This window comes from Aulonocara sp. 'chitande type north' Nkhata Bay, linkage group LG11, assembly GCF_057382095.1.
Source record: "Aulonocara sp. 'chitande type north' Nkhata Bay isolate Kocher_YH1m ecotype deep benthic linkage group LG11, A_spYH_male_GT1.1, whole genome shotgun sequence".
Taxonomy (NCBI): Eukaryota; Metazoa; Chordata; class Actinopteri; order Cichliformes; family Cichlidae; genus Aulonocara; species Aulonocara sp. 'chitande type north' Nkhata Bay.
In genome coordinates, this window is record NC_141354.1 from 6,044,975 (window position 1) to 6,187,489 (window position 142,515).

The following is a 142,515-nucleotide window of genomic DNA, read 5'->3' on the forward strand; positions in this document are numbered from 1 at the left end:
GACAGACACACACACACACACACACACACACACACACACACACACACACACTGTAAGGTCTGAAGTGCAAAATTTGAATTACATTCCTTTGTATCTCTCCCTCTCTCTCTCTCTCTCTCTCTCTCTCTCTCTCTCTCTGTCAACACACACACACACACACACACACACACACACGCTCAATGGAGTATAAAATAAAGACCGGGGCAGTTCTCTCACTGGAGTCTCTTAGAGTGGAGGCTGCCCTTGCTAGCAAGAAGTTCTGTGTGTTTCTCTTCTCTGAGTCTTTACTGAAGAAGTGTTTTATAACATTTTCCTTAACAACTGACATGTGTTTTTTGTGTAAAAGAGAGAGACACACACACACACACACACACACACACACACACTCACTCACACTCAGCGGCTCAGAGATGAGGGAAAAACAACAGAAATCAGGATAGATTTTAATGTCAGGAGATGCCCTGTGATGCTGGGGCCATTGTGTAAGATTGGAATGTGTACCAGTGGCTGGTGGGTGGTCCTTGAAGGTCCCGGGAGGAGGCGGCGAGGAGGCAGCGGGTGGCTGGGCTTCGGCCTTGGCCCAGGAACGTCATTTATTCTGCGTGGCGCCACGTGTGCCCTGTGCAGCTTCGATGTGTGCGGCTGACGCTCTGTGGTTCCTGTTCCTGTCATAAAAGGCCCTGTACAAGGGGATAAGAAATGCATCATTGGTTACCAAAATAAAACAGTGTCTTTCTGCCTGTGTCATTCTGTTTGGTTTCTTTGAGCGTTTGTTTCTTAAATACACAGCAAGTGTCACTCTCTCTCTCTCTCTCTCTCTGTCACACACACACACACACACACACACACACACACTCAGCGGCTCAGAGATGAGGGAAAAACAACAGAAATCAGGATAGATTTTAATGTCAGGAGATGCCCTGTGATGCTGGGGCCATTGTGTAAGATTGGAATGTGTACCAGTGGCTGGTGGGTGGTCCTTGAAGGTCCCGGGAGGAGGCGGCGAGGAGGCAGCGGGTGGCTGGGCTTGAGCTGTGGATCAGGGACGTCATTAATTCTGCCTGGTGCTGCGTGTGCCCTGTGCAGCTTGGATGTCTGCCGCTGACGCTCTGTGGTTCCTGTTCTGCTGATCTCCTGGTCCACACACGGCTTCAGGGTGCACTGTACAAGCGGAGAAGAAATGCATCATTGGTTACCAAAATAAAACAGTGTCTTTCTGCCTGTGTCATTCTGTTTGGTTTCTTTGAGCGTTTGTTTCTTAAATACACAGCAAGTGTCACTCTCTCTCTCTCTCTGTCACACACACACACACACACACACACACACACACACACACACACACCTACCTTCTCCAGGGCCAGGGTGCTCATTGAAGATTGTGGCAAAGATGTTCAAGAATGCCTGAAGGCTGGCTTCGTTGAAATGAAGATCAGGTGGTTCCCCGACTTGAAATTTCGTGATCTCCGGGGAACCCGTAAGGCAACTTGGAACTTCGTTGATTTTGTTGAAGTCCACAACGATGACCAACAGCCTTCAGTGGAGGCACAGTCATCAGCCATGGTTGGAGATATTTCAATGGAGATGGAGCGACGTTCGCTTTGCTATGCCCGGAATCTTGACAGATACAAGGAACATGGCATGCCATGGTTGGTCGATGTACTGAAAAGGCTTCCAAAACAGATCGATCCTGAAACTCAGAAGAAAATTCTCGTTCTGGTGAGTTCAGTTGGCCTCCTGATGAACCGGGATTTCGTATCTTTTGAGAAAATCAAGGATCTGCTACTCGAGCTAAAGGTCAGTCAAGCGGACCTTCAGAAATGTAAGATTCTGTCTACATCTCCATGTCAGCGTACGTTTGGATTCACCCTGTACAAACTGTACTACGACATCCCATATCGTATGGTGATCCAGCCAGTGCATCCAAAGAAGAAGCCTCCAACACTGCAACTGGAGCTTGATCACGTGGAACTTCCCGTCCTGCTGGAGGATGAAGAGCCTCAGGTTGTGAGCACAAGCGCAGTGTTCATCCCTGCCAATGTCAGCAGGCGTTGGTCAGACATAGAGATAGGCTTTGTGAACACGGACCCTTCAGTCAGGGTAAAGAATGCATATGCACAGTATGTGCGGGATTGCAAGGCTGCAGGCTTGTCTTTTTTTTTTTTTTAAATGACATCAGAAACAGCAGTATGCGACATTACGTGATGGCAGAGCTTCAGTTCATCCTTTGTCATTTTTTTTTTTTTTTTTTTTTTTTTTTTTTTTAAATAAATAGGACAGGGGGAATGAATGAGAGAAAGAGGGGGAGAGAAAGAAAGAGAACCAAAGGGGAGAAGAGACGGTGAGAAGGGGGGGGGGAAGAGAGAGAGAAAAAAAAAAAGAACTCCTGGGTCACCTGTATGGAGAAAAAAAAACAAAAAAACAAAAGCTGCAGGCAAAAGACTGCACTCGGTGTCAAAGTTGGACAAATAAAGAATTGGTGTTACAGAATTCACCAATCCAGTGCTTTTTCAAGTTATGGTGTGATGAAAAACTTATTGTCTTTTTTTTTTAAACTAAGTTTTGATTTTTTTCCCATGTTACACGAGTGTGATGCCATGTTACGGTTGTAAACATGTTTCCAAAATTGTTAATTTTACCTTGTTTGCTTTGAAAACGTAATTCTTGTAATCAAACAATAAATGTTCGCTTTGTAAATATATCTGATAATTCTGTTTTTGACATCATGTTCTGTTAAAAAAATCATTGTTGAGATGAAAATAATATATGTTATTTTTGTAAACATTTGTGAGAGAAATCTTTTTCTCTCTCTCTTTTTTTTTTTTTTAAACATGTCATAAAGACGAGACCCACAAACTCAGTATGTCTACTCATTAGCTACCTTGCATTATAAATATATAAAGTTTTAAAAAGTGCTTATTAAAAGAAACTATAGTGATGTGATAACTTCCAGCAGTGTCATTCTCATTTTTGTTCTTGACCAGCATTAATACGAAATGTCAGGGAGAGCAAAACGGTCGTCCTTCACAGTCCTCCTCCAACACTGACAAGGATTGTCCACAAAAAAACCCCAAAAAAACCCCCCAAAGAACTGGTCTCCCATTAACATTCATTCAACGTGTACACAAAGATAGACGTTTTTGGAAAAGCATAGTTAATACAAAAGGAGACTTCTCAAACTAAAGAGGAGAGTATTGGCGACTGGTAACACACTGCTGCTGCGACCAACTGGAACACAAGACGACAGGTAAAAATTAAAATAACTAGCAATAATTAGGGGTTAGGTTGGTGTCTAGGTGGGGGTTTTGGTGGGTGCCGGACGCTGTGGCGAAGAGGCCACGCCGATGGCTTCTTCGGTTCTGGAGATATGGCGAATCGGACCAAAAAGGATGGGACAAAACGGTCCCAATCGGAGAAAGGAAGGTGCAGAGGGCCTGGGTCCACCACCACTGTACTCAGCAGGCCCTGCCGGGTCGTTAGACACGCAGCATGGCAGGGATTGGTGACATAACATGTAGCAGTTTCCCTTCACAGAAGCCTCTGCAGCAGGTGGGTGGAGGAGGAGGCAGCAGAACCAGGCCTTTGGAGCACTGTGTCATCTCCTGGTCCTGATGCTTTGAATCTCCCTCTCTGTCTGTCTGTCTGTCTGTCTGTCACACACACACACACACACACACACACACACACACACACACACACACACACACACACACACACACAGTGAGGTCTGCAGTGCAACTGGGATTTAACAAGAGGGGCTCCCTCTGCTGCAATTGCATCTGTGGTCCACCGGAGGGCGACCAGCTGGGACGTCCTGTGCTTTGCATATTAAAGTTTTTGCAAGCGCATTGACATGTGTTTTTTGTGTAAAAGAGAGAGAGAGACACACACACACACAGAAGCTGGTCAGCTGCTTTGCAACTGGGATTGAACCAGAGGTGCTCCCTCTTCTGGCTTTTTCTTATGCACACTATTAAAAAAAGTTGGGCGCACCCAAATCAGCGTTCAAAGATTGATGGCTCCCTGTCAGAGCACTGGCTATGAATTTCAGATCGATCAGGCCTTAACTTGACAAAAAAGTTATCAATCGTTCTTTTCATCTTTTCTCATTGCCCACGGTCAGTTATATCCACTTCTGTCGGTCCTAGGATATTCACAAGGCCTGTGTATCATCACTGATTTCTATAATCCACTTGATTCCGATTCACAAGGTCCAGATTCGATTTGGTGCAATTTTTACTCAGAAAGTGAGAGATCTTATAATTCTGATCATTTATCAGTACTGACACTAAACTTTATCAGAGATGTGACCATCACAGCACATGCCGTTGTGTCAAAGTAACTGAGAATAAAATAAAATAAAAAACATAAAGGAGATTTTCCTGGCATGGATTTTATAGCAGATAACCTTAAAAATATTCTGCAATTATACCTAATTTGAAAAAGTTTACATTTCTTCAGTATTAAACAGCAGAAATTAAGCTTTCTTATCCGACGTCATTTAAGTACAAAGGAAAGAAAAGACAGCGGCCGCCAGCGCTGTAAACAACGGTAGACTGATGGGTAATAAGCGAATGAGTAATGCAGAAAACACATGTTTGAGATGGGAAACTTTTCTTGAAGTTTCTCTCACAGTTCACGCACAGCTCGCTGTGCGTGAACTGTGGGTTTTATCGTGTTGGAAGCAAAACAGCAAAAGTAAGAAGGAATTAAGGATGATATTAGCCCCCACGCCGACTAAGCTAATTCTGATGCGTCGGTCCGCTCTGTTTACGTCTTCGTGTGGAATGCGTTTCCTGCTCTCATTTGCTGGTTGTTGTTGAAATAGTTTTGTGAGCTTTAACCTGAGATTCTGGCGTTTCTGGTAAAACACATTTATATTCATTCAATTCAGGATTTAATGAATCGATATCGCTTCATTCAAGCTACTCACCTGTCTATATCCACCTCCACTTCCAGCTGGACCACGGACATTTACTGATTGGTTTAGACCACGAAGGGGAATCACGTGTGTCTGTTGTTGATCACATGGACGTCTGTGGCAAATTTTACAAACACTTCTCATAATGAACGAACTCAGGAGGTTCAACGTTCCAGCGGTGAGCTGCTCTGTGCCACTTCCTTGAATATTAGCTGGGGAAATCAGCCAGATCAGCAGCAGGTGGACACAATCACACAGGTGCGTGGGCCAAGAGCGAGAGCCCGTAAGGATCTCCACCCAGGCAGAGAGGAGGAGGAGAGACAAAGAAAACAAAAACGAACAACAAGAACAACAAAACCTGTAGCCAGCGTGAGCGAACCAGAGAGACACGGGGACCGTGACACATTTTCCCCACCAAGTTGAAGTCACTGATTTTGCTGTTCCAGACTTTTGGACTGAAAGTGAACAGCGGGTCCTGACTCCGCGTCCGTGGTAGAGGTTGACTGTCATGTTGTGTAAAGGTGGCATCCTCCTGCCCTCGTAGGAGTTTTTTGAGCTGTGGATCTAAACAGCTTTTTTTATTATTATTTTTATTTTTGCTTTGCCAGACTTCTACAACCTCAACTGAAAACTGTACGCTCCATGGTAATCCGCTGTTACTGGGAAAATATAAGTCAATGCAGTACTGTGTAAATACAGGGAGTTTATTGAAACACAAAGAACTTCAACAAAGCATAGCATGTTAAACCATGCAATCTGAATGGGAAAAAAAGCCCCCCCCCCCCCCCAAAAAAAAAGTGGCATTTAACATGATGATATTCTATTGCCTTCTGGGGGAGGAGGTGGTGCGCTCTTTCGTTTTTTCGCCTCTTTGGTGCCGCTCTCCTTCTTCTGTTTATTGTCCTCCTGTAGCTGTAACAAAGAGGGACGAAATAACAAAAAAGAGAAACATATTTGTCAAGTAATTTTACCCCCCCCCCCCCAAAGTGGCATTTAACATGATGATATTCTACTGCCTTCTGGGGGAGGGAAGGAACAGCGGTTTTTCTTTTGAGTTTATATTCAAGTTTTCTCCTTCTTGCCCCCTCTGGTGTACAATTTCTTCCTTTTTCCTGTTTAAAAAGAGTTCATATATTTTGTCATTTGACTGTAAGCAGTGCAAGGAGGAGATGCTCGCTTTTTGCATGACAGTCTGCCACTTCAGCCTTCCCTTTCTTTATAAGGCTGGAAAATACTTCAGACCCCTCCTCAGGCAGTAAGGGGCCTGAGGTGGGGTCTGAACTGTGGGTACCGGTATGAGGAGAGAAGGGGCACAGGACTGGATGGTGGGTTAAGGTTAGGATTTGGTTGGGGGAGGGAATTGCTAAAAGTCCTCATCTCGTCTTCAAATCCCTTCTTTCCTGTATTAATGAGAATCCTGCGACAGTCTGTTCAGACCCCTCCCTGACTGAGGAGGGGTCTGAACCGGGTCGGGTAGAAGCTGGAGTGGAAAATGGGTTAGGGTAGAAAGGGAAGGGTGACAGACAGTCACACAAAAAGCAAGCATCTCCTCCTTGCACTGAAGTGGCTGCAATCAGCTGGAGGTCCAGGCTCCAGTGGATGAGGGTACAGGTACTCAACAGGTACAGGGGGCAGCCACGGCATGTTGGTCATGAACTGTTGAGATGGAGATGAATGGCTGCTGGGGTAAAAACCAAACAACCCAACTATGGAAGGCTCCTCACATACCCTCGAGGATACTGGGCAAACCCCACTCAATGAGGGCACCTCAAGAGCCGAAAGAAACATCCAAAATTATTGTTTTATATTATATTATATTATTTTATATTATATTGTTTTATAAAAAAGCAAGAAAAATCTTTTCATTTCAGACTGTTGAGGCACACTTGGTTGAGTGGAGCTTCAGTGGCACTGTAAACTATCTGAAAACACATTCACTTCAGTAATTATAATCTTTTAAATGGAAGTAGATCAAACAAGCAACAAGAAAAACTACTCTCGTTCAGTGTAACAAAAAGCACTGTAACAGCTTCATATAGCAGAAGCTTCTCCTGACCACTGGAGCATAGCTGATTCTATAATGAACAGAATAAACAATTATTGAAAGAAGAAGAACTTATTTCTGTCCAAAGGACCTACTGAGCATTGGAACTTAAGAAAGGTGAATCACTCCTCCCACTTTTCCAAGGCTTATGGGGATGGCTCATTTACACACTGGTTCCACTGTTCTAACATACACATTGCTGCTCTACTAGTCGAGTGAATGTTGTCCTTCTGTGCCGAATATCACAGTAGGAAGTGCAGGAATCTGTTCATCTAAACCTGTAATAAAGTTGTTAAGATCCAACATTGTGGCTTGTTCTTTACAGATAAGGGCCTTAGAAAGATTGCTGACTGCTCTGCCTTTAGTCCCATTTTCAGCTCCATCACTGGTATTCAGTCCAAAGTTATAAAACCAGATTTTCCACAGGGTGCTTTCTCCAACTGGGCCTCACCGGGTGGCAACATTTCGCTCATGGAAATCTGTCGATCTGTACCCCTCTGCTTTATAGGACGGAGGAGTCTGTGCACATAGGAGTCACCGATGATCACAGATATTTTCTTCACATGAAGATTCCAGTCCTGCAGTTTCCTCTGTGTGTTGGGGTCTCTCGTTGGAGTGCAGACCTGTCGTTCTGGTGAGGATGGTGAGGAAGGAAGACAATAAGAGGAGGAGTCCTCTGTTATTCTTGTTTGGAGGCAGGTCTGCACACAAGGTTTCAATCTGTGTAGGTTTGTGAGTGTAACTCAAAGCTGTATTGTTTCAGTGAGGGGTTGACACGGTTATTCAGCTGTGTCGTTTCCCTGCTCACCTGTGGCTGTTGTTCTGGTTTACTGGGTGTGTCACTGCTGGTGTGGTAGCTGGATTCCAGTCTGCTAGCTCGGCTATAACCACCGCCTGGTTCTGGTCCAACGACTCGGGCTGGAGACGGCGGCCCAGGTTCCGTTTCTCCCAGGATGCTGCCATCTCAAAGGGGCCTCTCTAGAAAACTGAAAACAAATTTTAAACTCATACTCTATGCTTTGGTTATAATAGTCATGAAGGATAAAAATTGATCTCTGAGCTGAGTTTTTAGCATCTCCTCAATTAGAGTCTGTGTCCTTCTATTGAGATAGCTGGTTTAATCAAAGTTACTAAGTTTGTGGTTATTTTTATTCAGAGATTGATGATAACGGTCTTCTGAAACATTTTTCTGATGATCAACCGCTTTAATAAGTCTGTAAATTTTGCAAACTTTAATAAAAAAAGTGTGGATCATCCGATTGTACTCTATTCCTCCGAGGTTCAGCTCTTTCATTCAGGGTGGATTTTACATACCGTTTGTCTCTGGCCACTCCTCGTTAAAATCTCCGATCTCCACCAGTCTGTACAAGGTAACAGATCATGTTGTTTTTTCATGTTAGGCTTCTTCTGGGTTAGGCCTTCCTGTTGCTCATGGTGGAAGATGGGTGCCTTTGTTGACCTAGGAGGGATAGCTGGAGACAGGTATTCTGAAATTGCCTTCTTTATTTTTTTTAACGTAATTTGAGATGGGCTACGTAAAAGGTATTTGCACATACCAAGGCAACTCTTTGGATTCCCCGTCCATAAACATCCGACAGTTCTGAAACATGGTTTTTTCCACACAGAGGATGGGAGAGGAGGAGGGGTGAGGAGGGGAGAGCTGGATGGGGAGGGTTCTGTGGGTTCATAAAATGGAGGTGGTCTGGTCTGATGGATTCCTCAAGCAAACGTGTCCGGTGGCAGTTTTATTTTCACCTAAATAACATTTGGGTGGGAGGAATCGGATCCACCGCAAGGCTTCTTTTTAAACAATTTTTCCCCGTTGTTGTAGCCGTTAACTTTTTAAGTGTCATGAGGGACTGGTTGTCTTGTATACTGGGCTGCGGAGCAACCCAGGCCTGCAAGATGGCATTGACAGTGGGCTTGTTGGTGTGCCATTTCTCCTTGTCCAAAGCCATCTGCACACGTGCAGGCTGAGGTGGGTAAAAGTATTTTCATTCTGAAATACATACAAAACAAACAAAGCAATGCAACAGAAGAGGCTTCTACTGAGCTTGATGCTGACTCAGCCATAGCATCCCCAGGTTCAGTGCTCAGGTATCTGTGGTTTTTAATGCATGCAAATTAATTAGAGCCAAGAGAGATGAAAAAACCAAAATACAAGGGGCGAACATCTCTGACATACAGCAACATATGTGGCTGACTGTTATGAGTCCAGGGTTAGGGTTTCTCTGTCAGATCAAAGAAACAAATCTTTCTTAATATGCTATTGATCCAGTTAGGTCAAGCACTCACCTCGCTCTCAGGCGTTTTACATCTAATGATGGGTTGGACAGTGGGACCCCACATTCTCCTAGGAAGAACTTGCCCCTGTCATCGCTGCCAGCAATTTGATTTTGCAAGGACACTGGACGGATGTTCCTAAAATAGCAGTCCAACAACTGCAGAGAAAAAAAGGAATCAATGTTAAATATCTCATAAAATCAATTCACAAGGTGCCTATAGAGCAAGAAGAGAGTCGCTGCTGAGAATGAATGACTTACTTGTTCTTCCTGGCTGGTTATCTTCAAGTTACCACTCAGCTCAACACCATCAGCTACTGCTTTCCGCGCCATCCAGTCCTCTACCTGTGTATGTAAAAAAAAGGTGTTGGAGCTTAAAGAAATACAGACTTACATCAGCTGTCATTTCACTTATCGTGCACTTTGGTTGTTGGTGGCGCACTTACACAAAGTTCTTGAACAGCATTTCCTGTCAGTCCATGTTGTAAAATCAGGATGGCCTCGCAGTACTGTCTGAAGGTAGTCATTGCATATGTGGGGATGCAATCACCGCCTGAAAGTCTTGCGTGGAAATATTCAATATCCTTCTTGGCCACGGCAAGAATTTCCTTCTTATCAGACCTATTGCAAATGTGACAGAGGTAAGACATTATTGAAAGTTTGTATGTGTCATCCAATATGTGGAAGTGGCAATAAGGTCATCATACCTCGCTGTTGGCACAACTGTCGAAAACGCTTGGGGACTGTTCGTGATGATAAATCCACGTGTTTGAAGGCGAGTGCAGAGTTTAATGCAAGATTCTTCATCCTTGCAGTACTCCTGGAGCTCTGAGAAGTTCCAGACTCTACCTTCATTAGAAAACAGCTTCTGTGAAGCAATGGCTCTGGAAGCTTCTTCCTCACATTCCTGTGGTGTGCAGTCTTTCAGGCACACTCTGCTCAGGTCGACACACACGACTTCAGGAGGCACTGTACAAGGGGAGAAAAGAGTAGTCTGTTGCCACAAACAGTACAATCGCCTTCTGCGTCTGTCATTCTCTTTCGTTTGTTTGAGCGTTTGTTTCTTAAATACACAGCAAGTGTCACTCTCTCTCTCTCTCTCTCTCTCTCTCTCTGTCACAAACACAGACAGAAGCAGGCACGTGGAGGGGGGGGGGGGGGGGGGGGCTAGACGGGCTTGAGCACCCGCCCCTTTCCTGATGGGTGCCCAAAGTGCCCTTTTGTTGAGGCAACTTTTAAAAAAAATAATTTTTTTTTGTGTGTGTGTGCGTGTGTGCGGAGTCCTGTCTGTGCCCCTCAACAATAATATTTAACTAGTAATCTGGCTTGCATCAGTCAGATGATCACATTTAACCAATGATCGCCCTTGACGGCAGAACGCGCTGGTTACAAGCCGGGAACGAGCTCACAAATAGCACGCGCATTTTTAGCGGTCCGGAGCTGTAGGAGAAACACAAGTTAACTCAGAGACACAGACTGATGCGACAAAAACCAGTAAGTAGGTGTACAGCGTACACTGTAGTGTGTAGCACCCAGGAGTATTGGCTTATTACGTACACGTTGGTAAGTTGTCTTGTTGCAACTGACGAACTGAAACAAATGAGCGTGCTGTGTGTGCAACAGCGCGACAAACATTACCTGTCCTTGTATTAACTGCACAGGTAGTGCTGGTCACAGCTGCTGGCTACCTGTGCAAGGCTGTCATGGGTCTGTAGCTTTGTCCCCGTTTTAGGGAACATATTTAGTTTTAAAGTAAGTTTTCGGGCTTTTCCTGCCTTTCTGGAGGGATTATATTTCACTAAAAAACGATCTAATATGGATGTTCACTTAATTATGCATTATTATAATTATAATATATTTTTTTAAAAAGCTGCATTTTAAAGAACATACATTAAGAAGCAGATTATATTAGATTTATATTTTAAATACGACAACATTTGGATTTTACAGCAGTAAAATTATTGTATCTCTACAGTTTAAACATGTAATAAGCTTTCCCCCTCCACAGAGTGGATAGTGAAACAAATGGAATCATCATAATGACATTATTTCATATTTATTACTTCCCCCTCCTCATTGCTTTATTATTGTAGCTCTAGTAATAAATAAATATGTAAGGATTCTGGATCAGCACAGTGATGCCCATAGTATATACAGTATTCTGAAGAAGGTCTAAAATGTCACTGTGTGTGCATGTGTGTGTTTTATTTAGATGGATTTTTAAAAAATAATATTACTCATGATATAACATTGTCCAGACATGGCTGGTAAGGACATGAGGAGGAAACAGTAGGAGCTGTGTGAGGCTACTAAAGGCAGGGCTATAACATTTTTCTGTCATCATTTTATTATAGATTAAGTGCAAGAGTTGTGGATAATTAGATTATTATGACTGAATGACTGAATGTTGTGTAAAGCGCTTTGGGGTCCTATGGACTGGAAAAGCGCTATACAAATGCAGGCCATTTACCATTTACCATAAGCGCATTGTCCGCGGGTAACAACAGCAGGCGGGCAGGCTCGGTCGGGTTTATAAGTGTCCAAGATTACATGTGCAACCTTATCACCGACGTTTAGAAGCGATCTGCTCTCGTTTACTATAAAACTAAGGGACTTGGGCCCTGTGCTTCGTACGTCGCTTACTACATCCAAGATTAAATGAAACATCCAAGACCAAATCATCGCGCTAACTCTGAGCTCGCTATTCCGGTTCCCCGAACACACCTGTTGTTGACGATTAGTATAGCTGGATGAAGTAATGTGAGATCACTGGGTGGCCCAACAGGGGCTACGCATCGATAGTAGAAACATTGATCGGCAACCCTTTGATTGGTCGGCGAAAATGTCGAAGGAGCGCGCTCGGTATTTTTCGGCAGCAGAGCAAGAACTCTTGAGTGAGGGATTTCAGGAGTTTCAGAGTTTAATCAGAACGCAAGGGAACACTGCAAAGGCTGCAAAAGCAAGGAGAGAGGGCTGGCAGAAAGTTGCTGACAAATCAAACTCGTAAGTAATTCAATAATAACAATAATAATGGAGTGGATTTATATAGCGCTTTTCAAGGCACCCAAAGCGCTTTACAATGCCACTATTCATTCACTCTCACATTCACACACTGGTGGAGGCAGCTACGGTTGTAGCCACAGCTGCCCTGGGGCAGACTGACAGAAGCCAGGCTGCCATATTGCGCCATCGGCCCCTCTGGCCAACACCAGTAGGCGGTAGGGTAGATTTATCATATCACACCATATTATCCAATATTATATTACATTATATTATATTATAATATGTTATATTATATCCCCTTTCACATTAGAGCCACAACAGGACCCACTAGAACATGGGAACAAGTAAAAGTGAAATATAAGAATATTCTACAGAATGGTAATATTTATCACTTATATTGCTTTTAGTCTCTTGGAAAGAGACCCTGGAATACTCTGTTTGTTTGTTCATAACAGCAACCAAGAAAAGGGCAGAGCAAAAAAAAAGACAGGTGGTGGTCCTGCACCCCCTCGTCAACAAGTTGGTTAAGTGAATAATACCCTCACGGGAAAATCGATATCTCTCTATGAGCACACTGTCGCGCTGAGCTAAAGGATCCTGTCTGTCCCGCAATATACGCTGAATTCTGAGGACTCTCCTTATCAATCTTGCACCTTCCGCAATGGGTTGCTCGCGTAAACGGACAGGACATGGCTGCGACAGACTTCCCAAATCCACCTTCGCTTTTATAGCCGTGGTCTCTCATCTTGATTACACGAAGTAATTTACAATTACTACTCTGAAATATGAATTACATCTGTAATAATCACATACATGTAATAGAATGTTAATAGTACATTTCCCTTTTTTAGGGAATGACCTGTATGTATCTGTGTGAAATCAATAAAAGGATCAAGTGCTGCATTATCTTTAGTTACATTGATGTTATTTATTTATGGTGAAACAGTGGTGGAATATCGCTGTTGCTTTCGTATGAATGACGCGGACATACCTGCGTGGCCGCGATCTAATCCTGTTTACATAAAGTAAGCCTGCTCCCCAGCAGGTTTACGCTTACGGCTCTGTTGCTATGACAGCAAGTCCCGGATGGGCTTCGGGGAACCGAACGATCCAGGATCACGCGAAATCGTCAACAATCTAATCCAGCTAACTTACTTAGCGCGGTACGAAGAACAGGCCCTTGGTGACATAAAACTTATCGAGAAAAAGGTAAACAACATAGACTGAAAGGAAGTCGTCGTGACGTCAATCTTAAGGCGACAGCCTTAAGATTTAAAAACATTATTAAAAACATTACTTTTGTCGTAACCCTCTAATTCAGTGGTAATGTAAGAATGCTTATGGATGAGCACTTACCTCCGAAAGCGTTAGCGGAATGTTCACTGTGCACAATTTCACGCACGCTGAGTCCAGCCCTGTATATGCCGCTTCAGGAGCAAAGGTATTATCATCCAATGGCTGTTCCCATCGATCTCCGCTTCGCTCACAATTTGCAGATAATTGGTGTCTCTACATGATCGATTGACAGTGTGAGATGACAGAAGCTCCATTTTCTGCTCAATGCACGTCTATTTCCAAAGCAGTTTAGCTCAGCTTTCTATCAACGACTACTTCCGGGTCATAGGTCATTCAACGCAGCTGCATTTTAAAAATTATTTTGAAGGTAAAAATAAAATCTATTTTGCTTTTGGTCCATGCTTTTATATTTAATTTGTTTGTATTGCAGTGTGGCTGTCTGAGAGAAAATACTTTTGAAAGCTTTTGAATACATTTTAAGATTGAAAGTGTGTTTGTGTATTTTTTTTCTTTTTTTTAGGCATAAAGACCTTTATATTGTTTAAAAATATGAAGGTCATCGATAGTGACACACAACACCACTCTTTTTTCCCACTTTTTAAAGCAGAAAGACATGCTCAAAACCTGAATTTTTGGCTTGAGTTTGTTCAATGCTCAAAAATGAAAAAGAGAAGAAACAGGGCGCCACCTGGTGGACTAATAAAAAAATCACAACTCTAAGGCCCCTACCTCAAATCGTCAGTGAACGTGAAAAGATCACTTTTAAATTAATGGTAATGGTTGGGCAGTGAAAAATAGCGTTTATAATGGATTTCAATGGGCCAAAATTTGATAATATAATTTGTTTTGTGTAATAAACAACTGCAAGGATAGATGATTACAACGAATAGGTGACTAATACATAAAAGTAATACACAGATGAATAATGATTATGAGTTATGATGCGTAATCATGGGAACAAGCGGGTTTACAAACGGGAGCAGCTGATTAGCATTAGAAAAGCTGAAATAATACCTCAACTGAAGCCACAAAGCCTGAATAAGTTGACACAGAAGAGACTTCAGTTTCAAGGCAAGGCAGAGATCCTTCCTTCCCACAGTGATTGTGGTCTTCAACAACTCTTTGAAGACTTGATTAGTCTGAGCTGCAACAACACCTAATTTCCCTCTGGGATTAATAAAATACTACTGAATTGAATATATATAAAGAATACACATTATATTGAAAACATACATATATATGACCATACCCATTTCTTACAAGTTGCATGCGTAATTTATATTTTAAAGTCAGTTGATAAACTACACAAACTATACAGATATACTGTAATATATATATATATTTCTATTTTATAGGTGACTGCTGCAGAGGTGACCCATGTCTACCACACTGTAAAGCACGGTTTAAGTTATAACTCGGGTGACTGTGCACTCAAACTGAATGTACGAACGCTGAATGACTCCAGTATTGCCAAAAAGATGTCCTTTGGGAGGACGAAAGCTGAAGCAGTTGTCACAGATGTTGTGTCACCAAAGGCAATAGAAGAGGTGATCAAAAAATAGAACAGTGGTGCAACTTCACCATTCTCTCTTCACACTGATGCTTCAAATAAGGGAAATCGGAAGATGTTTCCCCTTGGCCTTGCAGTTTTTTACACCAGAGGCTGTAGTTGTCAACAAGATATTGGATTTTGTAAAAATCCAGATGAGTCTGCAGAGGGAATAGTAAAAATAATACAAAGCTCTCTTGAAAACGTGGGGCTATCCTTAGATCAGGTTTCTGCATTCAGTGCTGACAATGCAAATTATGGCATCCACAACTCAGTCCTCACAAAATTCAAAGAGACCAACAGTGAGATCCTTCGTGGCAACTGCCATGCACATATTATTAATAACACTGTGAAAAAAGTCCTGGACAAGCTCTCTGTTGATGTGGAAAATATTGTCCTCAAGATATACAGCTTCTTTTCCACCTCTGCCAAAAGGAGAGAGTCCCTGAAAGAGTTCTGTGAATTTTGTGACATTGAATTCCATGATATCCTGCGCCATGTTGTGACGAGATGGCTGTCACTCAACCCTGCAATCACCCGCCTGCTGCAGAACTGGGACCCACTGAAGTCATATCTCATCAGCATTGGTGAGGAATGTCCAAGGCACCTGAAGGAATTGCTGAAGTTGACAGAAGATGCTGCTGTAGTTGAGGGAGAGGCAGACATTGTGGAAGTCTACCTCCTCTTCTGTAATAATGTCATGTGTCTGTTTGAAGAAGTGGTGAAAAAACTGGAGAAGAATGTAACCACGTCTGTTGACCTCTATTCCATCATGGAGTGTTTCCTGAAAAGACTTTTTCAGAGAAGAGATAATGGGTTCTACGGGTACCTAACAAGACAAAAGCTCCAGCGTCTCTCGCCATCTGATGCTGATGGTGCCAGGCAGGAGTTTACAGCCTTCCTAGACACTGCCATCAGTTATGTCCGGAAGCGGTTTGACTTTTCAGAAGAAAACTGGTATTTCCACCGGCAGCCCATCTCTCTAGCATCTGTGAAGATTTCCTTTGATGACATGGAGAAGATCATTGAACGGCTTCACCTTGTTTAGCCTCACTGTGTACTGTTAAACTGTATATGGTTGAAGTGACAATAACGCCGACTTGACTTGACCTGGCTGGCAGGTAAGAAGAAAACATTTGCCAGTGAAATGATAAACCATGTTTTAATAGTATTGATGGTTAAAAATAAACAAATACAATTGATAGATAACATATATAAATAAAACCATAATCATTAACTTTGTTTGTAGTGTATATACACACGCATGCAATCTTTTATACACTGTTTTACAAATTCAAGGAGTTCATATACTTAATATAATGATGGATAAATACATAATAAATAAACTATACTTATTGTATTGTTTAAATGCTATACAACGTTATAAACATATACAATACATTTTTTCCATTTATTTACCACTGTAAATGTTCTATGTACCACTTAGGATTTATGTCAACTTCTCATCTCTATTGGCAGGTTAAACATCTCTATGGCTGAGCTTTATGAAGAGTGTGTCACTGCAACCAGCCTCCTGAAGCACCTCACCAAAGAATTCAATTCAATTCAATTCAATTCAATTTTATTTATATAGCGCCAAATCACAACAAAAGTCGCCTCAATGCGCTTCATAGAACATCAGGAGAAGGAAAAGTGGCAGTCCAAGGGAACAGCAGAGAAGTGGATGGAAATTCTTCAGGCAGCTGACCTCCCCAATATGCAGGCTGTTGTATCCTTTGTACTCAGCATCCCATGTCTTGCTCAGAGTTTTACTCTGCAATCCTGAACGACAAACAACTCCTAACTGCAGCAAGAGCTAAAAAAAAAACACAAATGGAAAAAGTAGTCTGTTTCCACATAATGTAGCATTGAGCTTGAGTTCATGAGTTTGTTGGGTTTTTTTTACTTCAACTTTCAGCTACAGTCAAGGCCTTTGAGGCACAAATGTTGTGTTTACAGGTGTTCCACAGACTTTTTTTTTTGCACTTTTCTAATTGCACTAAATGTGCACTGTTACAATAATGTTTTTCTTTCTATTGTTTTCTATTAATTTATATAATTTTAGTTTAAGCAGGACAGAGTTCTTTGTGTTAATTTTGTCATTTTGCACAAAAAGTGAAGCGTACCAGTCTTTCGTTTAGGAAAGATACCTATTTTATTGTGTTAATGTTATCATTTTGCGTTAAAAATAAATGGATAAATTATCATTTGTTTCCCATGTGTTCATATCACAAAGAATATGCATCTACTTAAATGAACTTCAAGTCAAATGGTTAAAAAAATAATGTCACACACAAAAAAAGAGCTAAAAAAATTCACCACACAGGGAAGGGTGAAGACAATTGGGCCACGAGGTGTCCCTTATTTATTTTTCAGGGAGTTGGCAACCCTACTTGGAATTGAAAAATGCAAATGACCAAAAATGGTCCCACAGACAAATTTCGTGTTTGTGTAATTTTAGACATTAAAGTTCTTCTTGTCAATAACTTTTTGAAAAAAGAAGTAAACCTCAAAACTTATTTCTACATTGAGAAACACCACCTATAAAAGGGCAACACCTCTCAGTTCACTCATTTTGGACCTAACATTCAGACCATCAACAGCTCTCTTCATTGGGGATTTATCTTCTTTGGACCTTAAGGTAAGTTCAGTAATTTTTGGTGTGTGTGTGTGTGTGTGTGTGCGTGCACTTACCTGCTGTGTGTGTGTTAGTGATGGGTTTTCCGGCTATCCTGGAGCACTTCTGTTGTCTTTTGTACGTGTTTTGAGTTTTTATGTCCTTCTGAGTTTTTACCTGCTTCTGAGTTTTTACGTGTTTTCACGTGTTTTGGAGTTTGTACATGCTTCAGCGTTCGTACGTGATTTGAAGTTTGTATGTGCTTTGTCTCTAGGGGCCACCGTAAATATACTCTTATTTATTCAACTTCTGTTGTCTTTTGTACGTGTTTTGGAGTTTTTACGTGTTTTGGAGTTTGTACATGCTTCAGCGTTCGTACGTGATTTGAAGTTTGTATGTGCTTTGTCTCTAGGGGCCACCGTAAATATACTCTTATTTATTCAACTTCTGTTGTCTTTTGTACGTGTTTTGAGTTTTTATGTGCTTCTGAGTTTTTACGTGTTTTCACGTGTTTTGGAGTTTTTACGTGTTTTGGAGTTTGTACATGCTTCAGCGTTCGTACGTGATTTGAAGTTTGTATGTGCTTTGTCTCTAGGGGCCACCGTAAATATACTCTTATTTATTCAACTTCTGTTGTCTTTTGTACGTGTTTTGGAGTTTTTACGTGTTTTGGAGTTTGTACATGCTTCAGCGTTCGTACGTGATTTGAAGTTTGTATGTGCTTTGTCTCTAGGGGCCACCGTAAATATACTCTTATTTATTCAACTTCTGTTGTCTTTTGTACGTGTTTTGAGTTTTTATGTGCTTCTGAGTTTTTACGTGTTTTCACGTGTTTTGGAGTTTTTACGTGTTTTGGAGTTTGTACATGCTTCAGCGTTCGTACGTGATTTGAAGTTTGTATGTGCTTTGTCTCTAGGGGCCACCGTAAATATACTCTTATTTATTCACTCTACATAAAATGTAATAAACAAATCATATAAAAAAAAATCAACTATTCACAATTAAACTTTTAACTATTTAAATTTTCAGCTTTTTCCTTTTACAAATTTAAAGTGAAAACAACACAAAACACTGCAAACCACAACACAGTGCACTTACCTGCTGTTTGTGTGTGTGTGTGTGTGTGTGTGTGTGTGTGTGTGTGTATGCACTTACCTGCTGTGTGTGTGTTACCTGATTTTATTGTGTGTACTTACCCAATTTTTTTCTTTTTACTTACCAGATTCCACCAGCCATGGAGGATGTTGCTAGGGAGAACATGGATGGTTTGGCCACAGCATTTTTGAGTTCCTCCAGTGTTTCAGATTTCCTTACTGACCCAGAGATCCTCATTCCTCTGCAGGCCAGTACTATTGACAATGCTCATGAGCAACTAGATGCTCAGTTTGATTTCGATGGCATCGTTATCGAACTGAAATTCCTGGAAAGGTTGAAGCTGTTGTTTTCAAAGTTCAACCTTTCTCTGTACCGGATCCAACAACTGCGCAATTCTTGGCATTTAATCAAGAAACATTTGGATCTCACCAAGTTTTCCATTCAAGGCCTGGAAGTGCTACACAAGGTTCGAGGCATCGACCTTATTGAGCTGGACGAAGGTTATAAATTGCATGTTGTTGCAATTCCCAGATCCCTTGTTAAGGTGGACAAAGCCTGTCAGTCCCCGGGATATTTTCTCACAGAAACCATTGAACTCATCAATGGTATGATGGTCAACTTTGTGAAGAGTCTTAGAACCCTCCCAGTGGGAGATCTTGATCGACCCTCTGTACAGAAGACAGTCCTGCAGAACAAAGGGTACATGAATGTCCTACCTCAGGATCAAGAGTTCGTGCTTTGTACTATTGATCAGTCCAAGGATTTGTTGCTTGAACATCCGACATTGGATCTCCATTTTTTTGTTTACAAGTTTGGCCAAAAGTCACATGAACCACTCATTTTATCCAAAATCACAGATTTCCAGAATATCGTTCGGTGTTCTCTGCATGTGGCGTGCAATGTGATTCCAGATGACACCAACACCCAATTTTTTTGGTCTAGAGCTGGTTTACAGTTGTTGGTTGGGCCAAGAGCAACACTTTTCACCGCCATGTCCATGCACGAGTGTGCAAACTTTCAGACAGTGCTGGATCAACATGAGCTGGATGTTGCTCCAGCTTTGGCTAAAATTGCCAGTCTGCCGTTTGTCACCTTTTGGCAGTTTTACGTGTCCAGTCCACACACCCACTATCAATCAACCTTCCGACACCCAGTAAGTGGGTTGATAGTGAATTGTGGGCTGAGCCACCCCAACTACCAGAAAGCTATTCACACACGTGCGGAGGATTACTACGTCCACATGCAGGACCTTGCCATCAAGTCCAAATGCAACTACCCCTTGCGCATTGAGATGGTCCAGGGGCTGGATGAAGAGCATTTAGGAGTACTGAAGGAACCCATTCCTGCTCACTCTTTCTTCCGGATTCCTAATATCCAAAGGTTATTGGAGAACGTCCCAATGCTCGTACCTTTCCAATGGAAGGAGGAAGAGTTAAGCCTCCAGTCTGTCCTTTCGCAGTGTCTAACCCACATGGTTGAGGAGCTCTGGCAGCTGGGCCAACAGCACGAGGGCAAAGGTGGGTTTCTGCCCACGTGGAGAGCCTTTCAGCTAGAAATAGCACTAGAAGAGGCATTCCATGGACACCCCTTGTCTAACGTTGACATTGTGTATTCCTCTGCCCTGGGCACAAGTTCTCGGCATGAATTCAGTGCCACACATGTCCGGGGCTTCATGGCGCTTGGCCCTGCAACTGGGCCAGCAATTGAGGACACACCTCCCCCTTTGTTACACTGGACCAAGGATCCCCTACAGGTTCTTCGAGTTCGCAGGGTGTTTTCCCTCACATGTAACATGGGGTGTGAGCCTGCCATAGTTGGTCCCTCACTTCTCCTCCTTCTGCTGCAAGATATTTTTCGGCGAAATGAAGAGATCCCCGTCGCTGCGCTCCAGGGAGCCAAGTGCCCTGAGAATTTGAAGGGACACGTCAACCTTTCCGCATTGGTTGAGAACCTCGCCATAAGGGACTCTTTTCCAACACCTTTCACCTTCTCCAGGGCCAGGGTGCTCATTGAAGATTGTGGCAAAGATGTTCAAGAATGCCTGAAGGCTGGCTTCGTTGAAATGAAGATCAGGTGGTTCCCCGACTTGAAATTTCGTGATCTCCGGGGAACCCGTAAGGCAACTTGGAACTTCGTTGACTTTGTTGAAGTCCACAACGATGACCAACAGCCTTCAGTGGAGGCACAGTCATCAGCCATGGTTGGAGATATTGCAATGGAGATGGAGCGACGTTCGCTTTGCTATGCCCGGAATCTTGACAGATACAAGGAACATGGCATGCCATGGTTGGTCGATGTACTGAAAAGGCTTCCAAAACAGATCGATCCTGAAACTCAGAAGAAAATTCTCGTTCTGGTGAGTTCAGTTGGCCTCCTGATGAACCGGGATTTCGTATCTTTTGAGAAAATCAAGGATCTGCTACTCGAGCTAAAGGTCAGTCAAGCGGACCTTCAGAAATGTAAGATTCTGTCTACATCTCCATGTCAGCGTACGTTTGGATTCACCCTGTACAAACTGTACTACGACATCCCATATCGTATGGTGATCCAGCCAGTGCATCCAAAGAAGAAGCCTCCAACACTGCAACTGGAGCTTGATCATGTGGAACTTCCCGTCCTGCTGGAGGATGAAGAGCCTCAGGTTGTGAGCACAAGCGCAGTGTTCATCCCTGCCAATGTCAGCAGGCGTTGGTCAGACATAGAGATAGGCTTTGTGAACACGGACCCTTCAGTCAGGGTAAAGAATGCATATGCACAGTATGTGCGGGATTGCAAGGCTGCAGGCTTGTCTGCCCGGTCTTACCAGGCATTTGTCAAGAAAAGACTGCACTTGGTGTCAATGTTGGACAAATAAAGAATTGGTGTTACAGAATTCACCAATCCAGTGCTTTTTCAAGTTATGGTGTGATGAAAAACTTATTGTCTTTTTTTTTTAAACTAAGTTTTGATTTTTTTCCCCATGTTACACGAGTGTGATGCCATGTTACGGTTGTAAACATGTTTCCAAAATTGTTAATTTTACCTTGTTTGCTTTGAAAACGTAATTCTTGTAATCAAACAATAAATGTTCGCTTTGTAAATATATCTGATAATTCTGTTTTTGACATCATGTTCTGTTAAAAAATCATTGTTGAGATGAAAATAATGTATGTTATTTTTGTAAACATTTGTGAGAGAAAATGAAAAAAAAAAAGTTAAATTTTCTGCGTCTGTCATTGTCTTTCGTTTGTTTTTTAAATACACAGCAAGTGTCACTCTCTCTCTCTCTGTCTGTCACAAACACAGACACACACACAGACAGACAGACACTGTGAGGTCTGCAGTGCAAAATTTGAATTTTAGTGCTTGGTGATTTCTCTCTCTCTCTCTGTCTGTCTCTCTGTCACACACACACACACACACACACTTATTTCTGCACAAACTCGCCTCACCTGGGAGACATGAAAAATATTATCCATCTTCACCTTAATAGGCAGAACCAGCTGAATGGTAACAGGATTTAACTTTGCTTCCGCTGGGAAAGGACCAATAAATCGAGAATATAAACCCTTCATGCTCCTTTCAAGCTCCCCTACCCTGATACTATGTACATTTAAGATAAAGCTTTTTTTGTTTTCAGTAGAGCAGGGCGATATGGCCAAAAATATTTATCACGATATATATTTGAAAATTTGCGATAACGATATAACTGACGATATAATTGATGCGAGACAAAATACAACTCCACAACATTACTAGCGCAAAAAGACAACCTTCCATTTATTTTCACTTAAACAAGAAGCTGGTTTTTATGTACATTAAAGCTTTATAAAAATGTAACAGTGCAAATGCAAATTCCTTGCTGAAAGTTTAACCAAAAGGCATTTCCAGTAGAAATGGGCTGACATATCCTGAGCATAACCATGTATAATATCCACTGAAGTTAAAAAGAGGTGCTTTGCAACATTAAACTGCAGTGTGCAGTACGTATTTTTCGGACCGTAAGGTGCACGGGATTATAAGGCACATTAAGCGAAACAAAGCAGTCAGATAAATCAAACTTTATTAAACTCATTCTTCTTGCTTCCTCCACTTCTGTACCATTGATTCATTAATGTTGAATTCTCTGGCAGCTGCTCTATTCCCATGTTGTTGCAGTATATTAATGACTAACCTCGTATTGTGGATGGATTATCTCAGTTGTTCTCCTGACTGAAGTTTGGTCCGTTTACAGCATCCTGCCATGCGATTGCATTTGTCTCTAACCATGAAGAACCTTCACGTTAACTTTTATAAGTGGAAAAATGTTAGTGTTCGTCCTCCAGCTTCACTGTTTATGTTATGCTAACATAGCTGTGTCCCTAGTGATCACGTAGCACATCATTATATACCAGCTAGCCCAACTTCAGTAACCCTACAAACGTCACTGCTGTTTAGTTTCCTGTCTTCATTTATGTTGGAAGTGATAGCAGAGCTGTACGTTTGATTTTTTTCAGAAATCTCTCAGTCAGAACATGCTATATCATGCTTAGGTAACTAGCGAAACTAGCGAGCTAACTTCCGCTAGCTTCCTGCTAGCTTCTAACTCCGTTAAATGGTAAATGGCCTGTATTTATATAGCGCTTTTCTAGTCCCTAAGGACCCCAAAGCGCTTTACATATCCAGTCATCCACCCATTCACACACACATTCACACACTGGTGATGGTAAGCTACATTGTAGCCACAGCCACCCTGGGGCGCACTGACAGAGGCGAGGCTGCTGGACACTGGCGCCACCAGGCCCTCTGACCACCACCAGTAGGCAACAGGTGAAGTGTCTTGCCCAAGGACACAACGACCGAGACTGTCCAAGCTGGGGCTCGAACCGGCAACCTTCCGATTACAAGGCGAACTCCCAACTCTTGAGCCACGATCGCCTGTAAATGTAATACATTTTGTTTTCATGGATGCCTGGAAGTTAAACTTCATAGTTACACCTGGTAAAGCAGCAATGCTGATCGTTTTATTAAAGATGAAAGAATTTAGACAGTTTTTAACTCTTAGTGATGCTGCAGTGTTCGTTTGACCTGAAGCATCACTAAGAGTTTAGGACCCAGATTACTCCCAGATTTAAGGGCATCTTAGTCCGACGGCCGCTTGCATGTTCTGCAAAAAAAATGTGCTTTGTCGTGTATCTGACGGACAAACACCAAACCAGTTCCACATCACTGAAGTTGCACCATTTTTACAAACCAATTCTGGTTCATCTGTTTCACTCAACAATCGGCCATGTGCGTATGAAAACAAAGGCACTGCGCATGCGCGTTTTACTCATATTCTATCGCGATATTTCATTTTCCTATCGTAGCCTAACATTATACCGGTATTACCGTGAACGGTATAATATGGCCCAGCCCTAGTTTTCAGTATATGTAAAAGTATGGCTTTGTTATTCTATGTAATAATTTCTGAAAAACCTTTAGGTATTTATTTTATAAAGTCCATTTTTTATAATTTCAAGTAACATACTAACAGCTTCACTGTTCACCTTTCGCTCTTATAATCTAGCCAACCTTTATGTACTTGAGTAAGAAAACGGTATCTCACTGTACGGTAACTGATCAGCCAGTATGGTTTTAGGAAATTTTGAATTAGGCAGAATGACATTTTCATTATTGTTTTTATTTTTTATTTATTTATTTATGTATTCATCTTTGCTTTACCACCCTTCTGAAATCTCAGCTGAAAACCATATTCTCCATGGTAATCTGTTGTTACTGGGACAGTGGAGGCTTGGGATGTAATGCCATCTTTTTACAAACTGTCATTTGGTATCTCTCCCTTAATTGCTGGTCATTGATGAGCAACACATCGATGCAGCTATCTGTCCTCCATATGTACAATTATAGAAACATACAGACACACAGACACCTTTTAAGCCCTTGTCCTCTGATCAGGTGTCCATGTAGCATTTACCTGGACCACTGTCACCAAACCACCTGTTTCATAATACATATAATGTTTAATCTGCACTGGTCACTCCACGTTATTGTCATTGATTCAAGATTTTCTTATTTAATCACTAGTGTACATATATTTATATTTATAGATAAATATATATTTAGTCATCTTTTCTCTTTTACCATGTCTCTCTAATATTTTGCTCCTTACTATTTTTATTTTTTCTTATTATTTTATTTTCTTATATTTTCTCCTACTGTATCATGCTGCTGAGTGACTGCTGCTCGTCAAACACATTTCATTGCAATGTTGACCCTGTGCTAACTTGCATATGACAAATAAAACTGAAAACATGTAAGCTAATGGTCCCAACGTGCTTAAAATACATTTTTTAATTATCTGTGTAATTTCTGTTCATATTTAAATTAAGAGGGGGTGGCAGTAAAAACTCTAACAGAAATGTCATCAAGTACACTTTCAAACGATTGCGCTGTACGGACTCGCGTACTTGACTACTGAGAAATGACTTTCACGTCAGACTTAGCGGCTCTTATTTATCCAAAGTGCGACACCTGAGCGCAGACCCGGGCTGTTAAACAAATATGAGCAAATGCAGATGTCAGACAGACTGTCCAAATTCTCCCAAAAAATCTGCAGGCACCTGTTTAAAATTAGGGTTAGAATAGAAAATTCTAAGTCTATTATTGAGATATTCTTATTTTCTGTTAGTAGTTAATCTTTGCAAATGACAAGAGATAATGCCTAGATATCTCACCTCATCTTTCATCTGTGTATTACATATTAACTGCAGGAGACACTCATGTAGAGCTAGTATCTCACATTTATTATTATTATTGTTATTATTCATCTGTAAACCTGACGTGTTTCATAATTGCCTTGGCTATGTTAATCCTCATGCTCTTCAGGAGGCGTCAAGACGCGGGGAACACAAATGAGAAATTAAAATGGAGCCACAGTGGAAGCAAAACCAGACACCTGAACATGGAAACACAAGACTTTCACAATAAAACACGAAACGGTGAACGTAAATAATACAATATGAAGCAGAGTTAAATTTGGAAACATCACACTTTATTTCAATACGTAAATTAAAACAAAACAAAAAACCCTCAAACCACATTTAAATTACATGCAAGACAATGTAAAAACATCTGTGTTTTTTTAGAATAAAATCACTACATAAAAAAAGCCCATGCAAAGAGAAGAGGAAAAGAACAGATAAAATGAAAGTCAGCTGTCCAGCCACTCCAAGTCTTCCCCTTCACCACCATAAGATTTCCGAGTTACCCCGTAGTCCCATAATACCTCCTCACCAACTGCGATGTCCTTCAGGGCAATGAAAAGTATTGTCTCCTGAGGTCCTGCAGGGAAGTTCATTGTAAACTTCTGTGGCTTGGTGTTTGGATTTTTCCGGGAATGGTTCATTCGCCTCCCATAGGTGTCAATGTCGGGATGACAGGCACAGGGGAATGCAGTGGCATCGATGCACATCCCTCGGTCACACTCGTCCCTGAAGAAGAACAGATACCCCGACTGGGGCCTCCGTTTCCCTTCTGCTTCAGTGATATATGTCCCGTGGTAATCGCACACTATATCCCCTTTGTGGAAAGGCATAAGTGCGATCACACCTGTAAGTTGAAAGAGACCATCGGTCATGACAGGGCTCTTAGAAACGTTCACTTGCAATTTGTCTAAATGTTGTGTGCATTTTACCTTTGCCCTTCCGTTCCCCGAAGTCTTGCAAAGCCAGGCCCTTCCACTTCTGCTCTGCAATCGAAGACATGAGGGACTGGTTGTCTTGCATACTGGGCTGCGGAGCAACCCAGGCCTGCAAGATGGCATTGACAGTGGGCTTGTTGGTGTCCCATTTCTCCTTGTCCAAAGCCATCTGCACACGTGCAGGCTGAGGTGGGTTTCCTCTTCTGCCAACTGACTGACCTAAATGAAGTGGTCACAAAGCGATGTACAAGAAATAATGCAAGTGATTATTGCGGCTTAAAAATGAAAAATCAACCATATGCATTTTAGTCAATCACGTATTTGTACCTTAAAATATTCCATATATTTATAATTGAGCTATCTGTGTATATTTGGGTGTACAACATTGAGTCGGTTGAACTTACATGTATTGTATTATTTAATTAGTTCAGACTGTTACTGCTATTGTCTCTACACAAGTGTATTTCCACATAATTTTCTTAGAGATTATTAAAGTATTTTCATTCTGAAATACATACAAAACAAACAAAGCAATGCAACAGAAGCAGCTCCATTAACATGACATGCCCAGGCCTTACCGAGAATGTACCCAACTCTGTTCTTCAGCTGAATATCCCTCCATTTCTTGTAGTGGTGTCTGTGCTGTAGAAAGCCAGCCTGTACACACTGCCGTTTGGATGGTGGCTCTCCAGTCAGCGTGACCGGGAAGGCCTGCAGGAAGGCATCCCATTCTTGGAGTGGCAGATGCGTAGATGATGTGCTACATGAAAGGTGTAGAGGAGGGGATGCATCAAATCCATCAAAAGTTTTTAAATGTGGAAACGTGTAACACAGGTTGACTTGTGGTAGTGTGTGATATTTTTAAAAAAAAGTGTACCTGGCCTGTCCTGGTGTCGGTAGTCCTCCTACTGAGCTTGATGCTGACTCAGCCATAGCATCCCCAGGTTCAGTGCTCAGGTATCTGTGGTTTTTAATGCATGCAAATTAATTAGAGCCAAGAGAGATGAAAAAACCAAAATACAAGGGGCGAACATCTCTGACATACAGCAACATATGTGGCTGACTGTTATGAGTCCAGGGTTAGGGTTTCTCTGTCAGATCAAAGAAACAAATCTTTCTTAATATGCTATTGATCCAGTTAGGTCAAGCACTCACCTCGCTTTCAGGCGTTTTACATCTAATGATGGGTTGGACAGTGGGACCCCACATTCTCCTAGGAAGAACTTGCCCCTGTCATCGCTGCCAGCAATTTGATTTTCCAAGGACACTGGACGGATGTTCCTAAAATAGCAGTCCAACAACTGCAGAGAAAAAAAGGAATCAATGTTAAATATCTCATAAAATCAATTCACAAGGTGCCTATAGAGCAAGAAGAGAGTCGCTGCTGAGAATGAATGACTTACTTGTTCTTCCTGGCTGGTTATCTTCAAGTTACCACTCAGCTCAACACCATCAGCTACTGCTTTCCGCGCCATCCAGTCCTCTACCTGTGTATGTAAAAAAAAAGGTGTTGGAGCTTAAAGAAATACAGACTTACATCAGCTGTCATTTCACTTATCGTGCACTTTGGTTGTTGGTGGCGCACTTACACAAAGTTCTTGAACAGCATTTCCTGTCAGTCCATGTTGTAAAATCAGGATGGCCTCACAGTACTGTCTGAAGGTAGTCATTGCATATGTGGGGATGCAATCACCGCCAGAAAGTCTTGCGTGGAAATATTCAATATCCTTCTTGGCCACGGCAAGAATTTCCTTCTTATCAGACCTATTGCAAATGTGACAGAGGTAAGACATTATTGAAAGTTTGTATGTGTCATCCAATATGTGGAAGTGGCAATAAGGTCATCATACCTCGCTGTTGGCACAACTGTCGAAAACGCTTGGGGACTGTTCGTGATGATAAATCCACGTGTTTGAAGGCGAGTGCAGAGTTTAATGCAAGATTCTTCATCCTTGCAGTACTCCTGGAGCTCTGAGAAGTTCCAGACTCTACCTTCATTAGAAAACAGCTTCTGTGAAGCAATGGCTCTGGAAGCTTCTTCCTCACATTCCTGTGGTGTGCAGTCTTTCAGGCACACTCTGCTCAGGTGTGTGCGAATGGACTGTTGCGGCTTTTTACAAAGCAGGCAGTAGACAATGTTTCTCTCCATCTTGTTTGCACTGTAAATACAAAGAGTGAGAGGCAGAAAGTGAGAGAGAAAAACTGCATATCAATTTAGTTTATTTTGATAGTATGAGAAAACAAACAAAGAACAACAACAATACATCCACACACAAACTTTGCTTCCATCCCACCCCCCCAAAAAAACTTAAAGAAAAAAAAGTTTTAAAACAAGTTTTAAAGTTTAAAAATGAGGAGAATGGCACATGCAAGTTTTACATGTTCAACCTGTCACGGCTGCCGAGGCGAGCCGTGTGGATTTAGAAGGAGGACCCAAGATGCAGGCAGTGGATGAGATACCGGTGGTTTTATTTACAGAGGTGTAGAAGCAAACAAACAGTGGGGCATAACAAACAACTAAAGACACCTAAACTGGGAGAACTAAAATAACAGACCTGGGAGCATATGACAACGGATGATGAATAGCAGAGAGACGCAGACGAGGAACAGGACTCCGTGGAACACAGGGTAACAGACTGACACGGAGTTACACAGACTGACACGGAGGAACACAGACGAACCGGCAACAGGCAGGAGAACACACAGGGCTTAAATACACACACCAGTAATCAGGGGTTGAGAGACAGGAGGGCAACACAGCTGGGAGGAATCTGGGCTGACGGGACAGGGGAAACGTAAACTGATCACACTCACATACGACGCGGACCTTCACAATAAAACAGGAAACTTGCATTAAAATATTCATTAAAATACCTCATTTGTAGATACCATCATTTTGTAGACCGCGGCTGAATACCCGCTAACTAGCTTTAGCATCCAGCTTCACCACGAGACAAAGAAATCACCCAAACACGCATAAATTCCAATCCAGGCAGAGAGACATACGCATAAATAAATCACTTTCAAACCGGGAGACGCTTAATATCCACTAAATAGCTTTAGGTGCCGAACATGACCACGACAGACAAAGAATCACCCAGTCACATGAAAATAATCGCGATCGCCAAGATACACATACAAAGAAAAAAAATCACTTCGCTTCTTACAAGTTTTAATTACAAACGATACCTCTGGAATAAAGTGACGTCCAAGTGCTAACCACACCATCATTTTGTAGATACCTCATTTGTAGATACCATCATTTTGTAGACCTCGGCTGAATACCCGCTAACTAGCGTTAGCATCTGCCGAACATGACCACGACAAAGAATCACCCAGACACATTAAAAAATCACTTTCAAAGCTAAATTTTAAACCGGAGAGAGAGAGATACACTTACCTTGTCAAACCTTACACTGTTGTTCCGAATACTTCAGAAAATGACGTTCAAATCTCAATTTCAAAACGTAGGAGAGGTGGACAGATGCATGCGGGTCCAGCATACGCTACGGTGTCTTCTAAGGTCAATTTCAAACTGGAGGAGGGGCGGACTGACGCGCGCCGTTGATAGTGTCATCATTACGTTAATCCGAATAGGCCGCACCACTCCCGGCATACCACTAGAATAAAGGAATTATCGGCCCATATTAACGAAAAATAAGTCCAGTGTGAAACAGTCGCTTGGCGAGCGATCGGGTGGTTTAGCGAGTGTCAGCCTCTTAAGTTTAAGACAAGCCCGGCTGCTTTTTAAGCGACGCGGCGCTAGCTACCCAGCTAGCGTCAGTACACAGGAACTACTTCCGGTAGTTATACAAAATAAAAGCGTCCCCCATTATAATCCGCTATAATGCTCTTATTGTGAAGGGCAAGCGGGACGCCATACTTCCGCTGCAAAATGTATTCTAAACGCTTTTAGGTTGTTTTTTTAACTCACTTTATGTGTCTTCCACAATGTTATTTCTCTTTCCTACAGTGTCTGTTACAAATGCTCAGGCAGGACCAATTAAGTAAATTATGGGATTAGTTATCTCGCGACTTCTTGGACAGCCAATAGCGATCGTCCTTACGTAGGCGTTGACAAAACTGGGCGCGATTGGGAACTGCTTTCTACAAATCGTCAGAGGACAGGATGCCTTCGCTGACTCTTAGGGGAGTGACAGTGAATTTCCCCTTTTCTCCGTATGAATCTCAGAAGGCATACATGAACAAAGTAATCGAATGTCTTCAGGAGGTAAGAATCGACTGTCATGTGTATGTCTGTTGATGGAAATGGGGGCAATACCGAGTAGTCATGGCTGCTGGGCTTTGGAGTTGACACATTTCTTGCAAGTATCAGCTCGTCTCACAGCTGCTATCCAGGCTAGATGACTTCTTTTGGTAACATCTGATACACGAGCTCCCTCATGATGCTTCCAGGTGGGGAAAGAATAAAAATAGAGCCGATTTTCCAGCTTATTCCCTTCCCGATCGTGCGATTTAACAACCAACAACACATTAAGTGCGAGCCATTGCTGATGCTTTCGCTCCTTCAGCCCTTTGTTTGGCCTGCTAAAATGGCACTTCGGCAGTCACACCCCCTCCCGTGACATCACGCTCCAAAGCCCCATGAAGCCACCATGCTTACCATTTGCCGAAAGACAAGCCGTCTGACGTCTGCTTGTCCAAAATGTAGCTTCACATAATATAATGATAATAATGGGGAAAAAAACATATGACAAAAGAGGCTTCATGTCATTGACCTGTCCTTAGAATTTCTTTACAGTTTCTATGTAATACAATAAATAGCACTCTGCTGACTTGTCTTGGGTTTACCCTGGCTCTTGACAGCTGACAAACAGCTCAAATACCCCCGATGTTTAATCAAGAACTGATTTAAAAATCTGCCTTTTCATGTGTATGAATGATTACAATGTTTTTCAATCATAAAATATTTGCTCTGGCAGTGAAAGCTTACTGAACCTGAACCATCCTTATGTTAGGCTCCCGAGACAGTTTTGCACTAAACATGTGGTTGTGTACTCTCTCTGATAGTTTTTTTCTACTTCTCACCACACTACACATCTGGCCAAAGGTCTGATCAGTTTATGCAATTGCAAGGTGTATATCCACATATCAGCCACAAGTCACAAGAATTTCTACTTCTACAGTGCTGGTCAGAGTTTGATCAAACTTGTACACAATTGTCACCTAATGGATCTTGACACACGCTGTGCTGTTTTATTTATTTATTTATTTTTCACCTTACCTTTTAACTGATCTGTGCAGATATCTGCCCTTTTATGAACCTGATCTGCTAGATATTTCTTTCTGCTAAAAGGGAGATCTTTCTCCACAATGCCAAATCTTTGCTCATAAAAGCGTAGTCTAATACCTGGAAGTCTCTAATATTTTAATGTTGTTACCATCACAATTTGTGTTTTTGGGTTTTCTCCGTTTGTTTTTTATTTTATTTTATTTGATGTATATCTTTACCTGTCTGGTTATTTCAGAAAGTCAATGGGGTTCTGGAGAGCCCAACAGGCACAGGTAAGACTTTGTGCCTGCTGTGTGCCACCCTGGCCTGGAGGGAGAACTTCAAGGACACCATGTCTACCTGTATGATGGCAGAGAGGCTGGGCCAGGAGATGTTTCCAAACACACCTATGTCTTCCTGGGGGACAGCTGACGGTGACAAACCATGTATGTTTGTATCATCTGCAAATCAAGAGTCATTTGTAATTTTACTTGTCAAAGAAGAATAACAGATACATATACAAAAACGCAAAGGATATAAGCTACGAAGACATGCTGTGTGCTTACATCGCTATGCAATAGAAAATGAGCTAGCACTGATTTCTTTATATTTTGATAAATGGTAAATTGACTGCTTCTTCTATAGTGCTTTTCTACTCGTTTTGAGCACTCAAACCACTTTATATTTTGTTAGGAAAATAGGATTTAACGATTCACTCAAACATGTAATGTTTCCAAACATACATGGAAATATTCTACATATTTCAAGACAGCATTTGTACTACTCTAACAAGGTTGTAAGTCAATATTTGGTAGGATGTCCTTCTTCCATTCCCTGTCAAGATGGGTTGTCATCCCCATGTTTCAGCTATGCATTCAAATCGTACAAAGAATGGTTGAGATGTAGGAGGCTGCTCAGCTTGGTGTTCAGGGGCTCCATGAGGTGGTAGCACAGCTAATAGCTGTGGCAGGTGCTCAGTCTCTCGCTTTGGGAAAACAGCTGTTGTAGAAATGTCAATCTGGACAGAAGGCTGATATAGAAGTTTAGAATATACATCATGTTGCAACTTTTGCATATTTATTGCTCAGCTGTTTAATCTGTTCAAACTGTATTGTCTGTGTTCTTTTGGATCATTGCATAAATTCTCAAATTTCTTCAAAGACAGATTTGCGCATATACACTGTTAGTAAATGAGGCCCAATATCCCAGAAGTTTGACTTGATGGTATACTATGTTAAAAAGTGTTCAGTTAATTTTTTTCAGCAACGTATAAAGCCCTAATTGTCTTTTCTTATTGTTGTCAAGCCTACTACACTGATGTCCCCAAGATCATATATGCAACGAGGACACATTCTCAGCTTACACAGGTTATTAATGAGTTAAAGAACACTTCATACAGGTAAGCATTTCTAACTTTTTGATCATGCATGATTGTCTGAATGACAGCTATTCACAATATAAAACAACATTTCTAATAGGTTTTGTGATCATGGTGTAATGAGGACACCAAACCCCTACTGTTAGTATATACTAGGGAGATACAAATTTTAATTACCAGGTTTACAGTATACATTTTAGTATAGCTGAATTTGATCCTGGAATGGTACAATAGCTACCGTTTTTATTTTGTTTTGTTGTGTAATGAGTTCAGTTTCACAAAAAAACACTCAGGCCTGATAACTGAAACCTAATAACAGAATGTATCTGACAAAGTTTAACAGGCTAAAAGATCTCAAAAAGCAACACACAAGTCCCAATTAACCAAATACTACTGGTGCTTTAAAGGGTTATTACATAAGCTATAATCATTTTGAAGTCTTACTGAGTGCAGCACCTTTTGTCTGTTCTGGTTTTTTTGGCTATTTGTGGTAAACCAGTTCTCCCATGTCTCTTTCGATTCAGCCCAAAGGTGTGTGTGATGGGCTCAAGAGAGCAGTTGTGTATTAACCAGGACGTCATGTGTCAGAAGAGCAACCACGTCAAAGTAAGTTATAAAGGCAATATTAGAGATATAAATATAATGGGATGTTTTAACTGCTATGTCTAATGAATTGTTTTAAACACAAAACAGTGAATTTCTTCAAGCTCACTGCTGAAAAAAAGGAGGAAAATCTACTTAAAGTTTGACTACATTCACAAAGAACAAAAATCAGTTGTGCCAACTGTATTCTATTGGACTTCCACTCGAAACAGTAACTTCATCCTTGTTCTGGTCAGCCGCCAACAGTAGCATTATAAAATCAGTTCTCCACCTGCTGCAGGTTCTGGTTGGTGTGGTGCCTTCAGTGTGCATTAGATCTCAGGAACACAAGCACTACTATCGCCCGCTCTAGTTCAAGACGGTGGAGCTTTATTATATCTGAGAGCAAGATGAATTCCTCATTTTTGTGGAAGCAGCTCAATGAAACCAACGGCCACCACACCAGCCCCTTTACATGAATTCCAAATCCTGCTCCTCACATACAAGGTCTTAAATAATCAGGCCCCATCTTATCTTAATGACCTTGTAGTACCATATCACCCTATTAGAGCACTTCGCTCTCGCTCTGCAGGCCTACTTGTTGTTCCTACAGTATTTAAAAGTAGAATGGGAGGCAGAGCCTTCAGTTTTCAGGCCCCTCTTCTGTGGAACCAGCTTCCAGTTTGGATTCAGGAGACGGAGACTATGATCATGCTTAAAACCTTCCTCTTTTCTAAAGCGTATAGTGAGGGCTGGATCAAGTGACCCTGAATCCTCCCTTAGTTATGCTGCAATAGGTGTCTACTGCTTCTACATTTTAAATATTTACAACATTACATCATGACAATTTTCTAATTTTGGTGGGCTCAGGCCATTTGCTAGTAGTTGTCTTTCTACTGCGTGCCAATAGTGCCTCTACCAACTTGTTATACTTGTTCAGTGTCAAACAGGGAAACCTATCCAGGGTAAATTTTCTCAGAGTTTAAAGTAGGCTACTCCTCCACATTCAAACGAGCCAGTTGAGGTGGTTTGGGCATCTTACAAGACCTCACCAGCATGTCAAAAAATAGTTATTACATCTGCAACAAGAGTGTCTCAACCGTGTTTTTCACGTAACAGTCACATGAAGATTCACCTTCCAAGGCCTCCCCCCGCAGGCCCTCTCAGTCCCAAAGGTCAGAGACGGGTCTCCTCTTCTCCAGTGATTTATGGTGCCTGGGTGTGCCAGTCTACATATAACTTGCAATACCTAACTGTGTGTGGAATAAAGCATAAAAGACATATGTGACGCTATCCTTTCTAATGTCTGTATGTGTACTATTAAAAATGAGCCAATGAGCTAGCTGGTGGAAAAAAAATGATAAGTAACGGGTTATGGGTAGATAGTTAGTGATTTTTGTCTTATTGTGGAATCAATTTTTTTGTTTTTCAGGTTCATATGTGCAGAGGAAAAGTTTCCACCAGGTCATGTGTCTACTACAAAAAACTTGAAGGTAATGGTCTAACAGAGTGACTATATCCGTGTAGCATAATAGTCTAGAAAAGCATGTAATTTACCTTTTTTGTTTGTGTTGTACAGACTACATATATCATTCAAATATTATATTATTCAACACTAATAACTTTCTATGTATCGCACAACCTTGGCCTCACGTACTACTGTGAGGAAGTTTGAAGTCCAGGAATGTCCAAAATGTGGATATTAATGAAATGTCTACTGCCTGCTTTTAGTGGCTGTAAAAATTTGAATGAAAATTGTTATGTTGAGAATGTGGTCCATGCATTTGTTACTTCGAGGATAGCAAATTATAATAACTTGTTATGACGCCGTTCTATAACTTATATAAAAATCCCCCATTTGATAGAAAACAGGAAACTTGACACGTGTCATTTTTATACATCTCTCTGTAAATTTTTATCTGCACATATGAATTTGGTTTCTTGTGTATAAAGGACTACTTGTGTTTATATCTGTCTTGCTATAAGAGCTGTGTAACCATCCCAAATTTCTAATTTCTGGGAATATAAAGGTTTAATCTATTCTATTCTATTCCATCAGTGATTTATAGCAATTTATCTTATAAATACTCAATCTTAAGCTTGATCTTCTTTTTTTCTTCTAGAAAAGAGCACTGATAGAGACTTTGTTAGTTCTATCCTTGATGTGGAGGATTTGGTCCAATTTGGCAACAAGCAGAGGTGTGTAATTGATGTGTTCTTTTTTTTTGTAAATTTCTGTTTCACTAATAAGTCTCTGTTCTGCACTTTCTTACTTTGGTAAGAAATAATCAGCATTGGCAGGTGGGTATGTCTCTGTGTGACACCAAAGTATTGTCTTAATAGTAGCTAATGAATCAAATAGTATTTTATTAATCAGTCACTTGATTAGTAGTATCCTCTTTACTTCAGTATAAGATGCTATTTAGCGCTGTCCAGCAAAACCCTTTAAAACTGTAGCCAGTGTGAAACCCCTGTAGGTAATCTATAGATGGGTCACAACTTAAAGTTAAGCTGAACTCTTGATTGGAACAGTGAGGTGACCCAATAAATATGTTACAAAATAGAGGCATTTCATTATAGTGGGTGGAGTGGGTTAAGTGACTTGCAAAATGAATGGGGCTTAACAGATATTTGGTGTTAACCGTTTAGGAATTGCAGCCATTTTTAATGCATCGTCCTCTATTTTTAGCAGTTTAAAAGTAGTTGGATAACTGACTGATAGACAGTTTCATGGCCAGGTAAGGACTGGTCTTTCATCATTTCATGACAAATTAAGCAGAAAAAAGATCTAGAGTTGATCAAAGTGTTGAATTTGTATTTTGTATCAGTTCACTAAAACTTTCAATACAAGGACCAAAGTCATATCAATACAATTGAAGGAGAAACATCATAATGCTGAAAAAACCCAAAGAAATCCATCAGAGGTCGAAAACAAAAATAAATAAGAGTGGTCAAATCAACAATCTAAAAGTACCTGGGTGTACCATAGCCGAAATAATAAAATGGCCACTGACACCTTATATAGGCTACTGATATCAGGACATACGGTGTCCTCACAGTTTATAGAGATCTTCACCCAAACTCCAGCACCCCAACCAATAGAAAGAGGCAAGGTGATTAGTGAGTTCAGGATGAAACCCTCAGCATCCATGAAGACACTAGCAAGATGGGCCACCCGAGATGAGCTGCTTGGGTGACTCAAATACATGATAAGGAATTGTCATGCACAATCCCTCTAGCACACGCACCATTGACATGGCAACTAGCAAAGGCTGGCTTAAAGGACAGCACAGAGGCTCTGATTGTGGCACCACAACAATAGGCCCTAAGCACCACTTCAATAAAGCCAGGAGTCAACCATAGCGCACAGGACCGAAACTGCAGAGTGTGCAATGGCTCCCCGGAGACTATCCAACACACAGTAGCAGGATGTAAGATGTTATATAGGCCTGGCTACACTTAGACCCAGCTATCAGGATGGGTCTGTTTTTGTTTGAAGTTCATGTATTTGATTTCGGATTTGCACATTTTTCCACAGAGTCTGTCCTTACTACCTCTCTCGTTCACTGAAACAAGAAGCAGATGTCATTTTTATGCCATACAACTACCTGCTAGATCCAAAGGTGAGCTCAGTCATCCATCCTCATTACATCTCAGGATGATATATGTGACCATAATTCAGCATTGAAAGAGACTTTAGTGTTATGATTGGCACTGTCATTTCCAATTTCCATGAATCCTAATATTCAACTGCCACTCTCTCGCTCTCTCCGTCTTTCCATTCCACAGAGCCGTAAGGCACTCAGTATCGACCTGAATGGAGCTGTGGTTATCTTTGACGAGGCTCACAATGTGGTATGGTTATATCTTTCCTTTGTTAAATGTATTCACTAAGTAAACTAAATTAAAGCTTCGAAGACCAGAAGTGACCCACTACTAAGGCTTTCAAATTCATTTTAACTTGTATGCCACATAGAGCCTAAATAAAGACCGCTGGGCTGCTCAAACCCTAAGCACATATTAAAACAAATGCTTCCAGATTTTCCTTTTGTTTTAGTGTAGAGAAATACAAGTACATGCACAAATTCACATTAATGAACTATCCTTTTGCAAGCCAGATATTGAACAGCATAGCTTCACAAAAAAATGCATTTTTTAATAAATCCCATGTCATTACTGTGCATTACAAGTGATTGATTACAGTAGATCTACAATTTCACAAAATGCTCAGTGTACAGTATTTAAACATGAACAAATATTTTCTTTTATTAATTAAAGAACCTAAAAAACATAAATTCAAACTCCTGTATGAAATGTACTCTTGGGCATACTAAAGTACTAATGTCATCATCATGCCATAATAGTTGAAGTGAAATGTATTAAAATTTCCAGTTACTTAAGCTTTACAAACAATTTGTAATAAATAAAACACAATGTGGTGCGATCACTATTATTTATAGGCTGATACATATTCCATTTTCAAACATGAAGAGAACGTTTGCAGACCTTTCAATTTGGGGTAGCAATGTTTATATTATATTAGATTAGATAAAACTTTATTAATCCCTCCGGGAAATTTTACTTCTTTTATTTGCAGGAAAAGACATGTGAAGAATCAACATCATTTGATCTCACTCCCTACGATGTAGCCTCAGCCATTAATGCTGTGGACAGGCTGCTTGTGGAGCAGTCTAAAGAAATCAGCCACAGAGACTCTGTGAATGTAGACTTTCATGGAGAAACCTCCGCTTCTGGTAAGAAAACCTACTTGTCTCAATTTCTCAGGTTATATACATGTTTCTAAAAGAGTTTTCCATGGAATATAGTATAGTTATGTATAAATTTCATGGCATTTTGGGCTACTTGTATACTTGTATAAGTTTGGATTTACTTCTACCTTTTAAGTCTTCACTAACTTTATTAGCCTTAGTTTAGCCTTGGCCTTATTAAATTATTAATAGTAATAATTTTTTGTTGTTTTGTAAAGCAAGTAAAGGATTGTCAGCTGCACGTCTTTTAATATTTTCTTTTTTTGTTTTAGGTTTCAAATTAGGTTTGTCCACCATTGCAAAAATCAAACGTAAGTATTTATTAAAGTATTGCGGAGTCAGTCGTCCTGTTGGTTTGTGACAAGAGTTAATTTTCAAAACTTATTTTCTGCTTTAACAGAGATACTACTGGATCTGGAAGCTGCCATTGATGCCTATGATCCAAGTGATCAAGGCATTACCAAACCTGGAATGTAGGTGACAGCATGGTAGAACAAATAAAGTGTGGTCATAGAATGTCTCTGTAGTTAGTACCTTAACCGTAGTGCGGGTTCTCACTTAAAGCTGCTGAGAGAATGATTCTGAATCTTAACTGTTATAATAAACCTAATAAGCACTGCATGTCTCTATGTTGTGTCTTAGCTTCATCTATGAGGTGTTCGAAAAAGCTAATCTGACCTTCAGCAGCAAGACAGCAGTCTATGAAGCTCTGGAGCACATCATTGGATACCTGGCACAACGTAAGGCATCATATTTTGGCTTAGACACATTATCACATCATTTATCATTTGTAACATTGGCTAGTTTTATTATACCGATCAGTGCAACTAATTAACAAATGACCTGTTTGATGCATGTTTCTCCTCAGAGCCAGGAATATTTCTCAATACTAGTGGACTCCAGAAGCTTTCTGATATCATACAGGTACACTTTGTATGGCTATTAAAGAATTTGGTCAATATTAAACTTTTTTTGGGGGGGGGGATTTTTGTCTTTTTGAGTGAAAATTAATATGCATTGGTCCCATATTATTTGTGTGGCCTAACAGATTTGATTGAGGACAGTCAATAAAATTATAGAATTCATTACTCTTCGTTGTATAAAGAGTAGTTATTTAATCACCTTGTGGCATGTTTGAAGGTTCCCCTTTGTTTTGTTATTTTAGCTGGTATTTTGTGGTGAACCGTCAGAAAAGGAGAAACTACACCAGATGGAAACCAACACGGCTCATTTCAAGGTGTGTTCATTAAGTCAATGGAATTTTTTTTTTTTTTTTTTTTTTTTGGGGGGGGGGGGGATACAATTCGTGTTCATATTGGAACCAGCTAAAAGTAGCATATCTTTGCCACAACTATCACCATTGTTCCGGTATATTAAATTTAAAAAGAAATCTTGGAAATTAAATAACTAATTATGAGCTTCTGTCATTTGTTCGGCTCAGGTTCATATCCATCGGGACACCAGCATTCACTCAAAAAAACATAGTGTTGATATGTGGGCTTCAGGTTCATCAAAAAAGCAAGGTAACGGTGCACAACCTGATGCATTGTTGTGTTACATGGATCCACATTGACAGAATGAATTTTATTAATACCATTTATATATTTCCGCTAGAGTGTGAACCCTGTTAAAAGTTATAGTTTCAATCGTTATTAGTGTATGAAAGATTCGTACTACAGGTAAATGTGATGTGTTTCTCTGGAAATTGCAGGAAATATTCTGAGTTACTGGTGCTTCTCTCCGGCCTTCAGTATGCAAGATCTGGTGAATCAAGGCATTCGCTGCATCATTCTGACAAGTGGTACCCTATCGCCCCTGTCTTCTTTCACATCTGAGATGAGAATGTAAGTTAGCTGTCACTCTGACTGCCCTGCTGCACAATTACATTTTTCCCACACCAGCTTGAGTAGCAACTACTTTAAAATAAAAAAAAATAAAAAAAAACAATCACCTTTATACCTGTTTAGTCTGAACATTGAACAGAAGAATTAAACCCTTTCTACAGTGAACTGCTGTTTGATGTAGAAACTGTTCACTATCTCATAATTTAAATCTTCTGTTCATTATTTGATTTTTCTAGCAATTGAACGATGCTCAACATAAAAGTTAATGATTCATTTTATAGCCAGGAGAACTTGTTTGACATGGTCTATGAATAAATCAGAATGATTCTGACAATACACAGATCTATGTAATCCTCTAACAATTTGTTAGCATCCAAAGGCATTGTCATCTCTGCTATATACAGTGTAGTATATAGCGAGACAAGACGATGAGGCTCCAATTCCATGCAGTGCAAATGACTAACAATAAATATAAGAAGAGTAAGAAACAAATACACACTTTATGACTAAAGTAAAAGGATCAATAACAATTTAAATTTACAAGTTACAGTTGAAAGAGTTAAATTGACCTTGATGGTCAAAGGAGCTTGCAAAGGAAAGCGTCTGGACTTCTTTAAGTTGCTTGAAGACGTTTCACCTCTCATCCGAGAAGCTTCTTCAGTTCTAAGGTCAAATGGTGGAGAGTCCCAGATATAAACCTAGTGGGAGTTTCCCCCCACAGAGGGACAAAAGGACCCCCTGATGATCCTCTAGTCGCCTGAGCCAAGGTGGGAAACTGGGTGTGGGTCCCAATCAGCCAGAGTTTCGGGTGTGTTCATTGTGAAACCTGGCCCCACCTTATCATGCGAATTCCTGAGGTCAGATGGCCCAGGATGTGAGTGGGCGTTAAGGCGTCTGGGAAGGATCTCAAAACTGGATTATAGATGGCAGAGAGTTGGTGTCGTAAACCCCGCCTCTGTTCAAAGATGGTCGCTCACAGTGGACATAGATGGCTTCTTTCACTCCTCTTTCAAACCATCTGTCCTCTCTGTCCAAAATGTGAACATTGGCATCCTCGAAAGAGAATGCCAATTGACCTTGATGTTATTTAAAGTGACGAGTGTAGCAGCTTGTAAATATGGGCAGGATTCTTGAGAGTGGAGTTAGTCAGTATGACACATGCCGATGAATTTGCGGCATTTTATCTTTACATTTTCAAAAAATTCTGTCTAATACATCTAACATATATGGTTTTCTGTAAGTGTAATGCTTTTTGAAAATGTTGTAACCTCCAATTTTTCTGTCCTTCACTGAATAGAAATTCATCATGAAGTATCATATGAAGTAGCATTACTACTAAACTTTTGTTTGCTGCATGGACAGCGGGGTAAACCTAAAACTTGATCACAGTGAGTTTCTGCTCCTCCTCTTACAGAGAATTCCCAGTATGTCTGGAGAACAGCCATGTGATTGAGCGCGACCAGATCTTTGTGGGCGTCATTGCACAAGGCCCAGATGGAGTGCCCTTAAGTTCAGCGTTTGATCGAAGGTCAGTATTCTTTTTTTAGCATATGATTACTTTCTAACAGGTCACTTTGGAAATTTGCAGTTGTTTGAAATGAAATATGTTTTGCCATATGCCTAAATACAAATTAAGGTGCATGGCAAAACTTATAATTTGCTCATTTATTTGCTAGTTTTTCTGACTTCTGGAGTCAATTATCGTTGTGTAACGATATTTTTTTCTCATGTTTTGATTTATTATAAAGTCAAGTTAAATCCTTTTATGTGTATGTAAGACTTTAGTTAATTTTTATATAATACTAATTCAAGAAAACAGTCTTTTCTATGCACTTTGTATTGCAAGATAAGTATTAGAAAGAACACCCCACCAATCATACTGTTTTATATTCTGCACTCCAGATGGATTGAGTGCGTTAAAATATTTTTCATGTTAATTGTGAGGACTGCCTTAACGCGTTTAAGCCTGTTAACGCCAGATTAACGTGTGAACGCTGACAGAACTAATATATACCTACATTGGTTCTGACTGTGAAGTTTTTACTTGATTGCTAAACTCAAACTTTAAATTTCTGTCACAGGTTTGTTCCTGAAAACATGGCATCTTTAGGCAACACTGTTGGTAAGATCACAATATACAGTATTGAAATTGTTTGGTTTTGCTGTTTCTAAGGAGATTTTTTTTTCTTACTGACATCAGCAACACTGTTAACTTAATGCTCTGATCTTCATGGTTATTTCATATTGCTTATTATCTTTTTCATTAAGTGATGACGTACCTGAACCCAGTTTCCGGGCCCAAACTACTCTGCATTTATTGAGGCTGTTGTGTTTTTAACACATTTTAAGGCTTTTATCTTGTTCTATTCAATCTGAACAAGCCCATTTTAAAAAAAAAAAGTTAGCGTCCATCCTTCGGCTGTATGTTGTAATGTTTTTTTTTTAGAAATCTCTCGATCAGAACATGGCGTACTATGTTTAGGTGGAAACTAGCAAGCTAACTCTCTGCTAACTTTTAACTCTGTTAAATTTCATAAATTCTATTTTCACAGATGCCTGGATTTTAAACTTAATTGTTACCTTGGTTTTGATTGTGATACAGTTTTGTAACCTGTGTTCTTTTCTCAGCCAACCTGAGTCGTCTGGTTCCTCATGGACTCTTAGTATTTTTCCCTTCCTTTCCTTCAATGGAAAAAACATTGGAATTCTGGAGGGTAAGTGTAATTCAGCAGAATCACCTGTGGAAAACCATAAGGGTTTGGGTTTTTTTTTTTTTTTTTTTTAGCTTTTCTAGTCACTTTTATGTTTTGTGTTCTCTTTCTCCATGAATTATATTTTGTATTGTCTAGCAAATTAGAAATACATTTAATGGAAATTTAATATACAGACAACTCTGCTATTGTTTCCAGTGGATGATGGGCCATGCAGACGAGCTTTTGCAACAGTCGTATACGGATCGAATGGCCCGGAGCAATGGGCCAGACACCCTTCTCAAAGTCCACAAAACTTCTCAAAGTTTTGTGGACTTCTAACTATACCCTTACGTTCACGTGGTCTGTCCAGCATTCTCCCTGGTAACCCTGTCCCGGGTAGTAGGAACTGTTCCTTTGACGTTCTATTACCAGGGGCCTTTTAAATCGCTCTTTGTGTGGCCCCTCAACCAGGACCAGTTTGCCATGGGTGACCCTACCACGGGGCAAATAGCCCCCTCACAATTTAGCCTCTGGGATACCTGGGACATACAAACCCCTCCACAACGATAAGCTGGTGGGGCGGGGAGCCATCAGGGTGCGTAAGGGTACAGTGTGCATATTTTAAAAAATAGTAAAGATATCAAAATATAAATGTAATAATTAAAAGTAAAAAGCCTTTTAACCAGTATGAACTCATTTCTTTCTTTCTTTCTTTTTAAGTGAGGTACTCCACAGTCAATTTAATCATTTATAACAATCTAAGATGTTACTGTATAAAGTAATTTCCTGCGTGTGTATATGTGTTATCACCAGGCTACTGGACATGCAAACCGCATTGAGAAGTTAAAGCCCATGTTTGTTGAACCTACAGAGAAGGGCACCTTTAATGAAGTTAGTATTTATTTATATTTTAGGTGTCTTATCACTCGGCTGTGAACCCCTCTTTAAACATTTCACATCTGAAGAAATATCCTAAGCTTTTTATAGTTATAAAAATCTAAAGATTTGAAAGAAATTGAGCTTCTTTCTGTCTATTCCTAGGTCATTGATGGTTATTACACCAAAGTCAATGATCCCCGATCCAAAGGAGGAGCCTTCTTTGGTGTGTGTCGAGGGAAGGTGAGGAGGCTGTCCATGGACTCTGCAAAAGTCCTACAATGTTTTCTGTTGTCATGTTTCAGCTCCAACTTTTGCTGTATAGTGTGGGTATACAGTTGTGATCAGAAGTTTACATACAATCATCATGATCATGAATGTTCGTACAAATCATCCATCTGTACCATACTTGATAGTTGGTGCAGTGTTGTTAGGTGTTAAGCCCTCACTTTTACTCGTCCAAACACACCTTGTAATTGTGGACAACAACTCGATCATTGTTTTTCTCGGTCCAAAAAACTGTTCTCCAGAAATCATTTGGCTTATCTATGTGGACACCTGCAAATGTTGTAGTTGTTGATATCCTAGAGTCCCCCCCTTCAGAGCATGGTAAAGTAGTGAGTCATTTGAATATCTTGTATTTAATTGAAGTTGTTTGAACTAATGATCTTGGAATTGCAGTTCAGAATGGTTCCAAGAGACCTTCCCAATTTACATAAACTGAGTTCCTTGGACTTTCATGTTGTTCTGAATATTTGTCCTTTTTATGCTTGCAAAGAGAAACTTCCAGCTGTAATAAATCACAATCACTGATGAGTTTAATGGCCTTGACCTCATCAATTTGAAAGACAAAGACCTTATGAAAGATTTAAGTGGATGTCTGTTGATATTTGAGTTTATTATATGCCTTTGACCCTGTGCGATTAATATAAAATCTCAATTAATTTAAAGTAGTGCATCCAATAATGTTCAAGTCATAATAGATGAATGCTGTAAAACCATTTCAACCTGGAAAAAGAGCAGTTGAAAGAAATCATTAGAAGCCCAAAATAATCATGACATTCATACCCATGATGAGTGTTCATAAACTTCTGATCACAATTGTATATGATATTCAAAGGACATGTCATATCTTTGGTACCCTTGTCCTCTTGTGTCAACATCAGGCAATTTTTTTTCTTTTGTTTACAAGTGTATTACCATACAATGTTTTGGGAATGACTGTTCATTTTTGTGACATGAATATCTCTCTTTGTTAACCGTTTTATGCTGTTTTTCCATTTTGCAACCTACCTCTTTTTCTATGATGGCTGTGACTAATTGGATAAACATTTAAGAAAACGTAGATATGGAGTTAGGATTCTCTTTCATTTTAATGTAGGGTTACACAAAAACTTTCTCTCAAAGCTGCTATGTAATTATATCTTCTTGTCTTAGGCGAGCGAGGGTCTGGATTTTGCAGACATGTTTGGTCGGGGTGTCATCATTACTGGCCTTCCTTTCCCTCCAAAAAAAGACCCTCGCGTTGTCCTGAAAATGCAATTTTTGGATGAGATGAATCAAAAGAATTCTGTAGGGCAAAAGGTGAAAGAAAATCAACAAAATTAACTATTGAGGTACACTAAAGGATTGCTTGGTCGTATAACGGTAGTTGGATTTCTGTGTGTGTTTTTGTGTGTGTGTGTGTGTGTGTGTGTGTATGTGTGTGAACAGTACTTATCAGGGCAAGACTGGTACAGACAGCAGGCTTTCAGAGCTGTGAATCAGGCCATTGGTAGAGTGATTCGTCACAAGGAAGACTATGGAGCGATCTTCTTGTGTGATCAGAGGTCAGATATAGACCACGTTTACTTAATTAAGTAACATCATACAAGAGGGAACATTCTCCACTATACCAGACAGTGTCTCCGAAGCTTCACATTTAAAAAATTCTCAATTAAGTGCTTAGTTCACCTTATTAATTGAAAATGTAAAAAAGTATTCTTAAACTAAAATGAAAAGTTTCCCAACAGATTTAAAAATGCTGATACCCGGGCCATGCTTCCATCATGGGTGAGGTCTTATGTGCGCCTCTATGACACCTTTGGCAATGTCGTCCGTGATGTCTCTCAGTTCTTCAGGACTGCACAAAAAATGGTGGGTAGTCGCACCTGCACAGTTCATACAATGCTGCAAATTCTTTCATTATTCAGTTTTGTTAAGGAACCAGCTAATAGTACTGTTGGTAATCCGGATTTGTGGGTAGGTTTTTTAAGCTCTGAAAAGATAGGAAACTTGAGTTGTGATTTAAAACAAAAAAAATCCAGAGTAGTTAAAAATGTGAATATTTACCTTGAGTATTTTCATTAATGTCTATGGCACTATTTATCTCGCCAAAATATACTTTTAATGAACTTTGATTTCTAGTTTTTTCTGCCAGTTTTTTATAATAAAGTTAGAGTTATGGGTTTTTGTAACACCATGCCAACCTTTGTTGTCGGATTCTTTTAATAATAAATATCGGCTAACATATCATATCATTGCATGTGCAGTAAAATGTGTAGACGCTTTTATGAAAGTTGTTTGCAGGTCAGTTGGTCAGCTTCTACTGACAGTGTGTGCATTAAACATTTAAGAGGCCTGTGGTTGGGAAGAAGGCTCCAGCACACAACCACGAGACTGAGTGTTCACGAGACACTCAGTCCTCCAGTTCCACTTCTCGCCGCTACTTGCAAACTTCTCACACCCAGAAGGCCAAGGTGTTGGACACATACCTTCCCAGCTTGAAGAGGAGGAGACTCAGTTAGTACAATGGATGTGGTTTGATGTTTTGCTATGTTTCGTTTTAGCATATTAAAGATCAAGGTGTGCTTTTGCTATACCAGATATATTTCACTAGAATGTCTTTACAATTCATTGAGTTTAAATGGAGAAAAACTACATTAGAAACAATGAGTTCAATAATAAATGGTATAAATTGAAGTGACTAAAAGCCAGTTAAACCGAAACCTACAGAAATGCAAATATTAGTTTTAAAATGTACAGCTGCCCCAATGTGAGTCCTTGATTATTTTTTTGTGATCAGATGAGAAGAATGGAGCCAATGACATGGCCAATTTCCTTAATCAGTATGAGGTGCTGCACAATAACAGGAGACCACTCAACTTGCTGGATGCTTTGGAGCAAGCCAGCAATACCATTGAAGAGGACATGCGAGAGCAAAAGGTAGATCATTTTCTGACATTGTCACAGTGTAAGAAGTACTAATTCACATCATGAGTAACAGACAAAGTGTGTGAGTAATTGTGTGTGTGTGTGTGTCTGTGTGTATGTGTGAGGGGGGATTACTATAGATTTTGAAGAGGATGAAAATTGGAAAGGCAGTTGGTACAAATGACATACCTGTGGAGGTATGGAGATGTATAGGAGGGAGAGCAGTGAAAATTTAACCAGATTGTTTAACATAGTCTTGGAAAGTGAGAGTATCGCTCAGAGAAGAAGGATATTGGTACAGTTATTTAGGATGTGCAGAACTATAGTAACTACAGCAGGATAAAGTAGATGAGATATACCAGCAGCTAAGGAAGATATATATTCTTGGTGCATATATACCAATGTGTTTCAGGTATGCTAAGGCACGAAAACTAGATTTGTTTTTTGCATTGAGTGTTAACAGAGAAGTATGCCAGTATGGTATAACGTTATAACCATTTTCCTAATATTGTGTTGGTTGTCCTTACTTTCCGAAACAGTCCAAAAGACCTCTGAAGGTCGTCTGGGTTATCTGGCACCAATATGTTTGCAGCCAGAGTTGTGTTCCTCAAAACATTTTTGAACGTATTTTACATTATCTTGCTTAGCCATCATGGAATACTATTTCCATGAAAGGGTGTGCATGATCTGCAACAATGTTTATGCAAAATTTACATCTCAAAGTAACATCCAAGTAATGATCATCTTCTACTGTGGCTCCATTGAAAGTGTGCTCACATGCTGCATCTGTTTATGGTTCTCTAGCTGCACCATGCCACACAAAAAGGCATTTGAGAGGGTCATTAATATGACCCAAAAAAATAATTCAATTCTAATTACCTATTATTGGCAGTGGACAGGGCTTAGCATGATCACCCTGACTGGTCTGAAGCTATGTAGCCCCATACTTATATGTGATCCACTCTGTATTCTGACAGATTTCTATCAGAATCAACCAAGACTTTTTTAGCAGTTTTAGCCACAGTCGCTTTTTTTGATTAGTACACATAGGCCAGTTTTTACTCATTAGTGAGCCTTGGCCACCCATGACCCTGTCGCTGGTTCACACACTTTCTTTCTTGAACCACTTTTGATAGATACTGACCATTGCAAACTGGAAATTAATATAAACCAAGACAGGTACCATGATGAAGAGAGAATCAATCTTCTTCACTTCAGCTGTTAGGGTTCATAATGTTAAGCCTAATCTGGTATATAGAGAAGGTCAGAAGTATTCGCATTGTGTCTTTTTGGACCTCACATGGTAGCATGCCAAGAAAGGAAATATGGTACTGCAGAAATAAGTCAGAGTAAGAGCCAGATACATGAGTAGGTGTGCAGTAGGAATGACAGATGGGGATCTGATCTGGGCCACTTTTGTTTGCAGTACTAATGGTTGACAGATGAGGTCAGGCAGTAGTCTCCATGGACTGTGATGTTCTCAGACAACATTGTGAATTGTAGTGAGAGATGTAAGCACGTGGAAGACAGTCTTGAGAGCTGGAAGTATACTTAGTTTTTGATTGATTTCTGTACTTGTAAAATAGTGGTAAAAAAGTTTATGCTGCTCAGATTTTGTTTCTTCTAATGTCATTGAAGAAGCTGGGTGTCCCTGAGGATTTGTCTCAAGAACGTAAACCCAGCAGGGCTAAGACATTCCTGGCGGACATGAAGAAGTCCCTGAGTGAGGTCTGCTGTCACCGCATCATACGGGCGCTGCACACCTACAAAAAGACTGATGACCTGAATCACCTGCTGACTGAAACCGCATTTTTAGGCAAAGACACTAATACTCAGAATCTCCTACATGGTAAATCTTCTGCTGTCATAAATTAATAGCTGCAAAAATACCTCACTTGGTTAACACTGAGACTTTAAGAATGACAATATACTCACTGGAGGCATGAGAGTACGCTCTCTCACCTACATCTATGAAGTATACCTGCTTTGCACAGGTCTGAACTCGGAACACGTTTTCTAGATTTACGAGTAGTTCATATTACTCTCTAGGTAAAATGTGTCTAACCAATTCACTTATTTACAAATCCATTAAAGTCATTATCTTTTTTTCAACTCTTTCAAATTGAATGAAATATTTTAAATTATTATTTTTTTAATATTAATTTGTTTATTTAAAATCTCACGCCAGCAAAATAGTTGAAATATGTGCAGAATGCATTGACTTATTGAAACAAGCAGGGATTTTGATTTTCAACTTGGTCATGCACAGTACAAAATTGTAAAAGTTGTGTTTTGTCCAAATGGTAAAGATGAAATGAGCTTTAATTCAAGATAGAGAGAGAACTCTTTATTGTAATTGCACATTCATACCTATCACAATAGTAAAACAAAATAGGAAAATTTCCCACGTCGGCACTACAAACCAGGATAATTGTTAACATGGATTGTTTTTAATAACTGGGTAAAAATCTCTTGCAGTCAGTGATTTCCTAAATTGTCCCATCAACATCACCATATTTAATTTCAGCCTTCATACATGTTGACCATGGCTTGCCCACCTCAACTTGGATGAACTGGCATGTTTGGATACAGTGCAGATCATAGTTGGTCAATATGAATTTCCACTCTTTTCTTAAATTGATTTCTCTACCATAATATGTATACGTAATGAAACTATGTACTGTGGATAGGATCATTGCGTTCTTTGTAGTTTGCCCAGTTTTTCACAATAGCTTAGGAACCCCTCAACCAATGTTACTTTTAAAAAACTGAATATACCTGTATTCATTATCAGACATTTACACAATACTAATAACAATGTCAAAGTCATAATTTCGCACCAATATAACAGTGTGTTAGTGGAATATTGCTAAAACAGTTTGTAGTTGATTGCTATTGCTGCCTTGTGTCACAGGCCTCTACCACTTTGTTCGCCCACACCACAAAAAGAGGTTTGATGAAAATTGCCAGAAGATGGCAAGGCAGGGCTGTGGATACAAACCTGATCACACTCTGTCCAAGGATAGGAAGAATACAGTAATGCTGCAGAACGGTAAGAAACATTATCTGATATTTACTTAGTGCTCTTGTGCGAACAGATCAAGTTAAATTTTAGTTAAATGCCTGCTGTGGATGTCATATTATAGTTTGTGGTGTATCTACTCACAGACAAGTCCAAGTAGTTTGGAGATGACATTTGGGTGGAAGATGTCAGACTGGCGTATCACCTCTTCCAGGATGTCTCCTATTCCAGCAGAGAAGATGACTTGTCATTTGAGGACAACTTTACAAAAATGTTTTCAACGTTCAATAAAATAAACCAGCCATTCAGTGACTCCCGTACCTCAGCTTGGCTTCAGAGTTGTGTTCTTATGAACGTATGTATGTATATGTGGACAGTGATTGTGGAGAAGTGTTCTGGCAAATTGGAAAGACAATTAAAATTACAAAAAGCCAAACAGACAAAAGCTGTCTTGGAATCAACATTCAAAACATGATCACTACTGTATAAAAAAAAAGGTCCATAAATTACAAATGAATATGTTGCTTAACTGTAAACTGTAATCTCAGGTAACAAGGCAATTCAAGTGGCTTTTATTTTAATTTCAACCATGTATAGTGTTACAGTACAGAGTGAAGTGAGACAGCGTTCCTCTGAGACCCTGGTGCTACATACGACATATAACGGACAAACACAGGACTACTAACATCAGTCATAGTAAATGTTCTGTAAGAAAGATTGCCAACTCTAACTACATAAACCTGTAGTGGACATTTCAGTTAAGTAATTATATAATCTACACATTAAGGCCACTATTCAGCATCAACATGGACTGTCAACTTACAACATGAAGCATGTAGAGGTGAGCACTATTGCTGTTTTTCTAGCAATTTATATAGATCCAGCCAAGTGCTGCCTTTTGGTGGTTGCATTGTGCATAAGCAGCATGACCCTATAGAAAACAAGACGAAAGGAAAGCTTTGTACAATGTCATCACTCTGAGATGGACATCAAAAGTTTCCACGAGGACTCTGTGCCTCCCTGGACTACTTCAACCACAAAAACAAGAAGGGCTGGAGATGTGTCAAACCTCAACATATTAACCAAAGGAAGAGCAGGGAAAGAAGAACTAAGTAAAATCACAGGGGGACCCTGAGAGCTTCAAAAGACCAATCCCTGGCGCTCTGATCAAGATTCCTGTGGATGCAACTCATCAGGGAATGGCAACGAGGAAGAGGAGAGGGGAGGCCTGTGGGAGTAGCATAGTGAGAACAACCACACATCTGCCAACTGAGTCAGCACTGCAGGATTGATCAGAATGACACAGAATGGCCCTGTCACAAGCCTATTTAGATATGCTTGAAAACAGACTTTGGGGGGACATGTGATACCACTGACTACTCCCCAGCTTTTTCCAACTTGGATGTTGTATGTGGAGTTTGTTGCTTTTTTCTCCTCTATCTCTCTCCACGTTTATATACATTATTTTAATCGTGTGTGTTTTGGTCTGCCTCTGTAATGTGAGTGTCAGCCCAGTGATGCTCCAATTCAAAGTGACATTGCTTTGGCAATGACTCCATCTAATGGTTAAATTTCTGAACTGCAGGCTCAGTAAGTAAGTAAGTAAGTAAGTAAGTAAACTTAATTTATTAAGCGCTTTTCACAGACAGACATTCACAAAGCGCTGTACACAAATATTAAAATAAACAATAAAATCAATAGACATTATATACAATGTAAAAGATCAAATGTAATTAGTGTAAAAAATATAAAATGTAGATCAACAAAAGGCTTGTTTGAACAGAAGAGTTTTTAACTGTTTTTTAAAAGAATCCACAGAGTCAAGCAAACGTAGTGGTAGTGGTAAACTGTTCCACAGCCTTGGTGCAACAGACTGAAAGGCTCTGTCCCCTTTTGTCTTCAGTCGTGTACGGGGAACAACTAAGAGACTCTGAGTCTGTGAGCGGAGATGACGAGCAGCAGTGTATTTTAAAAGAAGCTTGGATAAGTAATCTGGAGCCGTTTAGTGCTCTGTATGTTTAAACAAGAATTTTAAAGCGAATTCTAAACTCTATTGGGAGCCAATGTAAAGAATATAAGATGGGAGTGATGTGAACACGCTTGGTAGAGCGAGTTAGTAGTCTGGCTGCTGCGTTTTGTATTGTCTGGAGGCGAGAGAGAGATGATTTATCCAAGCTAGTAAACAGGGAATTACAGTAATCTAAGTGTGATGACACAAATGCATGAATGAGTTTCAGTCACAAAAACGCAATATTTTGACCATTACTGAGCTTACACTTGAGAATACTATTTGACCTTTGTGACCTTTTGTACTCCTATTGATATATGTTATATTGTACAAATAGTTCATTAAACACACATTTTCTCAATTTGTTGACAAAACAAACAAACTGGGAAATAATTATTGGCTTTATTTGTCACACCGTGACTGTGGCTGTGGTCTGTGGCAAATTTTCATCTTCACCACTGTACGTGGAGTCTAGCAGTTATCTTTGTGAAAAACAAAGGATCTTGCGGTGCTTGCGGGCAAAATTGGTCCTTGAGGGCACTTCTGAACTCCTTTCAGGCTCTTTTACTCGGTCTTGTCTCACTAGGGTGGGCTGTTATGCAGTGAAAGCAGGTGGGAAGATGTGAGGGACACTTCTTCAAAGAATTTGTTTTCAAAAAAATATTTATCACTTTACACAATATTTATCACTAAGCAAATGTCTACGTGACTTTTGACATGAAACTCTTGTATGATAAACAACTTACAGCTTCCTCTTACTGTAAGAACATGCAGATTTAGAAAAAGGGGAACCTCAGCTCTGAATTCTTAGAATAACTCTGTTGTATTTGTACACACACACACACACACACACACACACACACACAGACACACAGAGAAGTATAAATAAAGCACGCACACAGTGATGAGACGCAGGTCTTGCGTCCATGACTGCCCTCGCGAGTTAAAGACAGCTGCAGTGTTTGTGTTTTCTAACTCAGGTGTCTCAGCTGAAGAACTGCGGGGTGATTTTAAGAAATCCCCTGTCAATTGGTTATGAGCAAAAATTGTTTCTATAAAATAAAAATTAAAAAAACAAAAAAAACCCCAGTTTCAACCGTAACGTGAAGTACACATTTTATTATTTTTTTCCTTTTAGTGAAAGGAAACAGCCGTCGCCGGTATGCTAGTGCGCACGCTCCACCCCCTCCTACGCCTCTTTCCCCCCCCTTCTTTTTGCTTTGTAAATAAACAGAAATGTGACTTTTGCTTCATAAACAGTTTGACAAACAAGTGGTGCCTGCAGGGTGTATATTCATGGTATAACCGGCATAAACACAGCCTCACTTCGTGTGTGATTGTGCAGGAAATACAACTGTGCGCTCAGCTTCGAAAAAGGACCGCATCTATCCATTTATCCTCATCTCACCTCTATGTATGTGCTCTCTTTGAGCGCAGGTGCGGCTCTTTGCTGTGACACATCTCTAATGTAGTCTAGACGCTCCGGCGCCAGGGGTCATCGGGTGACACACACACACACACACAAACAACAAGTAACACAACATGGACCATGAACTCTGCGTGACTCAACTATACCAAGACAGTTCACCTATTACGAGCCTTTAAAGTAAGCTTATTGCTAAATAGTCTTGATATTTAATCAACAGGTAAGGTAACACCTGATTCTGTTCACATGGACGGAGTTTTTTCAGTGCTAAATAGTCTGCACATCCCGGCTCTTATTATTTATTTTGCTGCGTTATTTTGCAAAATTATCTAATCTAAAAATAAACTACATAAATGAGTGCGATGCAATATTTGCTCTTGGTGTTTTCAGTCCTTTATGTCCATCTTATGTGTCCTTTTTTTCTGTTATCAATCAACCAACCGATCATTCGATTAAAGGCCTGTCAACGGGCTTCGTAAAGGTTCTTTTAAGGTCACCAGAAAGCTACATAAAAGACTGCACCTGCACCTGCACCAAAGTTCTTTTTTTTTTTCTCTCTATCTCCGAACATTGTTGCATTTTAAAACCTTCTTCAGTGAGCTATAAATATGAGGCGCTCCAAACACACTCTCAGTTTTACTTCTGCCAAAAAATGACCACAATGCCGAGACAACTGGAGGTCCAGAACTCGATCCTCACTGGTGGGGACAGCTTTAACATGTGGCACGACTACATGAATCTGAGCCAAGTGTTCGAGAAACTGTGCAGCAACCGTGAGGTTGATAACCGAGACACCGAGCGTCCAAAGAAGGGACAAGCGCCCCCTTGGAGTAAGGTCCACACTTCCACTCTGGGGAAGAAATCCTCCAAAAACTCATCACAGTCCAGTCCGACCAGCAGCGCGTCGGACACCAGCAGCAGCGCCTCATCCTCGGACTACTGCCGCTTATGCAAGCAGAACGGGGAGACTCCGAGGGTGTACCTATCTCACAAGCTCAAATCAGACGACGGGATAGTTTTCTGCCCCGTCCTCCGGAACTACACTTGCCCGATCTGCGAAGCCACCGGTGACAGCGCTCACACACGCAAGTACTGCCCGCAGATGAAGTGCGAGGCTGCTGGGAGGATGCAGACGGTAGGCAAGTTCTGGTAGCTGCTGAAAACTGAAGCTGCGAGAAACTGTACATATTTACCGAACTGTTTGGGGTATGTGTTCGTGTTGGCAGAGACCGTTTCAGTTCCAAAGACTGTTTCAAGTTTGACTGTCAAACACTCCGCTGCAGTCTGCAGCAAGGAGCTCTCATCCAGCACATCTGTGGAGCCCCGAGCCGGGGTGAGCGCTCTCAAACCTCGGAAAAAATTAAACTCTTTAAAGTCCTCGAGTGTTTATTGTTGTTGTTATTGTTGTTGTTGTTGTTTAATATGATACAATTTCGGGGGTACTTCATAGGTCACAAGTGAAACACTAAAGTGGCTAACCTTTCTGTGGAATTAAATAGATTTCTAAAAATGTGCCCATAGTGTCAGTGCGCGAGTCTTTTAGTTAAAATGCAAATGCTATATTATCCCTCATGTCAGACAGATTATTCGACAAAAACGTCAGTATTTTGTCTTTTTTTTTTTTTTTTTTGGTATTATAGAAAATTTTTAACTCACATGCAACTCTTCCACTTGAAGTTACAGATGTACCTGAACTCACCAGAGAACATGCGTCATAAAAAAATAATTAAATTAAATTAAAAGTAACACTTCAAGGCAAAAGTGAAACGATTATGTGAAGTGAGAAATTGAATTAAGGTTCAATAGTTTTAGTTTCAAAATAGAGGGGCTGGGGAAATACAGTATACAAGGTCAAAACAGAGTTTGTACAAGTTTGTACAAAGACAGCTGCAGTGTTTGTGTTTTCTAACTCAGGTGTCTCAGCTGAAGAACTGCGGGGTGATTTTAAGAAATCCCCTGTCAATTGGTTATGAGCAAAAATTGTTTCTATAAAATAAAAATTAAAAAAACACAAAAAAACCCCCAGTTTCAACCGTAACGTGAAGTACACATTTTATTATTTTTTTCCTTTTAGTGAAAGGAAACAGCCGTCGCCGGTATGCTAGTGCGCACGCTCCACCCCCTCCTACGCCTCTTTCCCCCCCCTTCTTTTTGCTTTGTAAATAAACAGAAATGTGACTTTTGCTTCATAAACAGTTTGACAAACAAGTGGTGCCTGCAGGGTGTATATTCATGGTATAACCGGCATAAACACAGCCTCACTTCGTGTGTGATTGTGCAGGAAATACAACTGTGCGCTCAGCTTCGAAAAAGGACCGCATCTATCCATTTATCCTCATACCTCACCTCTATGTATGTGCTCTCTTTGAGCGCAGGTGCGGCTCTTTGCTGTGACACATCTCTAATGTAGTCTAGACGCTCCGGCGCCAGGGGTCATCGGGTGACACACACACACACACACAAACAACAAGTAACACAACATGGACCATGAACTCTGCGTGACTCAACTATACCAAGACAGTTCACCTATTACGAGCCTTTAAAGTAAGCTTATTGCTAAATAGTCTTGATATTTAATCAACAGGTAAGGTAACACCTGATTCTGTTCACATGGACGGAGTTTTTTCAGTGCTAAATAGTCTGCACATCCCGGCTCTTATTATTTATTTTGCTGCGTTATTTTGCAAAATTATCTAATCTAAAAATAAACTACATAAATGAGTGCGATGCAATATTTTGCTCTTGGTGTTTTCAGTCCTTTATGTCCATCTTATGTGTCATTTTTTTCTGTTATCAATCAACCAACCGATCATTCGATTAAAGGCCTGTCAACGGGCTTCGTAAAGGTTCTTTTAAGGTCACCAGAAAGCTACATAAAGACTGCACCTGCACCTGCACCTGCACCAAAGTTCTTTTTTTTTTCTCTCTATCTCCGAACATTGTTGCATTTTAAAACCATCTTCAGTGAGCTATAAATAGGTCACAAGTGAAACACTAAAGTGGCTAACCTTTCTGTGGAATTAAATAGATTTCTAAAAATGTGCCCATAGTGTCAGTACAGGATTGTGAACATCGCAACGCAAAGTTTTTGATTTCTCTCAAAACATATATTTCTTTTCATGTTGAACAGATAATATCTTTAATTTGAGTCAAAGTGATTTGCACTTGAACACGCCCACCAGAAATAGACCGGGACCCATTTTTATTCTGCATGGCTGCTGGAAACATCATGTCACATCTTTGATTAATTTCATCTGAAAATAAACGTAAGTAAAGCCAAGTGTGTTACAAAAGCTTTTATAATTTGTATTGCCAAAATCGCAGAAAATAACCCCATTTAAGCTGGGTCGACAGCCACCCCTAATTTTTGCATGATTGTAGCTGCTAGCTATAAGCTAGCTAGCTATCCTGCGCAACGTTAGAACTGGTTACCAGAAACCGACCATCACAGTCGGGAATACAAGTTAGTATACTGGTAAAACACGGCTTTTTGCCTAACTAGCTAGCGTTACCACGATGCATCGGTGGTGGATAAAGCTAGCTAGCATAAGTTCATAGTTCATAACATTCATAGTATAACTCCGTGCTCCGCTTCGTTTGAATTTTTCTGGTGAGCTCGCGGTTTCTAGACACAAGCTTGTGTTTGTGCGCGCACGTTTGTCTCTCTTCATATAAATATCTGTGTGTTATGTGTGTGTACACCGAGCGCAAAAGATAATTATTAATGTGCATGATTTAGAGACAGAAATAACAAGCCAGCATATAAGATCAATGACATAAGACTAATTCCTTCAATTGACTTTCAGGCGCAGCTCGGAAAAATGTGCATTTTCTGAAGAAATTTTAATTTTAACAGCAAAAAATTGACCCTATGCCAAACTTAGTCGCTAATGGCTGGTCTGTAGACTGTTTGGTATGTCATGTTACGTATTTCTTGGTTTTTCTATGTAATGTGTTTTATAGAGAAGTAACATTATTCTTTTTTTTCTGTATGCTTTCAGAACCACAGATCGCTCCATCCATTCCATGGCTGAAGCATACATTTTCATTTAATCTGAACAGGTATCATTTTGCATTTACACTGCACATCCTTTTTAAACATTTCATAATAATCTAGACTCTCCCTCATTATCCTCTCATTCACCTTGCTGATGTGTTGAGGACTTGATAAAAGAATACATGGTATGTCCATATCTGTTCTGTCTCTACATGAGATGCAGTCTCTTGATGTAAATTTGACAACTCTGCTATTAAATGCAGTGATTAATGTAGGACAGCAACGATTAATCAACTCATCAAGTTAATATCTTAGGGTTCTGTATTGTTTTCTTTTTTTTTCTTGGGCTTTGTGGAACATTTATGAAAATGTTCCACCATTGATTTAATTTAATGATTATGCAATTCACAATCTGATTAGTCAAATAATTGTTCTAATAGTCTGTGACCAAACAACTATCAAAATAGTAGTTTATTATGGTCAAAGATTTATCAGGTGTGCCAGACTTCAGTTCTTCACTTGTACATTTTGTTCCATATTTTACCTCAAGATATCCCAGAAAGATGAAGCTGAGGAAGAGCTGCAGAGTACCACCATGGCACTCTTCGTCTTCAGGGACAACTCAAGCCTCCTACATCAGCCTCGAGACATCGGGATAATCATTGATGGTGTGGAAGTCCTGAATGAGTTGCCTTCTGTGGCAGCTGGAGTGGCAATGGTCTTTGGACTCTGTTATGCTCTTAATATGGAATATCCACGAGGATTCAGGTTCACCTTTGAGGCTCTTCAAAAGATTATGATGGAGCTTGACTTTAACAAGATGACCTCTAAGATTCGCAAACTTAATTGTGAACTTAACACTGCACAGTAGTGTGTTTGCATGCATGTGTGCATGTGTATGTGCACATGCATGTGCATGTGTGCTTGGTTATTTTGCTTGGTTGGCCTGCAGTGGTATTCTACATTCAAAATTTATAAGAACACCCATTTGAAAGGGAGATTTAAGTTGATTTCATTGATACATGTGTAGATTTTTTTTTTTTTTTACATTGTACAGGCACAGTGCACATATAAACATTTTTGAGTACTTGCAAATTGGTTTAAAAATAGTTTTTATAATGGTTTTATGCCAGTTTTAGACAGGTTGCAGGTTTTATACTGGTTTTCAAAAGATTGCAGGTTTTATACTGGTTTTCAAAAGATTGCAGGTTTTATAAAACAAACATTTCTCTAATCATTTCTGCCGTAGCACTAAATCTGTATATTACTAATCCTCTCTATTGATTATAGTTAAAATGGTTTGGAACAATAAATAATTTTGAAATAATTGGTTGGCCAACTGTCTTGTTTTTTATAGGAAATGCAGAGCATTTTTGAACTGAAATGAAATGTAAAAAATATAGTTTGAATATATGTAAATCAATTACCTGGCTTCAACACAAACATATTAGTTCATGTTAATTTGGTTCGATGTGAATACATTAGGTTGGTTAAATTTCAATATATTAGCTTGGTTCAATAATTAAAATATGGTTCTATGTAAAAAAATCAATTTGGATCAATGCAAAATTTAAAGTTTCAGTCAAGTCTAGTAATATTGTTTATATCAACATAAAAGTATCAGGTCATATCAAGTGACTCAATTTGGATTCTATAAAGCCAAATATTTTGGATGTGACAACTGGACATCATTTTTTTTAATTTGAATAGGGTTATTTTTTTTTTACAGTGTAGTTTATTTCTCACAGTTTTTTAAAAATTCTCTTGCTTTATGGTTCTTAGCGCTGTTACCAGTCTTTGCATTTATCATCATTTTTTCTCTTTTTTCTTTCATGTTACACAAACATGATTACATATTGCATATGAATCAAGGTTGTGCAGAGGTGGTTGCATTTCCCAGACAATCATGCAAAATATATACATTTCTTTTTTTAAAAATGACATGGTGCGACAGGACTGTAGCACAGTAATACAGCAACATCAGAGGCAAATTCCATTCAAGTTTTGCAAGCCTAGCTTTGAACTTTATTTAAATAAACGGCAGTGACTCGTTATGACAAGGATCATTCTTAATCTCACTCAAACCATGCTGAACGGCTCTAACCCAATTAGGAACATAGGGTTGTTGTTGTTGTTGTTGTTGTTTTTTTTTAAAAAGAAAAGAAAAACATAACTGAACACAACAGTATGTCAGTGCAGTGACTAATCAGGCAGTACAGTTTCAGGAACCGTTTTAACTGAGGCAGGATGGCATTTTGGTTTTTAAATGGGCATTTAAAACCTGAAATAATCCTAAAGGCTTAGACAAAAAGGTGACATTTGTTTTCGAAATTGAGGTGATGGGCATCTTAGTCGCTGTCACTCCTCTCTCCTCTCTGGAGCAGCCTCTTTCCACTGGAGGGCACGGGAACCTCATGCTTCACTGAGACCTTTGACTTGCTTTTGCTGTCCTTGTCAAGCAGCTCCAAACCGTCATTGATCTTCTTCAACATCTCGTAACGCTCACGCCCACGAACAGGGAGGAGAAAAACCTCCTTGTCGTCCCCCTCAGCACTGGAGGTACATTTGGACTTCTTTGTGGATGTGGTGTCAGGAGGTGGTGCGCTCTTTCGTTTTTTCGCCTCTTTGGTGCCGCTCTCCTTCTTCTGTTTATTGTCCTCCTGTAGCTGTAACAAAGAGGGACGAAATAACAAAAAAGAGAAACATATTTGTCAAGTAATTTTACCCCCCCCCCCCCCCCCAAAAAGTGGCATTTAACATGATGATATTCTACTGCCTTCTGGGGGAGGGAAGGAACAGCGGTTTTTCTTTTGAGTTTATATTCAAGTTTTCTCCTTCTTGCCCCCTCTGGTGTACAATTTCTTCCTTTTTCCTGTTTAAAAAGAGTTCACATATTTTGTCATTTGACTGTAAGCAGTGCAAGGAGGAGATGCTCGCTTTTTGCATGACAGTCTGCCACTTCAGTCTTCCCTTTCTTTATAAGGCTGGAAAATACTTCAGACCCCTCCTCAGGCAGTAAGGGGCCTGAGGTGGGGTCTGAACTGTGGGTACCGGTATGAGGAGAGAAGGGGGACAGGACTGGATAGTGGCTTAAAGTTAGGATTTGGTTTGATTAGGTGAGCCGGTTTTTGGTTGTGTCTGCTTATGATTTGAAACAGGTCTGAAATGAGAGAAAGAGGAGTTTGTTCCTGGGGAATTATAAGACAGTGGTGTCCCGTTTTCCTTCTCATTAATCATATGAGAAGAATGAAGGCGTTTTAAAGATTTTTGAGTTGAGGTTTGTCCTTCTCTTTGGTTTTTCTGTGTGTTTTTTTTTTCAAATCCACAGCAAGTGTCACTGTCTCTCTCTGAGTGCGCAAAACTTTTTTTCTTATGCACACCATTAAAAAAAAAAAAGTTGGGCGCACCCAAATCAGCGTTCAAAGATTGATGGCTCCCTGTCAGAGCACTGGCTATGAATTTCAGATCGATCAGGCCTTAACTTGACAAAAAAGTTATCAATCGTTCTTTTCATCTTTTCTCATTGCCCACGGTCAGTTATATCCACTTCTGTCGGTCCTAGGATATTCACAAGGCCTGTGTATCATCACTGATTTCTATAATCCACTTGATTCCGCTTCACAAGGTCCAGATTCGATTTGGTGCAATTTTTACTCAGAAAGTGAGAGATCTTATAATTCTGATCATTTATCAGTACTGACACTAAACTTTATCAGAGATGTGACCATCACAGCACATGCCGTTGTGTCAAAGTAACTGAGAATAAAATAAAATAAAAAACATAAAGGAGATTTTCCTGGCATGGATTTTATAGCAGATAACCTTAAAAATATTCTGCAATTATACCCAATTTGAAAAAGTTTACATTTCTTCAGTATTGAACAGCAGAAATTATTCTTTCTTGTCCGAGGTCATTTAAGTACAAAGAAAAGAAAAGACAGCGGCCGCCAGCGCTGTAAACAACGGTAGACTGATGGGTAATAAGCAAATGAGTAATGCGGAAAACAGATGTTTGAGATGGGAAACTTTTCTTGAAGTACAGAGCGAGAGCTGTGCATGAACTGTGGTTTTTATCGTGTTGGAAGCAAAACAGCAAAAGTAATAGGGAATTAACGACGATATTTATCAAATGTGAAGCATAGTTTGGTTCTTCTTTTGCTGCTGGCCTAGTGAATTTTGGTTGAAGAGAGACAAAACCTGCAGCCCAGAATCTTGCGCAAAAAAGACGTAAAGACGATTCAGACACGACGAATCAGAATTAGTGAGCTTTTGGCTTTCAGCCCCGACGGCGGCTAAGCTAATTCTGATGCGCCGGTCCGCTCTGTGTTTACCGTTTCCTGCTCTCATTCGCTGGTTGTTGTTGAAATAGTTTTGTGAGCTTTAGCCTGAGACTCTGGCGTTTCTGGTAAAATACATTTATATTCATTCAATTCAGGATTTAATGAATCGGTATCGCTTCATTCAAGCTACTCACCTTTCTCTATCCACCTGCACTTTCAGCTGGACCAAGGACATTTCCAGAGGTCCCGCCCCTGACTATCTCTGATTGGTTTAGACCACGAAGGGCAATGACGTGTGTCTGTTGTTGATCACATGGATGTCGGTGGCAAATTTTACAAACACTTCTCATAATGACTAACTACTCCTGACATTTTTGAGATGTTAGCTCTTTATACAACGAAGTTATAGTGCGATACAAATAATATCAGGCTGATCCTGCCACAATTTGTTCCCCCTGTGTAAATCACGGACAAACAGTATCCCACATTGCTGATTTTTCATTCACAAACACTTCTTATTATGACGCATTACTCCTGAAACTTTAGAGGATTTAGCTCTTTTTAGAGTAAAGTTACAGGAGAATAAAAATAGTTATCAGCCAAAATGTTAATGTTTTATTAAAATAATCCCATCTGATACCCCGTGAGATGAGATAACTCTTTAATGTCATTGCACAGTCATACATAGTACAGTAGTACAATGAAACTGGAAAACTGTCCTACGTCGGCTTTTCCATATATATATATAATTTTCTGTTGTATGGTAATGTAACGATACTAATTTTTCACAAAATGAAAACATCAGTACTTCCTGCGTGCTCCCAGCACAGGGGAAACAAATTCTGTCGGGGATACCTACTTTGGCACAACAGATCCAAGTATAAAAACAATAACAAATACAATTTCTAGGTTCCATAACAGTTTTTATCATTACTTTATTGTGGATTAGGTGAAGAATTGTTAAATGTGGACAATTTAAATAATAGACTAATGCAATAGCAAATTGTGCCTTTTTCTCAGATGGACAGCAGATGGAGTTAGAGGAGATGAGGTAGGAAGAGAGGCAAAGATTGAGTCATGGGCAGAGCCTAGTTTATTTCTCATAGTTTTTTAAAAATTCTCTTGCTTTATGGTTCTTTGCGCTGTTACCAGTCTTTGCATTTATCATCGTTTTAAGTGTCTTGATTTTAACTGGATCTAAAAGGCTTGGATCTCCACATCGTTGGTGGGAGAAGGTTATCAGGGTGGCTTCAAAATTTGCGACCACACGTTTGCTTTGCATTTTCCCCACCAAGTTGAAGTCACTGATTTTGCTGTTCCAGACTTTTGGAATCTCAGCTGAAACCCACATTCGCCAGGGTAATCTGTCGTAACCGGAACAGTGGAGGCTGCAGGTGTAATGCCGTCTTTTTGCAAAATGTCATTTGGCAGCTCAAAGAGATTTTCACCAAAGTTTTCAGCTAATTGCTGCTCATTGATGATCTGAAACATCTCCATGGTGTCATCTGGCCTCCAGGTTTCATCATGACCCGTTGTATTGCTGTTCACGGTTGAGGTAGTGTCCAAACTGACGGACAGAGATTCAGTCACAGGTAGCTGTTCCCACAGCTCTTTAAATGAATTCTGGCTGAAGGGTAGATTCTGATTAAAAACCAAAATGCCATCCTGCCTCAGTTAAAAAGGTTCCTAAAACTGTACTGCCTGATCAGTCACTGTACACTGTTAGGGTTAGGTTGTGGAAGATAATCCCTTCTCCGAGAGGAAAAGGAGCGTACCCGTACCCGTCCCAGAACACTTGGCGGTCACGTTTGCGCCGGCGGCCATAGCGCACCACAGTCCAGCCGTTTTCCATGGCGTCCAGTCTTTTTTTCTTTTCCTCTTTTTTAAATTGTCTTTCAAAAAATCAAATGTTCTTCAAAAAAATATCTATTTAAGTTAATGTGAACCAAAAACGGGAGATTTTTTTTTCTTTTGTGTCCTTTCTCACTGTCCCTGTTGCCCAGTTTTTCTGTTCCTTCATCTTTCTCTCTCATCTCTCTCATCTTTCTCTTTCCCCCAACACTGTTTGTCCCGTCATGAACAACTGAAAATAAAATTTAATAAATAGTAACAACAAACGTTGATCAAATTGTTTTAATTTTCATTATTCAACATTTGCACAGTATTCAGGTGAGTATTCGCTACGACCAGGTAAGTATGTAGGTAGGTGTGTGCTTGGTGAACAGGTATGTATTCAGGTAACTTTGTGGGGAAGGCGTCACGGTGTGCAACTTGGAGTCACGCGCTGCACTCCGGGGATGGATGCACACAAGAGAATTTATTAACGTACAGTGTCCAACAAGTGTATATACAAAAGGTGAAACGGGCATGGCTCCGGGGGGAAATCCAGGGGAAAACTCTCGTTTCTCTCCAAACAATCACAGGAATCCACTCGAACACTCGCCACTCAGGGAACACCAGGGAAAACAGTCCAGAGGGTCTGCGCATAAGGAAACGCTTGTTAGTTTCAAACACACAACGACACGGAAAAACACTTGCTAGAATTTCACTTACGCGATTCTTACAAATCCAGCGAAAAACAACCGTTGTTTCCTGGCTTAAATGCAATCCACACTGACGAGGCACAGGTGTTTCTTCCTCCGAGAGCTGGCCCGAGGGCGTAAACCCGTAATCAGTTCCGCCCTGGAGAGAGAGATAGTGATAGGGAGAGAAACACCTGATCAGCGACCAGCTGAACCTCCAGGCAGTGACAGGAGGGTGAGGGACAGGAAGTATACTGCTCTGTCCTTCACTGTTATGGCCTGGAGGTTCAGCTGGTCGCTGATCAGCTGCTGGACTCTTTGGTTGTGTCCCAGAGGGACACGTAAGCCCTCACGCCACGTCAAGGCAGAGTCCATGTGAGGGGTGGTTTTTTTTTTGGTTTTTTTTTATTTTAAATACCTCTATTTACAGTGGAACTTGTGAACACCACAAAATGAACTGAGATCACACTTCTTCAAGATCAACTACAACAGAAATCAAATTCACACTTGTCTTAAAGTGGATTCAAAAGATAAACAAATATGTCCTACTGTGCTAGTTCTAAGCATAAAGTCAAAATAAAGAAAGGACATGATTAGAACAGGAAATCAGCTTGTATGCCTATGCATCCCTGAGAAGGTCTCTTCGCTTTCTCCCAAAGCCCTTGTACGACCTTGCAGGTAGTCTTGCTGCTTTGCATTGTCCGACATACTCCTTGTACGCCACGCCAGTGGAGATTGTTGGATCAAGGTTGATAAATCCCTCTTCCTGCTGTGTCCAGTGTCTGCTGGTTTGAGCGGGCATGTACACAGCTCTCGTCTGCAATAGGTCAGGTTCCTCATCCTCTTCAAGTACAGGTGCATCCTCTTCCTCCATCTCCAGGGGGAGATCTGGAGGCAACTTTTTCTCCGCATGGGGTTTTGGGTTCCCCATTCGATAAAGAATGTCATAGTGGAGCTTATAGAGAGTGAAGCCGAAAACCTTTTCACAGACTGACGTTGAAAGGATCCTGTACTTTTGGAGCTCTGCCTGTGTCATCTTCAGCTCCAGGAGTAGGTCCTTCACTTTCTCATATGACACAAAATCCTTATTCATGATAAGTCCCACTGAGCTGACCAGCACCAAGACCTTGTTCCGTGTGTGTTTTTCAGTCTTCCCCGGAATCCTCTTCATCACTTGCGCCAGCCATGGCATTCCATGCTCTCTGTACCTTTCAAGGGTCCTGGCGTAGCACAGTCCACGGCGCTCCATCTCCATGGCCACATCTCCCACTATGGCCATGGCCTGGGACTCGATGGAAGGCTCCCTGTCTTCATTATGTATCTCTACATAATCAATCAAGTTCCAAGAAGCCCTCCTTGTTCCCTTTATGTCGCGGTACTTAATGTCTGGGAACCACCTGACCTTCAGCTCAAGGAATCCTGCTCTCAGGCATTCTTGTACATTCTTCCCTTCCCCTTCAACAAGCTTCCTCGCCCGGGCAAAGGTGAATGGGGTCGGGAAGGAGTCTCTGGTGGCCAGGTTCTCCGTCAGTGCAGCCAGATTAATGTGTCCCTTTAGATTCTCTGGGCATTTTTCCCCTTGCAGCTCTGAGATGAAGATGCCGTCGTTCCTCCTGAAGAGGTCTTTCAGCAGGAGTTTCACAAGCTCAGGTCCCAGCACGGAAGGCTCGCACTCGAGAGTCAATGTGAGAGCAAATAGCCTCTCGATTCTTTTCATCTGGAGTGTGTCCCTTGTCCAGTGTGCCAGAGGAGGTGGGCAGTCGTCAACAGCTGCACCAGTTGCTGCACCCAGGCCCATGAAGCCCCGCATGTTGGTTGCACTGAATTCGTGCAGCGAGCTGGTCCCGAGTGCTGCAGAGTACTGTCTGTCCATGTTGGACAAGGGGTGCCCGTATAATGCCTCCTCCAGCGCAAGCTCCAGCTGGAATGCCTTCCACACTGGGAGAAAGCCGCCTTTGCCTGTGTGCTTCTCCCCAAGTTGCCGGAGCTGGTCAGCCATATACTTTAGACAGCGAGACAGTATTTCATTCACGCTTGGCTGTTCCTGTTCCCGTTTAAAGGGTACAACGAGGGGGAAGTCCGTCAGGCACTTATGTAATGCACTCAAGTCGAAGAATGAGCATGCATAAACAATGTCTGTAAAGTCTGCCAGTTCCTTCCCTTCTATCCCCTCCACGATCTCTATTCTCAGGTTATAATTACCTGCTGCCTTCCTGGCCAAGTCCATCATGTGGATGTAGTAGTCCTCAGCTCTGGTGGCCACCGCCTGAACGTAATTCGGGTGGCCGAGGCCACCAGTGACGATCAATCCACTAATGGGGTGCCGGAATGTGGACATATAATGAGTGTGTGGGCTGTCCACATAAACTTGCCAGAAGGTGACGTTAGGCCTAGTGGCAATCTCTGCCAAAGCTGGCAAGATGTCCGGTGGGTGCTGGTCAAGTTCTGTCTGCACGTTAACACACTCGTGCATGGACATGGACGTGAAGAGCCTAGCTCTGGGTCCAAACATCCTTTCCAGTCCTGCTCTTGACCAGAAAAGTGTGGTGTGAGGGTCCAGTGGTATGAGGTTGCAGGCCACGTGCAGAGAACATCGCACAACCTCGTCAGGGTCAGCTACTTCCCACAAATGAAAGGGGTCCCTTGTCTTTTGTCCAAATTTATAGACAAAGAACCGGACTTCCAATGTTGGATGCTCCGGCAACATCCTCTTCGCTTCATCCAGTTTGGAGAGTACGAACGTTTGATCCTGCGGCAATACGTTCATGCTCCCCTTGTTGTGAATGATGGTCTTCTGCAGCGTGGGTCTGCTCAGGTCTTCCAGTGGAAGGTCTTTGAGCAACTCAACAAATTTTGTTAAGATGCCATTAACAAGGTCCACCGTGTGTCTTGGTAAATAGTCAGCCATTTTACAGACTCTGTCCACCACCACAAGGGACTTGGGAATTACTATAGCTTCTAACTTGAATCCCCCGTCCAGGTAGGCAAAATCAAAGCCTCTTACCTTTCGCAGCACTTTTAAGCCCTCCACAGACAACTTACTAAGGTCAAAGTGTTTCTTTATGGTGTGCCAGGAGTTTTTCAGCTGGTGCATTTTGAAGGGTGCCATGTTCAACCTAGAAAAGGGTATATGCAGGCCTTCCAAGTTTTTTAGTTCAACCACCACTCCGTCGTAATCAAATTTACTCCAAACACGTCTCGTTGGATCCTCAACTGTCGTTGCCTGCAATGGAATGAAAATGTTGGGGTCCAGGAGGAAATCCTCAACGCTTTTAGATCTGGCGAAAGCATCCGCCAAACCCTTCATGTTTTCGACACCAACGTCCTCCATGGCTGTTGTGTTCTGGAAAGAACAGAAAGTATAATCAGGTAAGTAAAAAAGAAGTGAAACAATGTAACTGAAAAACTGTTAAACCAGGAAAGACAAAAAAAGTGTAATCATGTAAGTAAAACACATTAAAATCAAGTAAGTAAAGAACAGGAAAGAGCAATTTGCAACAGTTAAGAATATGCCAAAAATATTACCTGTATTGTAAATACAGTCTTTCAAGACAGCAGATAAAAAAAGAAAAGTTGTGTGTCTTAGTTAACCAAGACGCTGTGGTCATAAATCCAGAGACACTGCTCCTCTGAGTTTCAGGGCATGAATGACTGAGCTGAGCACTCCTCCCCTTATATAGGGTCCAGTCAAAAGTTGCCGCCATAGGAAATGAATGTCGTTCAGTGAATGAGCCAGTGAACGACAACCCCTGAACGACACTCACTGAATAACCCACTCAACGACACTGACTGAATGAGCCAGTGAACGACACCCACTCAACAACACTGTTATTAGGAAAATTGTGCTTAGTAGTCAGTATAATCTTTTAACACTAGCATCCCCAGGCTTCTACCTTTCTACCTATAAAACCCGAGAGCAGTCAAATGGTGGAAGTGGAAGCTAAATTGGCTAAATTGACCGCGGAGTCATCATTTTGCGTTTCTACCTTTAAAAGCCGGAGAGCAGTCAGTCAAATGCTGGAGTCGTTCATATGTATATTAGGTCGTTACCTAGGAATTCTGGAGGGAGGGGAGTGGGGGTGAGTGATTGAGGGGGTGGGGGAGTGGAGTGTTTCAGTTTGCCATCTTAGGGAGAAATCAACACGTCCTTTGTATGTCCTTTGTTGCTGACATTTATTGATGAAAACAGTACAAAAAACCAACCATTTGTACACATATTTACAAATGGCCTGCTGAGTGGTGCATGGAGCATGTTCATTGGTTCATGGACCTCCCTGAACTAATGGCATTTATTGCAATTGTCATCTTGCAGGGGGTTTACAGGGTTCCATCGGTAAATGACTGCTGGTCAGCAAACCTGGGAAACCCACAGATAATTGGAACTATGGCACGAAACCGCTTCCAAGACATCATGCAACACTCCACTCCCCCACCCCCTCAATCACTCACCCCCACTCCCCTCCCTCCAGAATTCCTAGGTAACGACCTAATATACATATGAACGACTCCAGCATTTGACTGACTGCTCTCCGGCTTTTAAAGGTAGAAACGCAAAATGATGACTCCGCAGGGGTCTAAGGTAGAAAACCAAAATGACTGCTCTCCGGGGGTCTAAGTGCTAATGATATAAGTTTGCATATGGTAGAATGCTGCATGTAATCATTTGTGTGTAGAAGTATATGGCAAATATATAAATAATAAATATACAAGTATATAGTTGGTGGCATATTGAAAGAATGTCTCATCCTAGGAGGTCTGTAACATTTTAGGATGTTCACCCCCACATCCTAGGAGCATGAGAGAGGTCGTACCTTGTCTTATTCTCAGTTCTGGAGACTGCACTTTTGCTAGCAAGAAGTTTCTCTTCTCTGAGTCTTTACTGAAGAAGTGTTTTAGACTATATTTCTTAACAGACACTGACTGCATGAGCCAGTGAACGACACCCACTGAACGACACTCACTGAATGAGCCATTGAACGACTCATTGAATGAGCCAGTGAACGACACCCACTCAACGACACTGACTGAATGAGCCAGTGAACGACATCCACTGAACGTCCCAAATGTTATTCTATGTAATAATTTCTGAAAAACCTTTAGGTATTTATTTTATAAAGTGCATTAGTTATGATTTCAAGTATGGTTTTAGGAAATTTTTCCTCCATATGTACAATTATATAAACATACAGACACACAGACACCTTTTAAGCCCTTGTCCTCTGATCAGGTGTCCATGTAGCATTTACCTGGACCACTGTCGCCAAACCATCTGTTTCATAATACATGTAATGTTTAATCCGCACTGGTCACTCCACTTTATTGTCATTGATATTTATATTTAAAAGTGCAATACTGTAATTTTCTGCTGCTCATTCCTGTGCAATATCCCATCTGCCCTCCCGTCATATTTCTTTTCAAGATTTTCTTATTTAATCACTAGTGTACATATATTTATAGATACATATATATTTAGTCATCTTTTCTCTTTTACCATGTCTCTCTAATATTTTGCTCCTTACTATTTTTCTATTTTCTTATTATTTTATTTTCCTATATTTTCTCCTACTGTATCAAGCTGCTGAGTGACTGCTGCTCGTCAAACACATTTCATTGCAATGTTGACTCTGTGCTAACTTGCATATGACAAATAAAACTGAAAACTGAAAACATGTAAGCTTTTTCTCTTTGGTTTGTTTGAGCGTTTGTTTTTTAAATACACAGCAAGTGTCACACACACTCTCTCTCTCTCTCTCTCTCTCTCTGTCTGTCTGTCACACACACACACACCTCCACATTCCAATCTAAGGAACAAACGCTCACTGAATTATAAATAAAGACCGGGGCAGTTCCTCAAGGCAAGGCAAGGCAAATTTATTTGTATAGCACAATTCAACAACAAGGTGATTCAAAGTGCTTTACAGAGACATTAGAAACAAAAACAAATAAAAAGCATGATTTAAAATAGATTAAAACAAGCAAAGAAACAAACTAACTAATTAACAAACAAACAAACAAAACAGTATATAAAATCAAAACAGATCAGCATCAGAACTTTAAAGTCTATCCTCTGACGGACAGGCAGCCAGTGTAAAGACCTCAGAGCTGGACTGATGTGGTCCACTTTTTTGGTCTTAGTGAGGACTCGAGCAGCAGAGTTCTGAATGAGCTGTAGTTGTCTGACTGATTTTTTAGGTAGACCTGTAAAGATGCTGTTACAGTAATCAAGCCTACTAAAGATGAATGCATGGACTAGTTTTTCCAGGTCCTGTTGAGACATCAGATCTTTTATCCTTGAAATATTCTTGAGGTGATAGTAAGCTGACTTTGTTATTGTCTTAATGTGTTTTTCTTTTCTTTTTCAAGTTTAGGTCTGCATCCATCACTACACCCAAATTTCTCGCCTGGTTTGTGGTTTTTAGATGTATAGATTGAAGTTCTCTGGTGACCTGTAATCGTTTTTCTTTGGCGCCAAAGACTATTACCTCAGTTTTGTTTTTGTTTAGCTGGAGAAAATTGTGGCACAACCAGTCATTAATTTCCTCAATGCATTTACCAAGAGCCTGTACAGGGCCTTGGTCTCCTTATTTATCTTATTTATCCAAAGTGCGACACCTGAGCGCAGACCCGGGCTGTTAAACAAATATGAGTCAATGCAGATGTCAGACAGACTGTCCAAATTCTCCCAAAGAATCTGCAGGCACCTGTTTAAAATTGGCTTAGGATAGAAAATTCTAAGTCTATTATTGAGATATTCTTATTTTCTGTTAGTAGTTAATCTTTCAAATGACAAGAGATAATGCCTAGATATCTCACCTCATCTTTCATCTGTGTATTACATATTAACTGCAGGAGACACTCATGTAGAGCTAGTATCTCACATTTATTATTATTATTGTTATTATTCATCTGTAAACCTGACGTGTTTCATAATCACCTTGGCTATGTTAATCATCATGCTCTTCAGGAGGCATCAAGACGCGGGGAACACAAATGAGAAATTAAAATGGAGCCACAGTGGAAGCAAAACCAGACACCTGAACATGGAAACACAAGACTTTCACAATAAAACACGAAACAGTGAACGTAAATAATACAATATGAAGCAGAGTGAAATTTGGAAACATGACACTTTATTTCAATACGTAAATTAAAACAAAACAAAACAAAACAAAAAACCCTCAAACCACATTTAAATTACATGCAAGACAATGTAAAAACAGCTGTGTTTTTTAAGAATAAAATCACTACATAAAAAAGCCCATGCAAAGAGAATAGGAAAAGAACAGATAAAATGAAAGTCAGCTGTCCAGCCACTCCAAGTCTTCCCCTTCACCACCATAAGATTTCCGAGTTACTCCGTAGTCCCATAACACCTCCTCACCAACTGCGATGTCCTTCAGGGCAATGAAAAGTATTGTCTCCTGAGGTCCTGCAGGGAAGTTCATTGTAAACTTCTGGGGCTTGATGTTTGGATTTTTTCGGGAATGGTTCATTCGCCTCCCATAGGTGTCAATGTCGGGATGACAGGCACAGGGGAATGCAGTGGCATCGATGCACATCCCTCGGTCACACTCGTCCCTGAAGAAGAACAGATACCCCGACTGGGGCCTCCGTTTCCCTTCTGCTTCAGTGATATATGTCCCGTGGTAATCGCACACTATATCCCCTTTGTGGAAAGGCATAAGTGCGATCACACCTGTAAGTTGAAAGAGACCATCGGTCATGACAGGGCTCTTAGAAACGTTCACTTGCAATTTGTCTAAATGTTGTGTGCATTTTACCTTTGCCCTTCCGTTCCCCGAAGTCTTGCAAAGCCAGGCCCTTCCACTTCTGCTCTGCAATCGAAGACATGAGGGACTGGTTGTCTTGTATACTGGGCTGCGGAACAACCCAGGCCTGCAAGATGGCATTGACAGTGGGCTTGTTGGTGTCCCATTTCTCCTTGTCCAAAGCCATCTGCACACGTGCAGGCTGAGGTGGGTTTCCTCTTCTGCCAACTGACTGACCTAAATGAAGTGGTCACAAAGCGACGTACAAGAAATAATGCAAGTGATTATTGCGGCTTAAAAATGAAAAATCAACCATATGCATTTTAGTCAATCACGTATTTGTACCTTAAAATATTCCATATATTTATAATTGAGCTATCTGTGTATATTTGGGTGTACAACATTGAGTGGGTTATACTTACATGTATTGTATTATTTAATTAGTTCAGACTGTTACTGCTATTGTCTCTACACAAGTGTATTTCCACATAATTTTCTTAGAGATTATTAAAGTATTTTCATTCTGAAATACATACAAAACAAACAAAGCAATGCAACAGAAGCAGCTCCATTAACATGACATGCCCAGGCCTTACCGAGAATGTACCCAACTCTTTTCTTCAGCTGAATATCCCTCCATTTCTTGTAGTGGTGTCTGTGCTGTGGAAAGCCAGCCTGTACACACTGCCGTTTGGATGGTGGCTCTCCATTCAGGGTGACCGGGAAGGCCTGGAGGAAGGCATCCCATTCTTGGAGTGGCAGGTGCGTAGATGATGTGCTACATGAAAGGTGTAGAGGAGGGGATGCATCAAATCCATCAAAAGTTTTTAAATGTGGAAACGTGTAACACAGGTTGACTTGTGGTAGTGTGTGATATTTTTAAAAAAAAAGTGTACCTGGCCTGTCCTGGTGTCGGTAGTCCTCCTACTGAGCTTGATGCTGACTCAGCCATAGCATCCCCAGGTTCAGTGCTCAGGTATCTGTGGTTTTTAATGCATGCAAATTAATTAGAGAGCCCAGAGAGATGAAAAAGCCAAAATACAAGGGGCGAACATCTCTGACATACAGCAACATATGTGGCTGACTGTTATGAGTCCAGGGTTAGGGTTTCTCTGTCAGATCAAAGAAACAAATCTTTCTTAATATGCTATTGATCCAGTTAGGTCAAGCACTCACCTCGCTCTCAGGCGTTTTACATCTAATGATGGGTTGGACAGTGGGACCCCACATTCTCCTAGGAAGAACTTGCCCCTGTCATCGCTGCCAGCAATTTGATTTTCCAAGGACACTGGACGGATGTTCCTAAAATAGCAGTCCAACAACTGCAGAGAAAAAAAGGAATCAATGTTAAATATCTCATAAAATCAATTCACAAGGTGCCTATAGAGCAAGAAGAGAGTCGCTGCTGAGAATGAATGACTTACTTGTTCTTCCTGGCTGGTTATCTTCAAGTTACCACTCAGCTCAACACCATCAGCTACTGCTTTCCGCGCCATCCAGTCCTCTACCTGTGTATGTAAAAAAAAAGGTGTTGGAGCTTAAAGAAATACAGACTTACATCAGCTGTCATTTCACTTATCGTGCACTTTTGTTGTTGGTGGTGCACTTACACAAAGTTCTTGAACAGCATTTGCTGTCAGTCCATGTTGTAAAATCAGGATGGCCTCGCAGTACTGTCTGAAGGTAGTCATTGCAAATGTGGGGATGCAATCACCGCCAGAAAGTCTTGTGTGGAAATATTCAATATCCTTCTTGGCCACGGCAAGAATTTCCTTCTTATCAGACCTATTGCAAATGTGACAGAGGTAAGACATTATTGAAAGTTTGTATGTGTCATCCAATATGTGGAAGTGGCAATAAGGTCATCATACCTCGCTGTTGGCACAACTGTCGAAAACGCTTGGGGACTGTTCGTGATGATAAATCCACGTGTTTGAAGGCGAGTGCAGAGTTTAATGCAAGATTCTTCATCCTTGCAGTACTCCTGGAGCTCTGAGAAGTTCCAGACTCTACCTTCATTAGAAAACAGCTTCTGTGAAGCAATGGCTCTGGAAGCTTCTTCCTCACATTTCTGTGGTGTGCAGTCTTTCAGGCACACTCTGCTCAGGTGTGTGCGAATGGACTGTTGCGGCTTTTTACAAAGCAGGCAGTAGACAACGTTTCTCTCCATCTTGTTTGCACTGTAAATACAAAGAGTGAGAGGCAGAAAGTGAGAGAGAAAAACTGCATATCAATTTAATTTATTTTGATAGTATGAGAAAACAAACAAAGAACAACAACAATACATCCACACACAAACTTTGCTTCCATCCCACCCCCCCAAAAAAAACTTAAAGAAAAAAAAGTTTTAAAACAAGTTTTAAATTTTAAAAATGAGGAGAATGGCACATGCAAGTTTTACATGTTCAACCACTTAAAAGCCCAACAAACAGTACTTACATTAAAATTGAACCGTTGTCTTCTGTTGTCGTCTTTCTCTCTCTCAGTGTCCTGCGGAAACAGAGTGGCAATAGCATATCACAAGTTGGCTACATTTATGTCCTTGTAGCTGTATGCTTCCCCATCCCCTTTTGCCCACTGAATGACAAAATGACAGGCCCACTTTTATCACCTACTGAACAACCCACTAAACGACCCACTGAACGACCCATTGACCCACCCACTGAACTGAATTTCTTGGTGAAAAATGTTTCTCATGTTACTTTAAGAGCTGTTAAAACTAACTAGTCCATTCTCCCGAGTGTTACTTTGTGTGTGTGTGTGTGTATATATATATATATATATATATATATATATATATATATATATATATATATATATATATATATATATATATAAAAATTGTAAAAATTAACTATTGCTGTGCAGCAGTCTTTAAAGAAGGTGGTGCTCAAAGTAAAAAAAGGGGCACATATAACCAGGCTGTATAGCAACAACACACATTCATCGGTATTCATATATATATATATATATATATATATATTTTTTTTTTTTTTTAAACTTTTCTATCAGTCCTTCACAAAGAGGGAACAGTCTGTCTACATATTGGCCATCTCTCAGCTGGTGCTGGTTCCTGCTCATACTCTTCCTTAGGCGCTTGTGACTGTGTCCCCCTGTATCATCAAGGGTCCCAAAGCCAACACAGATGACCCTGCTAAAGTGGGTCCCCCAGTCTCTCCTGACTCTGGACATTTGCAGGTTCTCACACCTGGAAGTCAAGCAGGTCATAGGCTGCAGCACTGAAACACAAGTTACAGTTATAGGTAAATGTTCATGTACCTATAACTGTATGTATGAACAGTTTATGAACATTCAGCTCATAGATTTCTCACTTCTGAACTCTTTTAGTGTGTTTTTTTTCATTTATTGTTTAATCATGTGTGTGTGCCTGTGTGTGGTTATGAGCACCTTCTACAGAGGCATCACTGAGAGTATTCCCATTTAACACTCGTAATAACACACGCTGAAAATACTCCTTCTGTTGTTCTTTTTCAGTACTGTACACCACCTGATGGTTTTGGCTCCTGTCTCTTTTTGCTTTCTCTCTCATTGTGGAAAAGCATTATAAACATGCCAAAGAGAGATGGGTTCATGCATTTCAGTTTTAACTGTTAAGCATTCTGTGTGCATGCCTGTCTGGTTGTGTGTGTGTGTAAGACATTTGCTGTGTATGTAACCTTCCTGTCGTTGCCGGGTCAAATCTCACCAATTTACAAATTTAAAAAACCCTCACCAATATTGGGTTTTACATCTGAGTGCCTCGAGGCCTTAGTACGTCCTCCACACTATGCACTTGAACATATTAAGGTGATGAGAACTTCTTTTGTTTAACTTTGAGTGTTTGAATCAAGTTTGTTACATATGTGGGAATAGGAATCCACCCCCACCCCCTTTTGCCTACTGAATGACAAAATGAAAGGCCCACTTTTCCCACTTACTGAACAACCCACTAAACGACCCACTGAACGACCCATTGACCCACCCACTGAACTGAATTTCTTGGTGAAAAATGTTTCTCATGTTACTTTAAGAGCTGTTAAAACTAACTGGTCCGTTCTCCCGAAGTTTACTTTGTTCTTCTAGACCAGGGGTAGGCAACCTTTCTGATGGCGAGTGCCATTTAAAATGTCCTCAGAAGTCAGTGTGCCAAATGATGTTATGGTGTTATAACATCATTTGGCAACATAATAATGGTGTTATTTGTCTCTCAGAAACAGCTCATAACTTTCCTTCAACTCATTCCTGTCACCTAAAAGGTAAACCTTTCTCCATCACCTGTCCAGCTCTGATGATTCAGTAAGGACATCTCCTGGATTCATCTTCATGTTTCCCTCTCACCAGATATACAAACCATCATGAGCAGCAGCTTTTACAGCTGTGGCTCCAGCAAACATCAGCTGATACTAGAAAGTAATATCAAATTCCAAATTCTAACAGCAGCTGATCAAGCTTAAACGTGCTGCTCTTGTTTAGCGCAACATCCGCTGGTTTCTTCTTTCTGGCGCAAAGTGGGCGATAAATAAACACGAGAAAAGCCGTTGAAGTAGCAACAGGAGCGAGAGGGGGGAGAATGAGAGGAGAAGAGGCAGCTGACAGCGTAAAGACAGAATAAATCTAGCTTTGTGTCTTTTTTTCCATTCTAGCTGAAGTCCGGGACAAACTGTGTTCCTTTTCACCTTAATACAAAACGCGTGATATTTTCTCTGAATGAGGGTTGATTCCGTCTTTTTTACAGGCAACTCTACTAACTAACCTTATGAATAAAATACAGTTCACTATGGTATCAGTAACATCAAAGCACCCGCCCAGCTGTATGGAAACTCCATCATGCTAGCTAGGTATTGTAACTGACTGTAAAAAGTCAGCATAACAAAAATAAACTCCACCTAAAATTGGTTTATATCTGACCCAGATAGACTGCAGGTCATAACTTCTTACCATAAGTTCAGTTCACCTGATACTCGGACAGGTGTCCTGCCAAACTAGGTATCCCCGACAGAATTTGTTTCCCCTGCGTCCGGAGCACACGCTGGACTGTCCAAATCATGGACAAACAGTATCCCACATTGTTGATTTTTAGTTTACAAACACTTCTCATAATGACTAACTACTCCTGACATTTTTGAGAAGTTAGCTCTTTATACAACGAAGTTATAGTGGGATACAAATAATATCAGGCTGATCCTGCCACAATTTGTTCCCCCTGTGTAAATCACGGACAAACAGTATCTCACATTGCTGATTTTTCATTCACAAACACTTCTTATTATGACGCATTACTCCTGAAACTTTAGAGGATTTAGCTCTTTTTAGAGTAAAGTTACAGGAGAATAAAAATAGTTATCAGTCAAAATGTTAATGTTTTATTAAAATAATCCCATCTGATACCCCGTGAGATGAGAAAAGATAAGATAACTCTTTATTGTCATTTCACAGTCATACATAGTACAGTAGTACAATGAAATTGGAAAACTGTCCTACGTCGGCTTTTCCAATAATATATATATATATATATATATATATATATATATATATATATATATATATATATATATATATATATATATATATATAACATAATTTTCTGTTGTAACCCTCAAACTGAATGGTAATGTAACGATACTAATTTTTCACTTTTTCACAAAATGAAAACATCAGTACTTCCTGCGTGCTCCCAGCACAGGGGAAACTACCTACTTTGGCACAACAGATCCAAGTATAAAAACAATGCTGTTCACGGTTGAGGTAGTGTCCAAACTGACGGACAGAGATTCAGTCACAGGTAGATGTTCCCACAGCTCTTTAAATGAATTCTGGCTGAAGGGTAGATTCTGATTAAAAACCAAAATGCCATCCTGCCTCAGTTAAAAAGGTTCCTAAAACTGTACTGCCTGATCAGTCACTGTACACTGTTAGGTTGTGGAAGATAATCCCTCGTCCTCCTCATACTGCAGACTGTTTAGGAAACTTGGCTCAGAGCTGCAGAAGTTCTTGACTGTCGTACATTTGTGGTTAGTCTGATGAAACTCATTTTCAGTGTACTGACTGAAAGTGAACAGCGGGTCCTCACTCCACGTCTGTGGTAAAGGGTTAGGGTGTTGAAAAAAGATCAGGGAACCAGCAATCGCCGGTTCCTTGAGATGCACTCTCCACCGTGGGACAGGATGGTGGTACCCCTGCCCCAGTTCAAAAAAATTGCCCATCTTGGGTTTACGCGCATCTACTGAGCTCTTCGCGACGTTTCGGCGTTCCTTCGCCTTCTTCAGGCCGAGCTCAGTGTGTCTGTGTTGTGTGCCTTGTGCCAGAACTAAACTGAAAATATTAGAGCAATATTTCAATGAAATATCCTGAAACGCGTACCTTCACTCAGAAATCGGGGCTGGGGAAACAAAAGCAGAGTCTGAAAGTTTGAGGACAAACAGTCAAATCTTTTTCTCTCTCTCTTTTTTTTTTTTTAAACATGTCATAAAGACGAGACCCACAAACTCAGTATGTCTACTCATTAGCTACCTTGCATTATAAATATATAAAGTTTTAAAAAGTGCTTATTAAAAGAAACTATAGTGATGTGATAACTTCCAGCAGTGTCATTCTCATTTTTGTTCTTGACCAGCATTAATACGAAATGTCAGGGAGAGCAAAACGGTCGTCCTTCACAGTCCTCCTCCAACACTGACAAGGATTGTCCACAAAAAAACCCCAAAAAAACCCCCCAAAGAACTGGTCTCCCATTAACATTCATTCAACGTGTACACAAAGATAGACGTTTTTGGAAAAGCATAGTTAATACAAAAGGAGACTTCTCAAACTAAAGAGGAGAGTATTGGCGACTGGTAACACACTGCTGCTGCGACCGACTGGAACACAAGACGACAGGTAAAAATTAAAATAACTAGCAATAATTAGGGGTTAGGTTGGTGTCTAGGTGGGGGTTTTGGTGGGTGCCGGACGCTGTGGCGAAGAGGCCACGCCGATGGCTTCTTCGGTTCTGGAGATATGGCGAATCGGACCAAAAAGGATGGGACAAAACGGTCCCAATCGGAGAAAGGAAGGTGCAGAGGGCCTGGGTCCACCACCACTGTACTCAGCAGGCCCTGCCGGGTCGTTAGACACGCAGCATGGCAGGGATTGGTGACATAACATGTAGCAGTTTCCCTTCACAGAAGCGTCTGCAGCAGGTGGGTGGAGGAGGAGGCAGCAGAACCAGGCCTTTGGAGCACTGTGTCATCTCCTGGTCCTGATGCTTTGAATCTCCCTCTCTGTCTGTCTGTCTGTCACACACACACACACACACACACACACACACACACACACAGAAGCTGGTCAAGTGCTGTGCAACTGGGATTGCACCTGTCGTCCACAGGAGGGCGCCTAGCTGGGAAGTCCAGTACATTCCATATTAAAGTTGTTGCAAGTGCATTTTTTGTGTAAAAGACACACACACACACACACACACACACACTCACACTGTAAGGTCTGAAGTGCAAAATTTGAATTACATTCCTTTGTATCTCTCCCTCTCTCTCACTCTGTCTCTCTCTCTCTCTCTCTCTCTCTCTCTCTCTCTCTCTCTGTCAACACACACACACACACACACACACACACACACACACACACACACACACACACACACAAGCTGGTCAGCTGCTTTGCAACTCAATGCGGTACAAATCGACTTGTGTGCCTCTTTTTCTCTTTGGGTTTTCTGTGTGTTTTTTAAAATTTTTAAATCCACAGCAAGTGTCTCTCTCTCTCTCTCTCTGTCTGTCTCTCTGTCACACACACACACACACACACTGTAAGGTCTGAAGTGCAAAATTTGAATTACATTCCTTTGTATCTCTCCCTCTCTCTCTCCCTCTCTCTCTCTCTCTCTGTCTCTCTCTCTCTCTCTCTCTGTCAACACACACACACACACACACACACACACACACACACACACGCTCAATGGAGTATAAAATAAGGGCAGTTCTCTCACTGGAGTCTCTTAGAGTGGAGGCTGCCCTTGCTAGCAAGAAGTTCTGTGTGTTTCTCTTCTCTGAGTCTTTACTGAAGAAGTGTTTTATAACATTTTCCTTAACAACTGACATGTGTTTTTTGTGTAAAAGAGAGAGAGACACACACACACACACACACACACACACACACACTCACACTCAGCGGCTCAGAGATGAGGGAAAAACAACAGAAATCAGGATAGATTTTAATGTCAGGAGATGCCCTGTGATGCTGGGGCCATTGTGTAAGATTGGAATGTGTACCAGTGGCTGGTGGGTGGTCCTTGAAGGTCCCGGGAGGAGGCGGCGAGGAGGCAGCGGGTGGCTGGGCTTGAGCTGTGGATCAGGGACGTCATTAATTCTGCCTGGTGCTGCGTGTGCCCTGTGCAGCTTGGATGTCTGCCGCTGACGCTCTGTGGTTCCTGTTCCTGTCATAAAAGGCCCTGTACAAGGGGAGAAGAAATGCATCATTGGTTACCACAAATAAAACAGTGTCTTTCTGCCTGTGTCATTCTGTTTGGTTTCTTTGAGCGTTTGTTTCTTAAATACACAGCAAGTGTCACTCTCTCTCTCTCTCTCTGTCACACACACACACACACACACACACACACACACACACCAAAGCACACACACACACACACACCAAAGCACGCACACACACACACACACACACACACACACACACACAGACACTGTGAGGTCTGCAGTTCAAAATTTGAATCTCAGAGCTTGGTGTTTTTGTCTCCCTCCAGTGGACAAATGCAGGTATGATTAGGGTTGGTTAGGGATGAGGAAAGAGAAAGGGGACCCAGCAGCCGCTGGACCCCCTTGGAGGCACGCTCACGACGAATGAAGTGGGCAGACGTCCCCCGTTCAAAAAATTGCCCATATAGGGTGATAATTGGCCAATGCGCATCGTTGGGCCTTCGCGACGTTTCGGCGTATTTGTGCCTTTTTCAAGCTGGCCCAACGTGTCTTCTGTTTCTGTTTCTTGCCTGTCTCGGCTTTTATATACTCTCTGTCTCCACCCACTTTGGGCTTTCTGTTTTCTTTCTTTTCTTTATATTTCTGTTTCTCTGTTTGTTCTTTAACTTTCTTATATTTCTCAACTTGTACGTTTTCTTTTCTTATTTCTCAACTTGTACGTTTTCTTTTTCTTATTCTTTCTTTAACTTTTTCATTCTGTTTATATTTTTAATTTTTAAATGGCACCCCCTGCTTTATTGACATCCCGTCCTGTATTTTTCCTCTCTGGCACCCCCTTCTCATTTGTCCTTTCCAGTTCTACGGCTTTTACGTGTTTCTTCCATTTCTCAACTTGTACGTTTTTCTTTTTCTTATTTCACAACTTGTACGTTTTCTGTTTCTTATGACTGGATAAGGGGTGAATGATAGGACGGGGCACTAGTTTTGGTTTCACAAAGCCATTGGTCACCCCCAGATTGTGAGCAGCAACAGTCTCCCCGTTGACCACTCGAAACAAAGTGAATTCGGAAGACAGAGTGTGCATGACCATCGGGAGGTCTCGCTCTCGAACCAGGATGAAGTCCGTCTGATACGTCGACAGCATGAAAACAGAAATGTTGTGGTCGGCCAGTGGTGCGATGACTGATTTAGCGATTTTGGTGACTCCTATGGGTTGTGAAGTGGATGTGTTGCTACCTCCTGACACCACGTTAAGGGCCACCCACGTGGCGTCGGCAACGCTGATGTGCTCCGACTGGGGCAGCTCTTTAAATCCTTCCTCGTCGACGATGATGGTATAGTCCTCTGGAGTCTCTGTCAAACTGAAAAACTTGCATCTTGTTTTGGAGGCCAGGAAGGCGAGTTTTATTAATCCGTGAGTGCAAATCTGGATCCCTTCTTTCTCTATACTCGCCACTTTCAAGCTGTGCTCTAAAATATGAAGCTCCATCTTTTACGTCTTCTCATTTGAGGAAGGACTAAAATGGGTTAGGGTGGGGAAGATAATCCCTTCTCCGAAAGGAAAAGGAGCGTGCACGGTCCATCCCTCCCTGCGGCCCTCCGTACCCGTCCCAGAAGACTTGGCGGTCACGTTGGCGGCGGCGGCCATAGCATACCACCGTCCAGCCGTCGTCCATGGCGTCCAGAATTTTTTTCTTCTTTTCTTTTTTCCAAAAAAAATTAAATGTGCTTCAAAAAATATTTATTTAATTTTAATGTGAACAAAAAACGCTTTCCAAAATGTGGAAAGGAAAAAGTCACGTAAAAACAGTAAACAACAAAAGAAGGTGTGCCAAAAAAAACTGTTTATTTAAAAATAAACACAAAAAACACAACGTTTCGACCGTACACGGTCTTCTTCAGGTGTGGCACACAGAAAACTGTAAGCTAGGTTAGCTGGCAACAGTTGGACTGGCAGAGATGTGCTCTCATCGAGTGCCGAGTGGAAAATGAGCTCCTGTGTGAGCTCCGCCTTTTATATTCTCCCCTCGGCTTTCATACAAAAACATCTGCACGTATCAAGAGCGTATTACAAACATATTTTCTCACAAATGAGTCATTAACAGTGATTTCCCTGCGCCCTGAAAGAACAGAAGTTGTGAATTCACAGAAGTGGAACTCTTAAATGAAATGTTGCCTGGGACAACTGCAGATCAGATACAAGGATCCTCAGATAAAGTGCGTTCCATCGAGAGCGTGTGGTATGGACGGCACTCGCAGTAATTAGCACCAGTCACCAAGCTGTGGTGACTGGTGGAAGTTGCATATCTCCACATCAAAAACATTGTTCAGTTGAACAGAGTCTTCTGGGCAGTAGGAGAGTCAAAAGCAACAATATAGGAATAAAGGACTTTTTTCAAACACTGGTAACACTACTGACATTTAAGGAAGAAATTTACATGCTGTGATTCTGAAAAGCAACAGTGTTCCCAACAATTTCGTAACAGCGATGCAAACTGAGTGGACTGGTAAAAGGATGTTTCCTTTTGAGTAGTCCTGTAAAAATACAGTCTTGGAGTGCAATGAGAAAAAGCCACGGTGCCACAGCAGGCCAGTGCTCGGCCCAGTAACAAAGTCATAGTGGCTGTAAATGGAGAGTCTCTGGAAAGGGCAGCTTATTCAGAAATGCAGCATATCACTGTGCCATCGGGCCTCAACATCTCTGGTCTGAGGAGCACGAGCAGGAAGACTCATAAGCGATGAAGCAGGTTGAAGGCAGCTGACATAACAAACGACCAACATTTCAGTCCACCTCCACACTCGTGCCTTTACTTCTCCATCCAACCTCCTCTGGAGTTCAGACCTTCTGCCTGTTTTCAAGTTTGGTCCTTAACAGGTGGACCACAGTTCCACGGTTCCCACTGGTGGACTTCAGCCGACCGGCAGCATGCGAGCATTGCCGTTGAACTCCTCCTCCGCCTCACAGTCCCATCTTTATGAACGCACCAGCCTTCCAGTACCCAGGGACCGTCAGGGATGAACATGCAGGTGACTTTCTTCTGCTTCATGCCACCTGCTGGAGACAGCAGGTCTGGGGTGTTGACATCCAGTGGCTCCTCCACCTCGAAACATTTCTTGCACTCTAGCACGGGCTGCTGCGGCCTCTCCATCAGGGCTTTGACACAGTACTGGACGTAGCCGAACTTCCCCTTGTATGACGACACCAGTTGCCCTTGCTGAGGGAGCTCGAATCCAAACGTGTACTCGTACTTGTTGCCAGGTCTCAACACCACAGAGCCGTCAGAGTCTGTGGGCTGGTCTTGCAGCCGCAGGACCGTTTCATGTCTGAGGTACTCGGCCTCCTGTCGGCACCGCTGCTTGCCTTTAGCGTACTCCACCTTGGCGCAGCCCAGACCCAGAAGCTTCAGCGCGGACACCCGCATCATTAGGGTTAGGGCGTTGGTTACGGCCCCGTCCCCCCTGGGGGGGACCGAGGAATGCGCGGTCCTTCCCTCCTGGGTTAGGATTATGGTGATAGCAGGCCACCAGGGGCCTGAGTGCACTGTCCATCAATGGGGGCCGGGAGGTGGAGACCCTGCCCAGCAGGTCCAAAAATTACCCATGTCTTGGGTTAGATCTTTCTTATCTCCGTCAGGACAAGTTCTGTGAGGTTTTCACACTCGCCTATTGAATCAGTCAGATGGGTCAGTCTGTTCTGGTCCACCTTCAGGATGGACAGCTGTTTCAGAGACCCTATGCTGTCCGGGACGACCTCCAGCAGGTTCTGTGTGAGCAGCAGGTCTGTGAGAGCCAGGAGGCCATTCAGCTCTGACGGGAGCTCCTCCAGACGATTCTCCGACACATCCAGACACACCAACCTACGAAGGTTTCCCAGCTCTGGTGGTAATGAGGACAACTGGTTACGGTCCAGCCACAGCTCCCTTAGGTTGGGGAGAGCGCCGAGGGTATCCGGCAAAACTTCCAGTTCATTGCTGCCCAGGTCCAGCTGTTCCAGTTTCACCAGGAAAGAGAGCGACGTGGGCAGAGACTTCAACAGGTTCTCCCTGAGCTCCAACGTCACCAGGTTGGCCAAATTTCCAATGTCATTGGGCAACATCTGTAATGACACATCATTGAGGGCCAGGTGAGCGAGCGCTCGGAGTTCAGTGAAACCATCCGGCAATCTGGAGAGGGGGTTTCCACTGAAGTCTGCAATCTCCAAGGCCCTGCAAAACTTAATGCTCTCTGGGATCTCAGAAATATCGTTCCTGGAGATGTCCAATTCCACCAGTTGCATGAAGTTAGCCACCTCAGGCGGGAGTCTCTGGATCTCATTGTCGCTCAGGCCAAGTTTCCGGAGGTTCAGTAGTCTGAAGAAAGGCTTTGGTAGCTCTTTGAGTTGATTGGCATCAAGGAGAAGCTCCTCCAAACTGCGGCTGTATCGAAATATTTCATCAGGAACCGTCTGCAAGTTGCAATGCCGCTTGTCCACCGACTCGACGTGGCGGTTGCAGCGCCACAGGGGGATACACTTCAGCATGTCCGGCCGCCGGAGGGGAGGGGGGTCTGGTTAGGGGGTTAGGATTATGGTGATAGCAGGCCACCCTTTCAGGGGCCTGAGTGCACTGTCCATCAATGGGGGCCGGGAGGTGGAGACCCTGCCCAGCGGGTCCAAAAATTACCCATGTCTTGGGTTCGATCTGCAATGAGCCATCGCGACGTTTCGGCATCGTAGTGCCTTCCTCAGGCTGGCTCAGGTCAGTACTGGTTGCAGGTAAGTGTTTTTCTCTCCCTTTTATACAGGTTTTACAGGTAAGTATTTCTTTTAATTTTCACCGCCATTTATTTAAGTTTTTACATTCCTTTTACTTAGGTTTTTGCAGGTAAGCACTTTTTTCTTCCTTTTATACAGGTTTTTTCCTTTAGGGTTGCAGGTAAGCATTTCTTTAATTCCTTTTATTTAGGGTTTGCAGGTAAGCACTTTTTTCTAACTTTTTTCTCTCCTTTTTCTTCAGGTATTGCAGGTAAGCATTTCTTTTAATTTTTCTTCCTTTTACTTAGGCTTTTTTTACTCCTTTTTTTAATGGATTTTGCATCTCCCAAAAACTTTTTTTTAATGATTTTCTCATATTCAAACATACTACAACAAGTCAAGTGTGAGAGGAAAAGCACATTTCCACCATTTTTGATTAGCCTTAAAGGGCAAGAACTACTGAATGGTTGCCTTTCTTCTTCTTCTTTTTTCCTTTTTTAATTTCACTTTTTACACTAGTGGTACAGCAAAATATATTTTTTTCAGCTGTTACTTTGACAACAGTTAAATGTGCAATAGAGAGCCTTCACAGTCCACATTTGTCTGGCCTCAGATGGGATGTGTTTTGTGTGTTAATGAGATCTGTGTGCAAAAGTCATGTATTCATTCATTCCTTTTTCCACCCAACAACTTTTCACTTCTTGTCCTGACACAAAGAACAGAAAATATAAGGCCTGAGTCTGAATTAGTGGTTTCTTAACTTTACAGTCCTGACTGTGTAGTGGAGCCACACTAGTTCTAGCTCTGCACTTCTTGTAACCCCCCCCCTGGTTAGGGTTAGGGTTTTAGGGCCAGGCAGGGGCATCTCCCACCCCCACGAGGCACGGGCTGGTTAGGATTATGGTGATAGCAGGCCACCCTTTCAGGGGCCTGAGTGCACTGTCCATCAATGGGGGCCGGGAGGTGGAGACCCTGCCCAGCGGGTCCAAAAATTACCCATGTCTTGGGTTAGATCTTTCTTATCTCCGTCAGGACAAGTTCTGTGAGGTTTTCACACTCGCCTATTGAATCAGTCAGATGGGTCAGTCTGTTCTGGTCCACCTTCAGGATGGACAGCTGTTTCAGAGACCCTATGCTGTCCGGGACGACCTCCAGCAGGTTCTGTGTGAGCAGCAGGTCTGTGAGAGCCAGGAGGCCATTCAGCTCTGACGGGAGCTCCTCCAGACGATTCTCCGACACATCCAGACACACCAACCTACGAAGGTTTCCCAGCTCTGGTGGTAATGAGGACAATTGGTTACGGTCCAGCCACAGCTCCCTTAGGTTGGGGAGAGCGCCGAGGGTATCCGGCAAAACTTCCAGTTCATTGCTGCCCAGGTCCAGCTGTTCCAGTTTCACCAGGAAAGAGAGCGACATGGGCAGAGACTTCAACAGGTTCTCCCTGAGCTCCAACGTCACCAGGTTGGCCAAATTTCCAATGTCATTGGGCAACATCTGTAATGACACATCATTGAGGGCCAGGTGAGCGAGCGCTCGGAGTTCAGTGAAACCATCCGGCAATCTGGAGAGGGGGTTTCCACTGAAGTCTGCAATCTCCAAGGCCCTGCAAAACTTAATGCTCTCTGGGATCTCAGAAATATCGTTCCTGGAGATGTCCAATTCCACCAGTTGCATGAAGTTAGCCACCTCAGGCGGGAGTCTCTGGATCTCATTGTCGCTCAGGCCAAGTTTCCGGAGGTTCAGTAGTCTGAAGAAAGGCTTTGGTAGCTCTTTGAGTTGATTGGCATCAAGGAGAAGCTCCTCCAAACTGCGGCTGTATCGAAATATTTCATCAGGAACCGTCTGCAAGTTGCAATGCCGCTTGTCCACCGACTCGACGTGGCGGTTGCAGCGCCACAGGGGGATACACTTCAGCATGTCCGGCCGCCGGAGGGGAGGGGGGTCTGGTTAGGGGGTTAGGGTTTAGGTGATAACAGGCCACCAAGGGCCTGACTGCACTGTCCATCAATGGGGGCCGGGAGGTGGAGACCCTGCCCGGCGGTTCCAAAAATTACCCATGTCTTGGGTTTGAGAGCTAATGGGCTATCGCGAGACGTTTCGGCATAGAAGTGCCTTCTTCAGTCGAGCCCAGGTGAATAAGTGTTTTCCTTTTTGTTTCTTTCCTTTATACAGGCTTTATTTTAACAGGTAAGTTTTTTCTTTCCTTTATACAGGCTTTATTTTAACAGGTAAGTTTTTTTCTAGGGTTGTGCCCTCCCACCCCGATCGACTGGCAAACGTGGCCTGCCATCAGAGGGCTGCCGCCGGGCCCGGCACCTTCGCCGGCGCCTTCGGGCGGTCAGCTCCTCCGGCCCGCAGGCTCGCCTCTAGCGCTGGCCGGGGGTTACAGCGCGAAGGTCGAAGGGGGTGGTGGTTCTCGGACCCCGCCCTGTCCTCCCCACGCTTCCCCCCCCCGCCAGACGCGATCGCTCGGTAGCGAGACCGAGACGCCCGGTCCGTCCCGGTGGTCATACCACGGCGGGCCTCGTCGCAGAGTGGGTAGGCAAACCCAGAGTTTGCCCACCCCGCGAGGGCGACGGGGCCCCGTCCGGCAAACACGGTTTCTCGAACCCTCGCCCCGGTCCACACGTGCATCCGGAAAGCCTCGCCCTGGTCGACAGGGCTCAGTAGCCCCGAGCGAGCGAGCGAGCGCGTGCGTGCGCGCCGCTGCCGCCGCCTGAGGGGCTGCCTGGTTGATCCTGCCAGTAGCATATGCTTGTCTCAAAGATTAAGCCATGCAGGTCTAAGTACACGCGGCCGGTACAGTGAAACTGTGAATGGCTCATTAAATCAGTTATGGTTCCTTTGATCGCTCATCCGTTACTTGGATAACTGTGGCAATTCTAGAGCTAATACATGCAAACGAGCGCTGACCCTCCGAGAAGAAAGTCACCTGCATGTTCATCCCTGACGGTCAGGTGTCATTGAATGCAAAAATTGACCGGCGTGGATTCTGTGAAGGCGAAGAGATCTGCATCAATGCGAAGTTTGAGAACACCTGCTCCCGCATTGTTGTGCCCAAGGCTGCCATCATAGCCAAACACACCTACCAGGCAAACGGCCGCACCAAGATCCTACGCCAGAAGCATTTATTAGGATTGTCTCTTTATCTTTTTATGGCACCCCCTGTCTTTTTTGACATCCCGTCCTTTGTTCACTGTACTTTTGTTTATGGCACCCCCTTCCTTTAAATCCTTTCCGTGTGTATTTACATTATTTTCTTTGTTTTATCTTACGTGACTTCTTGTCTTTTTCTGTTTCTGTTTATCTTTCTTTCTTGTACGTGACTTCTTGTCTTTTTCTTTTTCTGACTACTTGTCTTTCTCTCTTGTACGTGACTTCTTGTCTTTTGCTTTTTCTGCTTATCTTTCTTTCTTGTACGTGACTTCTTGTCTTTTTCTTTTTCTACTTGTTTTTCTTTCTTACGTGACTTCTTGTCTTCGTTTTTTGTGTTAGGGACCCCCCTGTGGTTAGGGTTAGGGTAAGATAGAGGGCAGGGGCACCCCCAACCCCACGAGGCACTGGCTGGTTAGGTGTTAAGAAAAGAATCAGGCCACCAGCAAGCTGGTAGCCTGAGGTGCACGGGCCATCGATGGGGCCGGGTGGTGGTGTCCCTGCCCTGGTTCAAAAAATTGCCCATATCTAGGGTTTTAGTGCACATTTAGCATTCACTGGGCCGTTCGCGACGTTTCGGCATGTTTTTGCCTTCTTCAGGCCGACCCAGTGTGTCTTGTCTTTGTCTCTCTGTTTTCTGTTTGCCTCTCTTGGCCTTTTATACTCTTGTTAGCTCCTCCCACTTGGGCTTTTTTAAGTTGACTGCTTGTCCTTTTCTTTTTCTGACTTCTTGTCTTTTTCTTTTTCTGCTTTTCTTTCTATTTTACGTGACTTCTTGTCTTTCATATCTTTAGTTTTCTTACTATTTTTCTCTTTGTTTTCCCCTTGTTTTTTCTTGTCTTTCTGTGTTTACTCCATATTCAGACAAGGCGAGCAGGAGAAAGAAAACCAGCTTTCTAGAAATTTTAGTGCAAATTGCTGGAGTCAGATACATTTATTAGGATTGTCTCTTTATCTTTTTATGGCACCCCCTGTCTTTTTTGACATCCCGTCCTTTGTTCACTGTACTTTTGTTTATGGCACCCCCTTCCTTTAAATCCTTTCCGTGTGTATTTACATTATTTTCTTTGTTTTATCTTACGTGACTTCTTGTCTTTTTCTGTTTCTGCAGCAGGTTGGTACAGGAGCAGGCACCAGAAGCAGGCCTGTGGAGCACTATGTCATCTGCTCGGCCTTGCTTCAGGATGCACTGTACAATTCGATAGCAAGACCTCATGGGTTACCACAAAAAAAACAGTGTCTTTCTGCCTCTGTCGTTCTCTTTGGTTTGTTTGAGCGCTTGTTTTTTAAATACACAGCAAGTGTCTCTCTCTCTCTCTCTCTGTCTGTCTCTCTGTCACACACACACACACACACACACACACACACAGAAGCAGAGCAGCTGCTGTGCCACTGGGATTGAACAAGAGGTGCTCCCTCTGCTGGCTCAATGCGGTACAAAGTGTCTGAAGGAGTTATACCGGCGAAAATAACATCTTTCAATTGCATGTTTGGTCCACAGGATGGCGCCTAGAATGTTAAGGTTCAAAATTGAGGAAAGAGAGTACACACCACCCATGGTCCAGAGGATCTTGGTCCAACAATGATTTTAATGAACACACGTGTGGGAAGACACTCTGTACGCAGACAGCCAGTAGTCCTCGACTTAATCAAAGCATGAACAGATATTTTATAGCATCAGGGTTTGTTTACTGACGCCCCTTCATGCGTCACCGGTACATTTTATACATAGATCAGATCAACACCATCATGACTTTTCACCCAGAAAATCATCTTCTATTTTCATGGCTAGCCCTTCCTGTCTACCTTTCAGTTCTTGTCTTGTTCCTCTTTCTTGCCGAGACAACAAGGAACGGTTCCTCTTTTACCGAGACACTTTTGCAGTTACAACCAGACATGAGTAATCTCTCCTCTAAATAAATTTAACTCATGTGTGTGTGTGTCACGACCTCACATGCTCTTTGTGTCACCTCTTCACCTACTATCTGTGTCTCGTCCTCAAATGCTCTTTCTCAATTCACCTGTTGCACTTCTGACCTTTTACCAGACCAGAAGCTCACTGAGACTATGTGTATGTCTTCTACTAAATAAATGTTTTAACCAAGAACCTCTACTAAAACCTTAATATAAAATGATCTGATATATAAGTGTTTTGTAAGCATGTATTGCAATTCCTTCTATGTTCTAGTTTTCCCTCAGCATGGATCATCTAGACACTCTCACTAGTTGAAGCTTAAGACCTTTAAAGAACCTGAACATCAACTCAAATAAGCACAGATATGCAATATGTATAAAATAGTTATAACTGCACCTGGAATACAAAGTTAATTTAATACCTGTGTGCATAAAACCTTAAAGCCTTCTTAAAGCTATCTGTTACATTGTTAAAGCCTCGTCTTAGCCTGCTGCTCAAAATAACTTCCTGCTTTCACTTCTGCATACAACTTCCTGTCAGCCTGCAACTCAGTCTTTCTGAAAGAGACACTGTTTAACCCCTGAATGCAATATAAACTCCAGATTATATTATTAATGCAATGGTAATGATGACAATTATTTAACAATAGCAGTAAAATAATTTCCCTGCTCCACACTCCCTCTCTCGACCACCGGACGAAGCCCCCAAATGTTACAGTTATGCTTGGGTGTCCTGTAAGAAAATTCCAAAGACAGACAAAGCTAACCAGCCCAACAACAACCTTCTTTACTCCTCCAAAAACTACTTCTTACCACCATGCAGTTCAGGCAAGTACTGAGAAAAAGGAAAAAACAAAACAAAATGTCTTAATTTGAAAAAGCATTAATTAGATACGCAGATGGATCTTTTTCTTTTTTTTCCTTTTTTCTTTTTTTTTTTTTAAACTGCCGTGCCAATACAAAACAAAAACAATACAAGCTTGTGTGCTCGTGCTCTTTTGTTCTTCAAAGTTTTCTATACCTCATAACTGATGCATAAAAATACAAGAGCAGTCTACTAAAAACAAACAAAAAAGATAGTAAGAGTAGAAAGTTGAGCAACAGTATGTAGAATGTAACCTTGTCTTCCAACTAAATCTTGGCTTCCTTCTCCCAATCACATCTTCACTGTCTTTACCTCTGCTGTTATTCCCCTTGCCATGTACAAACTCAGTTGTTGTCACCTCAAATATAAGGAGGCAGCTCCTGTTTTTGTCAAGCACAAATGTGTCATCAAAGGATGGTCAAAAACAGCACCGTTAATGAGTAGTACAGCTGCTGTGCCACTGGGATTGAACAAGAGGTGCTCCCTCTGCTGGCTCAATGCGGTACAAAGTGTCTGAAGGAGTTATACCGGCGAAAATAACATCTTTCAATTGCATGTTTGGTCCACAGGATGGCGCCTAGCTGGCAAGTCCTGTACATTGCATATTAAAAGTTGTTGCAAGTGCACTCACATGTATTTTTTGTGTAAAAGAGACACACACACACACACACACACTCACACTCAGCGGCTCAGAGATGAGGGAAAAACAACAGAAATCAGGATAGATTTTAATGTCAGGAGATGCCCTGTGATGCTGGGGCCATTGTGTAAGATTGGAATGTGTACCAGTGGCTGGTGGGTGGTCCTTGAAGGTCCCGGGAGGAGGCGGCGAGGAGGCAGCGGGTGGCTGGGCTTGAGCTGTGGATCAGGGACGTCATTAATTCTGCCTGGTGCTGCGTGTGCCCTGTGCAGCTTGGATGTCTGCCGCTGACGCTCTGTGGTTCCTGTTCTGCTGATCTCCTGGTCCACACACGGCTTCAGGGTGCACTGTACAAGGGGAGAAGAAATGCATCATTGGTTACCAAAATAAAACAGTGTCTTTCTGCCTGTGTCATTCTGTTTGGTTTCTTTGAGCGTTTGTTTCTTAAATACACAGCAAGTGTCACTCTCTCTCTCTCTCTCTCTCTGTCACACACACACACACACACACACACACACACACACACAGAAGCAGAGCAGCTGCTGTGCCACTGGGATTGAACAAGAGGTGCTCCCTCTGCTGGCTCAATGCGGTACAAAGTGTCTGAAGGAGTTATACCGGCGAAAATAACATCTTTCAATTGCATGTTTGGTCCACAGGATGGCGCCTAGCTGGCAAGTCCTGTACATTGCATATTAAAAGTTGTTGCAAGTGCACTCACATGTATTTTTTGTATAAAAGAGACACACACACACACACACACACACACACAAGCTGGTCAGCTGCTTTGCAACTCAACGCGGTACAAATCGACTTCTGTGCCTCTTTTTCTCTTTGGGTTTTCTGTGTGTTTTTTTAAATTTTTAAATCCACAGCAAGTGTCTCTCTCTCTCTCTCTGTCTGTCTCTCTGTCACACACACACACACACACACACACACACACACACACTGAGGTCTGCAGTGCAACATTTGAATTACAGTGCTTTGAATCTCTCTCTCTCTCCCTCTCTCCGTCTGTCTGTCTGTCTCACACACACACACACACACACACACACACACACACACAGTGAGGTCTGTAGTGCAAAATTTGAATTTCATTGCTTTTTAATTTCTCTCTCTCTCTCTCACACACTCACACACACACACACACACACACACACACACACACACACACACTGTGAGGTCTGCAGTGCAACTGGGATTTAACAAGAGGGGCTCCCTCTGCTGCAATTGCATCTGTGGTCCTCCGGAGGGCGACCAGCTGGGACGTCCTGTGCTTTGCATATTAAAGTTTTTGCAAGCGCATTGACATGTGTTTTTTGTGTAAAAGAGAGAGAGAGACACACACACACACAGAAGCTGGTCAGCTGCTTTGCAACTGGGATTGAACCAGAGGTGCTCCCTCTTCTGGCTTTTTCTTATGCACACTATTAAAAAAAGTTGGGCGCACCCAAATCAGCGTTCAAAGATTGATGGCTCCCTGTCAGAGCACTGGCTATGAATTTCAGATCGATCAGGCCTTAACTTGACAAAAAAGTTATCAATCGTTCTTTTCATCTTTTCTCATTGCCCACGGTCAGTTATATCCACTTCTGTCGGTCCTAGGATATTCACAAGGCCTGTGTATCATCACTGATTTCTATAATCCACTTGATTCCGATTCACAAGGTCCAGATTCGATTTGGTGCAATTTTTACTCAGAAAGTGAGAGATCTTATAATTCTGATCATTTATCAGTACTGACACTAAACTTTATCAGAGATGTGACCATCACAGCACATGCCGTTGTGTCAAAGTAACTGAGAATAAAATAAAATAAAAAACATAAAGGAGATTTTCCTGGCATGGATTTTATAGCAGATAACCTTAAAAATATTCTGCAATTATACCTAATTTGAAAAAGTTTACATTTCTTCAGTATTAAACAGCAGAAATTAAGCTTTCTTATCCGACGTCATTTAAGTACAAAGGAAAGAAAAGACAGCGGCCGCCAGCGCTGTAAACAACGGTAGACTGATGGGTAATAAGCGAATGAGTAATGCAGAAAACACATGTTTGAGATGGGAAACTTTTCTTGAAGTTTCTCTCACAGGTCACGCACAGCGTGAACTGTGGGTTTTATCGTGTTGGAAGCAAAACAGCAAAAGTAAGAAGGAATTAAGGATGATATTAGCCCCCACGCCGACTAAGCTAATTCTGATGCGTCGGTCCGCTCTGTTTACGTCTTCGTGTGGAATGCGTTTCCTGCTCTCATTTGCTGGTTGTTGTTGAAATAGTTTTGTGAGCTTTAACCTGAGATTCTGGCGTTTCTGGTAAAACACATTTATATTCATTCAATTCAGGATTTAATGAATCGATATCGCTTCATTCAAGCTACTCACCTGTCTATATCCACCTCCACTTCCAGCTGGACCACGGACAGAGGTCCCGCCCCTGACTATCTCTGATTGGTTTAGACCACGAAGGGGAATCACGTGTGTCTGTTGTTGATCACATGGACGTCTGTGGCAAATTTTACAAACACTTCTCATAATGAACGAACTCAGGAGGGTTAGGGTTAGGGATGAGGTAAAGCAGGCCCCCCTAAAGGGTCCTGGGTGCACTGTCCATCAATGGGGGCAGGAAGATGGAGACCCTGCCCGGGTGTTCAAAAAATTGCCCATATCTTGGGTGAAGTAGCTCGGGGCCCACGTGACGTTTCGGCGGAGTAGTGCCTTCTTCAGACTGGCCCGGCTTAATTGTGACTCTGTCAGGTAAGACCTTTCTTTTTTCCTTTTATACAGGTTTGCAACAAGTAAGTATTTCTTTGTTTTAATTTTTTCTCTTTTCCCTTTCTTTACAGGTTTTTTCTTTAAGTGCTTTTCTTTTTCCTTTTATACAGGTTTTTAGGACAGGTAAGTATTTCCTTTCTCTCTTTTACAGGTTTTTTTCTTAAGTGTTTTTCTCTTTCCTTTTATACAGGTTTAGCGGCAGGTAAGTATTTTTTAATTTTTCTACAGGTAAGTATTTTTTTATTTTATTTTTTCTCTAGGGTTTTTGTTTCCTTCCTTTACAGGCTCCCCTAGGGCTTTTTTCCTTCTAAGGTTTAAGTTTCAAACCCCCCCTGGTTAGGGTTAGAGTTTGGACCTCAGGCAGGGGCATCTCCCACCCCCACGAGGGTTAGGGGGGTTAGGGTTAGGGATGAGGTAAAGCAGGCCCCCCTAAAGGGTCCTGGGTGCACTGTCCATCAACGGGGGCAGGAAGATGGAGACCCTGCCCGGGTGTTCAAAAAATTGCCCATATCTTGGGTGAAGTAGCTCGGGGCCCACGTGACGTTTCGGCGGAGTACTTTCTTTCTTTTTCTTTTTTTCTCCTCTTTTTTTTCTTTTTCTTTTTTTCCAAATGGGGGAGAAAGAACAACAAAATGTAAAATCTCACATTAAAATGTTCACGTTTTGATGTGAAAGGTGTCTCTGAAGTAACGTAGTCGGCATCGAGAGCGGTTCCCATTCATAATTACAACAATACGAAAACTAAAAATCTTGGCATTTCTTCTCGTCTTTTTTGTCTCCTTTGGTGAAAGATCAAAGTGACATTTTGGGACAACAAACCAGTTTGGGTTTTTTTGTTTTGTTTTTTTGTAATGACATGACAATACAGAACTGTGTAAACTCTGGTCCGCTGTTCCTCTTTGCTCACCACATGTACTGAGTCCAAATCTTGGGTGGATGTAAAAGCACAAACTGCAAAAAACAAACAAAAGAACAAAAAAATAAAGAAGCAGTCAGTCCGCACAGCTTCATCACCTGGTCCCTCTGTGTGGCAGAGACCTGCCAATCTCTGCACAACAGTTCACACCATAGTTTTTTCTCCCTATTTTTTCTGGTCACGAATAAAGTCGCCAATCCCTTTTACGAGTCCGTGTTCAAAGTGGCTCACAGAAAGAGGATCCAGAGTGCTCTCAGTACTTGGCAGCACCTGTGTGCTGGTGTCATGTCCAGAATAAGAGGCAGGTCAGCTAGAAGGTCACAGTTGCAGTGCTCTTGTTTTGAAAGGTCATTGTCTGGATGCTGGAAAGGATTTTCCTCTGATGCCCAGCCAAAGTCACACCCATGTGCAGCAGATCCTGTGTGGTGATTGGGGCCAGCTGGTCCACTGAGTTGAAGCCAGCCTGAAGGAAACTGTCTTCGTAACGCTCCATCTTGATGGCCCTAAGCCAATCCCCCACCGAAGCACACGGCGGGAGAGCTAAAGGTGCGCGCTGGTCCAGCAGGGGGTAGGACGGGTGTTGAGGTAAGACCAGGCCCTGCTATTGCCGGAGCCTGAGGTGCACGGTCCATCAATGGGATTGGGAACGGTGCCCCCTATTCAAAAAATTACCCTTAGCGGGTGTAGTGCACTGCCGTTGGGCCATCGCGACGTTTCGGCTGGGTATAGCCTTCCTCAGGCTGGCCCAACGTCTCTCTGTGTTCTTTTCTGTTTCTGTCTTTCTGTTGCCACTCAGGGCCTTTTATACTGGGCTGTCTCCGCCCCTTTTTTTTCCAGACATTTCTTTTTTCTAATTCTTTTCTTTGTCTTTTCTGTTTCTCAGTTTTTACGTGACTCTCCCTTTTTCTATCTTTCTCTGTGTTTCGTCTTTCAACTTTACCCCTTGGTTCATTTGTTTTTTTCTCTATGTTTTTTTCTTTCTTTTACATGGCACCCCCTGCATTTTAGACATCCCGTCCTGTGTTCTTATGTTCTCTTTAATGGCACCCCCTTCCTTTATATCCTTTCCAGTTTTTCTTGTTTGTGTCACTTGTTCCTTCTTGTCTTTTAGGGTTAGGGTAGGGGAATTGATTCCTCCTACGAGGGTAGAAGGAGGGTTAGGGTTGAAGAAAAGAACCTGTCCCTCCCGAAGGAGGAACAGGGCGTGCACGGGCCATCAACCCCGATGGTCCGCAGCCTCACATCCCTCTACCTCCATAATTGATTTTTAATTTGAAAGGTAAGTATTTCTTTTTTTACAGGTTTGCAAAGGTAGGTATTCTTTTTTTGCAGGTTCCCAATTTTTCCGTTACTTTGGCTTGTTTCCAATATTTCTTTTTTTACAGGTTTGCAAAGGTAGGTATTCTTTTTTTGCAGGTTCCCAATTTTTCCGTTACTTTGGCTTGTTTCCAATAAAGTGTTTTCAATCCCAATTTGTTTTCTGTGTGGTTTTTAATTTTGTTTTGAGTTCTCTCTAATTTGAGTTGTTAAGGAAAATCAATAAAACATGAATTAAAACATGAAATAAAATCCCCCAAAAATAACAAACTAAAATAACAAACTAACGTAAAGTTGAAAAAATTAAATGAGTATGCCCTTGTCGCGACGTTTCGAAGTTGTTTCTTCTTCCTCAGGCGAGGGCATACTGAAGAGCACTGGGTTTGAGGCTCCTATTTATACTCTCCCCTCTGATCCCGCCTCCTTGGCTTTCTTTGGCTTTCTTGTAATATCTTTTTTTAGCTGTTTGCTTTTTTCCAATTCTGCCAGACTTTTTGGCTCTCATTTTTCCTTTTTTCTTTCTTTCTTCCTTTCCAGTCTTCTCCTCTTTCCCCTTTTGACTTTTCCTTTTTCATCATCCTTTTCTTCCCTTCTCTTGACCTCTGCCTTTTTTTTTCTTGCTTTAAATTAAGTTTCATTTTGACAAAGTGTAGTTGCAGAACAAAAGTCATTGAAGTACAATATATTAAACTGTGAAAAAAAGGAAAACTGACAAAAACGTCTTCACAATCTTTAGATTAATATGGAAGATCATAATTTAACATAAAAGAAAATATATTCTATTGTTCATTATCCAGATAAATACAAAAAACAAAATTAACAAAAAATGCATATGATCACCAATAATTCTTGACCTCTGCCCTTTACCCTTCCTTTTGGCCTACATCTGACCTCTTTCTCTTCCGAATTTTGGGCTACTACAATGCCGACTTGGCTTTAATACTACACTCTCAACCCTGCTTGGGGAGGACTCAACCCGACTTGGGGAGTAAATTTAGAAAGGAGATGTGACTTTGGGTTAGGCTTTAGGTTTCAGCTGGGATTAGGATTACTTGGGCTTCAGATCCAGTACTTGGGTAAGGTTTAAGATTTAATTTCCAGGAAAGAAGTAGAGTTAGGGTTAGGGTTAGTGTTAGGGTTAGGGGGTAATAGCCAGAATTTGACGGAATAAAATGGAATAACTGGGAAAGTAAGTGTCGTAGAGGGATGAAAGTTGTGTCTACGGGGGGGTTTCGGGGTGCTCCGGACACCCTGGTGAAGACCCCATGTCGATAGCACCAACGGTTCTGGACTTGGTGTAAATGGGTCCAAATTTGACGGAATAAAAAGGTCAAAGTGGCAGATAGGAGTGTCCGATCGGGCCGATTCCACCACCACTGTACTCAGCAGGCCCTGCCGGGTCGTTAGACACGCAGCATGGCAGGGATCGGTGACATAACATGTAGCAGTTTCCCTTCACAGAAGCGTCTGCAGCAGGTGGGTGGAGGAGGAGGCAGCAGAACCAGGCCTTTGGAGCACTGTGTCATCTCCTGGTCCTGATGCTTTGAATCTCCCTCTCTGTCTGTCTGTCTGTCTGTCACACACACACACACACACACAGAAGCTGGTCAAGTGCTGTGCAACTGGGATTGCACCTGTCGTCCACAGGAGGGCGCCTAGCTGGGAAGTCCAGTACATTCCATATTAAAGTTGTTGCAAGTGCATTTTTTGTGTAAAAGACAGACACACACACACACACACACACACACACTGTAAGGTCTGAAGTGCAAAATTTGAATTACATTCCTTTGTATCTCTCCCTCTCTCTCTCTCTGTCTCTCTCTCTCTCTCTCTCTCTGTCAACACACACACACACACACACACGCACACACACACGCTCAATGGAGTATAAAATAAAGACCGGGGCAGTTCTCTCACTGGAGTCTCTTAGAGTGGAGGCTGCCCTTGCTAGCAAGAAGTTCTGTGTGTTTCTCTTCTCTGAGTCTTTACTGAAGAAGTGTTTTATAACATTTTCCTTAACAACTGACATGTGTTTTTTGTGTAAAAGAGAGAGAGACACACACACACACACACACACACACACACACTCACACTCAGCGGCTCAGAGATGAGGGAAAAACAACAGAAATCAGGATAGATTTTAATGTCAGGAGATGCCCTGTGATGCTGGGGCCATTGTGTAAGATTGGAATGTGTACCAGTGGCTGGTGGGTGGTCCTTGAAGGTCCCAGGAGGAGGCGGCGAGGAGGCAGCGGGTGGCTGGGCTTCGGCCTTGGCCCAGGAACGTCATTTATTCTGCGTGGTGCCGCGTGTGCCCTGTGCAGCTTCGATGTGTGCGGCTGACGCTCTGTGGTTCCTGTTCCTGTCATAAAAGGCCCTGTACAAGGGGATAAGAAATGCATCATTGATTACCAAAATAAAACAGTGTCTTTCTGCCTGTGTCATTCTGTTTGGTTTCTTTGAGCGTTTGTTTCTTAAATACACAGCAAGTGTCACTCTCTCTCTCTCTCTCTCTGTCACACACACACACACACACACACACCAAAGCACACACACCAAAGCGCGCACACACACACACACACACACACACACACCAAAGCGCGCACACACACACACACACACACACACACACACACACACACACAGACACAGACACTGTGAGGTTTGCAGTGCAAAATTTGAATTTTAGTGCATGGTGATTTGTCTCCCTCCAGTGGCCCACGGCAGGTATGATGAGGCTTAAATGATAGGTTATGGGGAAAAAGCCAGGAGAGGATGGGACAAAAGTGGAATAACTGAAAAAGTAAGAGGTGTAGAGGGCTGATGTTGGTGTCTAGGTGGGGGTTTTGGTGGGTGCCGGACGCTGTGGCGAAGAGGCCACGCCGATGGCTTCTTCGGTTCTGGAGATATGGCGAATCGGACCAAAAAGGATGGGACAAAACGGTCCCAGTCGGAGAAAGGAAGGTGCAGAGGGCCTGGGTCCACCACCACTGTACTCAGCAGGCCCTGCCGGGTCGTTCGACACGCAGCATGGCAGGGATCGGTGACATAACATGTAGCAGTTTCCCTTCACAGAAGCGTCTGCAGCAGGTGGGTGGAGGAGGAGGCAGCAGAACCAGGCCTTTGGAGCACTGTGTCATCTCCTGGTCCTGATGCTTTGAATCTCCCTCTCTGTCTGTCTGTCTGTCTGTCTGTCACACACACACACACACACACACACACACACACACACACACACAGAAGCTGGTCAAGTGCTGTGCAACTGGGATTGCACCTGTCGTCCACAGGAGGGCGCCTAGCTGGGAAGTCCAGTACATTCCATATTAAAGTTGTTGCAAGTGCATTTTTTGTGTAAAAGACAGACACACACACACACACACACACACACACACACAGTAAGGTCTGAAGTGCAAAATTTGAATTACATTCCTTTGTATCTCTCCCTCTCTCTCTCTCTCTCTCTCTCTCTCTGTCTCTCTCTCTCTCTGTCAACACACACACACACACACACACACTCACACACACCAAAGCACACAGACAGAAGCTGGTCACAACTGCTGTGCAACTGGGATTGAACCAGGGGGGCTCCCTCTGCTGGCTCAATGCGGTACAAAGTGTCAGAAGCTGTTAGATATCTGCTTTTGACAATCAATTGCACCTGTCATCCACAGGAGGGCGCCTAGCTGGGAAGTCCAGTACATTCCATATTAAAGTTGTTGCAAGTGCATTTTTTGTGTAAAAGACAGACACACACACACACACACACACACACACACACACACACACACACACACACTGTAAGGTCTGAAGTGCAAAATTTGAATTACATTCCTTTGTATCTCTCCCTCTCTCCCTCTCTCTCTCTCTCTCTCTCTGTCTCTCTCTCTCTCTCTCTCTCTCTCTCTGTCAACACACACACACACACACACACACACACACACACACACACACACACTGTAAGGTCTGAAGTGCAAAATTTGAATTACATTCCTTTGTATCTCTCCCTCTCTCTCTCTCTCTCTCTCTCTCTGTCTCTCTCTCTCTCTCTCTCTCTCTGTCAACACACACACACACACACACACACACACACACACACACACTCAATGGAGTATAAAATAAAGACCGGGGCAGTTCTCTCACTGGAGTCTCTTAGAGTGGAGGCTGCCCTTGCTAGCAAGAAGTTCTGTGTGTTTCTCTTCTCTGAGTCTTTACTGAAGAAGTGTTTTATAACATTTTCCTTAACAACTGACATGTGTTTTTTGTGTAAAAGAGAGAGAGACACATACACACACACACACACTCACACTCACACTCAGCGGCTCAGAGATGAGGGAAAAACAACAGAAATCAGGATAGATTTTAATGTCAGGAGATGCCCTGTGATGCTGGGGCCATTGTGTAAGATTGGAATGTGTACCAGTGGCTGGTGGGTGGTCCTTGAAGGTCCCGGGAGGAGGCGGCGAGGAGGCAGCGGGTGGCTGGGCTTCGGCCTTGGCCCAGGAACGTCATTTATTCTGCGTGGTGCCGCGTGTGCCCTGTGCAGCTTCGATGTGTGCGGCTGACGCTCTGTGGTTCCTGTTCCTGTCATAAAAGGCCCTGTACAAGGGGATAAGAAATGCATCATTGGTTACCAAAATAAAACAGTGTCTTTCTGCCTGTGTCATTCTGTTTGGTTTCTTTGAGCGTTTGTTTCTTAAATACACAGCAAGTGTCACTCTCTCTCTCTCTCTCTCTGTCACACACACACACACACACACACCAAAGCACACACACCAAAGCGCGCGCACACACACACACACACACCAAAGCGCGCACACACACACACACACACACACACACACACACACACACAGACACAGACACTGTGAGGTTTGCAGTGCAAAATTTGAATTTTAGTGCATGGTGATTTGTCTCCCTCCAGTGGCCCACGGCAGGTATGATGAGGCTTAAATGATAGGATAGGTTATGGGGAAAAAGCCAGGAGAGGATGGGACAAAAGTGGAATAACTGAAAAAGTAAGAGGTGTAGAGGGCTGATGTTGGTGTCTAGGTGGGGGTTTTGGTGGGTGCCGGACGCTGTGGCGAAGAGGCCACGCCGATGGCTTCTTCGGTTCTGGAGATATGGCGAATCGGACCAAAAAGGATGGGACAAAACGGTCCCAGTCGGAGAAAGGAAGGTGCAGAGGGCCTGGGTCCACCACCACTGTACTCAGCAGGCCCTGCCGGGTCGTTCGACACGCAGCATGGCAGGGATCGGTGACATAACATGTAGCAGTTTCCCTTCACAGAAGCGTCTGCAGCAGGTGGGTGGAGGAGGAGGCAGCAGAACCAGGCCTTTGGAGCACTGTGTCATCTCCTGGTCCTGATGCTTTGAATCTCCCTCTCTGTCTGTCTGTCTGTCTGTCTGTCACACACACACACACACACACACACACAGAAGCTGGTCAAGTGCTGTGCAACTGGGATTGCACCTGTCGTCCACAGGAGGGCGCCTAGCTGGGAAGTCCAGTACATTCCATATTAAAGTTGTTGCAAGTGCATTTTTTGTGTAAAAGACAGACACACACACACACACACACACACACACACACACACACAGTAAGGTCTGAAGTGCAAAATTTGAATTACATTCCTTTGTATCTCTCCCTCTCTCTCTCTCTCTCTCTCTCTCTCTCTCTCTGTCTCTCTCTCTCTCTCTCTGTCAACACACACACACACACACACACACTCACACACACCAAAGCACACAGACAGAAGCTGGTCACAACTGCTGTGCAACTGGGATTGAACCAGGGGGGCTCCCTCTGCTGGCTCAATGCGGTACAAAGTGTCAGAAGCTGTTAGATATCTGCTTTTGACAATCAATTGCACCTGTCATCCACAGGAGGGCGCCTAGCTGGGAAGTCCAGTACATTCCATATTAAAGTTGTTGCAAGTGCATTTTTTGTGTAAAAGACAGACACACACACACACACACACACACACACACACACACACTGTAAGGTCTGAAGTGCAAAATTTGAATTACATTCCTTTGTATCTCTCCCTCTCTCTCTCTCTCTCTCTCTCTCTGTCTCTCTCTCTCTCTCTCTCTCTCTGTCAACACACACACACTCACACACACACACACACACACACTCAATGGAGTATAAAATAAAGACCGGGGCAGTTCTCTCACTGGAGTCTCTTAGAGTGGAGGCTGCCCTTGCTAGCAAGAAGTTCTGTGTGTTTCTCTTCTCTGAGTCTTTACTGAAGAAGTGTTTTATAACATTTTCCTTAACAACTGACATGTGTTTTTTGTGTAAAAGAGAGAGAGAGACACACACACACACACACACACACACACACACACACACACACACACACACACACACACACACTCACACTCACAGGCTCAGAGATGAGGGAAAAACAACAGAAATCAGGATAGATTTTAATGTCAGGAGATGCCCTGTGATGCTGGGGCCATTGTGTAAGATTGGAATGTGTACCAGTGGCTGGTGGGTGGTCCTTGAAGGTCCCGGGAGGAGGCGGCGAGGAGGCAGCGGGTGGCTGGGCTTGAGCTGTGGATCAGGGACGTCATTAATTCTGCCTGGTGCTGCGTGTGCCCTGTGCAGCTTGGATGTCTGCCGCTGACGCTCTGTGGTTCCTGTTCTGCTGATCTCCTGGTCCACACACGGCTTCAGGGTGTACTGTACAAGGGGAGAAGAAATGCATCATTGGTTACCAAAATAAAACAGTGTCTTTCTGCCTGTGTCATTCTGTTTGGTTTCTTTGAGCGTTTGTTTCTTAAATACACAGCAAGTGTCACTCTCTCTCTCTCTCTGTCACACACACACACACACACACACACACACACACACACACACACACACACACACACACACACACAGACACTGTGAGGTCTGCAGTTCAAAATTTGAATCTCAGAGCTTGGTGTTTTTGTCTCCCTCCAGTGGACAAATGCAGGTATGATGAGGGTTGGTTAGGTTAGGGGGTAATAGCCAGAGCTTGACGGAATAAAATGGAATAACTGGGAAAGTAAGTGTCGTAGAGGGATGAAAGTGGTGTCTACGGGGGGGTTTCGGGGTGCTCCGGACACCCTGGTGAAGACCCCATGTCGATAGCACCAACGGTTCTGGACTTGGTGTAAATGGGTCCAAATTTGACGGAATAAAAAGGTCAAAGTGGCAGATAGGAGTGTCCGATCGGGCCGATTCCACCACCACTGTACTCAGCAGGCCCTGCCGGGTCGTTAGACACGCAGCATGGCAGGGATCGGTGACATAACATGTAGCAGTTTCCCTTCACAGAAGCGTCTGCAGCAGGTGGGTGGAGGAGGAGGCAGCAGAACCAGGCCTTTGGAGCACTGTGTCATCTCCTGGTCCTGATGCTTTGAATCTCCCTCTCTGTCTGTCTGTCTGTCTGTCTGTCACACACACACACACACACATAGAAGCTGGTCAAGTGCTGTGCAACTGGGATTGCACCTGTCGTCCACAGGAGGGCGCCTAGCTGGGAAGTCCAGTACATTCCATATTAAAGTTGTTGCAAGTGCATTTTTTGTGTAAAAGACAGACACACACACACACACACACACACACACACACACACACACACACACAGTAAGGTCTGAAGTGCAAAATTTGAATTACATTCCTTTGTATCTCTCCCTCTCTCTCTCTCTCTCTCTCTCTCTCTCTCTGTCTCTCTCTCTCTCTCTCTGTCAACACACACACACACACACACACACACTCACACACACCAAAGCACACAGACAGAAGCTGGTCACAACTGCTGTGCAACTGGGATTGAACCAGGGGGGCTCCCTCTGCTGGCTCAATGCGGTACAAAGTGTCAGAAGCTGTTAGATATCTGCTTTTGACAATCAATTGCACCTGTCATCCACAGGAGGGCGCCTAGCTGGGAAGTCCAGTACATTCCATATTAAAGTTGTTGCAAGTGCATTTTTTGTGTAAAAGACAGACACACACACACACACACACACACACACACACACACACACTGTAAGGTCTGAAGTGCAAAATTTGAATTACATTCCTTTGTATCTCTCCCTCTCTCTCTCTCTCTCTGTCTCTCTCTCTCTCTCTCTGTCAACACACACACGCACACACACACGCTCAATGGAGTATAAAATAAAGACCGGGGCAGTTCTCTCACTGGAGTCTCTTAGAGTGGAGGCTGCCCTTGCTAGCAAGAAGTTCTGTGTGTTTCTCTTCTCTGAGTCTTTACTGAAGAAGTGTTTTATAACATTTTCCTTAACAACTGACATGTGTTTTTTGTGTAAAAGAGAGAGACACACACACACACACACACACACACACACACACACACACACACACACACACACACACTCACACTCAGCGGCTCAGAGATGAGGGAAAAACAACAGAAATCAGGATAGATTTTAATGTCAGGAGATGCCCTGTGATGCTGGGGCCATTGTGTAAGATTGGAATGTGTACCAGTGGCTGGTGGGTGGTCCTTGAAGGTCCCGGGAGGAGGCGGCGAGGAGGCAGCGGGTGGCTGGGCTTCGGCCTTGGCCCAGGAACGTCATTCATTCTGCGTGGTGCCGCGTGTGCCCTGTGCAGCTTCGATGTGTGCGGCTGACGCTCTGTGGTTCCTGTTCCTGTCATAAAAGGCCCTGTACAAGGGGATAAGAAATGCATCATTGGTTACCAAAATAAAACAGTGTCTTTCTGCCTGTGTCATTCTGTTTGGTTTCTTTGAGCGTTTGTTTCTTAAATACACAGCAAGTGTCACTCTCTCTCTCTCTCTCTCTGTCACACACACACACACACACACACACCAAAGCACACACACCAAAGCGCGCACACACACACACACACACACACACACACACCAAAGCGCGCACACACACACACACACACACACACACACACACAGACACAGACACTGTGAGGTTTGCAGTGCAAAATTTGAATTTTAGTGCATGGTGATTTGTCTCCCTCCAGTGGCCCACGGCAGGTATGATGAGGCTTAAATGATAGGTTATGGGGAAAAAGCCAGGAGAGGATGGGACAAAAGTGGAATAACTGAAAAAGTAAGAGGTGTAGAGGGCTGATGTTGGTGTCTAGGTGGGGGTTTTGGTGGGTGCCGGACGCTGTGGCGAAGAGGCCACGCCGATGGCTTCTTCGGTTCTGGAGATATGGCGAATCGGACCAAAAAGGATGGGACAAAACGGTCCCAGTCGGAGAAAGGAAGGTGCAGAGGGCCTGGGTCCACCACCACTGTACTCAGCAGGCCCTGCCGGGTCGTTCGACACGCAGCATGGCAGGGATCGGTGACATAACATGTAGCAGTTTCCCTTCACAGAAGCGTCTGCAGCAGGTGGGTGGAGGAGGAGGCAGCAGAACCAGGCCTTTGGAGCACTGTGTCATCTCCTGGTCCTGATGCTTTGAATCTCCCTCTCTGTCTGTCTGTCTGTCTGTCTGTCACACACACACACACACACACACACACACACACACACACACACACAGAAGCTGGTCAAGTGCTGTGCAACTGGGATTGCACCTGTCGTCCACAGGAGGGCGCCTAGCTGGGAAGTCCAGTACATTCCATATTAAAGTTGTTGCAAGTGCATTTTTTGTGTAAAAGACAGACACACACACACACACACACACACACACACACACAGTAAGGTCTGAAGTGCAAAATTTGAATTACATTCCTTTGTATCTCTCCCTCTCTCTCTCTCTCTCTCTCTCTCTCTCTCTCTGTCTCTCTCTCTCTCTCTCTGTCAACACACACACACACACACACACACACTCACACACACCAAAGCACACAGACAGAAGCTGGTCACAACTGCTGTGCAACTGGGATTGAACCAGGGGGGCTCCCTCTGCTGGCTCAATGCGGTACAAAGTGTCAGAAGCTGTTAGATATCTGCTTTTGACAATCAATTGCACCTGTCATCCACAGGAGGGCGCCTAGCTGGGAAGTCCAGTACATTCCATATTAAAGTTGTTGCAAGTGCATTTTTTGTGTAAAAGACAGACACACACACACACACACACACACACACACTGTAAGGTCTGAAGTGCAAAATTTGAATTACATTCCTTTGTATCTCTCCCTCTCTCTCTCTCTCTCTCTCTCTGTCTCTCTCTCTCTCTCTCTCTCTCTGTCAACACACACACACACACACACACACACACACACACTCAATGGAGTATAAAATAAAGACCGGGGCAGTTCTCTCACTGGAGTCTCTTAGAGTGGAGGCTGCCCTTGCTAGCAAGAAGTTCTGTGTGTTTCTCTTCTCTGAGTCTTTACTGAAGAAGTGTTTTATAACATTTTCCTTAACAACTGACATGTGTTTTTTGTGTAAAAGAGAGAGAGACACACACACACACACACACACACACACACACACACACTCACACTCAGCGGCTCAGAGATGAGGGAAAAACAACAGAAATCAGGATAGATTTTAATGTCAGGAGATGCCCTGTGATGCTGGGGCCATTGTGTAAGATTGGAATGTGTACCAGTGGCTGGTGGGTGGTCCTTGAAGGTCCCGGGAGGAGGCGGCGAGGAGGCAGCGGGTGGCTGGGCTTGAGCTGTGGATCAGGGACGTCATTAATTCTGCCTGGTGCTGCGTGTGCCCTGTGCAGCTTGGATGTCTGCCGCTGACGCTCTGTGGTTCCTGTTCTGCTGATCTCCTGGTCCACACACGGCTTCAGGGTGTACTGTACAAGGGGAGAAGAAATGCATCATTGGTTACCAAAATAAAACAGTGTCTTTCTGCCTGTGTCATTCTGTTTGGTTTCTTTGAGCGTTTGTTTCTTAAATACACAGCAAGTGTCACTCTCTCTCTCTCTCTGTCACACACACACACACACACACACACACACACACACCAAAGCGCGCACACACACACACACACACACACACACACCAAAGCGCGCACACACACACACACACACACACACACAGACACAGACACTGTGAGGTTTGCAGTGCAAAATTTGAATTTTAGTGCATGGTGATTTGTCTCCCTCCAGTGGCCCACGGCAGGTATGATGAGGCTTAAATGATAGGTTATGGGGAAAAAGCCAGGAGAGGATGGGACAAAAGTGGAATAACTGAAAAAGTAAGAGGTGTAGAGGGCTGATGTTGGTGTCTAGGTGGGGGTTTTGGTGGGTGCCGGACGCTGTGGCGAAGAGGCCACGCCGATGGCTTCTTCGGTTCTGGAGATATGGCGAATCGGACCAAAAAGGATGGGACAAAACGGTCCCAGTCGGAGAAAGGAAGGTGCAGAGGGCCTGGGTCCACCACCACTGTACTCAGCAGGCCCTGCCGGGTCGTTCGACACGCAGCATGGCAGGGATCGGTGACATAACATGTAGCAGTTTCCCTTCACAGAAGCGTCTGCAGCAGGTGGGTGGAGGAGGAGGCAGCAGAACCAGGCCTTTGGAGCACTGTGTCATCTCCTGGTCCTGATGCTTTGAATCTCCCTCTCTGTCTGTCTGTCTGTCTGTCTGTCACACACACACACACACACACACACACACACACACACACACACAGAAGCTGGTCAAGTGCTGTGCAACTGGGATTGCACCTGTCGTCCACAGGAGGGCGCCTAGCTGGGAAGTCCAGTACATTCCATATTAAAGTTGTTGCAAGTGCATTTTTTGTGTAAAAGACAGACACACACACACACACACACACACACACACACAGTAAGGTCTGAAGTGCAAAATTTGAATTACATTCCTTTGTATCTCTCCCTCTCTCTCTCTCTCTCTCTCTCTCTCTGTCTCTCTCTCTCTCTGTCAACACACACACACACACACACACACTCACACACACCAAAGCACACAGACAGAAGCTGGTCACAACTGCTGTGCAACTGGGATTGAACCAGGGGGGCTCCCTCTGCTGGCTCAATGCGGTACAAAGTGTCAGAAGCTGTTAGATATCTGCTTTTGACAATCAATTGCACCTGTCATCCACAGGAGGGCGCCTAGCTGGGAAGTCCAGTACATTCCATATTAAAGTTGTTGCAAGTGCATTTTTTGTGTAAAAGACAGACACACACACACACACACACACACACACACACACACACACACACACACACTGTAAGGTCTGAAGTGCAAAATTTGAATTACATTCCTTTGTATCTCTCCCTCTCTCCCTCTCTCTCTCTCTCTCTCTCTGTCTCTCTCTCTCTCTCTCTCTCTCTCTCTGTCAACACACACACACACACACACACACACACACACACACACACACACACTGTAAGGTCTGAAGTGCAAAATTTGAATTACATTCCTTTGTATCTCTCCCTCTCTCTCTCTCTCTCTCTCTCTCTGTCTCTCTCTCTCTCTCTCTCTCTCTGTCAACACACACACACACACACACACACACACACACACACACACTCAATGGAGTATAAAATAAAGACCGGGGCAGTTCTCTCACTGGAGTCTCTTAGAGTGGAGGCTGCCCTTGCTAGCAAGAAGTTCTGTGTGTTTCTCTTCTCTGAGTCTTTACTGAAGAAGTGTTTTATAACATTTTCCTTAACAACTGACATGTGTTTTTTGTGTAAAAGAGAGAGAGACACATACACACACACACACACTCACACTCACACTCAGCGGCTCAGAGATGAGGGAAAAACAACAGAAATCAGGATAGATTTTAATGTCAGGAGATGCCCTGTGATGCTGGGGCCATTGTGTAAGATTGGAATGTGTACCAGTGGCTGGTGGGTGGTCCTTGAAGGTCCCGGGAGGAGGCGGCGAGGAGGCAGCGGGTGGCTGGGCTTCGGCCTTGGCCCAGGAACGTCATTTATTCTGCGTGGTGCCGCGTGTGCCCTGTGCAGCTTCGATGTGTGCGGCTGACGCTCTGTGGTTCCTGTTCCTGTCATAAAAGGCCCTGTACAAGGGGATAAGAAATGCATCATTGGTTACCAAAATAAAACAGTGTCTTTCTGCCTGTGTCATTCTGTTTGGTTTCTTTGAGCGTTTGTTTCTTAAATACACAGCAAGTGTCACTCTCTCTCTCTCTCTCTCTGTCACACACACACACACACACACACCAAAGCACACACACCAAAGCGCGCGCACACACACACACACACACCAAAGCGCGCACACACACACACACACACACACACACACACACACACACAGACACAGACACTGTGAGGTTTGCAGTGCAAAATTTGAATTTTAGTGCATGGTGATTTGTCTCCCTCCAGTGGCCCACGGCAGGTATGATGAGGCTTAAATGATAGGATAGGTTATGGGGAAAAAGCCAGGAGAGGATGGGACAAAAGTGGAATAACTGAAAAAGTAAGAGGTGTAGAGGGCTGATGTTGGTGTCTAGGTGGGGGTTTTGGTGGGTGCCGGACGCTGTGGCGAAGAGGCCACGCCGATGGCTTCTTCGGTTCTGGAGATATGGCGAATCGGACCAAAAAGGATGGGACAAAACGGTCCCAGTCGGAGAAAGGAAGGTGCAGAGGGCCTGGGTCCACCACCACTGTACTCAGCAGGCCCTGCCGGGTCGTTCGACACGCAGCATGGCAGGGATCGGTGACATAACATGTAGCAGTTTCCCTTCACAGAAGCGTCTGCAGCAGGTGGGTGGAGGAGGAGGCAGCAGAACCAGGCCTTTGGAGCACTGTGTCATCTCCTGGTCCTGATGCTTTGAATCTCCCTCTCTGTCTGTCTGTCTGTCTGTCTGTCACACACACACACACACACACACACACAGAAGCTGGTCAAGTGCTGTGCAACTGGGATTGCACCTGTCGTCCACAGGAGGGCGCCTAGCTGGGAAGTCCAGTACATTCCATATTAAAGTTGTTGCAAGTGCATTTTTTGTGTAAAAGACAGACACACACACACACACACACACACACACACACACACACAGTAAGGTCTGAAGTGCAAAATTTGAATTACATTCCTTTGTATCTCTCCCTCTCTCTCTCTCTCTCTCTCTCTCTCTCTCTCTGTCTCTCTCTCTCTCTCTCTGTCAACACACACACACACACACACACACTCACACACACCAAAGCACACAGACAGAAGCTGGTCACAACTGCTGTGCAACTGGGATTGAACCAGGGGGGCTCCCTCTGCTGGCTCAATGCGGTACAAAGTGTCAGAAGCTGTTAGATATCTGCTTTTGACAATCAATTGCACCTGTCATCCACAGGAGGGCGCCTAGCTGGGAAGTCCAGTACATTCCATATTAAAGTTGTTGCAAGTGCATTTTTTGTGTAAAAGACAGACACACACACACACACACACACACACACACACACACACTGTAAGGTCTGAAGTGCAAAATTTGAATTACATTCCTTTGTATCTCTCCCTCTCTCTCTCTCTCTCTCTCTCTCTGTCTCTCTCTCTCTCTCTCTCTCTCTGTCAACACACACACACTCACACACACACACACACACACACTCAATGGAGTATAAAATAAAGACCGGGGCAGTTCTCTCACTGGAGTCTCTTAGAGTGGAGGCTGCCCTTGCTAGCAAGAAGTTCTGTGTGTTTCTCTTCTCTGAGTCTTTACTGAAGAAGTGTTTTATAACATTTTCCTTAACAACTGACATGTGTTTTTTGTGTAAAAGAGAGAGAGAGACACACACACACACACACACACACACACACACACACACACACACACACACACACACACACACACTCACACTCACAGGCTCAGAGATGAGGGAAAAACAACAGAAATCAGGATAGATTTTAATGTCAGGAGATGCCCTGTGATGCTGGGGCCATTGTGTAAGATTGGAATGTGTACCAGTGGCTGGTGGGTGGTCCTTGAAGGTCCCGGGAGGAGGCGGCGAGGAGGCAGCGGGTGGCTGGGCTTGAGCTGTGGATCAGGGACGTCATTAATTCTGCCTGGTGCTGCGTGTGCCCTGTGCAGCTTGGATGTCTGCCGCTGACGCTCTGTGGTTCCTGTTCTGCTGATCTCCTGGTCCACACACGGCTTCAGGGTGTACTGTACAAGGGGAGAAGAAATGCATCATTGGTTACCAAAATAAAACAGTGTCTTTCTGCCTGTGTCATTCTGTTTGGTTTCTTTGAGCGTTTGTTTCTTAAATACACAGCAAGTGTCACTCTCTCTCTCTCTCTGTCACACACACACACACACACACACACACACACACACACACACACACACACACACACACACACACACACACACACAGACACTGTGAGGTCTGCAGTTCAAAATTTGAATCTCAGAGCTTGGTGTTTTTGTCTCCCTCCAGTGGACAAATGCAGGTATGATGAGGGTTGGTTAGGTTAGGGGGTAATAGCCAGAGCTTGACGGAATAAAATGGAATAACTGGGAAAGTAAGTGTCGTAGAGGGATGAAAGTGGTGTCTACGGGGGGGTTTCGGGGTGCTCCGGACACCCTGGTGAAGACCCCATGTCGATAGCACCAACGGTTCTGGACTTGGTGTAAATGGGTCCAAATTTGACGGAATAAAAAGGTCAAAGTGGCAGATAGGAGTGTCCGATCGGGCCGATTCCACCACCACTGTACTCAGCAGGCCCTGCCGGGTCGTTAGACACGCAGCATGGCAGGGATCGGTGACATAACATGTAGCAGTTTCCCTTCACAGAAGCGTCTGCAGCAGGTGGGTGGAGGAGGAGGCAGCAGAACCAGGCCTTTGGAGCACTGTGTCATCTCCTGGTCCTGATGCTTTGAATCTCCCTCTCTGTCTGTCTGTCTGTCTGTCTGTCACACACACACACACACACATAGAAGCTGGTCAAGTGCTGTGCAACTGGGATTGCACCTGTCGTCCACAGGAGGGCGCCTAGCTGGGAAGTCCAGTACATTCCATATTAAAGTTGTTGCAAGTGCATTTTTTGTGTAAAAGACAGACACACACACACACACACACACACACACACACACACACACACACACAGTAAGGTCTGAAGTGCAAAATTTGAATTACATTCCTTTGTATCTCTCCCTCTCTCTCTCTCTCTCTCTCTCTCTCTCTCTGTCTCTCTCTCTCTCTCTCTGTCAACACACACACACACACACACACACACTCACACACACCAAAGCACACAGACAGAAGCTGGTCACAACTGCTGTGCAACTGGGATTGAACCAGGGGGGCTCCCTCTGCTGGCTCAATGCGGTACAAAGTGTCAGAAGCTGTTAGATATCTGCTTTTGACAATCAATTGCACCTGTCATCCACAGGAGGGCGCCTAGCTGGGAAGTCCAGTACATTCCATATTAAAGTTGTTGCAAGTGCATTTTTTGTGTAAAAGACAGACACACACACACACACACACACACACACACACACACACACTGTAAGGTCTGAAGTGCAAAATTTGAATTACATTCCTTTGTATCTCTCCCTCTCTCTCTCTCTCTCTGTCTCTCTCTCTCTCTCTCTGTCAACACACACACGCACACACACACGCTCAATGGAGTATAAAATAAAGACCGGGGCAGTTCTCTCACTGGAGTCTCTTAGAGTGGAGGCTGCCCTTGCTAGCAAGAAGTTCTGTGTGTTTCTCTTCTCTGAGTCTTTACTGAAGAAGTGTTTTATAACATTTTCCTTAACAACTGACATGTGTTTTTTGTGTAAAAGAGAGAGACACACACACACACACACACACACACACACACACACACACACACACACACACACACACTCACACTCAGCGGCTCAGAGATGAGGGAAAAACAACAGAAATCAGGATAGATTTTAATGTCAGGAGATGCCCTGTGATGCTGGGGCCATTGTGTAAGATTGGAATGTGTACCAGTGGCTGGTGGGTGGTCCTTGAAGGTCCCGGGAGGAGGCGGCGAGGAGGCAGCGGGTGGCTGGGCTTCGGCCTTGGCCCAGGAACGTCATTCATTCTGCGTGGTGCCGCGTGTGCCCTGTGCAGCTTCGATGTGTGCGGCTGACGCTCTGTGGTTCCTGTTCCTGTCATAAAAGGCCCTGTACAAGGGGATAAGAAATGCATCATTGGTTACCAAAATAAAACAGTGTCTTTCTGCCTGTGTCATTCTGTTTGGTTTCTTTGAGCGTTTGTTTCTTAAATACACAGCAAGTGTCACTCTCTCTCTCTCTCTCTCTGTCACACACACACACACACACACACACCAAAGCACACACACCAAAGCGCGCACACACACACACACACACACACACACACACCAAAGCGCGCACACACACACACACACACACACACACACACACAGACACAGACACTGTGAGGTTTGCAGTGCAAAATTTGAATTTTAGTGCATGGTGATTTGTCTCCCTCCAGTGGCCCACGGCAGGTATGATGAGGCTTAAATGATAGGTTATGGGGAAAAAGCCAGGAGAGGATGGGACAAAAGTGGAATAACTGAAAAAGTAAGAGGTGTAGAGGGCTGATGTTGGTGTCTAGGTGGGGGTTTTGGTGGGTGCCGGACGCTGTGGCGAAGAGGCCACGCCGATGGCTTCTTCGGTTCTGGAGATATGGCGAATCGGACCAAAAAGGATGGGACAAAACGGTCCCAGTCGGAGAAAGGAAGGTGCAGAGGGCCTGGGTCCACCACCACTGTACTCAGCAGGCCCTGCCGGGTCGTTCGACACGCAGCATGGCAGGGATCGGTGACATAACATGTAGCAGTTTCCCTTCACAGAAGCGTCTGCAGCAGGTGGGTGGAGGAGGAGGCAGCAGAACCAGGCCTTTGGAGCACTGTGTCATCTCCTGGTCCTGATGCTTTGAATCTCCCTCTCTGTCTGTCTGTCTGTCTGTCTGTCACACACACACACACACACACACACACACACACACACACACACACAGAAGCTGGTCAAGTGCTGTGCAACTGGGATTGCACCTGTCGTCCACAGGAGGGCGCCTAGCTGGGAAGTCCAGTACATTCCATATTAAAGTTGTTGCAAGTGCATTTTTTGTGTAAAAGACAGACACACACACACACACACACACACACACACACACAGTAAGGTCTGAAGTGCAAAATTTGAATTACATTCCTTTGTATCTCTCCCTCTCTCTCTCTCTCTCTCTCTCTCTCTCTCTCTGTCTCTCTCTCTCTCTCTCTGTCAACACACACACACACACACACACACACTCACACACACCAAAGCACACAGACAGAAGCTGGTCACAACTGCTGTGCAACTGGGATTGAACCAGGGGGGCTCCCTCTGCTGGCTCAATGCGGTACAAAGTGTCAGAAGCTGTTAGATATCTGCTTTTGACAATCAATTGCACCTGTCATCCACAGGAGGGCGCCTAGCTGGGAAGTCCAGTACATTCCATATTAAAGTTGTTGCAAGTGCATTTTTTGTGTAAAAGACAGACACACACACACACACACACACACACACACTGTAAGGTCTGAAGTGCAAAATTTGAATTACATTCCTTTGTATCTCTCCCTCTCTCTCTCTCTCTCTCTCTCTGTCTCTCTCTCTCTCTCTCTCTCTCTGTCAACACACACACACACACACACACACACACACACACTCAATGGAGTATAAAATAAAGACCGGGGCAGTTCTCTCACTGGAGTCTCTTAGAGTGGAGGCTGCCCTTGCTAGCAAGAAGTTCTGTGTGTTTCTCTTCTCTGAGTCTTTACTGAAGAAGTGTTTTATAACATTTTCCTTAACAACTGACATGTGTTTTTTGTGTAAAAGAGAGAGAGACACACACACACACACACACACACACACACACACACACTCACACTCAGCGGCTCAGAGATGAGGGAAAAACAACAGAAATCAGGATAGATTTTAATGTCAGGAGATGCCCTGTGATGCTGGGGCCATTGTGTAAGATTGGAATGTGTACCAGTGGCTGGTGGGTGGTCCTTGAAGGTCCCGGGAGGAGGCGGCGAGGAGGCAGCGGGTGGCTGGGCTTGAGCTGTGGATCAGGGACGTCATTAATTCTGCCTGGTGCTGCGTGTGCCCTGTGCAGCTTGGATGTCTGCCGCTGACGCTCTGTGGTTCCTGTTCTGCTGATCTCCTGGTCCACACACGGCTTCAGGGTGTACTGTACAAGGGGAGAAGAAATGCATCATTGGTTACCAAAATAAAACAGTGTCTTTCTGCCTGTGTCATTCTGTTTGGTTTCTTTGAGCGTTTGTTTCTTAAATACACAGCAAGTGTCACTCTCTCTCTCTCTCTGTCACACACACACACACACACACACACACACACACACCAAAGCGCGCACACACACACACACACACACACACACACCAAAGCGCGCACACACACACACACACACACACACACAGACACAGACACTGTGAGGTTTGCAGTGCAAAATTTGAATTTTAGTGCATGGTGATTTGTCTCCCTCCAGTGGCCCACGGCAGGTATGATGAGGCTTAAATGATAGGTTATGGGGAAAAAGCCAGGAGAGGATGGGACAAAAGTGGAATAACTGAAAAAGTAAGAGGTGTAGAGGGCTGATGTTGGTGTCTAGGTGGGGGTTTTGGTGGGTGCCGGACGCTGTGGCGAAGAGGCCACGCCGATGGCTTCTTCGGTTCTGGAGATATGGCGAATCGGACCAAAAAGGATGGGACAAAACGGTCCCAGTCGGAGAAAGGAAGGTGCAGAGGGCCTGGGTCCACCACCACTGTACTCAGCAGGCCCTGCCGGGTCGTTCGACACGCAGCATGGCAGGGATCGGTGACATAACATGTAGCAGTTTCCCTTCACAGAAGCGTCTGCAGCAGGTGGGTGGAGGAGGAGGCAGCAGAACCAGGCCTTTGGAGCACTGTGTCATCTCCTGGTCCTGATGCTTTGAATCTCCCTCTCTGTCTGTCTGTCTGTCTGTCTGTCTGTCACACACACACACACACACATAGAAGCTGGTCAAGTGCTGTGCAACTGGGATTGCACCTGTCGTCCACAGGAGGGCGCCTAGCTGGGAAGTCCAGTACATTCCATATTAAAGTTGTTGCAAGTGCATTTTTTGTGTAAAAGACAGACACACACACACACACACACACACACACACACACACACACACACACACACACACACACACACACACAGTAAGGTCTGAAGTGCAAAATTTGAATTACATTCCTTTGTATCTCTCCCTCTCTCTCTCTCTCTCTCTCTCTCTGTCTCTCTCTCTCTCTCTCTGTCAACACACACACACACACACACACACACACTCACACACACCAAAGCACACAGACAGAAGCTGGTCACAACTGCTGTGCAACTGGGATTGAACCAGGGGGGCTCCCTCTGCTGGCTCAATGCGGTACAAAGTGTCAGAAGCTGTTAGATATCTGCTTTTGACAATCAATTGCACCTGTCATCCACAGGAGGGCGCCTAGCTGGGAAGTCCAGTACATTCCATATTAAAGTTGTTGCAAGTGCATTTTTTGTGTAAAAGACAGACACACACACACACACACACACACACACACTGTAAGGTCTGAAGTGCAAAATTTGAATTACATTCCTTTGTATCTCTCCCTCTCTCTCTCTCTCTCTCTCTCTCTGTCTCTCTCTCTCTCTCTCTCTCTCTGTCAACACACACACACACACACACACACACACACACACACACACACACTCAATGGAGTATAAAATAAAGACCGGGGCAGTTCTCTCACTGGAGTCTCTTAGAGTGGAGGCTGCCCTTGCTAGCAAGAAGTTCTGTGTGTTTCTCTTCTCTGAGTCTTTACTGAAGAAGTGTTTTATAACATTTTCCTTAACAACTGACATGTGTTTTTTGTGTAAAAGAGAGAGAGACACACACACACACACACACACACACACACACACACACACACACACACACACACACACTCACACTCACAGGCTCAGAGATGAGGGAAAAACAACAGAAATCAGGATAGATTTTAATGTCAGGAGATGCCCTGTGATGCTGGGGCCATTGTGTAAGATTGGAATGTGTACCAGTGGCTGGTGGGTGGTCCTTGAAGGTCCCGGGAGGAGGCGGCGAGGAGGCAGCGGGTGGCTGGGCTTGAGCTGTGGATCAGGGACGTCATTAATTCTGCCTGGTGCTGCGTGTGCCCTGTGCAGCTTGGATGTCTGCCGCTGACGCTCTGTGGTTCCTGTTCTGCTGATCTCCTGGTCCACACACGGCTTCAGGGTGTACTGTACAAGGGGAGAAGAAATGCATCATTGGTTACCAAAATAAAACAGTGTCTTTCTGCCTGTGTCATTCTGTTTGGTTTCTTTGAGCGTTTGTTTCTTAAATACACAGCAAGTGTCACTCTCTCTCTCTCTCTGTCACACACACACACACACACACACACACACACACACACACACACACACACACACACACACACAGACACTGTGAGGTCTGCAGTTCAAAATTTGAATCTCAGAGCTTGGTGTTTTTGTCTCCCTCCAGTGGACAAATGCAGGTATGATGAGGGTTGGTTAGGGTTAGGGGGTAATAGCCAGAGCTTGACGGAATAAAATGGAATAACTGGGAAAGTAAGTGTCGTAGAGGGATGAAAGTGGTGTCTACGGGGGGGTTTCGGGGTGCTCCGGACACCCTGGTGAAGACCCCATGTCGATAGCACCAACGGTTCTGGACTTGGTGTAAATGGGTCCAAATTTGACGGAATAAAAAGGTCAAAGTGGCAGATAGGAGTGTCCGATCGGGCCGATTCCACCACCACTGTACTCAGCAGGCCCTGCCGGGTCGTTAGACACGCAGCATGGCAGGGATCGGTGACATAACATGTAGCAGTTTCCCTTCACAGAAGCGTCTGCAGCAGGTGGGTGGAGGAGGAGGCAGCAGAACCAGGCCTTTGGAGCACTGTGTCATCTCCTGGTCCTGATGCTTTGAATCTCCCTCTCTGTCTGTCTGTCTGTCTGTCTGTCACACACACACACACACACACAGAAGCTGGTCAAGTGCTGTGCAACTGGGATTGCACCTGTCGTCCACAGGAGGGCGCCTAGCTGGGAAGTCCAGTACATTCCATATTAAAGTTGTTGCAAGTGCATTTTTTGTGTAAAAGACAGACACACACACACACACACACACACACACACACACACACACACACACACACACACACACACAGTAAGGTCTGAAGTGCAAAATTTGAATTACATTCCTTTGTATCTCTCCCTCTCTCTCTCTCTCTCTCTCTCTCTCTCTCTGTCTCTCTCTCTCTCTCTCTCTGTCAACACACACACACACACACACACACTCACACACACCAAAGCACACAGACAGAAGCTGGTCACAACTGCTGTGCAACTGGGATTGAACCAGGGGGGCTCCCTCTGCTGGCTCAATGCGGTACAAAGTGTCAGAAGCTGTTAGATATCTGCTTTTGACAATCAATTGCACCTGTCATCCACAGGAGGGCGCCTAGCTGGGAAGTCCAGTACATTCCATATTAAAGTTGTTGCAAGTGCATTTTTTGTGTAAAAGACAGACACACACACACACACACACACACACACACACACACTGTAAGGTCTGAAGTGCAAAATTTGAATTACATTCCTTTGTATCTCTCCCTCTCTCTCTCTCTCTCTCTCTCTCTCTCTCTCTGTCTCTCTCTCTCTCTCTCTGTCAACACACACACACACACACACACACTCAGACACACCAAAGCACACAGACAGAAGCTGGTCACAACTGCTGTGCAACTGGGATTGAACCAGGGGGGCTCCCTCTGCTGGCTCAATGCGGTACAAAGTGTCAGAAGCTGTTAGATATCTGCTTTTGACAATCAATTGCACCTGTCATCCACAGGAGGGCGCCTAGCTGGGAAGTCCAGTACATTCCATATTAAAGTTGTTGCAAGTGCATTTTTTGTGTAAAAGACAGACACACACACACACACACACACACACACACACACACACACTGTAAGGTCTGAAGTGCAAAATTTGAATTACATTCCTTTGTATCTCTCCCTCTCTCTCTCTCTCTCTGTCTCTCTCTCTCTCTCTCTGTCAACACACACACGCACACACACACGCTCAATGGAGTATAAAATAAAGACCGGGGCAGTTCTCTCACTGGAGTCTCTTAGAGTGGAGGCTGCCCTTGCTAGCAAGAAGTTCTGTGTGTTTCTCTTCTCTGAGTCTTTACTGAAGAAGTGTTTTATAACATTTTCCTTAACAACTGACATGTGTTTTTTGTGTAAAAGAGAGAGACACACACACACACACACACACACACACACACACACACACACACACACACACACACACACACACACACTCACACTCAGCGGCTCAGAGATGAGGGAAAAACAACAGAAATCAGGATAGATTTTAATGTCAGGAGATGCCCTGTGATGCTGGGGCCATTGTGTAAGATTGGAATGTGTACCAGTGGCTGGTGGGTGGTCCTTGAAGGTCCCGGGAGGAGGCGGCGAGGAGGCAGCGGGTGGCTGGGCTTCGGCCTTGGCCCAGGGACGTCATTTATTCTGCGTGGTGCCGCGTGTGCCCTGTGCAGCTTCGATGTGTGCGGCTGACGCTCTGTGGTTCCTGTTCCTGTCATAAAAGGCCCTGTACAAGGGGATAAGAAATGCATCATTGGTTACCAAAATAAAACAGTGTCTTTCTGCCTGTGTCATTCTGTTTGGTTTCTTTGAGCGTTTGTTTCTTAAATACACAGCAAGTGTCACTCTCTCTCTCTCTCTCTCTGTCACACACACACACACACACACACACCAAAGCACACACACCAAAGCGCGCACACACACACACACACACACACACACACACCAAAGCGCGCACACACACACACACACACACACACACACACACAGACACAGACACTGTGAGGTTTGCAGTGCAAAATTTGAATTTTAGTGCATGGTGATTTGTCTCCCTCCAGTGGCCCACGGCAGGTATGATGAGGCTTAAATGATAGGTTATGGGGAAAAAGCCAGGAGAGGATGGGACAAAAGTGGAATAACTGAAAAAGTAAGAGGTGTAGAGGGCTGATGTTGGTGTCTAGGTGGGGGTTTTGGTGGGTGCCGGACGCTGTGGCGAAGAGGCCACGCCGATGGCTTCTTCGGTTCTGGAGATATGGCGAATCGGACCAAAAAGGATGGGACAAAACGGTCCCAGTCGGAGAAAGGAAGGTGCAGAGGGCCTGGGTCCACCACCACTGTACTCAGCAGGCCCTGCCGGGTCGTTCGACACGCAGCATGGCAGGGATCGGTGACATAACATGTAGCAGTTTCCCTTCACAGAAGCGTCTGCAGCAGGTGGGTGGAGGAGGAGGCAGCAGAACCAGGCCTTTGGAGCACTGTGTCATCTCCTGGTCCTGATGCTTTGAATCTCCCTCTCTGTCTGTCTGTCTGTCTGTCTGTCACACACACACACACACACACACAGAAGCTGGTCAAGTGCTGTGCAACTGGGATTGCACCTGTCGTCCACAGGAGGGCGCCTAGCTGGGAAGTCCAGTACATTCCATATTAAAGTTGTTGCAAGTGCATTTTTTGTGTAAAAGACAGACACACACACACACACACACACACACACACACACACACACACACACACACACAGTAAGGTCTGAAGTGCAAAATTTGAATTACATTCCTTTGTATCTCTCCCTCTCTCTCTCTCTCTCTCTCTCTCTCTCTCTCTGTCTCTCTCTCTCTCTCTCTGTCAACACACACACACACACACACACACTCACACACACCAAAGCACACAGACAGAAGCTGGTCACAACTGCTGTGCAACTGGGATTGAACCAGGGGGGCTCCCTCTGCTGGCTCAATGCGGTACAAAGTGTCAGAAGCTGTTAGATATCTGCTTTTGACAATCAATTGCACCTGTCATCCACAGGAGGGCGCCTAGCTGGGAAGTCCAGTACATTCCATATTAAAGTTGTTGCAAGTGCATTTTTTGTGTAAAAGACAGACACACACACACACACACACACACACACACTGTAAGGTCTGAAGTGCAAAATTTGAATTACATTCCTTTGTATCTCTCCCTCTCTCTCTCTCTCTCTGTCTCTCTCTCTCTCTCTCTGTCAACACACACACGCACACACACACGCTCAATGGAGTATAAAATAAAGACCGGGGCAGTTCTCTCACTGGAGTCTCTTAGAGTGGAGGCTGCCCTTGCTAGCAAGAAGTTCTGTGTGTTTCTCTTCTCTGAGTCTTTACTGAAGAAGTGTTTTATAACATTTTCCTTAACAACTGACATGTGTTTTTTGTGTAAAAGAGAGAGACACACACACACACACACACACACACACACACACACACACACACACACACACACACACACACACACACACACACTCACACACACACTCAGCGGCTCAGAGATGAGGGAAAAACAACAGAAATCAGGATAGATTTTAATGTCAGGAGATGCCCTGTGATGCTGGGGCCATTGTGTAAGATTGGAATGTGTACCAGTGGCTGGTGGGTGGTCCTTGAAGGTCCCGGGAGGAGGCGGCGAGGAGGCAGCGGGTGGCTGGGCTTCGGCCTTGGCCCAGGAACGTCATTCATTCTGCGTGGTGCCGCGTGTGCCCTGTGCAGCTTCGATGTGTGCGGCTGACGCTCTGTGGTTCCTGTTCCTGTCATAAAAGGCCCTGTACAAGGGGATAAGAAATGCATCATTGGTTACCAAAATAAAACAGTGTCTTTCTGCCTGTGTCATTCTGTTTGGTTTCTTTGAGCGTTTGTTTCTTAAATACACAGCAAGTGTCACTCTCTCTCTCTCTCTCTCTGTCACACACACACACACACACACACACCAAAGCACACACACCAAAGCGCGCACACACACACACACACACACACACACACCAAAGCGCGCACACACACACACACACACACACACACACACACACACACAGACACAGACACTGTGAGGTTTGCAGTGCAAAATTTGAATTTTAGTGCATGGTGATTTGTCTCCCTCCAGTGGCCCACGGCAGGTATGATGAGGCTTAAATGATAGGTTATGGGGAAAAAGCCAGGAGAGGATGGGACAAAAGTGGAATAACTGAAAAAGTAAGAGGTGTAGAGGGCTGATGTTGGTGTCTAGGTGGGGGTTTTGGTGGGTGCCGGACGCTGTGGCGAAGAGGCCACGCCGATGGCTTCTTCGGTTCTGGAGATATGGCGAATCGGACCAAAAAGGATGGGACAAAACGGTCCCAGTCGGAGAAAGGAAGGTGCAGAGGGCCTGGGTCCACCACCACTGTACTCAGCAGGCCCTGCCGGGTCGTTCGACACGCAGCATGGCAGGGATCGGTGACATAACATGTAGCAGTTTCCCTTCACAGAAGCGTCTGCAGCAGGTGGGTGGAGGAGGAGGCAGCAGAACCAGGCCTTTGGAGCACTGTGTCATCTCCTGGTCCTGATGCTTTGAATCTCCCTCTCTGTCTGTCTGTCTGTCTGTCTGTCACACACACACACACACACACACAGAAGCTGGTCAAGTGCTGTGCAACTGGGATTGCACCTGTCGTCCACAGGAGGGCGCCTAGCTGGGAAGTCCAGTACATTCCATATTAAAGTTGTTGCAAGTGCATTTTTTGTGTAAAAGACAGACACACACACACACACACACACACACACACACACACACACACACACACACACAGTAAGGTCTGAAGTGCAAAATTTGAATTACATTCCTTTGTATCTCTCCCTCTCTCTCTCTCTCTCTCTCTCTCTCTCTCTCTGTCTCTCTCTCTCTCTCTCTGTCAACACACACACACACACACACACACTCACACACACCAAAGCACACAGACAGAAGCTGGTCACAACTGCTGTGCAACTGGGATTGAACCAGGGGGGCTCCCTCTGCTGGCTCAATGCGGTACAAAGTGTCAGAAGCTGTTAGATATCTGCTTTTGACAATCAATTGCACCTGTCATCCACAGGAGGGCGCCTAGCTGGGAAGTCCAGTACATTCCATATTAAAGTTGTTGCAAGTGCATTTTTTGTGTAAAAGACAGACACACACACACACACACACACACACACACTGTAAGGTCTGAAGTGCAAAATTTGAATTACATTCCTTTGTATCTCTCCCTCTCTCTCTCTCTCTCTGTCTCTCTCTCTCTCTCTCTGTCAACACACACACGCACACACACACGCTCAATGGAGTATAAAATAAAGACCGGGGCAGTTCTCTCACTGGAGTCTCTTAGAGTGGAGGCTGCCCTTGCTAGCAAGAAGTTCTGTGTGTTTCTCTTCTCTGAGTCTTTACTGAAGAAGTGTTTTATAACATTTTCCTTAACAACTGACATGTGTTTTTTGTGTAAAAGAGAGAGACACACACACACACACACACACACACACACACACACACACACACACACACACACACACACACACACACACACTCACACACACACTCAGCGGCTCAGAGATGAGGGAAAAACAACAGAAATCAGGATAGATTTTAATGTCAGGAGATGCCCTGTGATGCTGGGGCCATTGTGTAAGATTGGAATGTGTACCAGTGGCTGGTGGGTGGTCCTTGAAGGTCCCGGGAGGAGGCGGCGAGGAGGCAGCGGGTGGCTGGGCTTCGGCCTTGGCCCAGGAACGTCATTCATTCTGCGTGGTGCCGCGTGTGCCCTGTGCAGCTTCGATGTGTGCGGCTGACGCTCTGTGGTTCCTGTTCCTGTCATAAAAGGCCCTGTACAAGGGGATAAGAAATGCATCATTGGTTACCAAAATAAAACAGTGTCTTTCTGCCTGTGTCATTCTGTTTGGTTTCTTTGAGCGTTTGTTTCTTAAATACACAGCAAGTGTCACTCTCTCTCTCTCTCTCTCTGTCACACACACACACACACACACACACCAAAGCACACACACCAAAGCGCGCACACACACACACACACACACACACACACCAAAGCGCGCACACACACACACACACACACACACACACACACACACACAGACACAGACACTGTGAGGTTTGCAGTGCAAAATTTGAATTTTAGTGCATGGTGATTTGTCTCCCTCCAGTGGCCCACGGCAGGTATGATGAGGCTTAAATGATAGGTTATGGGGAAAAAGCCAGGAGAGGATGGGACAAAAGTGGAATAACTGAAAAAGTAAGAGGTGTAGAGGGCTGATGTTGGTGTCTAGGTGGGGGTTTTGGTGGGTGCCGGACGCTGTGGCGAAGAGGCCACGCCGATGGCTTCTTCGGTTCTGGAGATATGGCGAATCGGACCAAAAAGGATGGGACAAAACGGTCCCAGTCGGAGAAAGGAAGGTGCAGAGGGCCTGGGTCCACCACCACTGTACTCAGCAGGCCCTGCCGGGTCGTTCGACACGCAGCATGGCAGGGATCGGTGACATAACATGTAGCAGTTTCCCTTCACAGAAGCGTCTGCAGCAGGTGGGTGGAGGAGGAGGCAGCAGAACCAGGCCTTTGGAGCACTGTGTCATCTCCTGGTCCTGATGCTTTGAATCTCCCTCTCTGTCTGTCTGTCTGTCTGTCTGTCACACACACACACACACACACACACACACACACACACAGAAGCTGGTCAAGTGCTGTGCAACTGGGATTGCACCTGTCGTCCACAGGAGGGCGCCTAGCTGGGAAGTCCAGTACATTCCATATTAAAGTTGTTGCAAGTGCATTTTTTGTGTAAAAGACAGACACACACACACACACACACACACACACACACACACAGTAAGGTCTGAAGTGCAAAATTTGAATTACATTCCTTTGTATCTCTCCCTCTCTCTCTCTCTCTCTCTCTCTCTCTCTCTCTCTGTCTCTCTCTCTCTCTCTCTGTCAACACACACACACACACACACACACACTCACACACACCAAAGCACACAGACAGAAGCTGGTCACAACTGCTGTGCAACTGGGATTGAACCAGGGGGGCTCCCTCTGCTGGCTCAATGCGGTACAAAGTGTCAGAAGCTGTTAGATATCTGCTTTTGACAATCAATTGCACCTGTCATCCACAGGAGGGCGCCTAGCTGGGAAGTCCAGTACATTCCATATTAAAGTTGTTGCAAGTGCATTTTTTGTGTAAAAGACAGACACACACACACACACACACACACACACACTGTAAGGTCTGAAGTGCAAAATTTGAATTACATTCCTTTGTATCTCTCCCTCTCTCTCTCTCTCTCTCTCTCTCTGTCTCTCTCTCTCTCTCTCTCTCTCTGTCAACACACACACACACACACACACACACACACACACACACACACACTCAATGGAGTATAAAATAAAGACCGGGGCAGTTCTCTCACTGGAGTCTCTTAGAGTGGAGGCTGCCCTTGCTAGCAAGAAGTTCTGTGTGTTTCTCTTCTCTGAGTCTTTACTGAAGAAGTGTTTTATAACATTTTCCTTAACAACTGACATGTGTTTTTTGTGTAAAAGAGAGAGAGACACACACACACACACACACACACACACACACACACACACACACACACACTCACACTCACAGGCTCAGAGATGAGGGAAAAACAACAGAAATCAGGATAGATTTTAATGTCAGGAGATGCCCTGTGATGCTGGGGCCATTGTGTAAGATTGGAATGTGTACCAGTGGCTGGTGGGTGGTCCTTGAAGGTCCCGGGAGGAGGCGGCGAGGAGGCAGCGGGTGGCTGGGCTTGAGCTGTGGATCAGGGACGTCATTAATTCTGCCTGGTGCTGCGTGTGCCCTGTGCAGCTTGGATGTCTGCCGCTGACGCTCTGTGGTTCCTGTTCTGCTGATCTCCTGGTCCACACACGGCTTCAGGGTGTACTGTACAAGGGGAGAAGAAATGCATCATTGGTTACCAAAATAAAACAGTGTCTTTCTGCCTGTGTCATTCTGTTTGGTTTCTTTGAGCGTTTGTTTCTTAAATACACAGCAAGTGTCACTCTCTCTCTCTCTCTGTCACACACACACACACACACACACACACACACACACACACACACACACACACACACACACAGACACTGTGAGGTCTGCAGTTCAAAATTTGAATCTCAGAGCTTGGTGTTTTTGTCTCCCTCCAGTGGACAAATGCAGGTATGATGAGGGTTGGTTAGGTTAGGGGGTAATAGCCAGAGCTTGACGGAATAAAATGGAATAACTGGGAAAGTAAGTGTCGTAGAGGGATGAAAGTGGTGTCTACGGGGGGGTTTCGGGGTGCTCCGGACACCCTGGTGAAGACCCCATGTCGATAGCACCAACGGTTCTGGACTTGGTGTAAATGGGTCCAAATTTGACGGAATAAAAAGGTCAAAGTGGCAGATAGGAGTGTCCGATCGGGCCGATTCCACCACCACTGTACTCAGCAGGCCCTGCCGGGTCGTTAGACACGCAGCATGGCAGGGATCGGTGACATAACATGTAGCAGTTTCCCTTCACAGAAGCGTCTGCAGCAGGTGGGTGGAGGAGGAGGCAGCAGAACCAGGCCTTTGGAGCACTGTGTCATCTCCTGGTCCTGATGCTTTGAATCTCCCTCTCTGTCTGTCTGTCTGTCTGTCTGTCACACACACACACACACACATAGAAGCTGGTCAAGTGCTGTGCAACTGGGATTGCACCTGTCGTCCACAGGAGGGCGCCTAGCTGGGAAGTCCAGTACATTCCATATTAAAGTTGTTGCAAGTGCATTTTTTGTGTAAAAGACAGACACACACACACACACACACACACACACACACACACACACACACACACACAGTAAGGTCTGAAGTGCAAAATTTGAATTACATTCCTTTGTATCTCTCCCTCTCTCTCTCTCTCTCTCTCTCTCTCTCTCTGTCTCTCTCTCTCTCTCTCTGTCAACACACACACACACACACACACACACACTCACACACACCAAAGCACACAGACAGAAGCTGGTCACAACTGCTGTGCAACTGGGATTGAACCAGGGGGGCTCCCTCTGCTGGCTCAATGCGGTACAAAGTGTCAGAAGCTGTTAGATATCTGCTTTTGACAATCAATTGCACCTGTCATCCACAGGAGGGCGCCTAGCTGGGAAGTCCAGTACATTCCATATTAAAGTTGTTGCAAGTGCATTTTTTGTGTAAAAGACAGACACACACACACACACACACACACACACACACACACACACTGTAAGGTCTGAAGTGCAAAATTTGAATTACATTCCTTTGTATCTCTCCCTCTCTCTCTCTCTCTCTGTCTCTCTCTCTCTCTCTCTGTCAACACACACACGCACACACACACGCTCAATGGAGTATAAAATAAAGACCGGGGCAGTTCTCTCACTGGAGTCTCTTAGAGTGGAGGCTGCCCTTGCTAGCAAGAAGTTCTGTGTGTTTCTCTTCTCTGAGTCTTTACTGAAGAAGTGTTTTATAACATTTTCCTTAACAACTGACATGTGTTTTTTGTGTAAAAGAGAGAGACACACACACACACACACACACACACACACACACACACACACACACACACACACACACACACACTCACACTCAGCGGCTCAGAGATGAGGGAAAAACAACAGAAATCAGGATAGATTTTAATGTCAGGAGATGCCCTGTGATGCTGGGGCCATTGTGTAAGATTGGAATGTGTACCAGTGGCTGGTGGGTGGTCCTTGAAGGTCCCGGGAGGAGGCGGCGAGGAGGCAGCGGGTGGCTGGGCTTCGGCCTTGGCCCAGGAACGTCATTCATTCTGCGTGGTGCCGCGTGTGCCCTGTGCAGCTTCGATGTGTGCGGCTGACGCTCTGTGGTTCCTGTTCCTGTCATAAAAGGCCCTGTACAAGGGGATAAGAAATGCATCATTGGTTACCAAAATAAAACAGTGTCTTTCTGCCTGTGTCATTCTGTTTGGTTTCTTTGAGCGTTTGTTTCTTAAATACACAGCAAGTGTCACTCTCTCTCTCTCTCTCTCTCTGTCACACACACACACACACACACACACCAAAGCACACACACCAAAGCGCGCACACACACACACACACACACACACACACCAAAGCGCGCACACACACACACACACACACACACACACACACACACAGACACAGACACTGTGAGGTTTGCAGTGCAAAATTTGAATTTTAGTGCATGGTGATTTGTCTCCCTCCAGTGGCCCACGGCAGGTATGATGAGGCTTAAATGATAGGTTATGGGGAAAAAGCCAGGAGAGGATGGGACAAAAGTGGAATAACTGAAAAAGTAAGAGGTGTAGAGGGCTGATGTTGGTGTCTAGGTGGGGGTTTTGGTGGGTGCCGGACGCTGTGGCGAAGAGGCCACGCCGATGGCTTCTTCGGTTCTGGAGATATGGCGAATCGGACCAAAAAGGATGGGACAAAACGGTCCCAGTCGGAGAAAGGAAGGTGCAGAGGGCCTGGGTCCACCACCACTGTACTCAGCAGGCCCTGCCGGGTCGTTCGACACGCAGCATGGCAGGGATCGGTGACATAACATGTAGCAGTTTCCCTTCACAGAAGCGTCTGCAGCAGGTGGGTGGAGGAGGAGGCAGCAGAACCAGGCCTTTGGAGCACTGTGTCATCTCCTGGTCCTGATGCTTTGAATCTCCCTCTCTGTCTGTCTGTCTGTCTGTCTGTCTGTCACACACACACACACACACACACACACACACACACACAGAAGCTGGTCAAGTGCTGTGCAACTGGGATTGCACCTGTCGTCCACAGGAGGGCGCCTAGCTGGGAAGTCCAGTACATTCCATATTAAAGTTGTTGCAAGTGCATTTTTTGTGTAAAAGACAGACACACACACACACACACACACACACACACACACACACAGTAAGGTCTGAAGTGCAAAATTTGAATTACATTCCTTTGTATCTCTCCCTCTCTCTCTCTCTCTCTCTCTCTCTCTCTCTCTCTGTCTCTCTCTCTCTCTCTCTGTCAACACACACACACACACACACACACTCACACACACCAAAGCACACAGACAGAAGCTGGTCACAACTGCTGTGCAACTGGGATTGAACCAGGGGGGCTCCCTCTGCTGGCTCAATGCGGTACAAAGTGTCAGAAGCTGTTAGATATCTGCTTTTGACAATCAATTGCACCTGTCATCCACAGGAGGGCGCCTAGCTGGGAAGTCCAGTACATTCCATATTAAAGTTGTTGCAAGTGCATTTTTTGTGTAAAAGACAGACACACACACACACACACACACACACACACACACACACACACACACACACACACACTGTAAGGTCTGAAGTGCAAAATTTGAATTACATTCCTTTGTATCTCTCCCTCTCTCCCTCTCTCTCTCTCTCTCTCTCTGTCTCTCTCTCTCTCTCTCTCTCTCTCTCTGTCAACACACACACACACACACACACACACACACACACACACACACACTGTAAGGTCTGAAGTGCAAAATTTGAATTACATTCCTTTGTATCTCTCCCTCTCTCTCTCTCTCTCTCTCTCTCTGTCTCTCTCTCTCTCTCTCTCTCTCTGTCAACACACACACACACACACACACACACACACACACACACACTCAATGGAGTATAAAATAAAGACCGGGGCAGTTCTCTCACTGGAGTCTCTTAGAGTGGAGGCTGCCCTTGCTAGCAAGAAGTTCTGTGTGTTTCTCTTCTCTGAGTCTTTACTGAAGAAGTGTTTTATAACATTTTCCTTAACAACTGACATGTGTTTTTTGTGTAAAAGAGAGAGAGACACACACACACACACACACACACACACTCACACTCAGCGGCTCAGAGATGAGGGAAAAACAACAGAAATCAGGATAGATTTTAATGTCAGGAGATGCCCTGTGATGCTGGGGCCATTGTGTAAGATTGGAATGTGTACCAGTGGCTGGTGGGTGGTCCTTGAAGGTCCCGGGAGGAGGCGGCGAGGAGGCAGCGGGTGGCTGGGCTTCGGCCTTGGCCCAGGAACGTCATTTATTCTGCGTGGTGCCGCGTGTGCCCTGTGCAGCTTCGATGTGTGCGGCTGACGCTCTGTGGTTCCTGTTCCTGTCATAAAAGGCCCTGTACAAGGGGATAAGAAATGCATCATTGGTTACCAAAATAAAACAGTGTCTTTCTGCCTGTGTCATTCTGTTTGGTTTCTTTGAGCGTTTGTTTCTTAAATACACAGCAAGTGTCACTCTCTCTCTCTCTCTCTCTGTCACACACACACACACACACACACCAAAGCACACACACCAAAGCGCGCACACACACACACACACACACCAAAGCGCGCACACACACACACACACACACACACACACACACACAGACACAGACACTGTGAGGTTTGCAGTGCAAAATTTGAATTTTAGTGCATGGTGATTTGTCTCCCTCCAGTGGCCCACGGCAGGTATGATGAGGCTTAAATGATAGGATAGGTTATGGGGAAAAAGCCAGGAGAGGATGGGACAAAAGTGGAATAACTGAAAAAGTAAGAGGTGTAGAGGGCTGATGTTGGTGTCTAGGTGGGGGTTTTGGTGGGTGCCGGACGCTGTGGCGAAGAGGCCACGCCGATGGCTTCTTCGGTTCTGGAGATATGGCGAATCGGACCAAAAAGGATGGGACAAAACGGTCCCAGTCGGAGAAAGGAAGGTGCAGAGGGCCTGGGTCCACCACCACTGTACTCAGCAGGCCCTGCCGGGTCGTTCGACACGCAGCATGGCAGGGATCGGTGACATAACATGTAGCAGTTTCCCTTCACAGAAGCGTCTGCAGCAGGTGGGTGGAGGAGGAGGCAGCAGAACCAGGCCTTTGGAGCACTGTGTCATCTCCTGGTCCTGATGCTTTGAATCTCCCTCTCTGTCTGTCTGTCTGTCTGTCTGTCACACACACACACACACACACACACACACAGAAGCTGGTCAAGTGCTGTGCAACTGGGATTGCACCTGTCGTCCACAGGAGGGCGCCTAGCTGGGAAGTCCAGTACATTCCATATTAAAGTTGTTGCAAGTGCATTTTTTGTGTAAAAGACAGACACACACACACACACACACACACACACACACACACACACACACACACACACACACACAGTAAGGTCTGAAGTGCAAAATTTGAATTACATTCCTTTGTATCTCTCCCTCTCTCTCTCTCTCTCTCTCTCTCTCTCTCTCTGTCTCTCTCTCTCTCTCTCTGTCAACACACACACACACACTCACACACACCAAAGCACACAGACAGAAGCTGGTCACAACTGCTGTGCAACTGGGATTGAACCAGGGGGGCTCCCTCTGCTGGCTCAATGCGGTACAAAGTGTCAGAAGCTGTTAGATATCTGCTTTTGACAATCAATTGCACCTGTCATCCACAGGAGGGCGCCTAGCTGGGAAGTCCAGTACATTCCATATTAAAGTTGTTGCAAGTGCATTTTTTGTGTAAAAGACAGACACACACACACACACACACACACACACACACACACACTGTAAGGTCTGAAGTGCAAAATTTGAATTACATTCCTTTGTATCTCTCCCTCTCTCTCTCTCTCTCTCTCTCTCTGTCTCTCTCTCTCTCTCTCTCTCTCTGTCAACACACACACACTCACACACACACACACACACACACTCAATGGAGTATAAAATAAAGACCGGGGCAGTTCTCTCACTGGAGTCTCTTAGAGTGGAGGCTGCCCTTGCTAGCAAGAAGTTCTGTGTGTTTCTCTTCTCTGAGTCTTTACTGAAGAAGTGTTTTATAACATTTTCCTTAACAACTGACATGTGTTTTTTGTGTAAAAGAGAGAGAGAGACACACACACACACACACACACACACACACACACACACACACACACACACACACACACACACACTCACACTCACAGGCTCAGAGATGAGGGAAAAACAACAGAAATCAGGATAGATTTTAATGTCAGGAGATGCCCTGTGATGCTGGGGCCATTGTGTAAGATTGGAATGTGTACCAGTGGCTGGTGGGTGGTCCTTGAAGGTCCCGGGAGGAGGCGGCGAGGAGGCAGCGGGTGGCTGGGCTTGAGCTGTGGATCAGGGACGTCATTAATTCTGCCTGGTGCTGCGTGTGCCCTGTGCAGCTTGGATGTCTGCCGCTGACGCTCTGTGGTTCCTGTTCTGCTGATCTCCTGGTCCACACACGGCTTCAGGGTGTACTGTACAAGGGGAGAAGAAATGCATCATTGGTTACCAAAATAAAACAGTGTCTTTCTGCCTGTGTCATTCTGTTTGGTTTCTTTGAGCGTTTGTTTCTTAAATACACAGCAAGTGTCACTCTCTCTCTCTCTCTGTCACACACACACACACACACACACACACACACACACACACACACACACACACAGACACTGTGAGGTCTGCAGTTCAAAATTTGAATCTCAGAGCTTGGTGTTTTTGTCTCCCTCCAGTGGACAAATGCAGGTATGATGAGGGTTGGTTAGGTTAGGGGGTAATAGCCAGAGCTTGACGGAATAAAATGGAATAACTGGGAAAGTAAGTGTCGTAGAGGGATGAAAGTGGTGTCTACGGGGGGGTTTCGGGGTGCTCCGGACACCCTGGTGAAGACCCCATGTCGATAGCACCAACGGTTCTGGACTTGGTGTAAATGGGTCCAAATTTGACGGAATAAAAAGGTCAAAGTGGCAGATAGGAGTGTCCGATCGGGCCGATTCCACCACCACTGTACTCAGCAGGCCCTGCCGGGTCGTTAGACACGCAGCATGGCAGGGATCGGTGACATAACATGTAGCAGTTTCCCTTCACAGAAGCGTCTGCAGCAGGTGGGTGGAGGAGGAGGCAGCAGAACCAGGCCTTTGGAGCACTGTGTCATCTCCTGGTCCTGATGCTTTGAATCTCCCTCTCTGTCTGTCTGTCTGTCTGTCTGTCACACACACACACACACACATAGAAGCTGGTCAAGTGCTGTGCAACTGGGATTGCACCTGTCGTCCACAGGAGGGCGCCTAGCTGGGAAGTCCAGTACATTCCATATTAAAGTTGTTGCAAGTGCATTTTTTGTGTAAAAGACAGACACACACACACACACACACACACACACACACACACACACACACACAGTAAGGTCTGAAGTGCAAAATTTGAATTACATTCCTTTGTATCTCTCCCTCTCTCTCTCTCTCTCTCTCTCTCTCTCTCTGTCTCTCTCTCTCTCTCTCTGTCAACACACACACACACACACACACACACTCACACACACCAAAGCACACAGACAGAAGCTGGTCACAACTGCTGTGCAACTGGGATTGAACCAGGGGGGCTCCCTCTGCTGGCTCAATGCGGTACAAAGTGTCAGAAGCTGTTAGATATCTGCTTTTGACAATCAATTGCACCTGTCATCCACAGGAGGGCGCCTAGCTGGGAAGTCCAGTACATTCCATATTAAAGTTGTTGCAAGTGCATTTTTTGTGTAAAAGACAGACACACACACACACACACACACACACACACACACACACACTGTAAGGTCTGAAGTGCAAAATTTGAATTACATTCCTTTGTATCTCTCCCTCTCTCTCTCTCCCTCTCTCTCTCTCTCTCTCTCTCTCTGTCTCTCTCTCTCTCTCTCTCTCTCTGTCAACACACACACACTCACACACACACACACACACACACTCAATGGAGTATAAAATAAAGACCGGGGCAGTTCTCTCACTGGAGTCTCTTAGAGTGGAGGCTGCCCTTGCTAGCAAGAAGTTCTGTGTGTTTCTCTTCTCTGAGTCTTTACTGAAGAAGTGTTTTATAACATTTTCCTTAACAACTGACATGTGTTTTTTGTGTAAAAGAGAGAGACACACACACACACACACACACACACACACACACACACACACACACACACACACTCACACTCAGCGGCTCAGAGATGAGGGAAAAACAACAGAAATCAGGATAGATTTTAATGTCAGGAGATGCCCTGTGATGCTGGGGCCATTGTGTAAGATTGGAATGTGTACCAGTGGCTGGTGGGTGGTCCTTGAAGGTCCCGGGAGGAGGCGGCGAGGAGGCAGCGGGTGGCTGGGCTTCGGCCTTGGCCCAGGAACGTCATTCATTCTGCGTGGTGCCGCGTGTGCCCTGTGCAGCTTCGATGTGTGCGGCTGACGCTCTGTGGTTCCTGTTCCTGTCATAAAAGGCCCTGTACAAGGGGATAAGAAATGCATCATTGGTTACCAAAATAAAACAGTGTCTTTCTGCCTGTGTCATTCTGTTTGGTTTCTTTGAGCGTTTGTTTCTTAAATACACAGCAAGTGTCACTCTCTCTCTCTCTCTCTCTGTCACACACACACACACACACACACACCAAAGCACACACACCAAAGCGCGCACACACACACACACACACACACACACACACACACCAAAGCGCGCACACACACACACACACACACACACACACACACAGACACAGACACTGTGAGGTTTGCAGTGCAAAATTTGAATTTTAGTGCATGGTGATTTGTCTCCCTCCAGTGGCCCACGGCAGGTATGATGAGGCTTAAATGATAGGTTATGGGGAAAAAGCCAGGAGAGGATGGGACAAAAGTGGAATAACTGAAAAAGTAAGAGGTGTAGAGGGCTGATGTTGGTGTCTAGGTGGGGGTTTTGGTGGGTGCCGGACGCTGTGGCGAAGAGGCCACGCCGATGGCTTCTTCGGTTCTGGAGATATGGCGAATCGGACCAAAAAGGATGGGACAAAACGGTCCCAGTCGGAGAAAGGAAGGTGCAGAGGGCCTGGGTCCACCACCACTGTACTCAGCAGGCCCTGCCGGGTCGTTCGACACGCAGCATGGCAGGGATCGGTGACATAACATGTAGCAGTTTCCCTTCACAGAAGCGTCTGCAGCAGGTGGGTGGAGGAGGAGGCAGCAGAACCAGGCCTTTGGAGCACTGTGTCATCTCCTGGTCCTGATGCTTTGAATCTCCCTCTCTGTCTGTCTGTCTGTCTGTCTGTCACACACACACACACACACACACACACAGAAGCTGGTCAAGTGCTGTGCAACTGGGATTGCACCTGTCGTCCACAGGAGGGCGCCTAGCTGGGAAGTCCAGTACATTCCATATTAAAGTTGTTGCAAGTGCATTTTTTGTGTAAAAGACAGACACACACACACACACACACACACACACACACACACACACACACACACAGTAAGGTCTGAAGTGCAAAATTTGAATTACATTCCTTTGTATCTCTCCCTCTCTCTCTCTCTCTCTCTCTCTCTCTCTCTCTCTGTCTCTCTCTCTCTCTCTCTGTCAACACACACACACACACTCACACACACCAAAGCACACAGACAGAAGCTGGTCACAACTGCTGTGCAACTGGGATTGAACCAGGGGGGCTCCCTCTGCTGGCTCAATGCGGTACAAAGTGTCAGAAGCTGTTAGATATCTGCTTTTGACAATCAATTGCACCTGTCATCCACAGGAGGGCGCCTAGCTGGGAAGTCCAGTACATTCCATATTAAAGTTGTTGCAAGTGCATTTTTTGTGTAAAAGACAGACACACACACACACACACACACACACACACACACACACACTGTAAGGTCTGAAGTGCAAAATTTGAATTACATTCCTTTGTATCTCTCCCTCTCTCTCTCTCTCTCTCTCTCTCTGTCTCTCTCTCTCTCTCTCTCTCTCTGTCAACACACACACACTCACACACACACACACACACACACTCAATGGAGTATAAAATAAAGACCGGGGCAGTTCTCTCACTGGAGTCTCTTAGAGTGGAGGCTGCCCTTGCTAGCAAGAAGTTCTGTGTGTTTCTCTTCTCTGAGTCTTTACTGAAGAAGTGTTTTATAACATTTTCCTTAACAACTGACATGTGTTTTTTGTGTAAAAGAGAGAGAGAGACACACACACACACACACACACACACACACACACACACACACACACACTCACACTCACAGGCTCAGAGATGAGGGAAAAACAACAGAAATCAGGATAGATTTTAATGTCAGGAGATGCCCTGTGATGCTGGGGCCATTGTGTAAGATTGGAATGTGTACCAGTGGCTGGTGGGTGGTCCTTGAAGGTCCCGGGAGGAGGCGGCGAGGAGGCAGCGGGTGGCTGGGCTTGAGCTGTGGATCAGGGACGTCATTAATTCTGCCTGGTGCTGCGTGTGCCCTGTGCAGCTTGGATGTCTGCCGCTGACGCTCTGTGGTTCCTGTTCTGCTGATCTCCTGGTCCACACACGGCTTCAGGGTGTACTGTACAAGGGGAGAAGAAATGCATCATTGGTTACCAAAATAAAACAGTGTCTTTCTGCCTGTGTCATTCTGTTTGGTTTCTTTGAGCGTTTGTTTCTTAAATACACAGCAAGTGTCACTCTCTCTCTCTCTCTGTCACACACACACACACACACACACACACACACACACACAGACACTGTGAGGTCTGCAGTTCAAAATTTGAATCTCAGAGCTTGGTGTTTTTGTCTCCCTCCAGTGGACAAATGCAGGTATGATGAGGGTTGGTTAGGTTAGGGGGTAATAGCCAGAGCTTGACGGAATAAAATGGAATAACTGGGAAAGTAAGTGTCGTAGAGGGATGAAAGTGGTGTCTACGGGGGGGTTTCGGGGTGCTCCGGACACCCTGGTGAAGACCCCATGTCGATAGCACCAACGGTTCTGGACTTGGTGTAAATGGGTCCAAATTTGACGGAATAAAAAGGTCAAAGTGGCAGATAGGAGTGTCCGATCGGGCCGATTCCACCACCACTGTACTCAGCAGGCCCTGCCGGGTCGTTAGACACGCAGCATGGCAGGGATCGGTGACATAACATGTAGCAGTTTCCCTTCACAGAAGCGTCTGCAGCAGGTGGGTGGAGGAGGAGGCAGCAGAACCAGGCCTTTGGAGCACTGTGTCATCTCCTGGTCCTGATGCTTTGAATCTCCCTCTCTGTCTGTCTGTCTGTCTGTCTGTCACACACACACACACACACATAGAAGCTGGTCAAGTGCTGTGCAACTGGGATTGCACCTGTCGTCCACAGGAGGGCGCCTAGCTGGGAAGTCCAGTACATTCCATATTAAAGTTGTTGCAAGTGCATTTTTTGTGTAAAAGACAGACACACACACACACACACACACACACACACACACACACACACACACACACACAGTAAGGTCTGAAGTGCAAAATTTGAATTACATTCCTTTGTATCTCTCCCTCTCTCTCTCTCTCTCTCTCTCTCTCTCTCTGTCTCTCTCTCTCTCTCTCTGTCAACACACACACACACACACACACACACACTCACACACACCAAAGCACACAGACAGAAGCTGGTCACAACTGCTGTGCAACTGGGATTGAACCAGGGGGGCTCCCTCTGCTGGCTCAATGCGGTACAAAGTGTCAGAAGCTGTTAGATATCTGCTTTTGACAATCAATTGCACCTGTCATCCACAGGAGGGCGCCTAGCTGGGAAGTCCAGTACATTCCATATTAAAGTTGTTGCAAGTGCATTTTTTGTGTAAAAGACAGACACACACACACACACACACACACACACACACACACACACTGTAAGGTCTGAAGTGCAAAATTTGAATTACATTCCTTTGTATCTCTCCCTCTCTCTCTCTCTCTCTGTCTCTCTCTCTCTCTCTCTGTCAACACACACACGCACACACACACGCTCAATGGAGTATAAAATAAAGACCGGGGCAGTTCTCTCACTGGAGTCTCTTAGAGTGGAGGCTGCCCTTGCTAGCAAGAAGTTCTGTGTGTTTCTCTTCTCTGAGTCTTTACTGAAGAAGTGTTTTATAACATTTTCCTTAACAACTGACATGTGTTTTTTGTGTAAAAGAGAGAGACACACACACACACACACACACACACACACACACACACACACACACACACTCACACTCAGCGGCTCAGAGATGAGGGAAAAACAACAGAAATCAGGATAGATTTTAATGTCAGGAGATGCCCTGTGATGCTGGGGCCATTGTGTAAGATTGGAATGTGTACCAGTGGCTGGTGGGTGGTCCTTGAAGGTCCCGGGAGGAGGCGGCGAGGAGGCAGCGGGTGGCTGGGCTTCGGCCTTGGCCCAGGAACGTCATTCATTCTGCGTGGTGCCGCGTGTGCCCTGTGCAGCTTCGATGTGTGCGGCTGACGCTCTGTGGTTCCTGTTCCTGTCATAAAAGGCCCTGTACAAGGGGATAAGAAATGCATCATTGGTTACCAAAATAAAACAGTGTCTTTCTGCCTGTGTCATTCTGTTTGGTTTCTTTGAGCGTTTGTTTCTTAAATACACAGCAAGTGTCACTCTCTCTCTCTCTCTCTCTCTGTCACACACACACACACACACACACACCAAAGCACACACACCAAAGCGCGCACACACACACACACACACACACACACACCAAAGCGCGCACACACACACACACACACACACACACACACACACACAGACACAGACACTGTGAGGTTTGCAGTGCAAAATTTGAATTTTAGTGCATGGTGATTTGTCTCCCTCCAGTGGCCCACGGCAGGTATGATGAGGCTTAAATGATAGGTTATGGGGAAAAAGCCAGGAGAGGATGGGACAAAAGTGGAATAACTGAAAAAGTAAGAGGTGTAGAGGGCTGATGTTGGTGTCTAGGTGGGGGTTTTGGTGGGTGCCGGACGCTGTGGCGAAGAGGCCACGCCGATGGCTTCTTCGGTTCTGGAGATATGGCGAATCGGACCAAAAAGGATGGGACAAAACGGTCCCAGTCGGAGAAAGGAAGGTGCAGAGGGCCTGGGTCCACCACCACTGTACTCAGCAGGCCCTGCCGGGTCGTTCGACACGCAGCATGGCAGGGATCGGTGACATAACATGTAGCAGTTTCCCTTCACAGAAGCGTCTGCAGCAGGTGGGTGGAGGAGGAGGCAGCAGAACCAGGCCTTTGGAGCACTGTGTCATCTCCTGGTCCTGATGCTTTGAATCTCCCTCTCTGTCTGTCTGTCTGTCTGTCTGTCTGTCACACACACACACACACACACACACACACACACACACAGAAGCTGGTCAAGTGCTGTGCAACTGGGATTGCACCTGTCGTCCACAGGAGGGCGCCTAGCTGGGAAGTCCAGTACATTCCATATTAAAGTTGTTGCAAGTGCATTTTTTGTGTAAAAGACAGACACACACACACACACACACACACACACACACACACAGTAAGGTCTGAAGTGCAAAATTTGAATTACATTCCTTTGTATCTCTCCCTCTCTCTCTCTCTCTCTCTCTCTCTCTCTCTCTCTGTCTCTCTCTCTCTCTCTCTGTCAACACACACACACACACACACACACTCACACACACCAAAGCACACAGACAGAAGCTGGTCACAACTGCTGTGCAACTGGGATTGAACCAGGGGGGCTCCCTCTGCTGGCTCAATGCGGTACAAAGTGTCAGAAGCTGTTAGATATCTGCTTTTGACAATCAATTGCACCTGTCATCCACAGGAGGGCGCCTAGCTGGGAAGTCCAGTACATTCCATATTAAAGTTGTTGCAAGTGCATTTTTTGTGTAAAAGACAGACACACACACACACACACACACACACACACACACACACACACACACACACACACTGTAAGGTCTGAAGTGCAAAATTTGAATTACATTCCTTTGTATCTCTCCCTCTCTCCCTCTCTCTCTCTCTCTCTCTCTCTGTCTCTCTCTCTCTCTCTCTCTCTCTCTCTGTCAACACACACACACACACACACACACACACACACACACACACACACTGTAAGGTCTGAAGTGCAAAATTTGAATTACATTCCTTTGTATCTCTCCCTCTCTCTCTCTCTCTCTCTCTCTCTGTCTCTCTCTCTCTCTCTCTCTCTCTGTCAACACACACACACACACACACACACACACACACACACTCAATGGAGTATAAAATAAAGACCGGGGCAGTTCTCTCACTGGAGTCTCTTAGAGTGGAGGCTGCCCTTGCTAGCAAGAAGTTCTGTGTGTTTCTCTTCTCTGAGTCTTTACTGAAGAAGTGTTTTATAACATTTTCCTTAACAACTGACATGTGTTTTTTGTGTAAAAGAGAGAGAGACACACACACACACACACACACACACACTCACACTCACACTCAGCGGCTCAGAGATGAGGGAAAAACAACAGAAATCAGGATAGATTTTAATGTCAGGAGATGCCCTGTGATGCTGGGGCCATTGTGTAAGATTGGAATGTGTACCAGTGGCTGGTGGGTGGTCCTTGAAGGTCCCGGGAGGAGGCGGCGAGGAGGCAGCGGGTGGCTGGGCTTCGGCCTTGGCCCAGGAACGTCATTTATTCTGCGTGGTGCCGCGTGTGCCCTGTGCAGCTTCGATGTGTGCGGCTGACGCTCTGTGGTTCCTGTTCCTGTCATAAAAGGCCCTGTACAAGGGGATAAGAAATGCATCATTGGTTACCAAAATAAAACAGTGTCTTTCTGCCTGTGTCATTCTGTTTGGTTTCTTTGAGCGTTTGTTTCTTAAATACACAGCAAGTGTCACTCTCTCTCTCTCTCTCTCTGTCACACACACACACACACACACACCAAAGCACACACACCAAAGCGCGCACACACACACACACACACACCAAAGCGCGCACACACACACACACACACACACACACACACACACAGACACAGACACTGTGAGGTTTGCAGTGCAAAATTTGAATTTTAGTGCATGGTGATTTGTCTCCCTCCAGTGGCCCACGGCAGGTATGATGAGGCTTAAATGATAGGATAGGTTATGGGGAAAAAGCCAGGAGAGGATGGGACAAAAGTGGAATAACTGAAAAAGTAAGAGGTGTAGAGGGCTGATGTTGGTGTCTAGGTGGGGGTTTTGGTGGGTGCCGGACGCTGTGGCGAAGAGGCCACGCCGATGGCTTCTTCGGTTCTGGAGATATGGCGAATCGGACCAAAAAGGATGGGACAAAACGGTCCCAGTCGGAGAAAGGAAGGTGCAGAGGGCCTGGGTCCACCACCACTGTACTCAGCAGGCCCTGCCGGGTCGTTCGACACGCAGCATGGCAGGGATCGGTGACATAACATGTAGCAGTTTCCCTTCACAGAAGCGTCTGCAGCAGGTGGGTGGAGGAGGAGGCAGCAGAACCAGGCCTTTGGAGCACTGTGTCATCTCCTGGTCCTGATGCTTTGAATCTCCCTCTCTGTCTGTCTGTCTGTCTGTCTGTCACACACACACACACACACACACACACAGAAGCTGGTCAAGTGCTGTGCAACTGGGATTGCACCTGTCGTCCACAGGAGGGCGCCTAGCTGGGAAGTCCAGTACATTCCATATTAAAGTTGTTGCAAGTGCATTTTTTGTGTAAAAGACAGACACACACACACACACACACACACACACACACACACACACACACACACACACACACAGTAAGGTCTGAAGTGCAAAATTTGAATTACATTCCTTTGTATCTCTCCCTCTCTCTCTCTCTCTCTCTCTCTCTCTCTCTCTGTCTCTCTCTCTCTCTCTCTGTCAACACACACACACACACTCACACACACCAAAGCACACAGACAGAAGCTGGTCACAACTGCTGTGCAACTGGGATTGAACCAGGGGGGCTCCCTCTGCTGGCTCAATGCGGTACAAAGTGTCAGAAGCTGTTAGATATCTGCTTTTGACAATCAATTGCACCTGTCATCCACAGGAGGGCGCCTAGCTGGGAAGTCCAGTACATT

At 44.0% G+C, this 142,515-nt stretch overlaps 12 protein-coding genes, 1 long non-coding RNA gene and 1 pseudogene across 16 annotated transcripts; 5 read left to right on the forward strand and 9 right to left on the reverse strand.

The window, feature by feature from the left end:
- Nucleotides 1-1,338: 1,338 nt before the first annotated feature.
- Nucleotides 1,339-2,296, forward strand: LOC147318376 (uncharacterized; the record flags this gene model as incomplete). The annotated part of the gene is made up of 1 exon (XM_086310140.1): nt 1,339-2,296. A coding segment is annotated over one exon (828 nt), but the record flags the coding sequence as incomplete, so codon positions are not given.
- Nucleotides 2,297-5,622: 3,326 nt separating this feature from the next.
- LOC147318377 (uncharacterized) lies at nt 5,623-10,279 on the reverse strand. The gene is made up of 8 exons (XM_086310141.1): nt 10,258-10,279; nt 9,952-10,213; nt 9,691-9,865; nt 9,506-9,589; nt 9,258-9,403; nt 8,277-8,961; nt 7,771-7,948; nt 5,623-7,593 (listed from the first exon to the last, which is right to left on the reverse strand). Exons 1-6 carry the CDS (start codon nt 10,277-10,279, stop codon nt 8,805-8,807), a joined length of 846 nt encoding a protein of 281 aa, XP_086166267.1. The 3' UTR covers nt 5,623-7,593; nt 7,771-7,948; nt 8,277-8,804.
- Nucleotides 10,280-14,925: 4,646 nt separating this feature from the next.
- On the forward strand, nt 14,926-16,203 carry LOC147318378 (uncharacterized). Its single transcript, XM_086310300.1, has one exon. It carries the CDS (start codon nt 15,169-15,171, stop codon nt 16,138-16,140), a length of 972 nt encoding a protein of 323 aa, XP_086166426.1. The 5' UTR covers nt 14,926-15,168; the 3' UTR covers nt 16,141-16,203.
- Nucleotides 16,204-17,608: 1,405 nt separating this feature from the next.
- On the forward strand, nt 17,609-21,925 carry LOC147318379 (uncharacterized). Its single transcript, XM_086310299.1, has 2 exons — nt 17,609-17,733; nt 18,932-21,925. Exon 2 carries the CDS (start codon nt 18,944-18,946, stop codon nt 21,656-21,658), a length of 2,715 nt encoding a protein of 904 aa, XP_086166425.1. The 5' UTR covers nt 17,609-17,733; nt 18,932-18,943; the 3' UTR covers nt 21,659-21,925.
- Nucleotides 21,926-24,209: 2,284 nt separating this feature from the next.
- On the reverse strand, nt 24,210-30,639 carry LOC147318380 (uncharacterized). 2 transcript variants are annotated; one of them, XM_086310304.1, is made up of 9 exons: nt 29,865-30,639; nt 28,315-28,623; nt 28,054-28,228; nt 27,868-27,951; nt 27,620-27,765; nt 27,342-27,425; nt 27,043-27,224; nt 26,459-26,683; nt 24,210-26,373 (listed from the first exon to the last, which is right to left on the reverse strand). In XM_086310304.1, the coding sequence occupies exons 2-9, from the start codon at nt 28,611-28,613 to the stop codon at nt 25,976-25,978; spliced, it is 1,593 nt and encodes a 530-aa protein (XP_086166430.1). In that variant the 5' UTR covers nt 28,614-28,623; nt 29,865-30,639; the 3' UTR covers nt 24,210-25,975. The 2 variants fall into 2 exon arrangements, with proteins under 2 accessions (XP_086166430.1, XP_086166431.1); XM_086310305.1 differs by lacking the exon at nt 29,865-30,639 and adding an exon at nt 29,020-29,837.
- On the forward strand, nt 30,413-50,483 carry LOC147318381 (regulator of telomere elongation helicase 1-like). 3 transcript variants are annotated; one of them, XM_086310302.1, is made up of 29 exons: nt 30,415-30,695; nt 31,954-32,143; nt 33,003-33,096; nt 33,600-33,681; nt 35,090-35,150; nt 35,781-35,856; nt 37,196-37,280; nt 37,447-37,512; nt 38,255-38,411; nt 38,699-38,737; nt 38,827-38,899; nt 39,069-39,166; nt 39,295-39,350; nt 39,592-39,663; nt 39,868-39,949; nt 40,138-40,270; nt 41,685-41,798; nt 42,352-42,392; nt 42,899-42,984; nt 43,777-43,854; nt 44,005-44,082; nt 45,277-45,423; nt 45,553-45,668; nt 45,852-45,975; nt 46,455-46,620; nt 46,904-47,043; nt 48,673-48,880; nt 49,946-50,083; nt 50,200-50,483. In XM_086310302.1, the coding sequence occupies exons 1-29, from the start codon at nt 30,594-30,596 to the stop codon at nt 50,211-50,213; spliced, it is 2,916 nt and encodes a 971-aa protein (XP_086166428.1). In that variant the 5' UTR covers nt 30,415-30,593; the 3' UTR covers nt 50,214-50,483. The 3 variants fall into 3 exon arrangements, with proteins under 3 accessions (XP_086166429.1, XP_086166428.1, XP_086166427.1); XM_086310301.1 differs by having other exon boundaries at nt 30,417-30,695; nt 48,670-48,880; XM_086310303.1 differs by lacking the exons at nt 49,946-50,083; nt 50,200-50,483 and having other exon boundaries at nt 30,413-30,695; nt 48,670-48,906.
- Nucleotides 50,484-53,978: 3,495 nt separating this feature from the next.
- On the forward strand, nt 53,979-55,606 carry LOC147318382 (nanos homolog 2-like). The gene has a single exon (XM_086309828.1). It carries the CDS (start codon nt 54,140-54,142, stop codon nt 54,638-54,640), a length of 501 nt encoding a protein of 166 aa, XP_086165954.1. The 5' UTR covers nt 53,979-54,139; the 3' UTR covers nt 54,641-55,606.
- Nucleotides 55,607-59,480: 3,874 nt separating this feature from the next.
- Nucleotides 59,481-63,616, reverse strand: LOC147318383 (cellular tumor antigen p53-like). The gene is made up of 3 exons (XM_086310143.1): nt 63,540-63,616; nt 63,070-63,331; nt 59,481-60,192 (listed from the first exon to the last, which is right to left on the reverse strand). The coding sequence occupies exons 1-3, from the start codon at nt 63,614-63,616 to the stop codon at nt 59,833-59,835; spliced, it is 699 nt and encodes a 232-aa protein (XP_086166269.1). The 3' UTR covers nt 59,481-59,832.
- Nucleotides 63,617-64,700: 1,084 nt separating this feature from the next.
- LOC147318384 (uncharacterized) lies at nt 64,701-68,201 on the reverse strand. The gene has a single exon (XM_086310306.1). The coding sequence runs from the start codon at nt 67,615-67,617 to the stop codon at nt 64,906-64,908; it is 2,712 nt and encodes a 903-aa protein (XP_086166432.1). The 5' UTR covers nt 67,618-68,201; the 3' UTR covers nt 64,701-64,905.
- Nucleotides 68,202-70,503: 2,302 nt separating this feature from the next.
- Nucleotides 70,504-74,773, reverse strand: LOC147318385 (uncharacterized). Its single transcript, XM_086309830.1, has 9 exons — nt 74,495-74,773; nt 73,927-74,235; nt 73,666-73,840; nt 73,480-73,563; nt 73,232-73,377; nt 72,952-73,035; nt 72,652-72,833; nt 72,068-72,292; nt 70,504-71,982 (listed from the first exon to the last, which is right to left on the reverse strand). The coding sequence occupies exons 1-9, from the start codon at nt 74,569-74,571 to the stop codon at nt 71,585-71,587; spliced, it is 1,680 nt and encodes a 559-aa protein (XP_086165956.1). The 5' UTR covers nt 74,572-74,773; the 3' UTR covers nt 70,504-71,584.
- Nucleotides 74,774-80,315: 5,542 nt separating this feature from the next.
- LOC147318386 (uncharacterized) lies at nt 80,316-98,097 on the reverse strand. The gene is made up of 3 exons (XR_015131450.1): nt 94,164-98,097; nt 91,929-92,129; nt 80,316-80,495 (listed from the first exon to the last, which is right to left on the reverse strand). It is a non-coding gene; the product is annotated as an uncharacterized LOC147318386 (long non-coding RNA).
- Nucleotides 81,317-82,002, reverse strand: LOC147318387 (cytosolic arginine sensor for mTORC1 subunit 2 pseudogene; annotated as a pseudogene).
- On the reverse strand, nt 84,074-85,030 carry LOC147318388 (uncharacterized). The gene has a single exon (XM_086310308.1). The coding sequence runs from the start codon at nt 84,995-84,997 to the stop codon at nt 84,089-84,091; it is 909 nt and encodes a 302-aa protein (XP_086166434.1). The 5' UTR covers nt 84,998-85,030; the 3' UTR covers nt 84,074-84,088.
- LOC147318389 (uncharacterized) lies at nt 85,999-87,471 on the reverse strand. Its single transcript, XM_086310309.1, has one exon. It carries the CDS (start codon nt 87,125-87,127, stop codon nt 86,219-86,221), a length of 909 nt encoding a protein of 302 aa, XP_086166435.1. The 5' UTR covers nt 87,128-87,471; the 3' UTR covers nt 85,999-86,218.
- Nucleotides 98,098-142,515: the final 44,418 nt, after the last annotated feature.

Coding starts and splice junctions, on each gene's coding strand:
- LOC147318382 (XM_086309828.1), top strand. CDS start 54,140: ATGACCACAATGCCGAGACAACTGGAGGTCCAGAACTCGATCCTCACT.
- LOC147318381 (XM_086310301.1), top strand. CDS start 30,594: ATGCCTTCGCTGACTCTTAGGGGAGTGACAGTGAATTTCCCCTTTTCT. Junction 35,151..35,780: donor CTACTACAAAAAACTTGAAG/GTAATGGTCTAA, acceptor TTTTTCTTCTAG/AAAAGAGCACTGATAGAGAC. Junction 47,044..48,669: donor AGGACATGCGAGAGCAAAAG/GTAGATCATTTT, acceptor ATGTCATTGAAG/AAGCTGGGTGTCCCTGAGGA.
- LOC147318389 (XM_086310309.1), bottom strand. CDS start 87,127: ATGCTGAAGTGTATCCCCCTGTGGCGCTGCAACCGCCACGTCGAGTCG.
- LOC147318378 (XM_086310300.1), top strand. CDS start 15,169: ATGTTTCCCCTTGGCCTTGCAGTTTTTTACACCAGAGGCTGTAGTTGT.
- LOC147318385 (XM_086309830.1), bottom strand. CDS start 74,571: ATGCTATTGCCACTCTGTTTCCGCAGGACACTGAGAGAGAGAAAGACG. Junction 73,841..73,926: donor ACAGTTGTGCCAACAGCGAG/GTATGATGACCT, acceptor CATTTGCAATAG/GTCTGATAAGAAGGAAATTC. Junction 72,834..72,951: donor CCGACACCAGGACAGGCCAG/GTACACTTTTTT, acceptor CCTTTCATGTAG/CACATCATCTACGCACCTGC.
- LOC147318388 (XM_086310308.1), bottom strand. CDS start 84,997: ATGCTGAAGTGTATCCCCCTGTGGCGCTGCAACCGCCACGTCGAGTCG.
- LOC147318380 (XM_086310304.1), bottom strand. CDS start 28,613: ATGGAGAGAAACATTGTCTACTGCCTGCTTTGTAAAAAGCCGCAACAG. Junction 27,952..28,053: donor ATGCTGTTCAAGAACTTTGT/GTAAGTGCGCCA, acceptor TTACATACACAG/GTAGAGGACTGGATGGCGCG. Junction 26,684..27,042: donor CAGAGTTGGGTACATTCTCG/GTAAGGCCTGGG, acceptor CACTTCATTTAG/GTCAGTCAGTTGGCAGAAGA.
- LOC147318384 (XM_086310306.1), bottom strand. CDS start 67,617: ATGGAGGACGTTGGTGTCGAAAACATGAAGGGTTTGGCGGATGCTTTC.
- LOC147318383 (XM_086310143.1), bottom strand. CDS start 63,616: ATGGAAAACGGCTGGACTGTGGTGCGCTATGGCCGCCGGCGCAAACGT. Junction 63,332..63,539: donor GTGTTCTGGGACGGGTACGG/GTACGCTCCTTT, acceptor TCTGTCCGTCAG/TTTGGACACTACCTCAACCG. Junction 60,193..63,069: donor AGTCTGGAACAGCAAAATCA/GTGACTTCAACT, acceptor ATTACTTGACAA/ATATGTTTCTCTTTTTTGTT.
- LOC147318379 (XM_086310299.1), top strand. CDS start 18,944: ATGGAGGATGTTGCTAGGGAGAACATGGATGGTTTGGCCACAGCATTT.
- LOC147318377 (XM_086310141.1), bottom strand. CDS start 10,279: ATGACAGACGCAGAAGGCGATT. Junction 10,214..10,257: donor GACAGACGCAGAAGGCGATT/GTACTGTTTGTG, acceptor CCCCTTGTACAG/TGCCTCCTGAAGTCGTGTGT. Junction 9,866..9,951: donor ACAGTTGTGCCAACAGCGAG/GTATGATGACCT, acceptor CATTTGCAATAG/GTCTGATAAGAAGGAAATTC.